This window comes from Acinonyx jubatus, chromosome C2, assembly GCF_027475565.1.
Source record: "Acinonyx jubatus isolate Ajub_Pintada_27869175 chromosome C2, VMU_Ajub_asm_v1.0, whole genome shotgun sequence".
Classification (NCBI taxonomy): domain Eukaryota; kingdom Metazoa; phylum Chordata; class Mammalia; order Carnivora; family Felidae; genus Acinonyx; species Acinonyx jubatus.
Window position 1 is genome coordinate 94,228,381 of NC_069384.1, and position 115,465 is coordinate 94,343,845.

The 115,465-nt window shown below is 38.2% G+C and overlaps 1 protein-coding gene across 2 annotated transcripts; it reads right to left on the reverse strand.

Annotated features, from left to right (window-relative positions):
- Positions 1-24,982: 24,982 nt before the first annotated feature.
- PRKCI (protein kinase C iota) lies at positions 24,983-95,342 on the reverse strand. Of its 2 annotated transcripts, XM_015088551.3 has the most exons (18): positions 95,038-95,342; positions 79,579-79,700; positions 60,310-60,399; positions 58,389-58,439; positions 55,310-55,395; positions 53,599-53,739; positions 50,565-50,619; positions 48,498-48,556; positions 45,430-45,606; positions 44,913-45,010; positions 43,800-43,886; positions 41,385-41,520; positions 37,208-37,295; positions 36,076-36,201; positions 34,642-34,721; positions 32,440-32,529; positions 31,945-32,060; positions 24,983-27,787 (listed from the first exon to the last, which is right to left on the reverse strand). In XM_015088551.3, the coding sequence occupies exons 1-18, from the start codon at positions 95,136-95,138 to the stop codon at positions 27,700-27,702; spliced, it is 1,791 nt and encodes a 596-aa protein (XP_014944037.1). In that variant the 5' UTR covers positions 95,139-95,342; the 3' UTR covers positions 24,983-27,699. The 2 variants fall into 2 exon arrangements, with proteins under 2 accessions (XP_014944037.1, XP_053077190.1); XM_053221215.1 differs by lacking the exons at positions 79,579-79,700; positions 95,038-95,342 and adding an exon at positions 60,815-61,654.
- Positions 95,343-115,465: the final 20,123 nt, after the last annotated feature.

Genomic DNA, 115,465 nt, shown 5'->3' on the forward strand with positions numbered 1-115,465 from the left:
GAATCCCCTTTATTTCACTTGAGCTCATCAGAGTAGATTTCTGTTACTTGCAACCAAAAGAGTCAGAAAAAAAGGGAAGGATGGAGTAGTGGCAGAAAGAGCTACCTACACTTCAATTTTACACTTCACTGGACTTGGTTTTAACTGCCAAATTGTGCTATACTTAGATTCCTCAAGGAAAGAAAAAAAGAAAGGAAAGGAAGAAAGGAAGGAAGAAAGAAAGAAAGAAAGAAAGAAAGAAAGAAAGAAAGAAAGAAAGAAAGAAAGAAAGAAAGAAGGAAAGAGAAAGAAAGAAAGGTTAAAAACACCCCACCTTTTTTTTGCCTTTGGCATATAAAATATTTAAAGAGGGGCACCTGGGTGGCTCAGTCGGTTAAGCGTCCGACTTCGGCTCAGGTCATGATCCTGCAGTTCGTGGGTTCGAGCCCCGCATCGAGCTCTGTGCTGACAGCTCAGAGTCTGGAGCCTGTTTCGGATTCTGTGTCTCCCTCTCTCTCTCTGACCCTCCCCCATTCATGCTCTGTCTCCCTGTGCCTCAAAAAGAAATAAATGTTAAAAAAATTAAAAAATATATATATTTAAAGAACATCTTGCTTCTTTTAAACGCAGGGGTCTCTAGGCCAGTGTTGTCCAATGGAAATGTCTGCAATGATGGATATGTTCTGTATCTACACTGTACCTTACAACAAGAAGCCCATAGCTACATGTGACTGTTGAGCACTTAAAATGTGGCTAATGCAACTAAGAAACAGAAAATTTTCATCTAATTTTAATAAATTTAAGTTTAAATCGCCACCATATGTAGCTAGTGACTATCATAATGGGCCGCATAACTCTCTAGGAGAGACAAGACACAAATAGTGAAGCTGGCTTGCAGTGTCAAGTTGAGAATCAAAAGAAACCTGAGAATGGTGCAGAAACACTAGGGAACAACCGTGAAGCGCCTGACCCAGTCATTGTACACTGTATCCCTACCTCCCAATCAAGATTAAGACAGAAAAAGATAATAAGAATTACTTGTAAAACAAACAAAAAGGAAGAAAGAAACAAAGAAGGGAAGGAAAGAAGAAGAAAAGCAGAGAGGGGCAAAAAACGCTTTGAAGACACGAAGTGGTTCTCTGGTCAGAGCAAAACTGCAGGGGTGCCTGGCTGGCTCAGTTGGTAGAGCGCGTGATTCTTGATCTTGAGGTTGTGAGTTTGAGCCCCACATTGGGTGGAGAGATTACTTAAAAATAAAGTCTTCAAAAAAAAAAAAAGGTTTGCCTGATTGCATTAAGAAACCTGCAAAATAAATGTATCCCTCAGAAGGTATAACTGGTCAGCAAGATTAGCAAGCCTATCTCAATTGTAGAAATGAATGCATCAGCCTCAAGGTATCCAGAAAGCAAATTTTGTATTTAACCTTCCTTATTCTGACTTCTTAGCCATGAAGTGAACTTCTGGGTATAATTGAGTTTCCCAAACCACTGTCCTGTGGCGAGAGGTCCATGTCAATGCAAATGTCCATTTCCTTGCTAACTGTAAACAAGTGCATTCCATGCTGATTTTGTGCACCAGGTGCTGGGAGTTTGGCTAAAGTGAACCTGTTCACAGACCAGATCCAATCTTGTTTGTTGAACAAAATCAAGGCTCTGAAGCTTCTAGGCAAAGAACCAGGTTCTAATTAAGCCAAGTAATGTCAGTTGGGTCTGTCCCTGGCAGACAGCCAAATGGCCTCCCCACACAATACCTGACCTGTCCCAGGAATTTGTCCTCAAAATATTAATTCCTAAAGTAGAGTCAGAAGAAACTCTAGAGTTCCTCAGTGGATTCTGGCATAGGCCAATAAGAACAGGAGAACCATAGGGGTTATGAATGGAAGACTGTGAGACACATAAGTTAATTAAAAAGGGTGGATAGTAAAAGAAAGCAAGGGCCAGCAGTATTCTTGTTCAGGAAGTACTGGGGAAACACATCTTTAAGATGTGTCCAGGGGCGCCTGGGTGGCTCAGTCGGTTAAGCATCTGACTTCAGCTCAGGTCATGATCTCATGGCTTGTGGGTTCAAGCCCCACGCTGGGCTCCGTCCTGACAACTCAGAGCCTGCAGCCTGCCTCAGATTCTGTTTCTCCCTCTCTCTCTTTGCCCCTCCCCTTGCTTGCACTCTCTCTCTCTCTCTCTCTCTCAAAAATGAATAAACATTAAAAAAAAAAACCATGTGTCCAAATCTGGGGTACCTGGCTGGCTCAGTCAGTGGAGCATTCAACTCTTGATCTTGGGGTTGTGGGTTCAAGCCCCACATTGGGTGGAGAGATTACTTAAAAATAAAATCTTCAAAAAAATGCATTGAGATCTGACTTACTGAAACAAAGACAGCATAATCATTTTTTAGAGGAAAATTTTGTTGAGTAGAAGACTTTTTATTTCCTCACACCCAAAAAGTACCCATTAAGTCCCTACAGCAATTTTCCTCAAAGTGGGGTTTACCAAGCACCTGCCCCAGAGTCATCTGGGGAACTTGTTAAAAATCTAGACTCTTGGGCCCCAGAACTGCCAAAATAGATTCTCAGGGGTTAGAGTGCAGGAATCAGCACTTTGAATAAACGTCCAGGCACAGCTCTGCCCTCTCAAGTCTGAGGAGCTGTACCCCAAGGGAAGTACACAGGAAAGGCAGAGGGAAGAATTGTTCTACCTGAAATGTGACCAGGGACAGCTGTGGCAGCAGAAGCACTCAGACCAGCCAGTTGGGCAGACAGGACAAGTACAAGTGCACCCTTTCCAGAAACGACAACCAGACCCACTTTGCAAACTCTGTCAGCTGTCCCACCACACTGAGGGCACTTTGGTTTTTGTTTTTGGTTATTGTCATTGTTTTTTTAATCTTTTACAAAATTTGCAAAATTAAGTAAAAAAAAAAAAAAAAGCACCTGGACTTTTCTCTTTTTCTCTCTCTTGGATTCTAGCCTCCCTAGCACTAGGCAAGTAGCTCTAGCCTTTTCTTGCAGCAAAAAAAAATTCTAGAGATATGAATACCTCCCAAAATATAACACTAAAGTTCTTTCATAACAGATTTGCAGAAAAACAAGAAAAAGAGCAAAGTGGTAAGGCTCAGTCATTTTTGTGAGTTGATTACAGAAGTAAAACTTTTATTTCTTATATGTTTACACACATGGAGAGGAGTATTATATTCTTGGTGTTCAGGAAGTGAAATAGCAAGAGACTAAGGCAGGATAAGTAGCAAAATTAAAAATGTTCATGTGCTGACAGCTCAGAGCCTGGAGCCTGCTTTGGATTCTGTGTCTCTGTCTCTCTGCCCTTCCCCCGCTCGCTCTATCTCTCTCTCAAAAATAAATAAACATTAAAAAAATTAAATAGTTACTCTTCTAGAAACTTCTTCTAACAGTAATGGACAAGCATGAAAAGATATAAAACAAGGATGTACGTCAGTGTTATTTACAATAAAGAAAGATTGGGTGGGCGCCTGGGTAGCTCAGTCGGTTGAGCATCCTACTCTCGATTTCAGTTCAGGTCATGGTCTCGCAGTCATGGGATCGAGCCCCGAGCTGGGCTCCATGCTGAGTGTGGGGTCTGCTTGGGATTCTCTCTCTCCCTTTCCCTCTGCCCCTCCACTACTCGTGCTCATTTGCTCACCCTCCCTCTCAAAAATAAATAAACTTAAAAAAGAAGATTGGAAACTTCTGATATGAGACACATCAATCATGATGCCAGCAACGTCTCCATCCTTTCTAACAGAACCCACCGTGTTCATAGTCTTTTGCTGTGGCCTTAGACTATTCCTTGAGCAAAGGGCAGTCACTGACTGGGTCAGGAATGGGGACCTGAATCATATTGGCTGGCCAATAACTTAGACTTAGCCTGACCCAAAAGGCCTGGCCTGGAAAGGTTGATACTAATTAATTAGGCCAATTACATTTTCTCCTTTTACAATTTAACAGAAAAATACAGAACTAGCAATTAGACTTGACATATACATTTTTCTTTGTATAAATAAATTATAAAGTTATATATTAAAACCTCAAGCAATAAAATGATTATTTGCAAATATGCCTAATGTAAGTATAGAAGTTATTTTCATAAGAAAATATTAACAACACTGTTGTTTTATCCATTAATGTCTCAACCATTTACCAGTTAAATTAGTTACAGTAGGTAGTCAACATATTCTTTCAACTGACAGCATGGGAAATAACCGTTGATAATGAAGTCTTATATTCACAAAGTTAAATATCTTGGATTTTAAAGCTCACTAGAATTGGCCTCTGTGGGATATGAATATTGGCTGTGTTACCAAAATCAGAGACTGGATTTCTAATGAATAGGTTTTCTTTACACAGGTAATATAGATTTTAAAGAAACCACATGGGCTCATTAAAGGTTAATATAAATGTGAAATTACTACCCTGAAGTTCCATTAGCCACCTTGTTGATTTTTAAATAAATCAGCTTGTCAAATAAAGCTCTATGTAATATTTTCCTCATGTGCTTTAGTCACTTTCTCCTGGATGGACAAGTGCCAGGCATTTGGTATGTTTCACACATTTAAAAATAGATAAAATAAATACTACATTACCATAATTTCAGGCTAATGGAGAACAACTTGCCAATAAACATTGCAGAATTATTTAGCTGTAAACAATCATCCATACTGAAGCAGACCTCTAAGGCCCTCCATGAAATACATACTGCTGAGATCGTGGTGGGCCATAATAAATAGGAAATGAGTCCAGTCTCCCACAGGCCTCTATGACTCTACCAACCCCACACCTGCACAGATGTTCTGTTGAGACTTTTACCTAAGCCAGAAGATCATCTGGTGTCACCTCTCCAGGTTTGTCTCTTTGCTTCCAGAAAATGATGCCAGCCATAACACCTGCTCTGTTGATTGTCCACATATCAAAATGTCGGAAATACGCATCTACCGTTAATCAGCTGTATCCAATTTCTGCCCTTCAGGATATAACCTCTCTGCTCTTTAATTCTTATCGAAGCACAGTTGTGGGGAATGCTATTCATCAAACATTTCCTGGAGGACTGGAAGGCCGTCCACTCCTCTAGGCATGTTATATTTCCCCCCCTTTCCTGGGTTCAAATTCATCCATCAATGTTCATACTTAAAATAAGGAGAGTTCCCTTCCTTAGTAGGATTTGGTATTCTGCCCTTTCTGTATAATGGATATTCTAAGAAAGAGTCACCTGCTGTTTATTGGTTGAGGATGATGTGGTGTTTCCTTCATGAGGACCCATAGAGATATTTCTGCTGGGCCCCGACTACTTTACTTCTGTCTTACAAATACTAAAAAGCTTGTCATTAACCAGGTTTTCCCCCGGCTCCTTACGAGCTCAGAATCAGATCTGTAGCAATGTCCAGCTACAGTTGTGTATTGGCTATATATCTGTCTTGATTTTATTTCCCACCTCCAATTTCTCCTTCTTCTCATTTCATCCATGAGACAAGGAAGGAAGGAGGGAGAGAGAAAAGTTCGAAGTAAGAGAAAGAGAAACTGGAAGTTCTGGTTAACTTGCACCATTTATCAGTTCCTGTCACATGCAAATGTAAGGGCAATGTCTACTTTATAAATAGTAAGACGACTTTCAAGGTATTTGTACGAAGAGAGTCTCAAAGCTGAGAGAGAGGGCAAAAAGTTACTATTTCCATTCGTCTTGTCCATATAATTTAATTGGATAATTTGGTTAAACAGATACCCATTCCATTTACTCCTAATCACTTAGAGGTAGAAGATTATAAAGACACCCATAACTGGAACCAGAAAGTCCTCAGGCTCCTAGATAGCCTGGTACCACCTTCATATCATCATAACTTTGACTGACACAATGGCATCCTTTCATTTGCACTCTTTTCATATGTCAACCTTTACATTGTTAAGGAGTCTCATAGGCTCCGAATATCTTTCTTAGCTGGGCTTTGCTGATCAGGCCACACCTGGGAGTGACATTCTGTGGGTCATGTAACCATCTCTTACCTACTTTGCTGGAACAGGGGTCATGGGCATTAAAACTTGACCGCCTAGAAGAACCTTTGAGTAAGACAGCTTCTTTAGAGGGAATGCAAACAAGCAGGCACTAGAAACATCTAGTACATCGTGAAAGATAGGAAGAAGGTATTCTCTCCCCTTAACACCTACTAAAATTTGGGCCACCCTTCAAAGTCAGAGTCAATTCCCAGATCTTTTGTGAAGCTTTGCCTGTCTATCTCAGCCTTTCAGGAAAGGCTGATACTTATATTATGTATTAGAATGTCATTTTATGATCTTAGATCATCATCTGTATTAAAAGATCTGGTAGGACAGGAACTGTGTCTTATTCGTGTCGACATCTCCCATGGGGTTTGGTGTGGTTCCTTTACGTGGTACTCTCAGTAAGTATTTGTTCTTGACAATGCAGAAGTTGATACAGTCAGCCTTCCTACTAACCCACCACAACTGTTAATAATCCTATCAGCAAATCAGCAAGATCCTAAAACATACCCAAATCCTGCTTTTTGTAATAGTTTCTGACCACAGATATTTCTCTAATAATTAGGGAGAATCTCAGAATTATTTTTAAATTGAATAAAAATCAACCAATCACAGGGAGGAAAGAGGTTCCCTGCCTCTTTCCTAGACCCTTAGTTCTCCTCCCACTGCCCTTTACTCCCTTGTAGCGTCCAGGAAAGTCTCTGGTGACTAAAAAGTCTAGACGTGCCCTTTGCCTGTGTGTATAAAGGATGCCCTTTGGAGCCAATCGATGTGGCCACAACCTGTCAGTCCTGACTGGGGCACTTCTGACTCTCCAACAGGATGGATTTCCTGTCTGGCTGACACCCTGGTGTACAGATTCTTATCATTAGGTCAACACAGACAGGCTCCCTATGGGACGGCCTTTTTCCTGGTAGTGCGTTTCCTCCCCATTCCTGCTGTGTCAGTTTGATAAGCAAAATATTTTTTAACCCACTCTGATTAGGCTCTAGCGTTCTCTACTGGCTTCCAAAGGGATGGGTGTACGGCCAAGAAAAGTCTAGATTCAGCTCCAGTATAGGTTAAGGTTCAGGTCTGCTGCGGGGATCCTGAATTTCACTGCAGAATATATATAGCTCAGGCCTAGGGACACCTGGGTAGCTCAGTCAGTTAAGCATCTGACTCAGCTCAGGTCATATCTCATGGTTCGTGAGTTCCAGCCCCACAACAGGCTCTGTGCTGACGGTGCAGAGCTCACTTGGAATTCTGTCTCCCTCTCTCTGTGCCCCTCCCCTATTTGTGTGCTCTCTTGCTCTCTCTCTCAAAAATAAATAAATAAATAAATAAATAAATAAATAAATACTGGGGGGAAAAAAAAGAATATAGCTCAGACCTGTGCCCTTCAGTCTCCAGGGTTCTCTCCCTTTCTATGTGTCATTGAATTTGGATGCTTTCAGATAGAACATGTGCTCCTGAATTCACCATAACCCCAATACTCCCCATCACTGGCCCTGGCCCACATTTTCACACTCAGCAATTATTACCTTTCACAGTGGCCAGCAACAGTAGATCTTCCTCATCTCTGAAGACCCAGACTGACTCCAAGGGCCCACACAGAGTGGGCTCTGTGACAAGCCAGAGGGGGCCTGGGCATCTACACCAGCTTTCTGACTCCGTTGTAAAGAAAGCCAATCCCGTGGGATAATAGTTGGGACAAGGAAGGCAAAAAAATAAACTTCTCTTTACCCTGATATGTACCTGTAAACAACAAATTCTTTTTTAATTTTTTTTAATGTTTATTTTTGAGAGAGAGAAAGAGACAGAGACAGAGCATGAGCGGGGAAGACGTAGAGAGAGAAAGGAAGACACAGAATCCGAAGCAGGTTCCAGGCTTCGAGCTGTCAGCACAGAGTCTGACATGGGGCTTGAACCCACGAACCATGAGATCATGACCTGAGCCGAAGTCAAATGCTTAATCGACTGAGCCACCCAGGCACCCCAAACAACAAATTCTTTTAAAACACAATCACAGCACCAGTGCCATACCTTAAATAATTAACAGCTATTCCTTAATACCATCAAATATCTAGTCACTGTTCATATTTTCCTGGTTGTCTGGTAAAGGCTTGTTTGCTTGTTTTTATAGTTGATATGTTTGAATCAAGATCCACATACTACACTTGGGTGTTTCTTGAGTCTTTTAGTCTATAGGTATGCCTTTTACTTTGCAATCTATTTGTGGAAGAAATTGCCATTTGCCCTGTACAGTTTCCTATATTCTGATTGTTGATGATTTTGTTGACTGCATCCCTATAATGCCCATTTTTCATGTACCTGCTCCCTCTCTTTTCCTTGATAATGGTAGTAAAATCTAGAGACTTTGATCAGATTATGTATGATTTGTTGGCAAGAATATTTTATTGGCAGTGGTATACTTCCTATTTACAGCACATGAGACACATAATGTCTACTTGTCTCTCTTTTCTCTACTATTAAGATCAATCAGTGTTTTCAGCCGATCAAGCGTTGTCAGCCTGATCCATTTATTCTCGAGTTCCTCACCAGTTTTCAACAAATGATTTAACAGGCCATTGATGGACATTGCTTGGATTTGTTATCTCACTAAAAGTTGTAATATCATCTTTTCCTTCCTCATTTATTAGCTAGAATGTGTTTTTAAAAGAACTCTCCCTTATTATCTATTGGTTACCCTCAGGTATGGGTGCTTTGTTTTTGTTTTTGTTTTTTGTTTTTCAGGGAAGGCAGGATGTTTGCCTTTTATTTACCAGTTTTCAGGATGATAAGCATCCTCCACAGATGACCAAGGAATACTTTAAGTTTTAATCTTTGCATCCTTATGAACTCATGGATTTTAGTGCATTTTCCGTACCTCAATCTATTACAGTTTGGTTTTGCCCAAAATGCCCTACTTTTGGCCATGGGAGCTGCTTTGGTTCTTAGAAATGAATGACCCATAGTCACATCAGCATTTACTTCACAATATGTCTAAGAGCCACTTTTTGGAAACTTACAAGATAATTTGTTATGAGTTACTTAAATCTGGTATTTATAGAGCAAACTCTGTGTGCTACTAGAATTTAGGAGGATTCTGCATTCCTCTGTGAAGTCCAGCTGTCATGCAGATGGCTGGAGTCAGCTCCAACTGGGAGAGGGAACTTCTCTTCAATGTGTCATTGGTATTGGATTGCTCCTGATTTTCAAGTGCTGCTATTCCTGTGTGGCTGCTATGACTTTTATTCTACAAGAGTGAGGTTGGGAAATGTCACATTCTTACTACCCAATAAGCAGACATCCTGAAAAAATGATATCTGCATCTTTCTGAACCTTCATTAAAATGGGGGCACCTGGGGCGTTGGGTGGTTCAGTCAGTTAAGCGTCCAATGCTTGATTTCAGCTCAGGGCATGATCTCGCGGTTTTGTGAGTTCAGCCGCTCATCAGGCTCTGCACTGGCAGCACAGAGCCTCCTTGGGATTCTGTCTTTCCCTCTGTCTCAGCCTCTCCCACACCTGTGCTGTCTGTGTCCCTCTCAAAATAAATAAACTTAAAAAAAAGGGAAGTAAATGAGTAAAGTAAGTACAAACAAAAGCAGCAACAAAACGCCAGAGATGAGGACAAAGGACAGAAAGATGAGACTGATGTGGAAGGGAACCCCCAGATGACAAGCATGTTCCAGGCCAGATTAGTGCAGGAGAATGAGAAATGACAGAAAATGACACACTGCCTAATGTTTGAACATATTTAGAGAGCTCTGGTATGTAGTGAGAAAGTTTGAAGATGAATGAGTGACGAATAGGTAAATAGAAAACTAAGCAAAGTTTTGGGGTTTTTTTTAGGTAACCCTAGAAAAAAATCACTCAAGAAAGGAAAATAATTTATTAATTGGCTCTGCTGTAAATAAAACTGGAATAGTCATAATAATGTAAATCCTCTATAAATAACCAAAATTGTGCAGTTGTGATATAACTATATTGAGAGGAAGGAAGGAAGGAAAGGAAAGTGTGTGTGTGTGTGTGTGTGTGTGTGTGTGTGCATAAAGGAGTTGAACTTTCATCTTCCATAGTGAGAAGTCCTTAGGTAATATCTAAAACTCAAGAACTTCAGAAGTAATATGAATACCTTATTTAGAATTATGGAGGTAAATGTGGGAAGAAACAGCTAAAAAAGTTGAAGGTGGTTGTTCCTGGGAAGTAGGAATCTACCTTGTGGAGGTGGGATGAGGGATTTTTATTTTCACTTCTATTTGATGTTTCAAATTATGTAACTGTGTACATTTATAAATTAAGATATTTTTCATTAAAAACTTGCCACATTTCCATTTCAAATCATTCTACTGCCAAGAAATTAATCTCAGTCATGATTTGGAATCCTCGTCTCCCTAAGGTCATTCAAGAGTCCCAGAAGATCTCGTGTATTCTAGAACGCACGGGGCAGGTTCTCCAGTCTCTAGCGCACGTAGGTTCCCATGTCCCGTCAAAGTCCGTGATCTCTTCAGTTCTTGGTCCAAACTTGGAGAGAGGAGTCTTTCTTTCACTGCTGCCTTCAAACCTTAGTATCTCCCTACACTTCTCATCAGAAAGGTCTTGTTGCCCCTGGGGGCCCTATGTGGAGCAGGACTCCATGGCCCCTGCTCATAGAACCTAATAACGTTAAGTACTGGCTCCTTCCTTACTTTCTTCTATCCTTTCTCTTCTGAATGAACGTTTAGAAACTCAGAGCCTGTTCCTCTTCACCGTAAGGGGTGGGGTGCAGAGAAGGGGAGACAAGATACTAAGCAGAACGTAGGGTGTACCTTAGTCCTTCCCCCATAATCTTTGATTCAACCCTTTGACAATTTTGTAATCCCAAGTAAAGTTCTGTTTTTGTCTCTTCGGTTTTAAGTAGGCACCACACACAATTTGGGCTTGAACTCACAACCCTGAGATGAGTCACGTGCTCTGTGTTCTACCAACTGAGCCAGCCAGGGGTCCCTAGGTAAAGTCCTGGGTACAGATAGCTTCGGGGGGCTGGATCTCACTGCCTCTCACTTGGCCCCTCCTCCACTTGCCCCTCTCTGAACAAACTTCTACAGCTGCAACTGAGGGGAGCCTCCTCCTAGCCTTTTTTCTTACTCAAGGTGCAACATTTGTAATATTTGACTTTGGTTGTACTTGCTTAATCTGTGTGTTGCTACAATTTTTATTGTAATGTTGTTTCTCTCTGATTATAAGGACCCGGTTCCCCTACTCAAAGGAGTATGAAGAAATAGGTCCTTTGCCTCATCAAGAGCTAGCCAGTACTAAGGTAACAGTTTCCAAAGGGGCACATATACATCCCCGGGGTACACATGGTAATCACTGAGGTGTGGGAAGAAGATACTATGACTTCCATTCATGTGTTTGCTTTCAATTTTTGTGTTTTCTAATGTATATAAAATAAACTTCTAGCAAAAAAATACACTTTGGGGGCTGCGTTCTCAAACTTTTTTCTCATTGATGAATTATGTGAGCTGAGATATTTCAGAGTTATGTTCTAGGACAAAACTGTCCAATAGAAACACAATGTGAGCCACAAATGTGAGTCCCATATGTAACTTCAGGTATTCCATAACCACAGTTTTAAAAAGTAAAAGGAGGTGAAATTAATTGCAATATATTTTATTTAGCACACTATGTCCGGGGACACCCGGGTGGCTCAGTCAGTTGAGGTCCAACTTCAGCTCAGGTCATGATCTTGCGGTTAGTGAGTTCAAGCCCCACCTCAGGCTTGCTGCTGTCAGTGAGGAGCCTGCTTCGGATCCTCTGTCTCCCTCTCTCTGCCCCTCCCCCACTTGTGCTCTCTCTCAAAAAGAAATAAACATTTAAAAACACACAATATGTCCAAGGTATTCTTATTTCAACATGTAATAAATATACAAATTATTCATAAAAATGTTTACATTTTTTTTCTTACTAAGTCTTCGAAATCTGGCATGTAGTCTACACGGACAGGTCATCTGAATTTGAGCTAGCCTAATGCTCAGCAGTACATGTGGCTCATGGCCAGTGCGTTAGACGGTGCAACTCAGGTCTTCAAGGGCATCTGAGAAGCAACGGGACTCTAGAACTGCTTCTCAGGTGGGGGCCTCCTGGGGTTAAGACAGGGGTGTACCTGCCTCATGCCTGCAGCACACCCAAGGCAGCAAGAAGAGAACTACAGTTCGTGGAATATCTACTCTGCACCAAAGCATGTTTCCCACCCACTTCATTTCATTTTCTAGCATCCTGTTTGTGATAGAGGTTATTAAACCACATGAGATGAAGAAACAGGGCTTGGATCACAGAATCCCAGCCTTCTTCATCCAAAGCCCCGAACTGCAGATTCTTCTGAACGACACTCCATTCCTTCCCCTAAAAGCTACCACTCGCCGTTGTGTAATGCTGTTAGCTGTTGAGAACGCTTTCACAGAGCAAGCGAGCAAAATCTGTAGTAGGACCAGAGCGCGGCCACGATGCCCTCCCCCACCCCTTAACAAAAAATGCAAATTATGCCACAGGCCATTCTCCCGCCCTCTTAGACTCTCCAACTGTGCACTGTCAGATTTCCTAGTGCAGTACTTTCCTGATTGGGGCTCCTTTATGTGAAGTCAATCTGCAGTAGATTAATTAAACACTGTATTGATTTTCTGTTCTCTGGGGTATTTCTAAAAGGGTTGTATTCTTGAAGCCCCTCCTCTGAGTTAGTAGAACATTTCCCTTTTGGAAATGTGATACTTGGAACTCCGTCACAGTCACCCCTACCCAGACATCACCCCCACCCCTATCATTTGGCACAAAATCTAACTTCTTGCCTTCCCCAAAAGATGGTCATGGCAAGAAAAGGGGAGGGAGTCCTGCTGGTTTTCAGGTCTTGTTGATTTAACACTTCATGATTTATGCATCCTGTCTGTCTTGCTTGTAGATTTTCATTTTTGCATCTTGCTAAATACCTTGCAGGGGTGTTGTTCCCCTTAATTAGTTAATGTTTATAAGGCACGTTACAGATGAAAGTGCTGTGTCAGTGCTAGATATGAACACTCGGGTATCCTCAAGCTGTCCTTTGTCTATCTGCACAGGGGTTTTCAGTAGAAGACAAATCGTGAAAGATCTGCATTGGAAAAAGGCTTGGGTAATTCTCCTCTGAACTGCAGATTACTAAAACATACATAAACTTGGGGAGGAAGAGTGGCAATAAACACAGGGCTATCTGCATTCAGACAGTTTTCTGACCCCGATGTAACAGTGCTTTCCTCACTTGGTTAAAGTGCTGCGATGGTGAGGAGTGAATGAAAAAAGAAACTTGTGAACCATGCTGCCTTCGTGGCAGACCCGTCACCTTCCCGGTATGTAGCAAGCAATAAGTCACTTTTTTGGTTCACTGAGTGAGTGTCTGAAACAATCTAGCTGCATTTCCAAGGTGTCTGAGTAGGAAAAAAGATTCATTTAAAATTACAGCATATTACGGTTGAGCATTCAACTTCAGCTCAGGTCATGGCCTCATGGTCCATGAGTTCGAGACCCGCTTCGGGCTCTGTGCTGACAGCTTGGAGCCTGGAGCCTGCTTCGGAGTCTGTGTCTCCCTCTCTCTCTGCCCCTCCCCTGCTAGTGCTCAGTCTCTTTCTCTGTCTCTCAAAAACGAATAAACATTAAAAAATTCTTTTTAATTACAGCATATTAAATTAAGTGTTGAGTAATGTTTCACTAAGCAAAATTTTTAACCACCAGGTGCATTGGCTTTTATGAACACAGTCACTAAACCTGACTTTATCAAATTTTTGAATGTGTAAAGAATCCTGTTTGACATCCTTATTAAGGTATTGATTTCAATGGCCCATCTTTGAACACAAATAAAAAAAATGTTTTCTTTCAGAAGATTGAGTGGTTTTCCGTTCTTCACTGTTTTCTAATCCTAAGCTTTTAAGCTAGATTTATACTTTAGAATAAGAAAACTGCTTGAAATGGAACACAGAAAGTTTCAGGCTTCTATTTTAACAGCAAGAGTTTATGAAAAAAATGTGATTTGGGGAGTACGTATCATTTTTTTTTATAAACAAAAACCAAAATGTAACCTTACAGCCCAAAACAGACTTTAGATTCCCTCTCAAATCCACAGAACGGCTCTTACCTGCAAGTAATTTACAGTAACGTTAATAAATGTTATTTTTGCTGATCCAGATTTCATGCTAAGACTCTAGCAAATTGTCCTTCAGTTCAATTCCTTTGCCATGTAAGAACATTTTGGATTTATTTTTAATGATCAAAATTCCTAATGCTCCAACAGGATCCTCAGTCAATGTAAATTTACATAATTCGTCTTCTTCCACTCAACTTGTTTTTCTATAATTAGTGCAGCTGTCACCAGGGAGCCACATTCTTGTGGGCAGGTAGCTATGGGTACAGCAGGCAGGCTTCAGTCAAACATTTCCTTTTAAGCCATCCATCAGTTTTTTCCTTCATTTCAAATAAAGTGGGTTCTTTAAAAGAGAATTTATTTCCTACCTGGCAGATCCCCCTTTTCAAACTTTGACTATTATTCCATAATTTACAATTCCTTCTCAAGGTTCACTTAGCCAAAAGATATAAACGAGGGTCTGAAGAATTTCTTGATCAGGTCAATTTGTAGCCTGCATAGATGATATTTCTCTTTATAGCTGTCATATTTTTGTGAAGACAGATTCTCATTTCAAAATGTACTTATAATGCTGTTAAAAGCATAGCCACACCACATTATAGGTACAATGACAAAGCACGCTTCAGAATAGTCCATAAATATCTACCTTTACATCTTTCTAGGATATATAGTCTTTAAACAGCCTTTCTCTTTAGTTTTTTTTTTAATTCCTTTAATGTTTATTTATTTTTGAGAAAGAAAGAGAGAGTAAGAGTGGGGGAGGGGCAGAGAGCGAGGGAGACACAGAATCCGAAGCAGGCTCCAGGCTCCAAGCTGTCAGCACAGAGCCTGATGTGGGGCTTGAACTCACAAACTGAAAGATCATGACCTGAGCCGAAGTTGGTAGCTTAACCAACTGAGCCACCGATGCGCCCCTTTAGTCTTTGGGGTTTTTAAAAATTTTTTTAATGTTTATTTATTTTTGAGAGAGAGAGCGAGTGGGGGTGGGCAGCAGAGAGAGGGACACACAAAATCTGAGGCAGGCTCCAGGCTCTGAGCTGTCAGCACAGAGCCCGATGTGGGGCTCGAACTCACAAGCAGTGAGATCATGACCTGAGCCGAAGTCAGACACCCAACTGACTGAGCCATGCAGGAACCCCAACCCCTTTAGTTTTTGATAAAATCTTCCTCAGTAGGGCTATATATTTAGACTTTTCTATTGTCTATTCTGTCATTGCTTGTTTGGTAATACCTAGTTCAAGCGCTGAGTAGCCAATGCTTAAATCATCTAAACCTTCACTTTAAAAAGGATTACCGTTGGGGTACCTGGGTGGCTCAGTAAGCTAAGCATCCGACTCTTGGTTTCGGCTCTGGTCACGATCCCAGGGTTTTGTGAGTTCAAGCCCCGTGCTGGGCTCTGCGCTGACAGCCCGGAGCCTGCTTGTGATTCTCGGTCTCTCTCTCACTCTCTGCCCCTCCCACACTCACACTGTCTCTGTCTCTCTCAAAACAAATAAATACAGTTAAAAAAATAAAAACATAAAAAGGATTTCCCTTAAAATAATAAGTGGATGAGGGAAGGGCTAGTATCGACAGCACTTAGTGAGTGCTTAGTGTGTACTAGGTGCAGTGGAGTAAACAAAGAAGTGTATATGTGCCACAGTACATGGGCTATAATAAGATACTCATTAAGTATAGATCAGCTTAGATAGGGGAGGGGGTGGCAGGTCACCTACATAAAAATAATCCCACCATTACAAGGCTGTTGACATATGTGAAGTGCCTAATGAAGGATTCTTACTGAGTCTGTTTCATGTCTATATGTCTTCCGTACTGCCTGGGCCACAGAAGACTTCTAGCTAGGGAGCTCCTCACAGGAAGGAGAAGCTGGGCCTTGGCCCCTAGGCCCCTAGGCCCCTAACACAGATGCGGTCTGCAGCTTGGGAGAGCAAAGACGCTGAGTGTGCTTGGGTGTGAAATAGACAACTTCGAAAAGGCCACACCAGCAACTAGCCTGGGGGGCGGGGGGGGTGAGGGGAGGTCAGATGGAGGTGAGGAGAACAAAGGAGGAGACCAAAGTGTCAAAGCCAATGAGAGGCCATGAAGGGCAGTGTCCTGGGCATGGGGCATCAGGAAGGGCAGTGTCCTGGGCATGGGGCATCAGAGCCCCGGGGCTGCTGTCCTCATTAGGAGGAACATAATGGGGCTCACAAGACACATGAGCAAAAAGCCATGGGAATCCAGCAGGTATCTGAATAAGAGACTGGGAGACTCAATTGGTAGATACTGAGTAGCAAGGAGAGACTGTGAGCCTGAGACCACACTGACTGGGAGCAGGGCACGGGAGGAGAGCAAAGGAAGGGGCTGGAAGTCCAGCGGAGCCAGGGATTGAAGAAGGAAATCGAAGCGGGACATAGCAGCCAGGTACCAACAGGGGGTTGTGGTGGTGACCCTCTGATCACAATGTAGGACTTCCCACCTGATCTGTCAAAGTCTGAAACATAGGTTGATGGCCCTCCAAGGGTCAGTTCGGGGCCTCTGATCTGATGTGACTCAGTCTGAAAGAAATTCTGCCGCAGGATGGGGGAGGCAGCTGGCAGGCCACCCATGGCTAATCACCTCTTCTTCCTGGACGCACCATGGGCTGACGTTCTTCAACCTCCTTTGCTGTCAGAAAGGCCAAAGGACTGAGTTCTCGAAGAAGTAATGTGAGCCTGAGTGAGGCAAGCTCTGTCGGGGCCTGGGCCATAACGTGTGCCCTGTATATACCTCCCAGCCTTTCCCCTTCTCGTGGTTTGAAGATGGCAGAGCCACCATCAGCCTGGACCCCTGAATGTTAACGGGAAATAGAACCCCGTCCTTCCAGCTACAGACCCAGAGCATCCGTCCTTAAGAGAGGAAGAAATAAATTTCTACCCCCTTACGAGTCTATTTGTTAGAGCAGTCACCTACCTTAAAGTAAGACTCAGTAAGGCCACAGATTTACCAAGGCCCCAAAAGGATTGTCACAGAGAGAATGCCCCAGAGCATTGCCTGTATGTGTGTTATGTGTATGACCACCCGTGCATACACATAGAGACTGTTTCCACGGTAACAGTAGGTCTTCTAGTTTGCTTGTCTGTCCTTATTTGGAACATAGAAGATCTTTCCCCATAGACACGGTGTTAGAGATGGCAGTTAGGTCCTCACACCTACACTTGCTTGACCTACGATACGAAAAGCCCTAATTTGATACAGTCCACCATCATTTATAACATCTCTGTCTGCTGTCGGAGGGTGAAGAAAACAGGAAATTGAGAAGAGGAAATCAGACATGGTTTCTGTTAAGCTCACATTAATAGAAAGGGACTTTGTAATGTTACTCCAGGTTTTAAAAGGAGACAGATGCTCTTTTAATTCCCAAAGGCCCAAGAATCATGCTAGCAGAGAGAGTATGAATCTTAATTGTAGACCTGGAAACGTAGCCACAGGATATTAATCCTCACGGTGCAAGATGTCGACTTTTTAAAAAAAAGGAATTTAGAAGTGACCAAAAGACAAAACAAAATGAAAAAAAAAAACAAAAAACGCAGAAAACAAAAGCAAGGCAATTGCAATTCTTTTCTGCCCTCCGCCAACTCCAGAAATGCCTGTTTCCCTTACCCATCTTATCAGTAGAGATGAGGTATGGGGTAAGAATGGCGGTTACTCATGCGGTAAAGGAGGTGGATTAAGGATGGGGGGTGGGGAGAGAGGAAGGGGGACTCTGGGTGGGACATTCTCTACTATCATAGAGAGCACCCACGAAAGGACACCCACAGGCCTGTGGCTAAAACCCTGCTGTTGGGTGAGCTTCTAGGGACAAGGAGTCTAAACTAGAGGTACAAGGCCTCTCTTTTCATCCGCACACTCCAACCCTATGAAATCCTATTCTGAGTAGCCTGGAGTACAGAACTAATTAAATATTCCTCTGGGTTCTGCAAATAGAGGCTTGGAAGAGCTTTGGAAGCATCCCCTCTCCACCCCCTTGTTCACAGCAAGCAGCTGAGGTACTTTCGAAGCGCTCGATGCAGAGACAATGGGCACAGAGTTAGGGAATCATTGTGCTGGAGACAAAATATGTTCTCTAGGTCATCATTTCTTCTTCCCTGAGAATTTAAGTCTTTCTCTGTGGGCCACAGAGAGGGAGCAAAATGTCCCATTTACCTCAAAGTCATTTCCAGCAGAGGCTCTTCCACCAGCTGGTAGGAAGGAGAGGGAATTAAAGTCCAAATTTCCAGAGCAGTATTTCCCAGGTTTGCTGCCCACATGAGACTTGACTCCAACTAGCTTTTGAGAATTTCTGTGAATCAAATCCACCTTCCAAGTATGAAATGTGCTTCCGTGGAGCACTTTCATTAGGATTCGCTTGGTTAAGGCAATAGAGGCAATCTATATGAAATTCTCCTCTCCTAAATCCTTCCTACGAAACAGAAAACTAACAATCAACTGAAGTAGTCTATGCGTTGCAGTCTCTTCAATATTTTGGGAGGCCTCCCTTTCCCCAGATTTCCATTTGTTACCTGAGAAATTTGGGGCCTTCTCTAAAAGCTTCCGTTTACATCAGTGCTGGGGAATCCCACAAAACCCCACAATGATTCACCTTCCCAACTGTAGCAAAAAGTTTCTTTGGCCTAGGTCAGCATTTAGTGTGTGGGTGAAGGCCTTCTCCTAGCTCAGTTTTCCGGTCTTTATTAAAGCAGAAAAAACATCTGCGTGGTCTGTTAAAAGTCTGGTTCCTTAGCCCCAACGCTGCTGTAGCGCTGAGAGTTTCTCTGCCAATCTCCACTCTTGGGGAAATCAGACGCCCCGGGAGCTTTCTCTTTCCAAAGTAGAGAGCTCATGCTTGTTCATTCGCTCATTTATGCATTCATTTAATAACTATTCCTGGAGGGTCTATGTGCCAAGCATTGCTCCCGGTGCCCAGACTACAGTGGTAAGTGGAAATGACATGGCCCCTGTCCTCATGCAGCTCCCAGAGTAGGGGGAAGTGACAGATGATAATAAAATAAGCCAGCAAAGGCATACTTTGACATTGTGAGAGCAGCTGTGGAGAAAACGTGTGAAGTGCAACAGAGAATACGGGAGGTGCCGCCAGGTGGTGTAGCCTGAGGTTGTCTTCTCTGTACAAGTGACACATGCCTGAAAGATACAAGGTGCCCACTCCCAGGGCATGGGGACAGCACGTGTTAAGGTCTTGAGGTGGCAATAGGTGTGGTGGAAAAAAAACTGATGAAAAGGAAGGGACGGGGGTTGGTGTGTGGTTGGATGTTGGATCCTGAATCTGTGGAGACACTGCTACTTAGATTTAATGCTAAATGGTTAGCATATGCCTGGCTCACGTCAGCTATTAAAACCCATAAATAATATTCCTTTTTGGGTGGACCCGACATTGAGGAGCAACTTTCTTTGGGAAACTGAAATTCCTCTGGCATCACTGAAAATCAAACAGAAGTAAAAAACAAAACGAAACGAAATGAAACACCAGGACTCATTATAACGTACAAGCTTTGCCCTTTATTTTTTTTTCTAAGTGTATTTATTTATTTTGAGAGTGGGGGGGGGGCGGGGAGAGGGCAGAGGGAGTGACAGAGAATCCCAAGCACCACGAAAGGCTTAACTCACAAATCATGAGATCATGAGCTGAGCAGAAATCAAGAGTCAGGCACTTAACCGACTGAGCCACCCAGGTGCCCCTCCCCTCTATTTAAAAAAAATAAAAATAAAAATAAAGGAACTCATCCTTTCAAGAATTTGCAAGTGGACAGCTATCATTCTTCTGAGTTACTCTTACTACCAAGCTACAATGTGCAAATTATAAAGTGGTGTCAACAACAATCTAAAAAAGTTGTTGATGAAAAACCCGCGAAGGAGAAGGTGTGAGGTTGTTGAATGCAACTTACGGCATATTGTACAATTGGTTATTTTGGGCGATGAAGTAAATAACTGCCTGGAATTGAGGCATGGTGGAAATTTTCAGCAGGATTAACAGGAATGTGCCTTTTCTTGGCAAATTGATGCTTTCAGCTGTTTACCTCCAGTACAAAAGTGTTCAGTATTTGTGAAATAGCAACCTAGTCAAAATTCTTCTGAAATCATGTTTTTGATGGACAATCTGAATGTCTACCAACATTCATGGGTTAAATCTGTGATGCCGTGCAATGTTTGATTTAGAATTCCACAAATGAAACAATGTGAACAATTTCTTGCATTTTGTTTTCACTGAATTTCTCAGTATTTAAATGACCAAAAGCAGTCTTGATTTTCTTTTCAGCTGAAGGTATCTTCTATAGATGGAAAAATGCCCAGATAGCAATAAATATATGACAAAATTCTTTCTTGATATATCCCCCAAGTGCCTGGCACATAGTAGGTCCTCATTTGTGTTGAATAAATATAAAAAGTTCTAACACCCACAAGGCAAAGCAGTTCTATGAAAACTTGCCAGACACCCACATATAACACATTCCTGATTTCCTTCAGAAAGGCAATTCAAATGTTGATTTCCAATAGTTCTGTAAAATCAAAATACACATGTTTAACCTGATGAAATCCTGGAATCTGTTGTTAACTGGCCTGTAGTGAATATACTGCCTCTTCCAGAGGGCTAAGGGGCTGGTAACTCTGACCTTCATTACAGCAAGAGACTGGCCCCTGGTGGTGGTAAAGCAGATAGGATCCCCAGTCAGAGAAAGGCTATAGCGCTGTCTCCCATTTCCATGTTTCAGACCTCACTACCTGGGGGAGAATGTTAGTTTTTATTTTAATCATAGGAAATATCCCCTACTTAAAGGGATAACATACGCACAGAATTTTCTTTTGAACTTAAGCCATCTTTTCTGGAATGCATTTATTCTTTATATCACAAATTCCTTACAATAAAACATTTCTAAACTCTGCAGAATCAGTAGAGTGCTAGACACATTGTAGCGCCTCCAATAAATATAATTAAAAATTTAAACATCAAGAAAGTAAGAATAATTTAGCAAAGCATCAAGTCTGCCACAGTGATTTAGATTGCCTCATTAAAACATTGTTTCAAACTGGGCAAACTTTCAAACTGTTCACAAATGCACATCCTTTTATGACCCTTAAATTTTAAAACCTGACTTTTAAATAAAAATCTAGAGTTCCTAGTAAGAAATTTCACTTAGAAAAGAAAATGTTCTGTAAAAGGCCACAAAATGTGAGTTAAAATAGGTTCCTGTACTTAACTACCTTTACCTGATTTTCCCCTATATTATGAATAATGTAAAAAGTCACCAAGTATAACCACCCACATCGCAGATAGTTTATATCATGTAAGCTTTAAATGTCGTTACACGGCACTACCTCTAGAAACCCAGAACTTGCCTTTTATGGGAAAAACAAAGCATCTAATTTTTCAAGGATTTTGCTAGAGCTTTTCAACTGGCTCTTTCTTTTCTCTTTTCTAACAGGTTTTCCTACACAATCAGAATTTGCTTCTGATCAGCTAAACTGTCAATGAAAAGATAAACCTCTCTCAAATTCTCAAATCCATCTGGCATGGGTTTTAAATTTCAGACATCCTATAAAAGATCACACCAAATACTTAACTCTTGGAAAAATTATCATTTCATTTTATTCAATAAATACATCAGGAGTAATAATTACAGTAAAAATAGTGTTAATGCCAGTAAGGCACAAATTGCTACATGAAGGTAAACTGTACTGCCAAAAATCACTCTCAAATTCTGAGCTGGATTCATTTTAACCATAAATTTCAGAGATGAATTGTACAAAACCTAATCTAAGCAGAAGCATCTAACAATTTTCTCTCCCATTCCCATTCATATTTCTGGGCACAAAAGCCAAAAACAATCAAATATAAATATACAAAAGAATATGTGTGTATATATGAATTCTTACTGTGTATATATGAATTCGGAAAGCTTTATCTACCATAAATCTGAAAAATGTCTAGCATAAATTACATATGAATGTCAAAACTCATGCAAGTTTCATTGGTGAGGCTGATAAACTATCATGACCATATAATGTATATTTTACTGCATTTATTTGGCTCCTATAACTGGACTATTTGCTATAAATATGAATATCTTCTCAGTATGTCCATTCCCTGTCTTGAAGGTCAAGGGCAGAGATTGTCTGATTTAGCACCATGCATAACAAATCCAGTATATTCTGGAACGATAAACTATGGATACAAACTACTCAGACTATCTGGGCCTTAACTGGTCCCTTAAGGGCTAAGGCTAATCTGCGAAGGGAGACAGGCCATCAATACACCAAATGACTCGGTATTGGGTGTTGTTCAGAAACCAAGCTGCTGAATTTTAATGGTTGGAGATTGGCTTTAACTTTCAGGACGAAACCGATTGCCCTCGTGACTATCTTAGTGCACCATTTCCCTAAAGCTTCGAACTCCTCTTTGGACTCTGTTTCGGGATTTTACTAACTCAAAGAAAACAACCATATTTGTGATTTGGTATAGAGGTTACCCTGAACAGAGCTTTGTTAATATTGCCTATACTCCATTTGGAGCAAGAATTGAAATTAGGATAAAATAATAAGACACAAGGGAAGCCAGTCTAGCTCAGCTGTTAAAGCACGTGACTCTTTATTTCAGGGTTGTAAATCTGAGCCCTACGTTGGGTGTAGAGATAACTTTAAAGTATTTTTTTTAATTTGGGTTTTATTTTTAAATTAATTAATTTTTTAAAAAATTTACATCCAAGTTAGTCAGCATATAGTGCAACTATGATTTCAGGAGTAGATTCTTTAATGCCCCTTACCCACTTAGCCCACACCCCCTCCCACAAACCCTCCGGCAACCCTCTGTTCTCCATATTTAAGAGTGTCTTATGTTTTGTCCCCCCGTCTTTATATTTTTTTGCTTCCTTTCCCTTATGTTCATCTGTTTTGTATCTTAAAGTCCTCATATGAGTGAAGTCATTTGATATTTGTCTTTGATGAATTTTGCTTAGCATAATGCCCTCTAATTCCATCCACGTAGTTGCAAATGGCAAGATTTCATTCTTTTTGATTGCTGAGTAATACTCCATTGTATATATATACCACATCTTCTTTATCCGTTCATCCACCGATGGACATTTGGCTCTTTCCATACTTTGGCTATTGTTGATGGTGCTGCTATAAACATTGGAATGCACATGTCCCTTTGAAACAGTACACCTGTATCCCTTGGATAAATACCTAGTTGTGCAATTGCTGGGTCGTAGGGTAGTTCTATTTTTAATTTTTTGAGGAACCTCTATACTGTTTTCCAGAGTGGCTGCACCAGTTTGCATTCCCACCAGCAGTGCAAAAAACATCTCTTTTTCCACATCCCCACCAACATCTGTTGTTGCCTGAGTTGTTAATGTTTGCCATTCTGACTGGTGTCAGGTGGTATCTCATTGTGGTTTTGATTTGTATTTCCCTGATGACGAGTGACGTTAAACATTTTTTCGTGTGCCGCTTAGCCATCTGGATGTCTTCTTTGGAAAAGTCTATTCATGTCTTTTGCCCATTTATTCACTGGATTGTTTTTGGGGTGTTGAGTTTGAGAAGTTCTTTATAGATTTTGGATACTAACCATTTAACTGATATGTCATTTGCAAGTATCTCCTCCCATTCCATTGGCTGCCTTTTAGTTTTGATTTGGTTCTTTCGCTGTGCAGAAGTTTTTATTTTGATGAGATCCCAATAGTTCATTTTTGCTTTTGTTTCCCTTGTCTCCAGAGACGTGTTAAGCAAGAAGTTGTTGAGGCTGAAGTCAAAGAGGTTTTTGCCTGCTTTCTCCTCTAGGATTTTGATGGCTTCCTATCTTACATTTAGGTCTTTCATCCATTTTGAGTTAATTTTTGTGCCTGATGTAATCAAGCGGCCCGAGTTCATTTTTCTGCATGTCGCTGTCTGGTTTTCCCAGCACCATTTGCTGAAGAGACTGTCTTTATTCCATTGGATATTCTTTTCTGCTTTGTCAAAGATTAGTTGGCCATACATTTGTGGGTCTATTTCTGGGTTTTCTATTCTGTTCCATTGATCTGAGTGTCTTGTTTTTGTGCCAGTACCATACCGTCTTGATGATTACAGCTTGGTAATACATTTTGAAGTCTGGGATTGTGATGCCTCCAGCTTTGGTTTTCTTTAAAATAAAATCTTTAAGCAGCACCTGGGTGGCTTAGTCTGCTAAGCATCTGACTCTTAATTTCAGCTCAGGTCATGACCTCATGGTTCTTCAGATCAAGCACCACGTGGGGCTCTACACTGACAGCATGGAGCCTATTTGGGATTCTCTCACAAAATCAATAAACATTTTTAAAAAGTCTTTAATAAAATAAGATGGTCAGACAGAGATCAGTCTTTGGTGGTTTTAATATATATACGCCCTAGCTCTCTGACAAGTGCACGGAGGAAAAAAGTAAAGGCACTTAGATTTCATTCTCCTCGTGAAGGTAAGAAGACATTAAGTTATGGTAAAGAGGTTTGTAAGTGTGGAGTGCCAGGCTCACGCTTGTTATATATGGACACCAGCTACAACGGAGAAACAAGAAGGTCTGGAACTTTAGGTCACTGTACAAAATAATTTGGGAGTAATCTGTTCTGAATCTGTTTAAATTTGCTTCACTTTTAAAACTGGTTAAAACTATGTTCGGCTGATTTCTTACTAATTTGTTTTCTAATAGAAGGGATGTGTACAAGGGCAAGTTTGAAAACACACTGAACAATATTTTATGGATGAATGTCTGCAATAGGGCATTAGTACTACCAAAATGCTGCTGTAAGTACAGGAAAATTCCACACTCTAAAATTTTCACTTTTCTTCCTGAACGAATTTTGATACACCCTGTTCTTACACAAATTTGATATGCTACATATTAAACATGTTCCAATCTTGATGAATATTAAACATTTTATTTAAAGATTTTAAAATAAAAAAAAAAAAACAAAACGGTACACAAATACAGATATTATGATGACCAAGGCAGTATTCTGTAGGACATAAATCAAAACAAAACAGAATTTAACAAGTAAATGTACAGGTACTAAACAAGTATAATACCTGGTATCTAATTCAGGCTGCATTCACATAAAATGAGCTGACCACATACATGCTTATGGAATATAAATTTTTTCTTAGTACACCAAAATTCCAACCATTCTGTCAACTGCCTTATTCCCGCTGAGTATTTTGAGAGAACTTCTATATAATATAAAAACAACTGGCATGGCACTTAAAAACTATAAAAAACAGAACACAGTTAAAAACATATTTGTAATGCAATTCTGTATAAAATATACACAGTAAATGTTATTAGTTAAAAAAAATTTTTTTAAACACAAAAGACCACCCTGAATAATGGTTAAAACCTCATCACAGAAAAATGTTCATCATTTGTAACATTATTGATAGAAAATGGATAGGATTTTTTGGGGGAAGAGAGATCTAACTTGAAGAAGTCATTCAAAGTTTATTTAAAATTGTAGATAAGACAGTAATTCATTGCCTACCCCTTTCTCAAAACTTATCATGAATATTCTAATATATAACTACAGCCAAAATAAAAGAATAACTCAAAGAAAGTGTTTCTTAAAATAAGGCCCAAAGACCCAACAGAATTCTAAGGTGGGCCCAGCAATATGCATTTTAAACAAATGTCCCAGGTGATCGTTCCCCATTCTACAATTTGGGAACTAATGCCCTAGGGGAGACAGTACCACTTAAAAGCAAGGTCATAAACATATTTCTGATATGTCAGAATTTTCTATAAGTTTATGATTTGAAGTGAACACTGCTTTTTTAAAACAAGTTTTAGGTATTAAGAAAAACATACATACTTCTTACATAAACATGGGAATGTATATAAACTTTTTCCTTTGAGGTTTTCATTGCTTTCAGATTTGGTCATTTGAAGAAAAATGAGTACATGGTCAGAAACTTCAGAAAAATTACATTTCAAATAAAAGGTAGCATCCCAAAAAACAATTAATTATTAGATGCCTATAAATTTTAAATCATTATAAATTTAAGACTAGATAGCTTCCCCCCAAATTAAATTTTACTAAGATTGGACAATTGTGAGTAATTTAGATGATTATTGTTACTTTTTACATCCCTTTTCATTAAAAAAATATTTAGGGGCATGGCACCTGGGTGGCTCAGTTGATTGAGCATTCATCTTAAGCTCAGGTTGTGATCTCACAGTTGGGTGAGTTCGATCGAGCCCCATAGCAGGCTCGCCTGCTGTCAGCACAGTGCCCATTTCAGATCCTCTGTAACCCCTCTGCCCCTACCCCACTCACAAGCTCGCAAAAATAAACATTAAAAAAATATTCAAAATAAACGGATGCTATCACAGGCATCCCTTTAAATAATAAATTGCTAAACACTAGTATTAATAAAAAATAATCTGAAGAACTCTGCCCCTGAAATGTATTCCACTCTGATTATATGTGTTACCCACTTAACAAAAACTCATTTAAGGAGCTGGAACTTGTGGAATATGTATGTCTGTGTTCTGAATATTTATTCATGTTGACCTTTTTTAATTTCACTGAAGACTCCATACTATAAACAGGGTCCAAAAGTATGGATAATGTGGTTTTGGTGAATAAATGAGTAAGGTTAAGACACTATTTGGAAGATAAAATACTTTTTATGTATATTAAGTTATAAGGAAAAAATTGCATACGTTCTGTCTCTACTGGATAATGGAATGCTTTTACAAGTCTGATAAGGAGTGCTTCCTTGTTATCTAAAACCATAAAAAGTCACTGTGGGATTACCATTGCACTTTTCTAGTGTTTTTTTTTTTTTTTTTAATTTAAAACATTTTTAATTTCTATTTTTCTCCCTTTCTATATACTGAGAAATGCTCCATTCAAATGCATCCTGGTTCTTTGAACGACAGTTACAAACATTCCAGTTAAAGTTCTGGCTAAAGGGATAAGCTCAGAAGCTTACACCCCTATCCTAAGAAATCACTCATCAGTTTTTCAAAAATAGCTAATGATTTAGAATCTAATACTTAATAAAATGTGCCTGGTTTTTTTTTCCTCAAGGAGAACTTGTATTCCCTAATTCTAAGCAAGTGACATCCTTTACTACCAATTTAATAACTGTTGCCTTAAAAATCAATAACTTAATTATCCAAGGCAATAAAACTTACAGCTGAATTTTTAAACACAAAGAACTCAGAAAGTAATAGGTAATATAAGTTGTTGTATTTTGAATTACTCTTCTATTCCAAAATTTAAAACTTTAAGGACTAAATGAAGAATGACAAAAATCACAGTAGGTTTATGACACAATCCCATCATGTGCCTTAAACGCGGTGGTTAAGTATTTCCTTTAAACAAAAAGGACAACTTCATTACTCATCAGTAGGCTGCTGGATTACCAGTATAACTGAATGTTGACACAACCGTCTGGAAACTAGTTTTTCTTTTTCATAGTTAGATGTAATAATTGACTCTTACAGCCAACAATAGAAGATACTGAATGCTTTTTTTGTAGGTAAGAAATATAAAATGGTTCATTGTATCCAGGCTGGTAACGAGTTTATTCATGCATTAAATGGGAACACAAGCAAAATGCACAGTTGGAAAATGAGGATCAGACACATTCTTCTGCAGACATCAAGAGAGGATTGATGTACTCAAAACCTTCAAATTCAGACTGATCAATCTTCCTCACAATGTCACTGTTGAAAGAAAAATAAATTAATTTTCATAATCTAGATTTCTTCAACTTTTTATTTAAATGGTAAACGAAAATTAAAAAACAAAAAATAAGGCTAATTTATATAAATTATGGGGGAAGAAATCTACAAGTATTTAGATTAATCCCAAAACATCTTCTAGAAGAATCAAGAGTACTGAAAATAAAAGACTAACAATCCTGTAAGCAGGTTTAGAACTAAAAGGTGGTCCAAAATTGAAGGCTAGAAATTAAAAGTCACAAATTGTCACAATTCTGGTTAATCTTAACTTTTGACCCGAACAACACTCATACTTAGAGGCGAACATCCAGGTCTGAATTAGCATTCAATTTAGTAGTCACCTCAACAGGAAGATGGTGACAAGAAGGCCCAGAAGAAGTTAGCCAAAAGGAAAAGGCAATAGGGACAAGTACATAGAAAGACCTAGAATAAGAAGAGGACACCACAGGGAGGTCATGGGTCATAGGGTATAGAGATGTTGGCATTCTGTTATACTGGGTTTCTAATTTAATATGCAGTAAGAGTAATACCAATGAATATTTGAATACTTAAATGCACACACCATACTGCAGAGCAAAGTTACACAGGATACAGTCCCTTCCTTCGAGGAGGGAAGGTATCCCATATAAAGAAAAGCTACAAGGGAAAGAAGTACCTGCTAAGTTTCATATGGGACAGCTAAGTCTTGATCTAAGCACAGTTCTAATGAGAAGGGTGACTTCTAGTTGCAGAAATTGAGAAAGCCAGCATTCATTCCACAACCACTTACTGAACAGAATTATGAAAGACTATGTTAGGTCTGGGAAAGCGCCAAGTAATTTACTGGAGTTGAAAGCACAGGAACAGAAGCATGTCAAAGGTAGATGATCTGGGAGGAAGGTAATGGCCAGTTAAAGGAAGCCAGTAATGCTTACTAGAGTAAGGAGTTTCACCTTTATTCATCAAAGACCTGGTTGCATTTGAGGTAGTTCAGCAAGATGGAGAAGATTCCAGTATGTAAAAATAAAGGAGGCATACAGAGGGAACAGCATGAGCAAAGGTAACAGCACACTATCCGGGGATGTGGAGTAATGGAGACTGGTCAGAACACAGCATTTGTATTGGAGCACAGTGAGAGAGGGCTGGAGAGTCGGGTGGGAGGAGAGGGTAGAAGGCCGTGACTGCTGGCTGAGATGACAGGTTTTATCTTCTAGACAAGGAGGAGGTTACTGGAGGCTTCTGACAAAGGGGGTTAAAAAACTGGTAGTGCTACTGCAGGAGATGTACAGGATGGGTTGCAAAGCAAAGGATGAGCCCGATCAGGAGGATGGTGTAATACTCTACGCATGATTTGAAAGAGGTGTGAATGGGGCTGACGACAATGGGAACGAAAACGAAGGATCTGACACAAGTGATGAAGTAAAGAAAGAACAGACAAGGAGTTGGCAGCTGAACACATTATCGTTTGTTAAGGAAAAGGAACCGTCAATAATCATGGACATTTTGGATCTGAATGCAGGAACACATGATGGCATAATGAGCACGAAAAAGTAAATAAAAATAAGGAACTGATTGAGAACAACAGAAAAAGAGACCATAAAGAGTCATTTCTTTTTCTTTTCTTTTCTTTCCTTTTTTAAAAGTAATTTCTACACCCGATGTGGGGCTCGAACTCACGACCCTGAGATCAAGAGTCATGCTCCCCTGAATGAACCAGCCAGGCGCCCCAAGAAGTCATTACCTTTATTTCAGATTTCATATGTCTGAGGTGCTTGTCTGACAAACCAGGGAAGATGTTTAAACAAGCAGATAGAAATGCAGTTCAGGAGAGATAGCAGGTGGGGGGTGCTTTAGGAACTATGGCTCATTTATTCTTCACAGCAGCCTTCTGAGGTAGGCAGTAAGAGAAGAAATAGGCACAGAGAAGTTACGAAATTTGAACCCAGGTTACTCAGTTGGTAAGAGGTGAGGTCAGGATTCAAATTCCTATCTTTTGATTAAATCTAGTGTTCTTTTTAATACATGACACTGTCAGAATAATGACTTTCGTACATTACTCTCTCCTTTGGTAGACAGTAAGCTTTTTTACGAGACTGGCCTACATCTTAATCGTCTTTAATGCCCAGTACTTAGCACAGGGCCCTTTGCTCAAAAACCGTTTGCCAATTTAGCTGGGTGTGATTTAAATAGCTGGTATCAGTGATGTGGGGCTGGCCGAAATCTCCAAGGAACAAAGTGCATATAGCAAAAAGGCGGCTGTTACGAACAGAACTGTGGAACATCTCAGTCTTGAGGGGACAGGGGAAAAAGGATGATAAGTGGTCGCAGAGATGAAGCAGACCAGGATGGGTAGCGCCCAACAAAGCAAGGCCATGAGTGCCAAATGCTTCACAGACATCAGGGGAGATGAGGACTGATCAAAACATGCTTTAAAAATCAGAAATCAACAGGGGCGCCCAGATGGCTCAGTCGGTTAAGTGTCTGACTGCAGCTCAGGTCATGATCTCACAGTCCGTAAATTCAAGCCCTGTATCGGGCGGGCTCTGTGCTGACAGCTCGGAGTCTGGAGCTTGCTTCGGATGTTGTGTCTCCCACTCTCTCTGCCTCTGCCTCTCCCTCTCTCAAAAAATGAATAAACATTAAACAAAAATCAGAAATTGACAAATCAACTCAACCGTCAAAAGCCGAAGAAGCAGGTTAAATTGTAAAGAGTTAAAGTGCAGGTAGTAAGAAAAGTACAAGACAATCAATGTTGACTACTCTGAAGGAGTTTGATGGAGATACTGCTTATTTATTTTTCTTTTACCATGAGCATCGAGTAATTATCTTGAAAAGAAAATGAGGGAAGAAAATATGGTGGTTTAAAGATGTGCTAAGATCCAGGGGGCAAATTAGGATATCTGAGCATAGAAGAAGAGCAGCAGGAAAAGAGAAATTAAAGAAGGTGGAGTAATGGACATAACTGACAAAATGAAATCCTGGCAGAAGCTAAGGAAACAGATCTAGGAAAATGGAGCACCCCTTGCAAAAGAAGGATAGCCTTCCAAGAATAGGGAAGAAGAAAAAGGAGGTGGGAGAGACAGCAATTCTGAGATGCAAGATGGTCTGTGACAGCTGAAAACAGAGCAAGCTCACACCAGGCAGGTCTCAATCCTTGCAGTCAAGCTAAGGCAAGGTTAGTCCGTTAGAAGTGGTGAAGGCAGGGGTAGGACTGAAGGCTTCCAAAATGTAGAGACGGTTTGAACAGCTGCATGAGGAATGTGGTAAGAATTAACAAGACAGAAGTGAAAATATTGACAAGGAGTAAGGGCCTCCTTGAGATGACAGAACGAATCTGTAAAGAGAGGTAAACAATCAAATATGCCCAAATTATTCTAAACCATACTTTTAAAAGATGAACATACACATAAAAAATATGTCAGATCACCGCTGGCTAGACTTGGTAAGTTAATGTCATCTTTTTAATAAGCAATTTGGCAATACTTATCAAGAGCTTTCAAAATTTCATACTCTTTAGGGGCACCTGGGTGGCTCGGTCAGCTGGGTGCCCGACTCTCGATTTCAGCTCAGGTCATGATCTCACAGTTTGTGAGTTTTGAGCCCCACATCAGGCTCTGCACTGACAGTGCGGAGCCTGCTTGGTATATTCATTCTCTCTCTCTCTCTCTCTCTCTCTCCTCCCCCCCCCCCCCATCCCCCTGTTCGTGTTTGTGCACTCTCAAAATAAACTTAAAACAAATTTTCACTCTTTGATCTAATTCCCTCTCTGAGAATCTATCTTAAAGTAATACTCAGGAACTCAAAGACAGTCATCTTCAAAACAGTGCAGTACAGTGGAAAGAGCACGGGTTTCCATCCTGACTCTGCCACCTGACAGCTGTGTGACTCTGCTTGCCCTGTCTGGGTCTCAGTTTCCTCATCTGTAAGAGGAAGATGACAGTAAGTAGATTTATCATGTTGTGGGAATTAGAGAGAAGGCACGTAAGGCAAAGCAGAAAAGGGCAGTCGTTATGACTTATAATAGTGTAATAGATTCAAATATCCCATAACTGAATGGCTAATTCAATTATGTTATAATCTGGTAATGAAGCACTGTGTAGCCACTAAAAAGGAAACTTCCAAATAACTTCAGAAATATTTCAGTCTATAGAGTTACTTACTCGTCATCTGGAGTGAGCTGGACAGGTTCATTAGTAAACTGAGAATCAAAGTTGTCCAAACCGAATTCCCCAGAAATATTTGGTTTGAAGGGAGGTACCACCTGCTTTTGCTCCATCTAGAAAGACATTAGATGACAGCTCAAGCCTACGTTCTTAGAAAAATTCCACCTCTACATTTCTCCTCTTCCCTCAGAGGCTTCCACATCCTATCACAGCGAGTCCTTAGGCGTGGTTCAACGGTATTCACAATGATGGAAATAATGTATAAAACTGAACGCTGATATAGGCCTTACTAATATTACAACCTGCTCCATTAAATTAATATTCTAAGCTTTTATTGTTTTAAAAGCTTTTTAAAAAGCACTTTAGAGAGTGGCTTAAGTTACTTAAGCTATGATATATTTGTTTTGTTTTTTTAACATTCTTTTAAGAGAATAAAATTTGGCCCAAGATAATAAGGATACCTAATATAGAAAACAATGACAATTTACATACCATATCCCAATCAACATTTCGAAAGAATGGGTGTCCCTGAATATCAGCAAATCCTGTTTGAGGATGACAACCCAATCGTTCCTTTGGGTCCTATGATGGAGAGAAATGTTTCAAGAACTGGAGGGATATCATGCTTTAGAATAAATAAATCCTCTTTGTGACCTGGGTTTTGTGTCTATTATATAATACCTGTATCTCTGAAATTACATCATAGTACAACACTAGACTTAAATGAGTATCTGAAGCTTGTGACAAGTACAATTTCCTCACGGCTCTGTCTCTGGCTATCATGTGATTATAGTGGATATAGGTCACTACTCCTTGCTACAGGAAAAGGGGAGGGAAAAGAGAACAGCACAATCATTTCAGCAGCATCCACCTATTTCTTTGGCACAGGTTATTGTGCTGGTCAAAATATACAAACCCCGAAACTCCACAAGTGTGTTCTTAGCTCATTTGTAAAGCTCTATGTCCAATTACAGCAACAAAACAATATAATCTGTGTATAACCGTGATACAACCATTATGTGACCCATTGGACTAAGGGGCTGTACCTTAACAAACAAACAGTCTTGGCTTATTCATTACTGTGAATGAGAACATGCTACCATTTTCCTTTCCAATAAAAGGCATTTTATTTTGAACATTAAAACCTCTCACCTTCATTTTGCAGCGTGCTAATACTTAGATTTCCATTTTAAATCTTTCTCCATCTAAAGTACTCAAAAGCCTCAATTTCTCATTTTGTTAAAATTCATCATTATCTATATTTACCTTAGATGATAAATGCACATCAACCTACTTTTTCTAACCTACAATTTATTTAAGAAAACATTTATGACTGCCAAGATTGCCGTGATACAATAAGCGTATATGGTCTCTGTCCCAGGTCCCTGACACAGCTTCTAAAACCTGAGTGAGTAATTTCCTGAGTGAGCCAATTATCTTTTGTTATTCACAAGTCCCTTTCAATTACACCTGAGTTTATACTAATAATGTGACTCTTGGTGGGCTGGTAGATAGCTCAGGATGGGATCTGGTTGCCGGAGGAACCATCCATGTGATTAGAGAGTTGTAACTTTAAGCCTCATTTTCAGACGGGTGGAGGTCAACTACCAATGGATAATGATTCAATCAATTGTGTCAATGTAATGGAACCTCCATAAAGCCCTCTGAACCACAGGGTTTGGAGAGCTTCTGGGTTGGTGAATATGTCCATATGCTGGGAGACACGGAGGGTGTGTACCCTAACTCCACAGGGACAGAAACTCCTGTGCTCAGGATCCTTTTGGACTGCACCCCGTGTATCTTTTCATCTGGCTGTTCATTTGTATCTTTTTTTATAACCAACCAGTGATAGCAAGTAAACTATTTTCCTGAGTTCTGTGAGCCATTCTAGCGAATTACTGAACCTGAGGTGTGAGAATTATGGGAAGCTCAACTCTGTAGCCAAGTCAGACAGAAATGTGGGTACTCAATACTCATGACTCATGACTGGCACTTGAGGTGAAGATAGTTTTATGGGACTGAGCCCTTAAACCCCTGGAATCTGATGGTAACTCTGGGTAGTTAGTATCAGAAATAAACTGAATTGTAATACACCAAGTTGATGTCTAGAGAGGTGGAGAATTGGTTGTTGGTGTGGAAAAAAACCTACACATTTTGTGTTAGAAGTGTTATGAGTAAAAACCATTCAGAATCATAATCTTAGATCCTAAAACTCTTCTAACCTACTGACCACAATGAAGAATTGAATGGTCTTCAGCATTTCATTTCTTCTAAATTTTATCTGATTACAGGGCTTTTGACATGATAATCTGTACAGAACACTACTGTCCCAAGTGCTCAATAAGGAAAGAGATCTATGAATAATAATCCAAAGAAAACTGAGTAACAAAGCTGTAAGTACGATTGAGGCTATCCACAAAGATGTAATTTTTCCCTAATTGAGTACATGGTATATATATCATCTACATTAAAAACCCCATATGTAATATATAGCTGGCAGTGACTTACACTGTCAAAATGGAAAGGACAATTCATCTCAGGATCTAATACTCTTTGGTAAAGAGATAAGTTCTAGATCTAACTGAAAAAAAATTATTATACGCTAGTGTTTTGGAATATTACACTGCCTGAACCTCTACTTAGTCTCATCTATACAGAGAGAAACCGCTGAAGATTTTTACATTCAATTTATACCTTGTTGAGAAAACTCTTCAGGACACTTGCAGCTTTTACAGACAGAGAGCGTGGTATGCGAATTTGTTTTTCCAAAATAACTAGAAAGATAAAATAGTGGTATTATATTTCACTTTTACATAGCTTCAATTTTACATTTTTATTATGAGCTACTTAAGGGCGTTCTCAAAGAAAAAAATAAGGTATTACATATACTACTTCAGCGTCTCATGTGCTTTCTCAGGCTCGCTCCTCTCCTTCCCTCTCAGAGAGCCTCTTCTCTGAATGCTGTCCTTATCATTTACATGCATATTTTATTCTTTGACTACCTTACTGTGCCTCGGTTTCCTCATCTGTAAAATTAGAATAAAAATAATACCTACTTCATGGGGTTGTTATGAGGTTTAAATGAGTTAATAGCTACAAAATGTGAGGTACATGTTACTATACTCAATTTTATTAGACATTGCCAAGTTGTTCTCCAAAGCTGTTAAATCAATTTTCACTGCTTGCCAGCAGTCTATGAGAGTTCCACTTACTCCATCCACATCCTCACCAGCCCTGGTATTATCGGACTTTAAAATTTCTGGCAAATGCACGGGCAGGAAATAGTAGCTCATTAATGTTTTAATGTGCAAACCTCTAATTACTAGTGAAGCTGAATGCTTTTTCATGTATTCCATGGCCATCTGGATTTTCTGTTACATGAAACAGCTATTCATTTCCTGTGATGGCCTTAATTATTAAATGTAGAATTTCATGGAAATCTTTGGACTGGGTGTTGGGAGCAGGGGGTGATCCCTTGTCTGCTTTTTTTTTTTTCCTGTTTGAGTCTTTGTATTTCCAGTTGTGGGCCTTCTTTTCTTCACCTTTTGATCCTCTTATATTCTTGGTACCCCACTTTTTCCTCCATATTGTTCTTGGACTTATGCACTCAGCCTCGGGGTCCATGTGGAAAGATATTCCTCTCTAGCCACAGGATTCCTTCTTCTAATCTCTGTGATACACAATCTGAAGGAACTTCTTTGTTATATTTCTGAGTATGAGAAAATAGTTGGTAAATGGGACTGAAGGAACAGAAGTAGGAAGATATATTTTTAAAAAAATGAAGGGGTGCCTGGGTGGCTCCGTTGGTTGGGCATCTGACTCCTGATTTCAGCTCAGGTCATGATCTTGCAGTTCGTGAGTGTGAGCCCCACGTTGGGCTCTGTGCTGACAGTGCAGAGCCTGCCTGGGATTCTCTGTCTCCCCCTCTCTCTGCCCTTCCTTCTCTCACTCTCCTTCTCTTTCTCTCTCTCTCTCAAAAATAAATATTAAAAAAAAAATGAAGACTTACATATTAAGAAGTATATTGTCCAATTATTCTCCTCTTACTCAAGGTAAAAATCTGAGCCATCCTCATTCATACTCTAGAATAGGTTATTCACAGAGAATCTGTAAAATACCGCAAATTACCTTGGAAAAGATAATCCTCTGTGTTTTGATCAGGGTTATCCGAGCTTCCAACAATATCAAATGGAGATCTGCCTGCCATCATCTCAAACATTAGTACTCCAAGAGCCCACCAGTCGACACTGAAACCTTCAAAAAAGGAATTTTTTGAAGCAACAAATTATCTATTCTGCATTCTTAAAAGTCAGTAACTTGAGATTCATTTCATTGTATAATTAAAAATTAAACATAATGAAAAATAAACTCTAAATGCATTATAACTATCATGGTTGGCAGTGAAGATTATAGGAATATTTCACTTATCAACAAGGGGAGGTACCTAAAAGATAACTTTAAAAATAAAATATTGGGGAAAAAATATTGGAAATGAAACAATAAGTTCCTTCTCCCAAATATGCCTGTAATTTCAGACTCATAGTCTGTATCTTTTTTTTTTTTTTGAGGATGTAATTAAATTTTGAGAATAACTTTCGTGGGTCTGAAACTTGATCTTCTGCTAGCTGATTAAAGATCCTTGAAGGACCTTGGAATCAGATTCTGAACGGCTGTCAGAAGTACCATCCTCCTTCACATCTGCTGAAATCAGAGGGCCAGAACCCAAGAAGTCCAATGTTTTGAGATAAATATATTCTCTGGTTCCTGACAAGCAGTCAATCTCTCCCTCATTTTTCAGATTCCTGGAGGAAATATCCCAGGAAATGTGAACAATCTTCCAGGGGTTCATGACTTTGTAGTCACATGGCTAAAGTTTAAATCCTTACTCTGCCACTTTCTAGCTGTATGATCTCGGGCAAGTTATCTAAACTTTCTGTAAAATGGGAATTAACAATGCTTACCTCCTAGGATTATTAAGAAGATTAATTTAGTTAATATAATGTAAACTGCTTGGATTAGTGCCTAGAACTTTTAGTGTTGCCATTAATAAAATATTCAAATCTGTACCCCCAAATACTGCTAAGGTCCCACTGTCTCTTATTTCATATTTTAGGGTTTTCATGTAGGTTTTAAAGGGATCAAGGAAGTTTATATTAATAAGATTAGTATTTAAATACTACAGAGTACTATAATGCAGTGGGTACCACATTTAACCACCCATCTAGCACTTAAGCTAAAATAACACCTATTTATTTATTACCATAATCTTCTCCTCTTAAAATTTCAGGAGCAATGTAATTGGGAGTACCGCAAAAAGTGCTGGTTGTATCTCCTGGCCGTAATCCTTCCTTTTAGAAAAAATAAAAAAGAAAGAAAAAACAGAAAAGAAATAATAAGATCAAAAATTATCTTTTAAATTCATCTCTTTTATTTCATTTGTTATATAAGCTCAGCATCTACAGGTAATATATTAAGCTTAAATAAAATATTACTAGTACAGTTGTCTTTATTATTAAAATCATGAGTTGCCCCTAAATAGCTTAAAGAAAGCCTGTCCTCATTAGATGTTGGTGGAGAGTTCAATTAAAATAAAAATTGCACTTGAAATAATTTATATTCAGGTAAAAACGTAATATAAAAATTTTAATTACATGAGTAAAAGGAATCATATTTTATGAAGAAAAGCACTGTAAATCCGACCTGCTAACACAAGCACTGTTGGTTGTTTTTCCTAAGGCACAAATTTTTTGGTTTTGTATTTCAATAGCTACCAGATGGAAAAAATTAAGGCAGAAGACACTAATGTACATAATAGAAAAACTACACACTGAGAAATGGAAAATCACCAAAAATTTATAACAAATTTGTATGCACCTAACAATACAGCCTCAAAACACAAAGAGTAAAAATAGACAAATGAGAAGAATTTCACAATCCCTACTATGGAATGGACATTTGTATGCCCCCCCCCATTCATATGTTGAAGACTTAATGTGATAACACTGGGAGACGGAGACTTTGGGAGGTAATTAGTTATTAGGGATGATGGGATTAGTGTCTTTATAAGAGGAAGAGAACTCCCTCTTTCTCTCCCTGCCATGTAAGAATACAACAAAAAGACACATCTGCAGACCGTGAAGAATGCCTTTACCCATCTGCAAGCCATGAAGAGTGCCTTCATGCATGTGCAAACCATAAAGAGTGCCTTCACAAGACACTGGATCTACTAGCACTTTGATCTTGAACTTCCCAGTCTCCAGAACTATGAGAAGTAAATGTCTGTCTTTTAAGCCACTTAATCTACAGTATATTGATATAGCAGGCTGAACTGATAATACAATCCCAAATCATGACAGGTGATTTCAAAACATCTGTATCAGAAAATGACGTATCATACAGACAAATAAATTAGTAAGCAGAAAAAGATTTGACAAAAGCTAAATATATATATTATATATATAATATACATATACATATATAATGTACATACATATAAAATATGTATAATCTATGTGTACATGAGGAGAAAAGGGGAAAGAAAAGAGAGAGTGTGAAGGACATAGACTCCCTGCATGCAAAAAAGAGATTATATATCCTTTTTAAAGTACATATGGGATACTGACCAAATACTAAGTCACAAAGGAAATCTCAATATATTTTCAAAGAACTAATATCATTTAGACCATGTTCTGGCCACAAGGCAATTAAATAAGATATCAACAATAAAAAGTTTAAAAACAAGCTAACAGTAAATTTACAATTAAGTAAAAGGCAATTCATTTTTGTGAGTTTTATTAAGTAATGCATGCCCATTATAATAACCTCAAAAATATGTAAAAGTAAACAGAATGTATGATGCTACACAATAGAACATACAACACATATAGAAACAGACAATGCCATACTTTAAAACTCTATTTAATGTTATTTATAAACATTTTATATTGTTATGAACTTTTGGCAAACATCTTCTAAATGACTTTATAATGCTATGTTTTGTGGTCAGTCTGTAATTTCCCCTAATTATTCTCCTTACCACCCATTTAGATTATTTAAAATATTTAAAATATTTATCACCAACTACAAGAAAAAAATTTTGGTCATAAACCTTTTCTCATAGGCCAAAAAATCTACTCAGGATACCCCAGAGGCAGAAAAGATATTTGCAAATGACATATCAAAGGGTTAGTATCCAAAATCTATAAAGAATTTATCAAACTCAACACCCAAAAGACAAATAATCCAGTGAAGAAATGGGCAAAAGACATCCAGATGGTTAACAGACACGTGAAAAGATGCTCAACATCACTCATCATCAGGGAAATACAAATCAAAACCATGATGAGATACCACCTCATACTTGTCAGAATGGCTAAAATTAACAACTCAGACAACAACAGATGTTGGCAAGGATGTGGAGAAAGAGGAACCCTTTTGCACTACTAGTGGGAATGGAAACTGGTGCAGCCACTTTGGAAAACAATATGGAGGTTCCTCAAAAAATTAAAACTAGAACTACCCTATGACCCAGCAATTGCACTACTAGGTATTTATCCAAAGGATACAGGTGTGCTGTTTCGAAGGGACACATGCACCCCAATATAGCAGCACTATAGACAATAGTCAAAGTATGGAAAGAGCCCAAATGTCCATTGACGGATGAATGGATAAAGAAGATGTGGTATATATACACAATGGAGTATTACTCGGCAATCAAAAACAGTGAAATCTTGCCATTTGCAACAACATGGATGGAACTTGAGTGTATTGTGCTAAGTGAAATTGGTAAGAGAAAGACAATTATCATATGACTTTATTCATATGTGGAATTTAAGATACAAAACAGATGAACATAAGGGAAGGGAAGCAAAAATAATATAAAAACAGGGAGGGGAACAAAAGATAAGAGACTTTTAAATATAGAGAACAAACTGAGGGTTGCTGGAGGGGGTTCTGGGTCAGGAGTGGGCTGAATGGGCAAGGGGAATTAAGGAAGACACTTGTTGGGATGAGCACTGGACATTATATGTAGGGGATGAATCACTGGATTCTACTGCTGAAATCATTATTGCACTATATGCTAACTAACTTGGATGTAAATGTAAAAAAAGAATATCCCAGAGGCAGAAGTTCTAAATCAAAGAGTGTGCCTGTACATCTTTAAGATTCCTGACACATCCCCACCAAACTGCTTTACAAACAGTTATAACAATGCATACACTCACCAATGACATAGAAGAATGCCATTTCTTCAGACTCTGTAAGCAGACTATTATAATTAAAAAAAAAAAAAAACACAGTATCTGGCATGCAAAAATAAAGACTATTGTTTTAATGTGTACACTTTCTAACAAGGTTAACATTTTTAATGGGTTTTTTGTTGTTGCTGTTCAGCTTTATTTTCCTTTGACAAATTATAGGACATTTTTCTTTTGAAATAAGAAAAAAATCCCCTGGTAAAAAAGTGACAGAGATAAAAAAAAAAAAAAGGTATCACAAATCTCATAAAAAATGGATATATAGGGGTTTGCCTACTAAATGTTTACTTGTTTATAACTAAAGATGTGTATAATAGAAAAATTTAAGGAAATAGAAATTTAATATAAGAAAAGATAAAAATGTCTGAGTTTTGTACCTAAAAGCAAAAATACCTGAGGTAAAGATTTGCTTTTAAGGTCATTATCAAGAGATAATGACATTAAATCTTCAATACTGTTAGAGTGTCTTACTTAATGTTAGCATTTAAATAGTTTAAATAATCTCCAAGCTCTGGAGGCACTTCCTTCAGGTAAATGGGAGAGTGTGATCCATACGTTTACATGCTTGTTGCCATATTACCATGTGCAGATAATTCTGGCCCGGCTACTTCAACAAGGAGAGTAGCACCCTACACATTTTGTGGAAAAACACTGGACTCTTAAATAAAAAACTGTTACAAAAAGAATATAGGTCCGAGAAATAAAGGACATGTCCTGAGAGTAACTGAAATTCTTATTTTGTTCTACTGTACTTTATGTCAGATATTTAAATTTTAAATACAAAAAATGATACATTTCCTGGGAAAATCTTGAATACATTATCACGAGTCACAATTAAATGGTGAAAACTAGAAGGTGACACGCAAGTAGTTACACTAAAGTCATGGGATTGCAGACAATTTTTATTTCCAAATTTTCTCCAGTACTTTCACAACATTCAAAATAAAATGTTACAGACAATAAAAAGAAATTAACTCTTATTATAGCACATATAACAGTCACAGAAAATACGGACTTTTGTAAATGATTAGAAAACATGTATATTTTTCTTTGTGCTAAAATTCCAAAAAGCATCCCAAACAGGGTAGCAATCATTTCTCCATCTTTAAATATTGTTATTTTACCAAAACAATTTTATGAGCTGCTGCGACCTTCTGATTAACTAGAAATGCCTCTCACCTTACACATGCCATAGTCAGTCAGTTTGATATGTCCTTCTGAGTCCAGCAATACATTGTCCAATTTCAAATCTCTATAAATTATCCCTCGTTCATGAAGATAATTTAATGCTAGACTGATTTCTGCAGAGTAAAATCTAAAAAGAAAAATAACTCATTTGATTCAAGTTTCGGAACTGTGGTAAGTTTCTAGAAGAGGTTATTTAAGTCCTATCCCCATCTGCAAATGAAAACACCAAAATCGTGGTCAAAAGATTTTTTCTCCCTATGTTTTTAGAAATGACACCAAAACACAAACTGAAGTACACTTTAAAATATCTTAAGGGTGCCTGGGTGGCTCAGTTCATTGAGTGTCTTACTTCAGCTCAGGTCATGATCTCGTGGTTCGTGGATTCGAGCTCCCTATCAGGCTCTGTGCTGACAGCATAGAGCTTGCTTGGGATTCTCTCCCCTCTCTCTGTGCCCATCCCCTGCTCGAGCATGCGCACATGTGCGTGCACTCTCTCGCACATGCTTGCTCTCTCAAAATGAATAAACTTTAAAAAAATTAAAAAGAAATAAAGAAAAAAATACCTGAGCCCAAAACACTATTACAGAAGTTCCAGTCTACATTGAACTCATACTTTTCAAAAAATTATTAATTTGAAAGTCTCAAACAGAAGTTCTTAATCTGGGTCCTTACATAGACTTCAGACAGTCCACACTGCTACAACTGGAGGCTCAGTTGTGCGTACGTGTGTACATCTACATCTCCTCCCTCTACAGAGTTTCCATAGCTTCTATCACTTCTCTAAGAGACAAATGATCTCTCCAAATGCTAAGAATCATTGATTGGTCTAGAATAAAAAAAAAAAAAAATACTAAAAGTTTAACTCAAACTATAAAATGCATACCAAAATTCTAGAAAATGAATTATCCTACAACCATACCATTTAACATCAAAGAAAGGGTTTTTTAAAAACTGCCACTAACTCATTGGCGATAACCAGAACTTTTGACCTGAACAATGAAAATAAAACACTCAAGTTGGTTTATTGCTACTTTGGGGAATGTTATCATGATCATGTTTGGAGGTATATAACACAAACCTTCTCAGTTACTTAATTCTATGAATAGAGAACCTGAGCCCTTATTTTGTACTTTGGTTCCCAGAAAAGCACAAAACCAGAACTGACACTTTAATACAGTAAAAACTACTTTCCCCATGTCCAACTGAACAAACAAGGAACAAATACAGGCTCTGGTCACATTTAGAAATGTCATTTGTGGCTCTGCTATGAAGGGCAACCATTTAATAAAGCCTAAATAATGAACATACAGGAAATTAAAACAAAACAAAACACAGTTTGGTCTGAGATTAGATTAGTACAATTTCTACCTTTTTATAAAATTGAAGGATAGTATCTCTTTTTGATAAGAAAGAATCAATGTATTAGCAAGATTTCCAATAAATTGGGGCACCTGGGTGGCTCAGTTGGTTAAGCATCCGACTTTGGCTCATGTCATGATCTCACTGTTTGTGAGTTCGAGCCCCGCATCAGGCTTTGTGCTGACAGCTCAGAGGCTGGAGCCTGCTTCAGATTCTGTGTCTCCCTCTCTCTCTCTGACCCTCCCCCACTTGCACGCTGTGTGTCTCTCTCTCTCTCTCTCTCTCAAAAATCAACATTAAAAAATTAAAAAATTAAAAAAAAAAGATTTCCACTAAGTACTTACAAAAATAAAATCTTTAACCTTTGTTACACGCATATACAAACTCATATGCCTCATCTTTTGCGGAGCACAACAGGGTGAGAATTATTGCTAATTATGAGTACAAAACAAAACAAATCATGGCACTGATGAATTAAACTTCTCCAAGGCCATGATCCTTCCCTACCTAATTCCTCCAACATATAAGCAATTTACAATCTTATATAATAATGTCAAATTAAGGATAGAAAATAAACAAATAAATAAATAATGTTTAATGATCTTTTCTTATTCATCAACATGTATGAGATCAGAGAAAAAAAAGCCAAAGGCAGAACAATTCAGAAATTGTAATTACAGGAAGAATAGTCAGAATTACATAAAACCTTAAGAGGAATTGTTTTATTACTCTCAAGTATATACAAATAATAAGTGTAAATCCATCAATTATTTCAATGGTGGACGTTGAATAGATAAAATAATTGGGTTTAGTAAACTGAAGGTTTCCCCTTGAATAGTTTTTATACTTTTCAATTACTTACATTAATATATGTAAATACATAATGTTACACATGTTATAATATAAACTTTTACCTTAGCCTCTATATGACTTCCAAAAAATTAACTAGTATCAAAATAAGTGATTTATCTACCCTTTCAAACACTGGCACATAAAAAGTCCCATAGTATCCCCTAACCACGACCCCAGACAAAAATCCAACGGTACCTGGCATGTTCTTCAGGAAGTTTTCTTTGTCGCTGCATATGAAACATTAGATCTCCTCCATTTACATACTCTATGACAAAGAACAATCTAAAACACAGAAGAGATAAGAAAAAAAAAAAAAACACCCAAATGAACATAGGAAGGAAAAAAGAGAGGCAAACCAAGAAACAGACTTAACTATAGAGAACAAACTGATGGTTACTGGTGGGGAGGTGGATGGGGACGATGCGTTAAATGGGTGATGGGGATTAAGGAGGACACTTGTGATGAGCACTGGGTGTTATAGGTCAGTGATGACTCACTAAATTCTATACCTGAAACTAATATTACACTGTATGTGAATGAACTGGAATTTAAATGAAAACGTGGGAGAAACAAATTAAAAAGAAAGAAAGAAAATTAGCAGGGCTTAACTCTAGGAACTTTACATGTCAGTGGGCTTAAAAAATAAAAATAAAAAAACACAGGAGAGAGCACATGACACCAAAATCCAAAACGAGGCAGTGTAACTTCGCATTTTTAAATACTATAGAGAGCAGTTACAACACAGAGAGCATTCTCCAGATTTATCCTGAACAAACACTCCAGGAATTTGGCGGAAACAAAGGGTAGCTGGAGAAGAAAGCTGTTTAATCACAGAAGATACAAAAAAGTAAACCAGCATAACTGTGAGAACTGCTTCTTCCATTTGAAAGTAGTACCACTAGCAATCCAGAGCCTCTTACTCTCACCTCAACTTTGGCCCTTGCAAAACAAGTCTTATTTAACTGTCACTTAAGGTAAAGAAGTTAGGATTTCTCTCTCTAGTTAAATTCTAGGAAACTTTAAGTCTTAAAACTAGAATCTTGAAGATACTTAAAAAGTTAGATTTTTAGTGCCATAATTATGACCTGGTCTTTTTTTTTTGCCCAAAGCAGGAAATTTCCTACTGCTGATCCACCGTTAGACGGCTATCACTGATTGGAGTATGAGTAGCAGGAAATTTTAAACAGAGTACTCTTGTGTCCATCTCCATGTCTTCCGCTTCCGGCTTATAGTAGAAAGCAGTTTTCATTGTGTAATATACCAAAAGGTGTAGAGCCCAGGAATCATTCCATTATCTTTCAATCTTACCTGCTTTCTGTCTGAAAGCAAGAATGCAGCCCAACAAGAAAAGGATGATTAGATGCCTGCTCAAAAACATGCTTCTCTGTCTGTACCCAATCAATATCCTATTTCAAAATATGAAAGAAATCCATGTCAAACTGAATTATCATCAAAACTATGATAAATTTGTTCTTAGTAATTCAATGATCACAAATACAAGTAAGTAACTACTACTGTTTCATGATAATCATGAAACAACAGCTTTATACAAAAACACCAATAAATCTTTCAGTATTATGAAACAGTCTAGAAAACTTTTACAAAGATCAAGTACTTTTCCTTGATAATAATATGGCTTGATTTTTATTTCTTAAAAATCTAGTAGTCATCAGATTACATTAAATATATCTTATGTAATCTGTTTGAAGCATATATTTAGAAATGTAGACTGAAATGATAAGACAAAACATTGAGGTTTTCTCTGAAATAGTACACTTAAGCCAACTTAACAGTTCAGAAATGATAAAACATTGTGCTTACTTACCTCATCATCATTGACCAATTCTTTTTTCACAACTTTCATTGCATAAATACGATCTGTTTTTTTTAACCTCACCAATAATACTTTGGCATAACTTCCTCTGCCTATTACCCGAAGCAAATCAAAATCTTGAAGACCTAAACTGGATGAAGCTTTGCCACTTTCTCTGGTGTTCATTGCCTGTCGAGAACATTAATATCAAATAGTTATACCTGGAGGAATTTTGCATAATACATTATATTTCCAGTACCTGGTTAAGATGTTTTTTAAGTATTTTCTGATTTAAGTTCTTAATAATTCTTTTCTTATTCATTCCAAACGATATAATCTAACTACTCAAGGAAAGGATGAATTCATGAGCTGAGGTCAGACGGGTACTGATAGGAATGGAGAGGGAGTTGAAATCTGAGAAATGTTAAAGGATGTCTTAAGATGTGATAACTTTGGGTATGAAGGCAACGGAGATACGTGAATTAAAAAAATGACACTAACTTTGATGACTGGGAGACTGGAGGTACTACTGACAGAAAAACAAAGTGTGCACATAGGATAAGATTAACAGAGCTGTTGAGATAATGGGCTTGGTTTTTCATACTGAAGATACAAGATACAATGGGATTACAAGATTAAAGAGTCCACTGGAAGCTTGATATATCAAATCTGGACTAATGAGCGGATATATTCAGAGATATTTTTGGAAGCTATAAACAGAAAATAAGCATGAGGCAGCTTAACTAATGGAAAACATTCTTTTCTACACAATACCAAGCTCTTTTGGAATGACAAAACCAGCCTTATAATCCATTTACAACTAGAAACTTGGGCTTCTGGTAATTTATAGACAAGACCGAAGATAATCTGTTTTAACACATCTGCAAAATCCTCCACATACAATCAACATGTACCCATAAGAATTAAGTATGAATTTTCTCAAGTGAAGAGTATCAAGAAAACAAAGAGCAAATTTTGAGAAAAACTAGTAAGCACAAAAAAGAAAAAAAAAGTATCATGAAAACTGAAGGAGAATGAGGTTTCAAGAGAAGGGTCACACAAAAATCTAGAAATAATAATCTGATGTGATAACAAGAATAAATAAAGACGAGTAAAAGAAACCAGATTAGAGTAGATGAAAAAAGCATAGAATGGTAAGAAGGAAAGGTAATATACAGACTTTAAATGTGGTTAACTGGGGGCGCCTGGGTGGCTCAGCCGGTTGAGCATCCGACTTCGGCTCAGGTCATGATCTCGCCGTTCGTGAGTTCGAGCCCCGCATCGGGCTCTGTGCTGATGGCTCAGAGCCTGGAGCTTGCTTCTGATTCTGTGTCTCCCTCTGCCCCTCCCCCACTCACGCTCTGTCTCTCTCTGTCTTAGAAATAAACATTAAAAAAAAAAAAATTAAATGTGGTTAACTGAAACTACAAAGGAGAATGAAATGGAACAAAAGCACAGTACCTTCACAGAATCACTAACAAGACAGAAACCAGAAACTAGTGGCATGCCACCTTTAAAGGATCTAAATAAAACAAACCCTACTGATCTATAAAAATAGCCTTCAAAACAAAAGTGAAATACAAACATTTTCAGACAAATGCAAACTAAAGAAATTCATCATTAGTACTTTCTCACTAAAGGAAATATTGAGTTTTTCAAGAAGAAAGATAATCTCATACAGATAATATAAAATATAATACAGGAGTATATATAATACAGGAATAAGGGAAATGGATAGCCAAAACAACATTGGCCATATACTGATAACTGTTTTATCTGGGTAATGGATACAGGGGCTTTGTTATACTACTCTGTTTACTTTTAATTGTGTTTGAAATTTTACACAATAAAAAGCTGGGAATTTATTTATTTATTTATTCAATGTTTATTTTTGAGAGAGAGAGAGAAAGCACAAGCAAGGGAGAGGCAGAGAGAGAGGGAGAGACAGAATCCCAGGCAGGCTCCACGTTGTCAGTGCAGACCCAATGCAGGGCTCGATCTCACAAACTGGGAGATCATGACATGAACTGAAATCAAGTCAGGTGCTTAACCAAATGAGCCCCCAGGCGCCCCAAAGTTGGGGTTTTTTAAAGGTAACTAGGAGTAAAACATAATATACCTATCAAATATTGGAAAGAGATGGAAAAAGGGGGAGGAATTGTGAACAAAATCTTTCTGGCCTGCAATATATAAAGTTGGAAAACTGAAGAGTTATAAACATTATAGGCATAACTAGAAATGATTAAAAAGAGCTGCCTCTCAGAAGTCAAAGTGGGAGTGGAAGGTGTGAAACATGATGAATCTTTTCTTTTTTTTTCCCCCTTAAGGTTTATTTATTTATTTTGAGAGAAAGAGAGAGCCCAAGTGGGGAAGGGGCAGAAAGAGTGGGGGGAGGGAGAGAGAGAATCCCAAGCAGGCTCTGTGCTGTCAGTGCAGAGCCCGACATGGGGCCTGAACCCACGAACCATGAGATCACAAACAGCTGAAATCAAGAGTTAGACACTTAACTGAATGAACCATTCAGGTGCCCCTAAGTCTTTTTCACTACAAGATATTTTTTAAAAAATATTATTTTAATTAAATATCTTTAACTAAAAACTTACTGCTTTAAAAGTTGATAAAACATTTAATAGAAAAAATAATAGTATTTAAGATGCTTAATCATTTATACTTGAAATAAACAACTAGCCCACAATATGGAAGGATCTACAATATATCTTAATAATACTACCAAGTATTCTAAACCTCACTCTTAAATTATATTCAATTAAAGTTTTAATAATTTTTTAGATTATGCTGTCTTAAATAAAAATAAGTTATCCCTGTATGGTTATTAAATTTGATTTTCTCCTGTTAAAAAAAATAAAGGATAAAGAAAGAAGTTATCCCACCAGATTTAATTTAAATGAAATTAGCAATTATTAGATTAAATCAGAATAAAACTCAAACATCATTAAAAATCATTCCTGCATTTTACCATTATGATTTAAAATCTAAGCAAGTTAATTTTCATATTTTTTAACTGTCAAGTCTTATTAAAAAGCTAATGATGTAATATACAATAAAACTAATTATCTTACCTCCTTTTCTTCACCAACTTGGTCCAAACTCTCATGACTTGAAGGATTATATGGAATTACTGAAAATCCAATCCCCCGCCACAAAAGAAAAAAAGGAGAAAAACAATAGTACCCGTTAACAGCTTGACTTAAAATGTTCTCGTGATTTAAGTTTCTATTTCAGAATAAGTTTTCATTATTTAATTTTATTTTTATAAGTAGGCTTTACCCCCAGAGCAGAGCCCAACATGGGGTTTGAACTCACAACCCTGAGATCAAGACCTGAGCTGAGATCAAGAGTCAGATACTTGGGGCGCCTGGGTGGCTCAGTGGGTTAAGCATCTGACTTTGGTTCAGGTCATGATCTCACGGTCTGTGAGTCCAAGCCCCCATCAGGCTCTGTGCTTACAGCTCAGAGCCTGGAGCCTGCTTTGGATTCTATGTCTCCCTCTCCCTTTACCCCTTCCCCCCCCCCAAAATAAATAAAACATAAAAAATTAAGAAAAAAAAAAAAGAGTCAGATGCTTGACCAACTGAGCCATCCAGGCACCCTCAAGTTTTCACTATTTAAAATGGAATATTTGTCCTACTAGTAATAAATTGTATGTATTTATGAGTCAACTCCTAATCTTTAATGAGAGTAGAGAACAAGAACCAATTAACAGCCAAGTATTGATTTAACAAATATTTTTGTTTTTTTAAAAATATTTCTCCTCTTCACAAATTAATCAATTCCTTCTACAAGGGTGACTCCATAAACCTTAATTATTTTAGTATGACTAAGGCATAGAGAGAGGGGGCCTTTGGTTTTTACTCCTCACTTTCTTCATACTCAAAAACTGGACTATAGGTTTCTATTCCTTGGAACTACTTGGGGCAAAAAAAAAAAAAAAAAAAAAAAAAACCACCCACATTTCACAGATTGCATGAACAAGAGACTGTATTCTGTCCTTCCAGAAAAACTCCCTCATCTTCCTTTTCTTGACTCTTCTGAGATCAGTATGCTCTGTCCTGGTTAACAGCTCTCCAAATTTCCCAGATACATACATACGTATATATATATATATATATATATATATATATATATATATATATATATATATATATTTATATTTATATTTATATTTATATTTATATTTATATTTATATTTATATTTATTTATAAAGGTTTATTTTTTTTTAATTTATTTTTTTTTAAACGTTTATTTATTTTTGAGACAGAGAGAGACAGAGCATGAACGGGGGAGGATCAGAGAGAGAGGGAGACACAGAATCTGAAACAGGCTCCAGGCTCTGAGCCATCAGCACAGAGCCCAACGCGGGGCTGGAACTCACAGACCATGAGATCATGACCTGAGCCGAAGTCGGACGCTCAACCGACTGAGCCACCCAGGCGCCCCACCCAGATACATATTTAAGGTTCTGTATCTATTTGACATTGGAACTCACATGATCTTTTTTGAATTTTCTATACTACATCTCTATATCTTTTACATAATTTCTACATCTTAAATTTTTTTTTAATGTTTACTTATTTATTTTTCAGAGAGGCAGGCAGAATGCGAGTGGGTTAGAGGCAGAGAGAGAAGGGGACACAGAATCTGAAGCAGGCTCCAGGCTCCGAGCTGTCAGCACAGAGCCCGACACGGGGCTCGAACTCATGAGCTGTGATATCATGACCTGAGCCGAAGTCAGATGCTCAACCAACTGAGCCACCCAGGTGCCCCCATAATTTCTACTTCTAATAAAGCTTTTAATAAAAACAGATCACCTGAACATAGTCAACGTGGCCCACAATATCAGTATGTTTTCATTACTGAAAAAACTAGGTTTGCTGAATTTTAAAAAGGTCTCAGAAGAAATTCACCTGAATTAGAGTCATTTGTTGTACTTTACATAGTTGTCTTCTTAAAATGCCACAGGTATATGTTAAATATTGTGACTGATAACACCACCGCAAAATATGGTAACCTAACTTCTTTTGGCAACAACATAAATGTTTTTAAACTTAAGTTAAAGAGTTACCTAAAGAAGTCTTTAAATGATACTTTGCTGATGAACAATGGTTAGTATCAGTGGGATTCTTACCTGTCTGTGCATGGTCTGAATGCATGGATGACTGATCCATGGGCATCATTGGTTCCTACAAACATTTCCAAAGATATAGTAATTTGGTGGATTCTTTTTAAATCCCAATACCTCTAATTAATTCAGAAACAACATTATTTTGATGAGACACAGCATATTAAAATTTAAGCTTGAAAGAATATAACTTAATAAGTGAGAATTGTTTTTACTATATTTAATTTACTTTAACTTTATTATATGAAACCATGCAATATTCTTGTGAATGAGGTAACATTAGTCACATTTTACAGATAACAGAAGAAAGAGAATACTAACTTCAGACCATCAATTAGCAATCAAATTAAACTTCTATATACTCTCATCTGTTTCTCTTCTACACTATTCTTCCTTTGAGCTCCATACATTCACTTTACATCTCTAACAAAAGAAGTCATTAGTACATACGTTCCTTAGCTGAGTCCAGAGATGGACTTCAAAATGGTCTATAAACCTAAAATTTCATGGGTTTCCCATTTTTCTGAAGATTCTCAAAAGTGCCAATGATCCAAATAAGGAAAAGACATATCTTCTAGAAACTGACTTAACCCACTAACTGCCAATAACCTCAGGAAAAATGTTAACTCAAACTAAAGTGCTACTAATTCATTAATCTTGGATCCAGGTTTAAGGATTACCAGCAAGAAAGGGTAAACTTGAGAAAGAACATTAAGTTGTACAGTTATAGTTTCTTTTTTTAGATTTTTTTTTTTTAAAGTAATCTCTACACCCAACATGGGACTCATTTCAATCAAGAGTCACTTGCTCTACTCACTGAGCCTGCCAGGCTCCCCTACACCATTGTAATTTTAAGGTTGTCTTAAAGACAGGCCTTTGGATTTTTCATTGTGTTTAGCATCCATCCTAAAATATCAATATAATCACTAATCCTGCCCCTTTCTTCCTACATTTATAAATGTACACAAGTCATCCCATCACCTAAGAATACTCAAGAATATCAACAGTACCCTAAATAAATTATGTTCACAAATTTTGGCCTTTGTTTTTTTTTTTCTTAAGATGGGATTTTCACCTCCCTAACTACAAACCCATTCCTGAGCTTATACGAACAAGCTAAATAATTCTGATAGCCAAGAGTCACTAATAATAACCTATTTTCACAATGTCCAAAGAAGGTACTATGAATAAACATGGTACACTCATTCTAGAAGGCAATTTAGAAAGATGTCTCCAGATCTCTTTAAAAATGCATATCCTTTAGGCCAGTAATTCTACTTCTGGATCCTTAAGGAAATAATAAGATTTATTTATCAGAAAGTTCATGATGATTTTCTTTACAGGGAAATTCAGAAAACAAGTCAAATGTTCAACCATAGAGAACACATGAAGTAAATCATGATACAGACATATAACAAAATATGCTAAAATTGATGGGGATATAGAGAGACAGATATAGAAAGATGACCAAAATACATAGTTGAGTGAGAAAAATGGGTTGAAAACAGTATATATATGATCTCACTTTTGCTAAAATGTAAAAGAATGAGACCAAATCAATTATGCACATTCTGATGGATAAACACCCCACCTTCTATGAAGCAGTCTCAAAAACAACCCACAGAAACCAAAACCTGGAATCTAATTATAGGTTCAACTATAACATACAGAAAATAAAGAAGATGGGGAAACATTTTAAACATAACCATGGAGAAGCAAAGAGAGAAATTCTGCAACACTTTAAATGACAACATAATTTCTTTTACATTTAAATTTTAAGGGAGACAAAAGCAAGAGAGAGAAAGAGATGGAAGCATCAGTAAGTTAGAAAATATCTAGGACACATATCAATCAACTGCAAATATGGACTTCAGTTGGATCCTAATTCAGAATGAAAACTGTAAAAACAAAATTTTCACATTTATGAGGCAACTGAAATTTTGAACACTGCCTGGATGAGTATTTGATATAAGGAATTTTTCAGTTAGTTTTTAAAAGAGTTCTTATCTTTTAGATTTGTTTCAAAATTATATAGGATGACAGCAGGTCATTTATGGGGGGTATATAGCTGAAATAATATCACTCATGGGTTGATACCCGTGGGAGCCGGATGATTGATATATGGAAGTTCATTACACTGTTATATCTACTCTTAAAATGTATTTAAAAGTTTTCCATTATTCTATATGAATACAATTATTAGATTATAGATTATTCTATATAGATTATTCTATAATCTATTCTAATAGATTATTCTACATCCATATAGGATGGAAAAATTTTAAATGTTTATGCATATAAATCTGCAAAGAAAAAGGTCTAGAAGAATATACACCAAGACAATTACCTTTAGATAAGACATTTCATGGGGCATTTTTATTTTTATATTTTTAATTTAACTTTTAATTTGTCAGTAGGCTTCATGCCCCATGCAGAGCCCAATGCAGGGCTTGAACTCACAATCCTGAGATCAAAACCTGAATGAGATCATGAGTCAGATGCTTAACCAACTGAGCCACCCAGGTGCCCCTCATGAGGGATTTGTATTTAACTTCTGTTTATACATTTGTATTCTCTATTTATTCTATAACCAACATGTTTTAATTGTATATTTAAAGAAAAAGTAAAAATAAAATTTTTTAATTCAAAAACTCTCTACCTAGTAATCTCATACTTTAAATAGCAAACATGAAGCCTCTGATTCTTCTTACCTGATCTCTGTTTGGTGTGGATGCTCCAGAACAACGGGAGCTACAAACTAATGAGTTTGGCTTAAAGAAAAGAGTCTCTTAAATGGTTTTCCCTACCTCTTCCTAATTTAGACCAGATGATTTTGTAGCAAATTAAATAAAGGAGTTACCTATATACTACAAATTTGTAGTAACAATTCCAAAACTCACCATAGGTCAACTGGACTGTAAAGTTACATTCTGTAACAACACTGTTAAAACTGTGATTCCTTAGCACCTCCGTATTTTAGCCCTCTGCTCTAGTAGTGTTACTGAGAATGCTCTATTAAAAAGAGACAACTGTGTCTTACCGGTGGCATAGAATGCCGCCCACATTCAATTGTGACAAGTTTGTGGCACTTCTTATGAACCAGGAGTTTGCAGTTGATGCACTTATATCCCTGGCGTCCAAGTCCCCATATTCGGTCAGTGCAGATAGCACAGTGGGCACGCTGGAAAGAATAATTCAGCAATATTTTATTAACCAAAAGACAGTCGTAATTATTTGCCAACATTCTGCTCATAAAATAGTGAAAATAAGTGGCTTTCTTCTCTAACTCAGTTCCCTTCATCATACATAAGTTTTCCAAAGCTAGAATAGGAAAATTAAACAGAAAAGAGCTTTGTTTGCAAGAGTGAAATTTGCAAGCATGTTGTTTTCTAACTTCAAGAATTTTTAGTCTTCACATAAATTCAGAGTATTGAAAATAGTAAAAGTGAATTAAACTTGAAAACCATATGACAGAAAAAGCTATGCAAGGACTCCCAAGCAAACATAAACCTTCCAGAATGTTCAGAAGTCAAAGCAAAGCCCTGCTCTCTTAAAGATTAATACCTAAAGTAATTATTTCAAAGGTTTTCAAATATTAGTGCTACTGAGAAAAGGACTTTTGTAAACCTCAGGTGGTAGCTTTTATTTACATTAATGAATCCAGAACATGGCACTAGTTTTACAAGGGAAATGGGATCCATATATTTGTAGTTATCAAGTGGAGTGAAAACATGGACTACTGGAAATTTCTTTCAAACCTTGGCTCTGCCACTTACTAGCTGTGTCATCTTGGGCAAGTTTCTTAATTGCCCCATACCTCAGTTTTTTCACCTATAAAATAGAAATATATAGTACCTATCTCAAGTTGCTGTAAAGATTAAATGAGTTAATATATGTCAAGCATTTGGAAAACCACCTGGTACATAGTTAAAGCTAGGTCAGTGTTTTGCAATTATTATATTCAAAACTGAAAGTTAAAATTACAACATTAACTGGTTTGCAAAATAAACTTTGCTTATTTTCTGGATGTTTGGAATTATACTTAAAAAGTCAACTTTCGGGGTACCTGGGTGGCTCAGTTGGTTAAGAATCTGACTCTTGATTTTGACTCAGGTCATGATCTCATGGTTCATAGGATCAAGCCCCACATCAGGCTCTGTGCTGACAGCATGGAGCCTGCTTGGAATAATCTGTCTCCCTCTCTCTCAGCCCCTCCTCCACAAACACATGCACACATGCTCTCTCTCTGTCTCTAAATAAATCTTAAAAATAAATAAATAAAATAAAAAGCCAACTTTATTTTAGCTAGGATAACCACGTAATTAATCATCCACTCTGGAGCAGTTTTAAGAAGGGAGAGGCTATTAAAAATTATCTCAAGGGGCGCCTGAGCGGCTCAGTCGGTTAAGCGCCGACTTCGGCTCAGGTCATGATCTCGCAGTTCATGGGTTCAAGCTCCGCATCGGGCTCTGTGCTGACAGCTCAGAGCCTGGAGCCTGCTTTAGATTCTGTGTCTCCCTCTCTCTCTGCCCCTCCCCTGCTCACACTGTCTCTGTCTCTCTCTCAAAAATAAATAAACATTTAAAAAAAATTTTTTTTAATTACCTGGAGATAACAGGGATACTGCCCTCGGGCAAACTGGGAATGTTGTCACCCTATTTACTCCTTTAAAAGGGAAAACGAGACTTTACAGTAGTGAGGGAAAAAATAGATATCTCAAATTATCAAACATTTAAAAAACTATGGTTTACCCGGTTAAAACGCTTGGCTTGAAAAGTGTGGCCATTTGCACAATAAAGCTTTCTCCAGCGGCGTGCACCTCTGCGGTAGATGGATTCTGAAGAGAGATAAAAAGTTAAAAAAAGAAAAAAGAAGAGCAAGTGTGAGTAAAGTCTTTTTATAATTAAGTCTGTGATTTTTTTCATGATATTCACTGCAAGAAAAAAATATTTGGATAAAAACAAAGTGAAAAACTAAAATAGATGCATCAAGGAACTAAATGAAAACAAAGCCCATGGAGTAAAAGTGTTCAAATAACCATTCGGGCTTTTGTGTTTTTTAACACAACTTTTCCCACAACTTTTATTTTGAAAAATTTTAAGCCCACAGAGAATCGATAGAACAGAACAAGAAACACCTGCATCCTTCACACAGCTTTACCAATGACTAACATTATGCCACCTTTGCTTTCTGTCCTCTACACCTGCTTTTTTTCTTGGAATCATTTAAAAGTAAGTTGCAGACATACCACTTCACCCTTAAACACCTAAATATCCACTGCCTTAGATTAAGGACGTTCCCCCTAATTCTGCTTAGGCACAATACCGTTACCATGATTGAGAAAATCAACATTAATTCAATCGTCACCTAACATACAGCTCATAGGCAAATTCCCCTATTTGTCCTCGGAGTGTATTTCATAGCTTTCTTTTTCTCTTCAGGATCCAATCAAGATTTAAGCATTGCATTTGGTTGCTATACCTTTTTTGTCTCTTTAATGGATGCTGAAATATTCACAGTGCCATATTTGTTGTTGAGTCTTCGTGATGTTGACTTTTTTTTTTTTTAACAGGGTCCAGTTGTCTTACGTTATGTCCCACATTCTGGATTTGTCTGTTTCCTCATTAGAATCAGTATTAAATACTCTTGGCAAAAATAATACATAGGCGATATGTGTTGCTTATTGTATCACATTACGGGATAGACAAATGTCAGATTGCTGACTCCCACTTACTAGTGTTTCAGTCACTCCGTTAAAGGCAGTGATTCCTAGTTTTCTTCATTGTAAACGTACATTTTACTTTTCGTAGGTGTTCTATAAGGGACATTTTGCAATTTCAGGAATATTATATTCTCCAATAATCTTTTTTTTTTTCACTTTTTTAATGTTTATTTTTTGAGAGAGAGACAGAGTGTGAGTGGGGGAGGGGCAGAGAAAGAGGGAGACAATCTGAAGCAGGCTCCAAGCTCTGAGCTGTCAGCATAGAGCCCGATGCAGGGCTCGTACTCAGACTGTGAGATCATGACCTGAGCCCAAGTCGAATGCTTTACTGACTCAGCCACCCAGGTGCTCCTCCAATAATCTTTAACCCAATAGTTTTTACAGTAATACTTTTTCTAAACAAATTAAGAGGTTCCAAAAGATCAAATCTAATCTACCTGTGTAATTTTGGTTAAATTGATCACTACTATATACATTGTCTATTAGTCATTAATAGTAATATTCCATAGTGATAGTTAATACTGTGGAAAGATTCCATTAGGTTTTTAAACTCATATTTTAAAGCAAATGTAGCACTGAATTTAAAATTAAGATAAAACAGACCAGTTGAAATGCTCTAAATTAGAAATCTAAAGATGGCATAATACAGAACCCTAAATATAAATGCTTTAATTTTTATTTATCTATTCTGTTAGGAGTAACCAAAGCAGAAAGTTTCTGTTAACAATATCTTAACCTGAAATATCTTCAGAAGCTTTCATGAAACTACAACTCGATATACCTTAAATTTAAGCATATTAATGTTGCCGAGGAATTAAAAGAACCAAGAGACCATATTAATAGTGATTAATCTTCCTCCATGCTCTAGTTTAGTAACATTTATTATACTGGGGGAGAAGTGGTATCAAACCCCCACCAGCAAATTTTAAAGAGTGAATATGAGCATGAAATATAGTGAAAAGTTAGGAAATTATTACTTTATCTGGAAAGTGTGCTATAGACCCATGATCGATTTGGAGATGGGACTCTGGAACCAAGACCTGCTACAATGGCAAGTCTTCCAAAAATGCAGACCGGACAAAGAACATAGCTGCCTCTCCAACAGCTGTGTAAAGGCAGCCTACCCTGGCTTTGGTCCATCCACCACTGGAACTCCAGCAAAATATTCTCAGCTGAACCCAAACCTAAATTTTTCACTAGAGTTTCAAGGCTCTACCTACTTCCTTATATTTGTCCATCTTCCTATATATATTACACGGCCCCCAATCAACTCTGTATACAAACACTCACACACTGTTTAATTTTTCCTTCTCACCAGGTTGCATGAAGAGTCACAGAGCTGAAAGTTTAGAACTCTTTCATTTAATTCAAAGGAAAACATTTACTACTTTTCTCTCTAAAGTCATGGATATGGGCAGAAACCACAAATGAAAATGAGTAGTATCCACAAGCAATAATACATTACACTGGATATCAAAGGCAATAACTACTGACTGTTTATAAGTGTGTATATATACAAACTTTCAATTCCTCTCACTAATGGGAACCATCAGCTTGGACATTCAAAAGAAAATCCCTAACAATTTCTAACTACACAAGCTCAAGTATTCAGAGATGAAGCATCTTGTTACTTTCAAATGGTACACCAAAAAAATAAAAATAAAACAAGCATGTTTCTTATGTATATACACCTCTGCCTATGTGTGAACACATACAGATGCAGACATATAGGAAACATAGAAAATGTTAATAATTAGTGAATGGAGGCAAAAGATATCTTTGTATCTTTGTTTTCAATGTTTCAACTTCTCCACAAGCTTGAAAATTTCAAAAATTAAAAACCAGGATGAAACATGACTTAAAATTAACTTAATTTTCTCTTCAAACATGCAACAGGCACTTATGTCAGTAACTTGTAACTAAGAACTGCCTGATTGTGATCTGGCAAAAGTAGAGTTTAGGCAGTTGCTAAGATATACTAAATTAGACTGAAGAATGGAAAGGAAATCAAACGGACTAAAAGTTCTATTTCTGATTTCTTTTCACTTGTGCCACTGTACCATAAATAACTCTATTCTCAAAAATATGAAGTATATATACACACTCACTATCTTCTCCTGGACAGGGCATTCCAGGACGTTCTGGTACACAAGGGAAGACTGAAAGAAAATAAACTAAAATTAATACAGCATATTTAAAACACACAAATTACATAGAATGCCAAATTCTAATATCAAAAACGACCCAAATTTCAACCTTACCCTCTCTTGACATAAGATACGTAGCATATGGTCAATATTTTTTCAAGGGATCCATTTTACCAAGGCTAAATGAAGAAGTTTTTATGAAAGTGAACATCCAAAAACAAATGCATTAGAAGCTCAAATTATTCATTCTACTCCCTGTTAACATTACTAATTGATTCCTTTGTCCTTAGAGAAATTAACTATTTCCTTAAATCTCTGTTGTAAAGGTTGCTACAATGAAGAATTAAAATTAAATTACAAAAATGTATACAAATATGAACATAAACCATTACAGTTTTTAAAAGATGTATACTAAATTTAAGAATAAGTTCACAAGATTAACATGTACCCAAATCCAACAAAATATAAGTTTTATCTTATAAACTGTAAATTTATAAACATGATAATTCAGGCCATTTTTATAAAGAGACAGAATATAAAGACATAGTATATTTATGAACTAGACAACCAGCTGTAGTCTGTGATGTACAGAAGGACATGGCTTAATAAAGAATATAGAGTATGGGAAGCACAGTTGCTAACATATTCTTAAAAGTTGAAATATAAGCCAACTTCTAAAAACAGATATGTGATATAGGGTAAAAATAACAAAAGTGGGGTGCCTGGGTGGCTCAGTTGGCTAAGCGTCTGACTCTTGATTTCGGCTCAGGTCATGATCTCACGGTCATGAGATCGAACCCTGTGTCGGACTCTGTGCTGCATGTGGAGCCTGCTTAAGATTCTCTCTCCCCCTCTCTCACTGCCCCTCCCCTGCTTGTGCGTGCTCTCTCTTTCAGAAAACAAAACAAAACTTAAACTATTTAATACTATTGATCAGTCACTTTTTTAAACACTCACTGCAGTTTTATTCTAAAAAGAGATGACCCCCAAAATGGATGACTTACTAAAATTCTGCTAGGATCTCAACAAATTAGACTATGGATCCCTTTGGAAGTCACTATGTCAAATTCTGAAGACAGAAGAATATCAAACTACTCACTTTTGAAAAACACACTGTAAAGAAAAGTATATGGGAATAATAACAAGGTGTTGACTCATTATACTTATGGGAGATTCATGTTTGTTTTGAGTTCTAAAGAGTTCCCTAGGTCTGGTCTCCAAAAGCTCCTAAAAATGTTTCATGAAATATTGCCAACGAATTGCAATTAAATGTGCCATATTAAGTGGGTTCTACAGTACATAAAAAATTTGAGGGGTAGCACAGAAGAATGAAAAGAACATAGATTTGGAACCAGAAGACCTAGATTCTATAACCCGGTCTACAGTGCACCAGTTACATGATGGCTGAGTTTCGTCTCTTCTTCTGTACCGCAATCCGACTTTCAGGCTTGCAGAAAACTACGTAATCTCTATAACTATGTAAATAGTTTCACTGTTAACCTTCAAATAAAAGAAAGGACATTTAAGATACCTTCTCTTTGGAGATCATTATTGGCACACGTTACAAAACTGCAAGGGAATGACTTAGGAGAATTCCAGTGGGCACTCAATTTTAAATTGTATCCTACACTTTGCTGCGAAAACCTGAGAGATATTCAGTGTAATATCCAAGAAGGCAAACCCAAATAACAAATTTCCCAAGATTATAAGGTGATTTTATTTTCTCTAGCATTTGAGAGACTAAATCTGAACAATTACATAGCAATGAGGGATAGAGATTAAGCAAATGACATCATGATGATGTTTTAAAATGGACAAGAATACAGGGTTATTTAAAAAAAAAGTACAGCTCTAGAAGAGTAAGAAATGACTACTCCTTTACCATGAATCAGGAGTTCAGAATCCTTGTTTAGCTCATAAAGCCTAAAGGCTTCTTCTAACTCCAACTGAGATGATACTGTACACGGGTCTCCTAAAAAATATAAAAAGTAAAGTAAAGCAAAGCTCACTTTTTAAATCCTCTAAAATGTGATGTTTAGTAAACAATTTCCATTACATAAAATCTTGAGCAAAAACATAATTTCCATTACATAAAATCTTGAGGAAAAACAATTACATATATACATAAAGTAATATTTGACAAGGACAAGTCTTTAGATACTTAAAATTTTAGCCAATTCTATTCTCTAAAGTAGCTACATAACTTCCATTTCTATTTCCCAAAAATATTACATGAAATTCATAGACACCAAATTTGATACATATAAGCCATTTAATTCTCCATAACATATAAAGTATATGCAAAATATAGCAAACACAATCTACCCCGACCACATTTGGATTGTCACTACAGTATGACTAACTGCCAGGGACAAGTTTTCTGTTACCCATCTCTCTAGAGGAGGAAGTGAAAGTGGGTTCACTGCCACAATATGGTCGGTTAGAGGTCGCCATATAATCATTCTGCCAAATTTTTCCTTCACCTGAGAGCCTGCTCAAGAGGCTCACAGAAAGGAAGCACAGCTACTAAGAAGTACTCTGGACTGAACAGCAGTCCAATCTGAGTTGCTTTTAAATGTAAACGCATCATTTTAGTAAATGGACACACAGAAAGACTAAGGAAGAAACACCTTCCTAGTCAACCAGCCAAAGAACTGAGTCACCCTGGCAAAGACTGAGATGGCACATCTCCCTGAATGATGGCATTCCTCAATGAAAAAGTAATTAGATCCCAGTTGGGGCCCGAGCTGGGTCCTCCACACTGCAATGCTTCTGCTCATTCCTGTGGTCACACCAAATGTTACCACACACAAGATGCCACCGGCCCTATCCAAACCTCAGTCACTCTCAGTAGAGAACTATGTCTATTACTCACGAGAGAAAAATGAAGCCATCTCCTTTCCTCCAGTCTCAAAGAAATGAATGCCTCTGTACCTTTCTCCAACTTGGCGATTCCCTTACTGAATCTCTTCCTTTTACCTTCCTCTGGGCCTTATCCCATTAGCCCTTTCAGTTCCATTTGCATTTTTTCTTTCCTTCCACTAGCTCTTCTCAGGCACAGGCATGTTTGAGTCTCTCAACAATCTCCCTCACACTCGGGTTGCCATTCCATTGTAGCCACACCCTCAAGAGCAAACCCTAGAGTGAAACTGGAGGGGGTGGGTGAGAAGAAGGGGAAAAATATAGAGTAGGGCTTTTGATCTTTGACTTCTTACTTTTCTTTTGTACTTTTTAAATCACAGGTTTACAATATTTTAGATTTATTAGAAACAACTTTTTAAAATTTATTTATTTTGAGAGAGGGAGAGAGCGAAAGCCAGAGAGCGAGAGAGCGAGCACATGCGCACGCAAGCAGGAGAGGGACAGAGAGAGGGGGAGAATCCCAAGCAGGCTCTGCATTGTCAGCACAGAGTCTGACGCAGGACTCCACCTCACAGGCTGTGAGATCATGACTGCGCCGAAATCAAGACTCAGATGCTTAACCGACTGAGCCACCCAGGCACCTCTGTAAGTAACTTTTCTTGAGGTGCCTGCTGACTCAGTCAGTTAAGCGTCCGACTTCAGCTCAGGTCATGATCTTGTGGTTCAGGAATTCGAGCCCCGGGTCAGGCTCTGTGCTGACAGCTGAGAGCCTGGAACCTGCTTCAGATTCTGTGTCTCCCTCTCTCTGCCCCTCCCACCGCTTGTGCTCGCTCTCTCTCTCTCAAAAATAAACATTAAAAAAATTTTTAGAAATAACTTCTCTTAATATTCAGAGTGACCCCACCCTGCTTTCTCCATGTTCCTGTCCTCCATGAATTTCTCAAAATTCTGCTATCAGGTTTTAGTCCAAACACTCTACTAAAACTGCTATATCCAAGGTCATGAAAAGAGCTGCTAAAACCAATAGCATCTTTTCTGTCTTTATTCTAATTGATCTCTCTATAGCATCTAACAAAGTTCCCTACTAACCATCTATAGGATAGAACTGCATCTAGGTTTCTAAAAACACCACTCCCCTGGTTTACCAACTCTATTTTAACTTTTCATTTTGGAAATCTTCAAACATGTTACCAAATTTTGCTTCCCCCTACATACCCACTCACTTATTCCCTTCCACCATGGCATTGTGAACAAATCCTTATAAGTCTAGATTAAAATTCCTTAATATGATCACAATATCTATAAAAACTAACAAAAATTCACAATAAAATATCCAAACATGACCGTATGCAAAAGAATAAAGTTGAGCTTCTATCTTACACCATTAACAAAAATTGACTCAAACCTGATCAAAGACTGAAATGCAAGAGTGAAAAGTACAAAACTCATGGAAGAAAACATAGGGAGAAAGCTTTATGACACTGGATTTGGCAATGATTTCTTGGCTATGACACCAAAAGCAAGGCAAGGAAAAAACAAATGACCATTTCTCCAAAGAAGATACAGAAATGGTCAATGAGCACATGAAAAGATGTTCAGTATCACTCATCATTAAGAAAATCAACAAGACACCACCTCATTGTGATGAGGTTACACAGAGAGGGAGAACCAACTAGGCCAGTATCCCAGATGAGCCTCTATGTCACTCCAGACCCAGCTGCCATATGACTGCCACTGCATGAGAGACCTCATGTGAGACTAGCACAGCCAGTCAACTGAGACCAGTGTGAGAGATTACAAAATAAAGTGGTGGGACTGGGGCGCCTGGTGGCTCAGTCAGTTAAGCATGTGACTCCTGATTTCTGCTTAGGTAACAATGTCACAGTTCCTGGGTTCGAGCCCTGTGTCGGGCTCCGTGCTGGGCATGTAGCCTGCTTAAGATTCTTTCTCTTTCTTTCTCTCTCTCTCTCACAAAAAAAAAAAAAAAAAAAAAAAAAAAAAAAAAAATCACTAAAAAAAAAATAAAGTGGTGGGTTTTTTAAAGCTACTAGGCTTTGAAGTGATTTGTTATGTAACAAACACCTTACTACCATCTTTCAATTTGAATCCTGAAATCCTGTGAATCTTACAAGACCCAGGACAAATAAATGCCACCTCTTCTGAACAGCCTTACCTAAAGGGGATAATATTTCACATTTTATGAAAAGCCTAAAGATAACCTAATTTTTAATAATTATCTTATTGAGATACAATTCACATAGCATTCAATTTACCTATTTGAAGTGTATAATGGTCGTCTGTTCACAGAGCTGTCAACTCTTGATACAATCAATTTTAGAACATTTTCATTGTCTCCTCAAAAAAGCTCCTTTCCCATTAGCAGTCAGTCCCCATTCCCCCCCCCGCCCCCAACCCTCTCCTCCTACTGCCAGACCTAGGCAACCACTAATCTATTTTCAGTATCTAAGATTTGCCTTTTCAGGACATTTCATAAATGGAATCACATAATACGTGGTCTTTTATGTCTGTCTTTGTTCACTTGGAATGTTTTCAAGGTTCATCCATGTTGTAACATGTATCAGTACTTCAGTCCTTTTTTATTAGTGAATAGTAAATATTCTTGAAATGAATTTTTTCCTATGTTTGAATAACTTCTCATGATACTTCTCATGATAATTGATTGGTTTAAAGTGTGCCCATTTAAAATTTTGACAATTATTCCAAAATTTGGGATGACAGTAACTCCAAAAAGGTTATCATAAATGCAGTCAACTAAGTGTATCTATCCTAAGATCCTACAAGTAATCATTAAATTTTAAGTATCTTCTAATCTGACAGGTGAAAATGTCTTCTTTTAAAATCTTTGTTTCGTTAATTGTTAGTAATTTCTGAGTTTTGTCATTTATAAATTTTTTTAATGTTTATTTAATTTTGAGAGAGAGAGAGAGACAGAGTGTGAGTGTGGGGGGGAGGGGGGAAGGGGGCAGAAAAAGATGGAGACACAGAATCCAAAGCAGGCTCCAGGCTCTGAGCTTTTAGCACAGAGCCCAACATGGGCCCGAACTAAAGAGCCAGTGAGATCATGACCTGAGGCAAAGTCGGACACTTAAAAGACTGAGCCACCCAGGCACCCCCTGTTTTTTTTGTCATTCATGAATTAGCTATCTAGACCCCCTTAAGTAGATTTTTCATCTATTTCTTTTTGACCTAATTATTTATATTAGAGATAACAATCCTCTGTAAATGTTACAAACATTTTCTGTCAGTTGTTACTACTCTTATATATGTGATTATGGTATTTTTTGACATACAAAATTAGGAAAAATCTTCCCTCTTTACATTTCCTTTGCCAGAATTTTCCTGTTTATTTTCCCAGATAAAATTGTCAGTTTTAAAAACATCCTATTAGAAATTTTTTTGGGGGTGGGGCGCCTGGGTGGCTCAGTCGGTTGGGCGGCCGACTTTGGCTCAGGTCATGATCTCGTGGTCCGTGAGTTCGAGCCCCACATCGGGCTCTGTGCTGACAGCTCAGAGCCTGGAGCCTGTTTCGGATTCTGTGTCTCCCTCTCTCTGACCCTCCCCCGTTCATGCTGTCTCTCTCTGTCTCAAAAAGAAATAAACGTTAAAAAAAAAAAAGGAAATGAAAAAAAAAGAATAGAAATTTCTGGGGGGGTCATGCTCTTTACAGATTCATCTGTAGGGAGCTCTCGTTTTACATGACGCTTCTTCCTCACCCCATTCATCCACAGTTTTGCTTATGGCATCCAGTTGTTTCTGTTTCAGTTTTCTTTATATGGTTTCTACACATTTCTTTAAAGTTTATTCCTAGACTGAACCTTCAGTCGGTTAAGCGTCCCACTGTGGCTTAGGTCATGATCTCACAGTTCATGGGTTTGACACCCACGTCCGTGCTGGCAGCTCAGAGCCTAGAGGCTTCTTCAGGTTCAAATAAATACACATTTAAAAAAAAAAAAATGAAAGTTTATTCCTAGATTTAAAAACAAAATTTACGTTGTGACTACGGATGAAATCTTTTCTTCCAATACCCTTTCTGGTTTGAGTATTATCTACATAAAAGAAAGATCGGTGCTCTCATTTGCTCACTTTATAACTCGGTGTTATAGGTGTCTTCAAGTGGCTAGATGAAAAACAGCGAGGTCAAAATGACCCAACCATGTTACACAGATAAACCATTTTTGGATCAGCGCTCAATATACTGACAATAACAAGTACTGGTGAGGATGCAGAGAAACTGGGATCAATCCTCATATGCTACTGGTGGGAATGTAAAATGGTGCTGCCACTTCAGCCAACACAATGGGGGCTCCTTAAAAGATGGAACACAGTTATCAGATGACTTAGCAGTTCCAGTCTTGGTAGGTATCAAAGAGAAATGAAAACCTATGTCCACACAAGAAGTTGAAACCAAATGTTCACTCCAGTTATAACAGCCAAAAAGTGAAAAAAAACCCCAAATGTCCATCAAAATTGAGTAAGTATGGCTATGACATGTCTAAATTAGGCAAGTGTATAGAAACACGAAGCGGATCAGTAGTTACCTTGATCTAAGGGCTGTGGAGGGTAAAGAACCTAGAGGGAAATAGGTAGTGAATGTTAATGACCACGGGGTTTATGTTTTGGGTGACAAAATGTTTTGAAATTGATCACAGTGATGGTTGCACAACGCTGTGAATATACTAAAAACCACTGAATTATACACTTTAAGTAATAAATTATATCTCAGTGCGACTGTTTTAGAAAAAAATGTTTACTGCAGCATTTTTATAAAAGTGAGTCTGATAACAAAGTAACAGTCTAGTCCAAAAACAAAATCTGTCTTTGCTTGCCTCAAAGAAATAAACACACAGACTCACTTTTTTAGTACGCAAATTTCTCCCATTTTGCCACATTTATGAAAGTGAAAGGCAATATAATTACATTTCATTTTTGACATTGCTTTAAAAAAACTTTTGTTTCTACAGAAGTAGATTTAAGTGTAAGCCAAAAATAAAAAAGCAGTATAAAAATAATGAGAATTTCACACATCAATAAGTGTGTAAATTATTCTTTCAGTTAGACAAAGTTGTAATTTAATTACAACTCCCCAGGTGAGGAAACTAAATACATTTTAAATACATTTAAGCTCACCTCAGATTGTGTTTAAACAATAAGAAATATATGTATGTCATTCGTATGTATATAGATGTGTGTATATATATTTATCTCTCTCTACAGAGGGCCATTACCTATATTGTGAGGATGATGGGAAAACTAAAGATCATATTTTTAAAGTTAACTCATAGTACGCTTGGTCCATTATACATGTGACTTTTATTATTGCACTTTGATTAAATGCCATGAATGGAATTAACTATTGTTAAAAGTATCATTATAACCAGGGGTGCCTGGGCATCTCGGTCAGTTGGGCGTCTAACTCTTGATTTTGGCTTAGGTCACGATCTCAGGGTTGTGCGACTGAGCCCCGTCATTGGGCTCTGCGCTGGCCATGGAGCCTGCCTGAGATTCTCTCTCCCTCTCCCTTTGTCCCTTCTACTCTTGTACATGCTCTCTCTAAAAAACAAAAAATTAAAAATTAAAATAAAGAATCATTAGAACCATATTTTAAAAAATCAATCTTTTCCTTCTGCTAGACATTGTCTTTTTGCCAGACGGATACCTGCCTGCTGTTTGTTGAAACCTAGACCATGTAAAGTACCTGTATGCAGTATTTACCTAGAGATCGACACTTTTGAATAATCACAAGGAAGTGTGAAAATAGGAGTTAATTACTGATATTATGTATATCCAAATCTATTTTATTTTTATTGGACTGCATGTCTGTGGTTCAAGTATTACCTTTTTGGGCCAACTGTTTAATGCCTGATAAAGCAGGGCACATAACTCAGAAGCAAAACATTCCGTGAAGAATCATCATGAAAGAAAAGACGGGAGGAAAAGCTATTTCTGCAAGCCTACTCTATTACTAAAGTACATATTCATATCCTAAAACAGGCATACAGCCAGAATGAGATCTGCTCAGATCAATGAATTTCAAGGTAATAAAATCTGTATATTATAACCAGCAGATCAAGTCTTTTTTTCAATGCATCTACATGTTCTTTTCACCTAGAGAAAGAACCAAAGTAGGGCACTGGACCTCAAGTATTTAATAAATATGCAAGGTTCAATTATTTACAAAATAACCTGACAAGACGCAGAACTTAAAACATAGTTATGTTAGGTATCTCAGCATATGACTCAGTTCAGTGCCCCACACTTGAAAGAATCTACACAGCATAAAACCAAGGTTGGCCACCCTTAACATTTGCCTGAGATAGCATCACAACACTCCTCTCCCTGATGTTTGAGTCTGCCATAGATTTAGACTCATTTTGTTCCCACCGGACCTTCTTTCTGCTGCCATTCCACCTCTGGATACTGGGTTCAGAATACTACATACCACTTGTGAAAGTCCATGTATTCCCTGCTTTGAAGGGTTGCGTTGCTTAAAATATAGATTTGCAAAAATTTTTCAAGAATGCTACAGTGTTTAGGTGGTCATCCTTTCAATATTAGGCCCAATCACAACAGTAATGGATTTCTGGTTTCTTCCTTTTTTCTAGGAGGCAGAAATCAGTGGTTACAGAAGCATATGCCATCCCATCAAGCTGCCCATCTTCAACTTCCACTTCTGGAGACGATGAAGTAACAAGAACTGATTTAACCCTCTACCTAAAACACAAAAAAACTATACAAAACAAGTGAAAAAAAATGGTTCAAGATACTGGAAATAAGCAACAAAGGATCGGCTGTCACTTAAATGTATACCTGAACAAAACTCAAAAATATTTATAAAACTACAAATATATCCAATACCCAATAATGCAAAAGTCACATTGTCTAGGATCCAATAAAATATACCCAGGCATGTGAAGAAGCAGGAAAATATGACCTACAACAGGAGAAACATCCATCAACCGAAATTAACCCTGAATTGACAGATGAAAGAAATTTATAGAAATGGTTACTGAAAGTTAGTATAATTATATCCAATATATGCTCAAGAAGCTGGAGGTATTGGGCATGTTAAGTAAAGATGGAAGATATTTTAAAAGGCCCAAGCTGAACATTTAGAAATAAAAGCTACAACGTCTGAAATGAAAACTATACTAGATGGGATTAATGGCAGATTACACATTGCAGAAGAAAAAACTGGTGAACTTAAATACAAGCAATAAAACTACCCAAAATGAAATGCAGAGAAAAAGACTGGGAAAAAAAAAGAACAGAACATTAGTGAGCTTTATGACACCTTAAGAGGCCTAATATTCATGTTAACCACAGTCCCCTAAAGGGATGTGGTGACAGAAAAAAAATTTGAAAAGCTAATGGCCAAAATGTTTCCAAATTTGATGAAAACCATAAAAACCCACGGATCCAAGAAGCTCAATAAATCTTAAGACACAAAACATGAATAAAAGTGAACTAAGGCCCGTCGTTATCAAACTGCTTAAAACCAACAATAAAGAGAAAAATCTTAAAGGCAGCCCAAGAGACACATTACATAGAAAACAAAGGCCACTGACCACAGATTTGCATCAGAGACAATACAAGCTAGAAGACGGTGCACAAAATGCAAAAACAAATTTGCTAACCTGGAATTATTTGCTCAGCAAAACTATCTTTCAAAAACGAAGGTGACCCAAAGACAAATTCATAGTAGAAATTCGTAGGAACAGAAAGGCAAATTTATAGAGACAGAAAGTATAAGAAAGGCATGTGAGGAGGGGGAAAGTGGGGGGAGTTAATAGGTATAGAGTTTGTTTGGGATGATAAAAAAAAAATTCTGGAAGAGGGTGGTGGGGATGTTTACATAAAATTATGAATATGCTTAAGATCACTGAGTTGTACACTTAAAAAAAGGTTAAAATTTTATGTTAGGTATATTTTACCACAATAAAAAAAGAATTAAAAAAAAGAAGTACACTAGTTCTCTATGCGCATGAATAATGTGCATAGAGACAAGACAATGCCCAGTGAAAAAAGGCAGTTTCAGAACATGTGCTTCAGAATAATGCCATTTATATTAATTGAATAGCACATAAAAGCACTACTTTGTTATTTATATATATAGAATAGTGACAGAAGGCATATTAGTGGTTCCCTGGGGATGAAGGGATATGGGTGAGAAAAGTTTCATTATAAACTTAACCTATGGTAGTAGTTGTCCCTTAGAAAGGGAAGGAAGACAATGTAATCAGAGATGGACATGCCAACAAGAAGGCCAGACCTCACCATAGAACAAAGCACAAGTTTGGGAGTCCTGGTGCCTTATCAGGCTCATACGGCCACTCTTGCTTGCCTCACCTTTTAACTCATCTCCATCCTACCACTGCAAGGGATTTCTCCTATGTGGGCCCCCATTTGATCCCTCTGCCTGTCAGGCATCCATACAGCCTGCTATATAAGTGGCAGCAGCCAGAATTTACCAGGCAGAAGACCTAAAGCACAGAGCTGGGGCAGAGGCCAGAACTAAAAGAAATACTTGAGTACTTCTCTAAGTCATCTAGCTGTCTTCTGTGTGGAGTACTCTACCCCTGGGAGTGTAGGAAGACTTTCCAATGATGACCAGGCAGAGACAGTTTTTAAAAGGTATCAATTCACAGGGACACCTGGGTGGTTCAGCCGGTTAAGGGTCCGACTCTTGATTTCAGCCCAGGTCATGATCTCGTGGTTTGTGGGATCAAGCCCTGCATCGGGCTCTGGGCAGAAGCCCAGAGCGTGCTTGGAATTCTCTCTCTCTGCCTCTCCCCTGCATGTGCACATGCTCTCGAAAGAAAGAGAAAGAAAGAAAGAAAAGAAAGAAAAGAAAGAAAAGAAAGAAAAGAAAGAAAGAAAGAAAGAAAGAAAACAGTATCAATTTCCAGACCCTCAACTGCCATGTAAACTCGTCTCTAAAAATCATCAGCCCGAGAATCTGCCTGAGGTACAATACCTCACTTCATCTCTTTTTCAAATATTTCTTTTCCTACTTTATTTTAAAAAAATGGTATTTATAGACCATATAATCCAGCCATTCATTCCAGTTCTAGACATATGCCCATGAGAAAAGAAAATATATCTATACAAAGACTTATACATGATTGCCAAGAAGTTTTATTCGTAATAGCCCCAGACTGGAAACAACCTCAATGTCCATCAACAGAGGAACACATAAATAAACTGTGGTAGATCCACATAATGGAATACCACTCAGCAATAAAAAGAAATGAACTACTGATACACACAATACACATTATCAATAATTTTGCCAAATGAAAGAAGCCAGACCAGTCCCCGCCCCCACAAAAAAAGAGTACATACTGTATGATTCCATTCCTATAAAGCTCTAGAAAACGCAAACTAATCAACAGTGACAGCCAACAAATCAGTAGTTGCTTGGGATGGATGGGTAGGGGTGAGGAACTGCGAAGCATACAGAAACACTTGGGGGTAACGGATACGGTCTCCATCTCACTTGTGGTGATGGTTTCCTGAGTGTCAAAACTCATCAAATTGCACACTTTTAATATTAACGTGTACAATGTATTGTGTGTCAGGTATGCCTCAATAAAACCATTTTTTAAAGGTGAAAATAAAGACATGAAAAAGAGGAGAGAATAAATCAAAAGCAAACCTCTACTATAGGAAATGTTAAAAGAAGTTCTCTAAGCGAAAGGAAAATACCAATGACAAGGCAAGATCTGCTCAAGGAGTACGTAGATTTTTTTCTTATTGATGTCAATTTTCATTTTTTAATTTTCAGGTTTGGATCCATAATACTGCTACCTAGGTACCTGACATCACACTGAACATACATTCAGTCAGAAAGTTTTCTCCTCACTGTTCCTTCTGACATGTTTGCCACTTAATATACAGTGTCAATATACAATGTGGGGTGGTAGAGAAAAAGTATGAAGCTCCTAACACACCAGCTAAAAGAAAATCAGATGAAGGATGTTTGGAAAATACCAGGGCGCGTGGGTGGCTCAGTCAGTTGAGCATCCAACTTCAGCTCAGGTCATGATCTCGTGGTTTGCGGGTTCGAGCCCCTCACTGGGCTCTGTGCTAAAGGCTCAAAGCTTGGAGCCTATTTCAGATTCTGTTTCCCTCTCTCTCTGCCCCTTCCCTAATTGCACTCTCTCTCTCTCTCTCTCTCTCTCTCTCTCAAGAAATAAACACTAAATATTTTTTAAAAGATGTTTGTAAAATATCATATGAAATGTTTCCTTCCATCCTGAGTATGGTTTTGTTACATCTTGACATTCAATTGTCCACTCTATGAACACATCAGATTTAATCGTTTAACCTCGCAGATTCAGAAACACTCCACGTATACTCTTTATGTCAAAGAATGCTTACCTGCATTTCAAATTTCCATGAATCTCACCTACTGAACCCAACAGTAACATGAATTAAAGAACTACATCCAGGGGTGCCTGGGTGGCTCAGTAGGCAAGCGTCTGACTTCAGCTCAGGTCATGATCTCATGGTTCTTGAGTACAGGCCTTGCATCAGGCTCTGTGCTGACAGTTCAGAGCCTAGAGCCTGCTTCGGATTCTGGGTCTCCCTCTCTCTCTCTGCTCCTACCCCACACATACTCTGTCTCTCTCTCAAAAATAAACAAACATTAAAAAAATTTTTAATAAAAAAAAACAAAGAACTACATCCAAATTATATCCTCTCCCACTCTCTGCAAATCATCTATTTTTTCCCTCACATAGTCTTTTACAGGCTGTAAATAACTTACATATGCTATTGCTGAAAAATATAACAAAAGGTACAATATTTTTGGACATCAGTTCTAGGCAATTCACCCTATAAATAATACAGTGCAGGTGCCCAAAAAACATATGCACAAAGATATTTTCTGCACTAATATTTTTTATACACTACAAATAATTCAAATATCCATCAAAGGAGGATTAAATAAATTATGCCCCACCACACTGGGAATGCAAACTGGTGCGGCCACTCTGGAAAACACTATTGAGGTTCCTCAAAAAATTAAAAATAGAACTACCTTACGCCCCAGCAATTGCACTACTGGTGTTTATCCAAGGGATACAGGTAAGCTGTTTCAAAGGGGCACATGCACTCCAATATTTATAGCAGCACGATCAACAATAGCCTAAGTATGGAAAGAGCCCAAATGTCTATCAATGGATGAATGGATAAAGAAGATGGATGAATGGATAAAGAAGATGTAATACAATGGAGTATTATTTGGCAATCAAAAAGAATGAAATCTTGCCATTAGCAACTATGTGGATGGAACTTGAGGGTATATGTTAAGCAAAATTAGTCCATCAGAGAAAGACAAATATCATATGAAATATCATATGACTTCACTCATATGAGGACTTTAAGACACAAAACAGATGAACATAAGGGAAGGGAAGCAAAAATAATATAAAGACAGGGAGAGGGACAAAAACATAAGAGTATCTTAAATATGAAGAACAAACAGAGGGTTACTGGAGGGGTTGTGGGAGCGGGGATGGGCTAAATGGGTAAGGGGCATTAAGGAATCCATTATTGAAATCATTGTTGCACTATATGCTAACTAACGTGGATGTAAAGTAAAAAAATAAACTAAATAAAAATTTAAAAAAGAAAGAACGAACGAACGAACGAAAGAAAGAAAGAAAGAAAGAAACCAAAGAAACATGAGAGCCAAAAACACCACATAAATATTGATTATATCCAGGGGGAAAAAGTTCTAGAAAAATGAAAAAGAAACTGAAAAAGGATATTTAAAAAATTAAATATGGACCATATGTTAAATAATATGTATCAAATTTCTTGAATGATGATAAAAAAAGTTACGGACAGTCACATTATATAAACGTTATATAAATCTACATACACTGATACAGAAAGATATCCACAAGATGTTAAAGGAAAAAGTGGGTTAAATAGCAGCTTGTACAGTATTTGGCTACTTGTAAGAAAGAAAAAACGTGTTACCCTATACCTTCTAGTTGTACATTCACATGAAAAGATCATCAATTTGTTTAGAGCGGCTATTAGGGGGATCTGAGGATCCACAGAGACATTTTTTTCCTTCAAACAAATCAATATTTTTGTTAACATGCACTATTTTTTATTTATTTATTTATTTATTTATTTATTTACTTACTTACTTACTTATTTACTTACTTACTTACTTATTTTGAGAAAGAGAAAGCACAAGTCGGGGAGAGGGACAGAGGTCACGATCTCATGGTTTGTGAGTTCAAGCCCTCATCAGGCTCTGCAGTTGCAAGGCCTGTTTGGGATTCTCTCTCCCTCTCTGCCCCTCCACCCACCTTGCCTCACACAAGTGCACAAGCACGTTCTGTCTCTCAAAACAAATAAATAAACTTAAGAAAAAAAAGAAATGTAGAAAATACTTAATATTTGGGGTGCCTGGGTGGCTCAGTCGGTTAAGCGTTCGACTTCGACTCAGGTTATGATCTCCTGTTTCGTGAGTTCGAGCCCCGCATCAGGCTCTGTGCTGACAGCTGAGGGCCTGGAGCCTGCTTCGGATTCTGTGTCTCCCTCTCTCCCCCTCTCTCTCTGCCCCTCCCCTAGTTGCTCTCTCTTTCTCAAAAATAAATAACCAATAAAAAAAATTTTTTTTAAAGCACATCCTTATGGAAAAACAGTCTCAATTAAAATATGATGAACTATAAAGTCATTTATCATTCTCTGCCCCATATTCTTTCCCCACATGAGAAGGGAGGTACAATTGTTACAAAATTACTATTCATTCTAAAATGTTTAGTTAGATTAAGCAAACCAGTTTTCCCACAGGCACATCAAAACAAATCATTAAAACTGGTTTTAAACACAAGGAAAAAGAACAGTTGTCATAAATCTACTTAAAGAAATGAAGCAAGCTTATGATCATTACTCGCCCTAATATAAAATCCCACAATTAAAAGATTAGCTTCTAGAAAGTGTTTCTCATAAACCAGAGAAATTATAGTCCTGTCTTCCAGTGATTCTAGAGAGAATTTTTTCTCCACATAAGCAAACCCCCATGCTTATATGGCTAAAAATAAAGGCAACACAATTACAACTGAAAAATAATTGCAAGGAGCTTAAAAATAATTACTACTGGTTCTATATACCTAAAATTAAGAAAAGACTGGTATCACAATTAACCAGGGTAAGAAGGATCACATGGGACTCAACACACCTTGGATGGGGCTATAGTTTTGTAGTTTTCCCCAGAAAATTAGGACACTTAACAGCTATTTAGAGAGAAAGAACTTTGAATTGCATTATAATAGGATAAGACTGTTTCATCAGATAATTAATTTAATTTACTATGTGCACCTGTTAATTAAAAGATGCTTTTATGTTAGGAAAAATAGAATAAACCACAACCCCCCATGCTTAAATCTCTAATAACAAACATAAAACTACACTGTGGGAAGGCTTGCTATTAGCCTTCTGTACAATTCGCAAATGTTTTTTGAGTGTACCATACTGCTCTAGGCTTTGGAGCTCCATGGCAAAGACAAGAACTCTGTTCTCATGGAGCTTACATTCTACCATATAAATAAGATACAAAGTGAATAGAAGTGAAAGGCTTCTTGGAGACAGGACATTTGAGTAACCTGAATGACAGGAAAGAGCAGTGTAACAATCTGGGAACAGAGCTGCCCAGGTAAAGACATTACAAAGTATAAGAGTACAATAAAAAAAATTTTAATGGATTATTTCTATATCAATTTCTTTTAATAAAATGCATTATCTGTGATTCCTATGTGCATGAATTTGAAAACCACCAACTGAAAAAACCCTAAGTGGCAAGTAAATGGCATGAAGTGATCAGCACAGAATTAAAATTGAGAATAACACTGGGGCTGTTCAGTTGGTGGAGCATGAGGCTCTTGATCTCGGGGTTGTGAGTTCAAACCCCACACTGAGTATAGAGCTTACTTTAAAAAAACGAGAATAACATTAGCTCATGATAATGATCAAACTATTGATGCTAACTATATTGTATGTACTATGCTAAATTCTAAATTATATAGTCTCATTTTCAGCCTGAAGATACACTGTGAGATATCCACACCATTTAGAATCAACAAGATTTAAAGATTAAATTTAATATTTAATTAATATATAATATATGGCTATTAATATAGAATTATTAATAAATATTTATTTAAAGATTAAAGTGGTTGAATAAAGATATTCAGTCTTACCCTTGAATAATACAGAATTTAAAAGACCAAGCTAGTATTTCACTGATCAGATCCCAAGAAAAAAAGTTAAACTCATAATATCTGAGGTGGCAAGGGCATGAGTGAAGAGATGCTCTCATTCAATGTAGCTGTGCCATATACTGGTTCAAACCTTTTTTGATAGCAAATTGTCACTAGCTACCAAGATTTATGAAGGGCATATTCTATGAATTGGCTACAGAGAGACTCCCATATAATAGCACAAAATTACATATAAAGATGTGCATTATGTATTGTCTTATGGTAGCAAAAACATTGGAAATAGTCCAAATATCCATCAATAAAGGGTTAAATAAATCATGAAATATCTACAATATGGAATATTATACAGTGCTTAAAAAGGTAAGGGTGGTGGGCACCTGAGTGTCTCAGTCGGTTAAGTATCCGATTCTTGGTTGATTTCCACTCAGGTCATGATCTCATGGTCATAGAGCTCCACATCAGGCTCCTTCCTGGGCATGGAACCTGCTAAAGATTCTCTCTTTCTCTTCCTCTGCCCTTCCCCCTCTCACACACTCTCTATCTCTCTCTCTCTCTCAAAAAAAAAAAAAAAAAAAAAAAAAGGTAATGATGTAATTTCATGCACGTTGAAATGAAACCTTGTCCAACATAAGTACATGAATTACTTTAGAAAAACTTTTAAAAATGTCTTTAAAGGGGTGCCTACCTGGCTCAGTCTGAGGAATGTGTGACTCTTCATCTCGGGGTCATGAGTTCGAGCCCCACACTGAGTACAGCAATTAAATAAATAAAACTGTTTTAGGGGCACCAGTGGTTTAAGCATTAAACTTCAGCTCAGGTCATGATCTCACCACGAGTTCGAGCCCTGCGTTGGGCTCATGCTGACAGATCAGAGCCTGGAGGCTGCTTTGGGTTCCGTGTCTCCCTCTCTCTCTGCCCCTCTCCTGTTCACAGTCTCTCTCTCTCTCTCTCTCTCTCTCTCTCTCAAAAATAAAATAAACACTGGGAATGTAAGCTGGTGCAGCCACTCTGGAAAACAGTATGGAGGTTCCTCAAAAAACTAAAAATAGAACTACCCTACGACCCAGCAATTGCACTACCAGGCATTTATCCAAGGGATACAGGTGTGCTATTTAGAAAGGACACATGTACCCCAATGTTTACAGCAGCACTATCAACAATAGCCAAAGTATAGAAAGAGCCCAAATGTCCATCGATGGATGAATGGATAAAGAAGATGTGGTGTATATATACAATGGAATATGAGTCGGCAATCAAAAAGAATGAAATCTTGCCATTTGCAGCTACGTGGATGGAACTGGAGGGTGTTATACTAAGTGAGATTAGTCAGAGAAAGACAAAAATCATATGACGTCACTCATATGAGGACTTTAAGAGACAAAACAGATGAACATAAGGGAAGGGAAACAAAAATAATATAAAAACAGGGAGGGGGACAAAACAGAAGAGACTCATAAATACGGAGAACAAACTGAGGGTTACTGGAGGGGTTGTGGGAGGGGGGATGGGCTAAATGGGTAAGGGGCACTAAGGAATCTACTCCTGAAATCATTGTTGCACTATATGCTAACTAATTTGGATGTAAATTTTAAAAAATAAATAAAGAAAAAAATAAAATAAAAAATAAATAAACATTAAAAAAATTTTTTTAAAAACCTTTTTTAAAAAAATGTCTTGGGGCACCTGGGTGACTCAGTCGGTTAAGCAGTCTGACTTCAGCTCAGGTCATGATCTCTCAGTTCATGAGTTCAAGCCCCACATCAGGCTTTCTGCTGTCAGCACAGAGCCTGCTTCTGATCCTCTGTCTCCCTCTCTCTTCCCCTCTTTTTCTCACGCTCTCTCTCAAAAATAAATAAGCATTTAAAAATAAATAAATAAAATCAAATAAAAAATGTCTTTAGAAAATGACAATGCGTTTGAGTTTATCTATAGCTTGGAGTTGGGATATCTTTCCAGTGCTTTTCACATCAGAAAACACAGAAATGTCCCAAATATTGAGCTAAATATTATGACATTCCTTAAAATGAAATTCCATTCACATTACAATTAAGAGAAAGTCATAATACAAAACTAGTATATATAAGGTGTCTTCGTTTTTTTTAATGTTTATTTTGAGAGAGAGAGAGTGAGTAGGCGTGCACAGGGAAGGGGCAGAGAGAGAATCCCAAGCAGGCTCCACACTGTCAGCGGAAAAATCAGATGCAGGTGATCCCACAAATAATGAGATCATGCATGACCTGAGCCAAAATCAAGAGTTGGAAGACCGATCAACTGAGCCACCCAAGCGCCCCTAATTAGGGTATCTTTAAACTATACTTCAATGACGTTCCATCATGTAAGATAAAATCTTATGTGGTTTGCAAAGGCTTCCAGGATTGAATCCTAAGCTTCTCAAAGTTTAATATTCATGCAACTTGGGGCACCTGGGTGGCTCAGTCAGTTAAGCATCTGACTCTTGATTTCTGCTCAAGTCATGATCTCCCGGTTCAAGAGACTGAGCCCTGCTATCAGGCTCTGTGCTGAGAGGTTGGAGCCTGCATGGGAATCTCTCTCCCTCTCCGTCCCTCCCCAACTCATGCTTGCACATGCGTGCATGTGTGTGATCTCTCTCAAATAAATAAACTTTATTTTTAATAAATAAACTTAAAAAAATATGTATGCCACTCACCTGGAGTTCCTATTAAAGTGTAGGTTCAGATCCAGGGATCTGTGATGGGGCCTGAGAGTCCCATTTTCCAAAAATTTGCAGACTGCACCAAGGAGCAAGGATCTAGCCCTCATCCACACCTCTCTACACCTTGCACTTTAATTTAGTGAATTACTGCTCTTCCACAAATACCATGTTCTTCACACCTCCGTCTCTTTTTTAATTCTTCATCAAAAGTGGTTTTCCCCTCACCTCCTCCACTTCAAAAACTTCTACTCTTTATTTTTAGTCCAAATGTCACAAATATTTCAAGGACATGGAGATGTTGGTTCTTTTGGATTCCAAGATGCCTATGCACTTATGTTCAACTTATCACATTTGTTATTTACATGTCCATCTCCCTATGAGACTATGAGTGTGAATATAGAAAATTTCTATCTTAGAGGCGCCAGGGTGGCTCAGTCAGTTGAGCGTCTGACTTTGGCTCAGGTCATGATCTCATGGTTTGGGAGTTCGAGCACTGTGTCCGGCTCTATGCTGACAGCTCAGAGCCTGGAGCTTGCTCCTGATTCTGTGTCTCCCTCTCTCTCTCTGTCCCTCCCCCACTCATGCTTTGTCTTTCTCTGTCTCAGAAATAAACATTAAAAAAATTAAAAAAAAAAAAAGAAAGAAAATTTCTATCTTCAGCACACAGATGTTCAATAGATGTTTTCTGAGTCCAAGTCATTAAGGTATCAAGTCTCTGCCACCACCTCTGAAATCATGCCTATCACAATCACTTTTATTCTGCAGCACTTTCTTTGAAGTATTTACAGTACTCAGCAAAAAAACACTGCCAGATTATTGAAGGTAATCTCTAAAATATAAGACAATACTCATCTTCAAAATTAAAGCAAAATGTAACACTATTTGATGAGATGTTTACATTAATGGTGGAAAACAAGTCACATTAATTTCACTCTATTTTGGAGTAAAAAGGACAAAACAAAGATTGTACCCTTTGGTATTCTTTTTATTTAAGTGCTTGAAGCAAAATAAGAATAACATAGAATTTCTAATATACCTAATAGTCCTAATTAATTTGAACTTTTACTACATTTTAAAAACAAATGACAGGGGTGCCTGGGTGGCTTAGTTGATTAAGCATCCGACTCTTGATTTCAGCTCAGGTCATGATCTCACAGTTTGTGGGATGGAACTCTGAGTCGTCAGTGCAGAACTTGCTTGGGATTCTCTCTCTGCCCCTTCCCAACTCATGCGTGTGTGCACATACTCTCTTTCTCTCTCTCAAAATAAATAAACTTTAAAAAAGAAAACAAATGACAAAATAGTATCTTAAATCAATGCTTACACAGGCAGCCCTCTCTTTACCACTCACCTTCCTCATCGATCCATTTCATGGTGAAAAGCTGTTCGTTGTCAAAAGAACACATGTCTCGAACCTCACTGCAAAGGCCCTCAAAGGAGATTGAAGGTTCAAAATGTGTTATCATGATATCCCTGAAAAAAAAAAAAAAAAGGAGTTTTAAGTCTGACAATGACCAAAACTAATGAAACTCTACATAACACTAAGTGCCTGAAAATCAGATGAACATCAGTTATTTTGTGAGTGCCTCAACATGCATTGCTTCCGGTAAACTATCTCCATAAAGTAAAAACAAAAAATCCATATTAAATAATGCTTAAAAGTAAAAATAGTGGGGGCGCCTTGGTGGCTCAGTTGGTTGGGCGTCTGACTCTTGGTGTCAGCTCAGGTCATGATCTCACGGTTTGTGAGTTCAAGCCCCACATCGGGCTCTGTGCTGACAGCATGGAGCCTGCTTGGGATTTCTCTCTTTGGGATTTTCCTTCTCTCTCTGCCCCTCTCATGCTTTTTCTCTCTCAAAATAAATAACTTAGTAGAAAAAAAAGTAAAAATAGTGGATTTGTGAGAAACTTTCATTCAATCTCCCTTCTCATTCAGGTAGGCCACCCTAACTGCTCTGATGGTTGTCCCACTTTGGCTTTAATTTTGTTATCAAAAGCTCACTCTTTTGTGAGGCACTGCACTCCGCAGATGAACAGCTCTATTATTGATGAACTTCTGCCTTATATTTAACTGAAATCTGTTCCAATCACAGGTTGCAGATCTCCCCTCCCCCAAAAGTCCACCCTTCATCTAAGAAACAGCTCTTCAATAATTTGACCAAGATCTGTCAAGTCCTCTTCCCCAGCCCTCACTTCCACAAATTAACCACCCATGAGGCCATCACCCATTCTTCGTGTGGCATGATTTTTAGACCTCACACCTTCATTTTCACCATTTCCCAAAGAATTCCCATTTGCCAAAATTGGGTTTAAAATAAGACTAATATTTTAGGTAGATACCCAAAGAACATAGGAACAGACATAAATGTGTATTTGTTTGTATTAGTGTTAGATAAGCAACAGTATTCAAATAAATCTACGTAGTGGCTATTTAGTATAAAATTTAAACCGCAACAAACTGTTTTAGAGCAGAGGCCTGGGACTTCCTCCAAGGAGTGAGGAGAAGGCTCCCTATGATCACATCTCCACTCAGTAGCCAGACACAATCACCTTTCAAATGTAAGTCAAACAGACTGAAGGACTCTAATAAAAATTTATAGAGTGATGCCTATGTGTCAAATTCTGTCCTAACGGTTTTACAAAATTAATGTAGTTCATGTCCTTTCTGTTTTAAACTCTTCAAATGCCTTTCTGTCTCATGAAGAGTAAAATCCAAAGTCCCTAGTGGAGTCTACAAGACCCTAGCTACCTCTCTGACCAACCTCTTCTACTACTTGAGCAGGTAAACCAATGTTTATAGTCTACCATCTACCCCAGCTAGAATGTAAGTTTGGTGAAAGCAGGGGTTTTATTTTGTTCATTATATTCCTAGCAACCAACACAGTGCCTGGCACAGAATGGATGCTTAAGAAATACCTGTTCAAGAAAGGAAGGAACTGTGAACAGAAATGGGTAGCTGCAACACAGAACACAGAGTAGGAAATAAGGAATTTCAAATTTTAGTCATCTGCGCAAAAAAAAAAAAAAAGTTTAAAACTGGTCTTTATGGGCTATTAAAGGTAAGCAAAGAGCAGAGCCTCAAAATGGATTGCCCTTTTCTTGATAATCTTTCTAAGCATCTCACAGCTTTGTATCCCTGCCTCTGAGAACTTCTTGCCTTGGCTTTCATAACAGTAAGCTTCCCTGGCTCTCCGTCTGCTATACTGAATGAACGCTTAAGTTTCCTTTGGTCTTCAATCACAAGGTACTCTTTACATTCTCTCTCACATTCATCTTCTGTCATTCTTTCTTTCTCTCTGAAACTTAATTCATATTCAATGTTTTAACTACTATCTCTATGTAGAGGTCTCCTAAACCTGTAATTCTACCTTTTGATGATCTGGTTCTAATTCCCATTCTCAACTTGAACCCACCATTCCCAATACAAATACTCTACTGCACTCATCTGGTTTACTCGTAACTCCCACACATAAGACCTTGATGATCCAAGTTTTAATACTTGGCCCAGTATTTAGAGGGAGGTTCAAGGCCCTCCCAGTTTATAGAGGGAGGTGAGGATCAATTCTCTAATAGGCACTTCAACATCAACTTCCATTAAACAGTTTTTAACCACATAAGCCCAATGGTCCATACTTTTAAACCTGTCCAACATGTATCTTATGTTTCATCTTTTGTTATTTAACTCATACACTGATAACACATCCTCAACTAAATTGTATACAACCGGGAGACAAAAATCCTCAGACTGTTTCATAGAGTCACAGTACTATTAACATAATAAGGGCTTGAGACTACACTGCATATTAACTAACTCGAGAGTAAATAAACAAGTATTAATAAAAAATAATTTAATACCTAAAAATTAGAAATCCAATTGTCATGGTAGTAGACAGCTACAATTTGGAAGAACCTTAAAGCATTTTTTTGAAAGTAATAAAAAAATTCTCTTATTACGACCTACACTTTCCTATAACAGTTCTTTAAATTTGTGTGTATATATGTATGCATATTATATGTGTGTATACAACATATATACAGTTTACAAAATACTTTTTAAAAAATATAAGAAGGATTCAAACATTTCTTAATTGGATGTAGAAGAAATACTAAGAGAAATCCATCTTCCAGAAAATGTACTTTTGACAAGGAAATATCACTGTTTATTTCCTTTGCCTATAAACATTTATAGAAAACTGAGTGTGCTCTGGGTTTTTAAACAAACTTTATCAGGGGCGCCTGGGTGGCTCAGACGGTTAAGCGTCCAACTTCGGCTCAGGTCATGATCTCACAGTCTGTGAGTTCAAGCCCCGCGTCGGGCTCTGTGCTGACAGCTCAGAGCCTGGAGCCCATTTCAGATTCTGTGTCTCCCTCTCTCTCTGCCGCTTCCCTGTTCATGTTCTGTCTCTCTCTGTCTCAAAAATAAATAAATGTTAAAAAAAATTAAAAAAATAAACTTTATCTATATAATCTTCACAAGAACTGTCAAACTGGACATACTAACCTATTTTACAGATTTAAAAATCAAAACACAAAGGAATATTTGCCAGTCTCTCACAGTTAAAAAATAGAAGAATTCAAACCAAATCCTAATGACACCTGTGGTGGATGCTATGATCTGACTTTCCCCCTCCCCATCCCACCCTAAAATCCCCCATTAGCAATGGAGCATTTATTATACCAGCTGCTGGACATGTTACCAGTAGATAATCCCCAGCTGACAGTCAGTCTCCTTCAGAGATCTGAATCTCACCTATGGTCACACCCACCTCCTGGAGCAGCCCACAGTGAATGACTGATTCCATGTGGGGGTATAAAGGTCGTAGACAACTCAGGAAAGCTCTGAAGTATCAACTCATCTTCAGAACTCCTGGGAGGGTCAACTGAGGGTTCTGCTGAGACTTTAGGGCATCCTGATTTCCTCCTATCTAAGCCTACTTCCTTCCCTTGTCTTCCCTTCAGTAGCCATCGACCTGAGTAAATCTCCTGCACACGAGACACCACTTTCCACAGTAGCATCTACCCAATGCACAGCTATTCCTAGATGGTTTTTTGACAAGAACATAATGGTTACATAATCTCACTTTTAAAAGACTGGCTGATGAAAAATGAAATCCCTGATGAGGATATTAAATTAGTATACTCTGGGGTGCCTGGGTGACTCAGTCACTTAAGCATCTGACTCTTGATTTCAGCTTGGGTCATGAGCTCCCCGTTCATGAGTTCGAGCCCCACATCAGGCTCTGCACTGATAGGGCGGAGCCTGCTTGGGATTCTCTGTGTCCTCTTTCCCTGCCCCCCTCCACTCTCATGCTCACCAAATAAATAAACCCTTTTTAAATAAAATAAATTACTCTACTTTAGTACATGAAGCTGGTTAAATTTTGTTTTTAATGTTTATTTATTTTTGAGAGAAGAGCACAAGTGGGTAACAGGCAGAGAGAGAGAGGGAGACACAGAATCAGAAGCAGGCTCCAGGCTCTGAGCTGTCAGCACAGAGCCTGATGCGGGGCTCAAACTCACGAACCCTGAGATCATGACCTGAGCCAAAGTTGGAGGCTTAACTGACTGAGCCACCCAGGAGCCCACTAGTTAAATTTTTTATTCTTCAGAGAAAATACTTTGCCAGCATATGTAAATTATACATATTTTAGTCTATCTCCCTTGACTAAATGTAAAATCCATGAAAGCAGGCACTTAGTTTTGCTCACTGCTATATCACCAACAACTGAAGCCGTGTCTGGCTCAGAGTGGACATTCAATTAATCTAGGCTGAGTGAATGGAGTTGTCACATGTTGGATCCTTTGTGTTCAGTAAATGTAAAAAACGCTATATATTCACATAATACTTTAAATAGAAGCGAAGCCTGATTAGAGAGATAAAAAGTCATCTAACTTTCTAAAAGCAACACTCAGAGGCTTCTGGTGCATTATGGCAGAGGGAACACATATCTATATCCTTTCATGTGAAGGGCCCGTTGAAACAATAGATAAGTGAAATGACAAATTATCAAAGTCTTAGAAAACAAAAAAGTCACCAGCAGCAGACCAGAAAGCATAAGAAAAATCGCAGATGACTGAGAACAGATGGGTGAAAGTGACTGAGAAAACATACTAGCCCCAAACAACACAGTTATGAGGAACCTTTAAAAGAGAAAAGTTTTATTGACACAAGATTACTTTTCCTTGTCTAAGCATCTAATCATACTACTTAGCTCTTCAAGTGCTTAACACTTACATAAGCATTCATTTCTTTAAAGAAAAATTTGTAAGTTAAAGAATAGAATAATGTTATAAACCTTTATAATATAAAAATTACTAAGAAAAATCAAGATGTAGAGAAAGTAAAAGTGTAAATTCAAAATGTTTCTTTCCTAGTGGAGAATCAATACTCTATCTAAAACCAATAATTTAAAAATAATAGCAGGGAACAAGAAACAAAACAAAACAAATATTCCAAATAAAAGATGGGCAAAGGACTTGAACCGACATTTCTCCAAAAAGGATATACAAATGGCTAACAAGCCTATGAAAAGATGTTCAGGGTGCCTGGGTGGCTCAGTTGATTAAGCATTCAACTTTGGCTCAGGTCATGATCTCATAGTTTGTGGGCTCAAGCCCCGTGTCGGGCTCTGTGCTGACAGCTCAGGGCCTGGAGCTGGCTTTGGGTCCTGTGTCTCCCCCTCTCTCTGCCCCTCCCTGGCTTGCGCTCTGTCCCTGTCTCTCAAAAGTGAATAAACGTTAAAAAATTAAAAAAAAATAAAAATAAAAAAAGATGTTCAACATCACTGATCATCAGGGAGATGCAAATCAAAACCATAATGAAATATCACCTCACACCCATTAGTATAACTACTATCAAAAAAACAAAAACAAAACCAGGGGCGCCAGGGTGGCTCAGCTGGTGGAGCATCTGACTGGATCTCAGGTTGTGAATTCGAGCCTCACGTTGGTCATGGAGCCTACTTTAAAAAAAAATACAAAAACAAAAAAACAGAGAATATCAAGTGTTGACAAGGATGTGGAGAAATAAGCCTTGTGCACTGTTGGTGGGAATGTAAAATAGTTCAGCAGCTATAGAAAACAGTATGGAGGTTCCTCAAAAACTTCAAAATAGAATTTCCATATGGTCCAGTAATTTCACTTCCAGGTATATATCCAAGAGAACTGAAAGTAGGGACTCCAACGGATATTTGTACACCCATGTTCGGACTAGCATTACTCACAATAGCCAAATGATGGAAGCAACCCAAGGGTCTACTGACAGAGGAACAAATGAATAAAATGTGATATATAAACACGAAGGAATATTATTCAGCCTTTAAAAGTAAGAAAATTCTGACACACGGATGAACCTTTGAAGACATTATGCTAAGTGAAATGGGCCAGTCACAAAAAGACAAATACTGTATGACTCCACTTAATTGGAGCAGTGGTTGCCAGAGGTTGGAGGGAGGAGGAAATGGGGAATCGTTCAAAAGGTACAGTTTCAATTTTGCAAAATGAAAAAGTTCTGGAGATTGGTTGCATGGCAATGTGAACATAGTTAACACTACTGAACTGTATAAGATGATAAATTTAATTCTTTTTAGCCACAATTAAAAACAAAAGCAGAAGAAGGCACATTACTTAACTTACAAACATAACTATTAGAAGAACTAAAAATAGGCACGAGACATGGCAAGTAGTACTAAATTCCTCTTATTTCATATCTATCAACAGATATAATAAAACAAAACAAAATTTTTAAAGTAGTTAACTCTAGGTGGTAGAACTGGGAATTGAGGAGAGACTACAGATGGAAAGATGTACTCTGACTTAGACCTTTCTGAATGGTATAGATTATTGTTAATTTCTCTACCATATAAAGGTATGATTTTATTATAAAATTTGCTTTCTAATAAAAAAATAAAATATGAAACAATTTTTTGAAGTTTATTTATTTTAAGAGAGAGAGAGAGAGAGAGAGAACACCTGTAAGCAAGCAGGGGAGGGGAGGGGCAGAAAGAGAAAGAGAATCCCAAGGAGGTTCCACGCCGTCAGCCCAGAACCTGACATGGAGCTCGAGCTCACAAACCATGAGATCATGATCTGAGTCAAGACCAAAAGTCAGATGCTTAACTGACTGAGCCATCAACACACCCCTAAAATGTAAAACAATTTAAAATGACTTTTTATAAATAAAATTGTTTCAAATATTTTAAAATTTTATTTTAAAAATATAAAATAGTTCCTTCTTCTAACATCCTTACCTTACAACAATTTTTCTCTCAAAATACCTTCAAGTTTACTAGTATAAGGGATATAAGGATTGGGAGATTATATTTTAGAATTAAGTCAGAAGAGAAGGAAAGGTTTCCATAGAAGTTCTCTGGCAAAGTACAAGGATGACATCTTTTTTGAATGCAAGGGAAAAAAAATTAATATCTGGCATCATCAAAATATGACTTTCTTATTAAGGTCCACATGGAGTTACAACTAACACATACATAAGCATGTCTGTATACAATACGGATTTTTAAGAAATCTTATTTTTCAAGAACTAAAAAACATTTATCAGAACATACAAATATTTTTTAAAACATCTGTATAATCATTAAAAAAACATAAGTACAAACATCCTAAGGAGACCCGGGGAAGGAGTTATGCTTTATCAATGACCACTCCTTAAGTTCCAGGAACTAAAACATTTAAGGGAGTTTTATGTAAACACTTCTCTAAGTAATTGAGAAAGCACCATGTTCATACCCTCCACAAACACCAGATTCTTATTATAGCACTAAAGCTAAAAATGAGCTGCAAAATAAAGATATTACATTCTAAAGGTATAAAACAAATTATGCATGAAAGATTTTTTTTTTCTCTGGTTTTAACTTCAGTGGTAGCATACATTATCTTACCACTGGTCTTTGACAGAATATATTCTGCTTCACCACAAAGATTCCCAAAATGGAAAATTTAGATATAGTTTTAGCTGAATTTTTTAAAAAGAAAAAAAAAAGGCAGTTTTAATTTTGCTACTGGACCTCAGGAGACAAACTGCTTTAAGCATTCATCATGTTCCTATGTTCTAAAATATAGAATCTAAAGTTTTTCCTTAGGACTAATTGCTCTTAAAAATAAACCTGAAAAAAGAACCACCAGTTCAATCCTTCTGCTATCTCAAAATAAGCTTTTCTCCAAAATTAAATGTAGTATAAACAGAAAAAAGTTTTATTTGTAATCACTGATATAAGAAATTTAGGCAGAATTATCCATGGATGGTAAAATCACTAGGCTGAAGGTTCTGGGGAAAGAGACTTCATATAAATCACAGTATCATTCCTCAAAGTAATTGTTATTCATTGACAGGCATAAAGCAAGTTCTATTTTTTAATGATCAAGAAGACAGAAAATTGGCTCAAAAAGAACTGTGAGATATGAATTTGACAATAAAGCAAAAAAGTGATTTTTAAAAGCCCCATCAATATAGTAAAAGGAGAAAGAGAAATTTTTCTGAAGGGTAAGACTCAGCTTTGTATGGTGGCTTACTAAGCCTCAGCGTTACCATCGATATGATGCAGATAATGATACCCGCCTCTGAATATTGTTATGAATACAAATAAGGGCAAAACACTTATCACAGTTCTTGGCACAACTGGGTACATTCTCAGAGTTACTTTCTATGCTCTTTAGCATACAGCAAAGAGATGAAAGGAGACTGGGTATCTTTGAAGATAATCTGTGAAATTTTTCTAATTATTGATAATATTTTAAGATAAAAGTTCACTGTTAAAATTCAACACTGGAAAACCCAGGCAATGGTTAAGATAAGAAAAGGGGGTGCCTGGGTGGCTGAGTCGATTAAGCGTCTGACTCTTGATCTCAGCTCAGGTCATGATCTCTCAGTCGGTTGTGAGATCGGGCCCCACATTGGGGCTCTGCACTGATCATGGAGCCTGCCTAGGATTCTCTCTCTACCCCCTTCTTGCTCGTGCGCATGCTCGCTCTCTTCCAAGAATAAACTTAAAAAAAAAAAAACGAGAAAAAGAAGTGAGATATATAGTAAACAAGAGGCACAACTGTTATTTGCAGATGATATTATCTAGCTAGAAATTCTAAGATAGTTAACTAAGACACTATTAGAATAAGGTGACCAGTTCCACTTAAATATTCAAAAATAGATGGTATAAAATAAGGCTATGAGAATAAAAGTCCCATTCACAAAAGCAACAAAATTATAAAGCATTTAAGAATAAATTTAATGGGAAATGTGCAAGATCTAAGGGACAGGCACCTTACTGAAAAATACGAAAAAAAAATCAATAAATAGGTATTATGCCACATACTTACAAGGCCAAGCTCAGTATTATAAAACTATCAGTTCTCACATTAACTTGTAAATTCAATGCAATTCCAAATCAAAATAATAAGATTTTTTTTTTGAAACCTACAAAAACCTTCAAAAACTGATCTGGAAGACAAAATAAATGTATAAGAATAGCCAAGAAAATCTGGAAATAGAAAATTAATGAAATGACCTTTCCATAACATATATCAAAATTAACCACAATAATTAAACCAATGCAAAAACACATTCCTCCTCAAAAATCAATGAAACAGAATAGAAAGTACTTATGTTCATCTGAGAAATTTAGTATAGAAAAAAGTTGTCCTTCAAATCAGTGGCAAAAGAACGTATTCAATAGCAGTATTAGAATACATTTTTTAAGAAATTAAGTTCTATCAATACACCACAAATAAGTAAAACCCCCAAATATCAGATTTATTGATAACCACTTGAAAAGCTGCATAACAGACATAAAAATAGAGTATTTTTAAATGAGAAGTACATTTACCTAAGAGAACCCAGAAGCCATAAAGAAATTTTTAAAAAGACAGATTTGATTAAATAAAAATGAAAAACTCCAGACAAGCAACAGGTTAGAGAAATGCTGGCACCTTTTGTAACAGACAACATGCCAATGTCCCTTCAAATAAATGTATGAAAAAAAGAGAAAGAATCCAGGAGGACAACTGGGCAAAAGATATGAATAAACAACCCACAGAGGAAATAAAAATGATCAGTAATGTATAAAAAGATAGTCGTAAAAAAAAGTTAACATTTGTTGCCTATCCTATTGGGAAAATTTTTAAAGACCAGTAATGCGCAATGGGAACAAAAGGAAAACACTTCATTGTAAACTGTTGTTGGGAATGTAAATTGATAAGTGTTTGGAGGACAGGGTCAAGTTTTAAAACAGGCAAATTTTGGACCATGTTTGCAAAAATATATATTAAATATGAGGATGTCACCTTAGCATAATTTGAAATAGTGATTTAATGAAAGCAACTTTTTGTGCTTATCAATCAGGAAAAAAGATTAAATTATGGGGGCACCTGGGTGGCTCAGTTGGCTGAGCGTCCGACTTCAGCTTGGGTCATGTTCTTGCAATTCGTGAGTTCCCCCGCACTGGGCTCTGTGTTGACAGCTCACAGCCTGGAGCCTGCTTCGGATTCTGTGTCTCCCTCTCTCTGCCCCTTCCCCACTCATGCTCTCTCTCTGTCTCTCAAAAATGAATAAACGTTAAACAAACAAAAAAAAAGATTAAATTATGGTGTACCAATACTATAAAACACTATACATCAATTATAAAAAGTAAGCGGATCACTCTCTACATATGTATTTATCCCTGTCTATCCTAACATGGAAAGATGATCATGAATGAAAAAAATCAAGTTGCAGAAATGTGTGTAGAAATATGAACCTGTTTACTTGAAAAATAAAAGGGTATGTGTGTATCCATATCTATACCTATAGATATATTAATATAACGTAGAATATCCCAAACTGTTAACAATGGCTACCATTAGGAAGTGGGGGTGAGAAGCTACAAGGGAAACTTTCCATTTTAGGTACGTCTGTATCTTTAAAATTTAGTTTTAGTGCCTTGTCTTTGTCATCTGCATTTGGTAACTGGTGGCATTTTTGTTTCAATCATCATTCTCAGCTACATTCCTATGTAGGTTAGCTGTCACGTACAGGGCTTAGGACACACAGCAGGCACACAATAAATGACTGTTCAGTTAATGCTGGCCATTTCCACCTGGATGTCCCCAAAGCATGATGAACCAAAAATTCAGTTACTTGTTCCAGGAAATGAGTTACCTCCTCTCACTAATCTCTTCCTTCTATATTCCCTAGTCTCTCTCAAATAAGAAACCTAAGAGTTGTCAGATTCCCTCTCTCTTCCCCACAGGCAATTGATCTGTAATTCATATGGATTCTACCCCCTAAAATTGCCATTCAATCCAGATCCTCTTCTCCTCCTCTGAATCTCTCACCAGGACTACTTCCAAAGCCTCCAAATCAGTCTTCATCCATTGCTAATTCATAGTCCATACTGGTTCTAAATCTGACTTTTCTAAAATGAGAATCTCAGTATGTATATCTCTCTGACTTAAAACCCTCGCCAATGAGAAAAAGTCCAAAGCCCAAAGTATGATATTCAAGAATTTCATGAGTAGCGCCTGTGAGTCTTCTTCTTAGCCTCACTTCTTATCAGTGCCAGCTTCACACTTCATGTCCTAATAAGGAAGGACTATGGCACTAACAACTAAACTGATCTGAATTCCCCAAATATATCACACAGTGGTGCAATGCCTGGAATGCCCCCTTCCCCAACATCTTCATCCACTAGACAAACCTATTTATCCTTTAAAAGCCTCAAACAGTTCATCCTCTAGGAAGGTTTACCTTTCTTACCCCAAACACCTCCCCAATAGCCAACCCTGCAAATACCTTACACATAAACACATACACACTCCTTTATTAGCTCTTCTAGATCTTTCCTCCTATAAGTCTCACGGTCCTTCAAGGGCAGAGCCGTGTAGTATCCACCTTTACATCCTCTGTGCCCACCCTAGTACCACGTGCCTGCCTTATAGTAGGCAGTAGGTGTCCAACAATATTTATTAAAGTGACTTTAAATACACTTTAGGTAATACGTGAAATCCTAAGCAAGAATGGAATTTTAAAAATTCAGATTTTAATGATGCTCATTGCAACCATAAAACAACAAACACTCAAGTTACCTTAACAAGAGGGTTGGGAGTTGTATTAGAAAGCTTTCATGGACCTCCAGGAAGAATTTTTCTACGGGGAACTGCTTCCTTCTCCTCTGCTTTCTCAGACCTGCCATTTGTACATGGTCAGTCTTGGCCTCCCGAACCTCTCCCTTCACTCTTCAGTTCCAGTGTTCACTGCTAACAAGCAATTTATCTCTTTGTTACCTGATTCAAATTTCTGAGAGGGCTGTTTTGGTTTCTGGCACCAGGCCACCAAGTCCTTTCTCTTTCTCTGATAAAACTATGGATCAGTTGTCCTGTGGTTCAGTGCCAGGCCAGAAGCTCCAGGACCCGTAACTAACATTCCCCCAACTTCCAACTCAAGAGACTATTTGTATTTCCTTAGAACATTATAGTGATATACTTTATATTGCTAAAATTATTTTGCAATACTTTTAAAAACAAGTCTTGCCAAGACTTGTTCACAGAAAAATCCTGCATACTTCTTCACTGAACCAGCTATACATTCCAAATATACAAGTAGTTAATCTCTTTCTATTTGCAGATGTTCACAGAAAGAATCCTCTAGATTATTGTAACTGTACAATGGCAGTGGTTTAAAAAGCATTTTCACAACCTTTTTGCAAAATTTCCCACACATTTGTGATGTAAAGAAATGAGGAGTCCAGACATTTCCTTGTTAAACTCTATCCCATAATATCAAGTAACTTTAATATAAGGATAAGCCCATAAAATAGCAATCTATCACTAACCAACAAAACCTGTTTCTCTTCCTCCTAACACTACTAGCTAATGATTGAAGGAAAGCTACTCACTGACAAGCTCCCGTGTCAAGGAAAAAAGGGTGTACGGGCCGTCACAGAGCCACTCTTAGGTGGTCTCCAATACAATCAGTGTCTTAATGCTATTAATCTCCTGCTTAAAAACTAGAAAAAATCCAATTAAATGTCTGTTATATCTAGGGAGACATCACATTTGCACTAAGAACAAATTTAACTGAATGACAACACCACACACATCTCTGAAAGAAGGCAATATATTCACTAAAAAATTCTGGCTATTCCAAAATTCAACGTTCACTGGAAAGAAATACTGTTAGAAGGGGATAAGGAGAAAGCTTTCTGATAATGGCCTTTCACAAGATCTGAAGGAAAAGAAACGTTTTCAAATGCAGATTGTCCTTACATTTCTTGATATAAAGGAAGGGTTTTCTACTTAAAAAGCAGGTAGGTGTTCTAGTTAGCCAACTTGTTTATTAGCTATCCTCACTGGTGACTCATTTTAGTTTCATCTGTAGTAATGAGCAGCTGACTATGTAATATCATAACCACCAGTTTAGACTATTGTTAATAAACATATAATCTTAACAGATTTAATTTCAGGGGACAGAAATTGGTACAATTTAGAGAATGCCGATGTTGTCTTTAAATAAGGCTTGAAATGAAGGCACTATTAGAAAGCGTTCAGTGAATAAGAAGCACTAATGGGCAAGGGCTTTTCTTTCATTCCTTAGCAAAAATTCATAGGTTAAAAAAAAAAAAAAACGAAACGTTAACTTGAATGTCTTGGGAAATTTTTAGGCACTAAAAGGGTTATATGTCCTTACTCTCTTTTATAAAAACAGTTGTAGCAATAAGCCAAGAAAAAATGACACTTAGATTCCTAAAATACAGCAGACTTTGATTTCTTTCCAAAGGAGTTTACAATGATTTTAATTTACTAACTAGGCCTATTTAGATTTGTCAAACCAATAAAAAAGGAAGAAGCACTAATTTCTTCTTCTGCATAGTTGGAATCATTGGGAACTATCTAAATTTAATAAGACAAGAAGTTTGTATTGTCAGAGTCATAAAGGTAAACCAGAAAACTAAAAATAATAGTTTAACAATTAAAAATTGAGAAGTACCAATCAGGAGAAGGGCAAGCAAAAGGTAGTATTCACCCAATGTCTTATCCTTCAGAGAAAGGAATCAATAGGTCTATCTAAAGTTGAATCACGAAATAGAAGTATAACTTTTAAAGTAATAAAGACAACCTCCAGTAGAACAGAAATAAACTGTCAACAGTATACCTCTGAAAGTTGGAAGGATGGGATGGAACTTAATTTATACATCTACAAAGTGTGCACATTCCCACCATGTGAGTATGCTGATTTTTAACTTTTTTAACTGTCAATAATCAGACACCTTTAAAAAAAAGAAACACATACCACGTATTTTATTCTCTGTACCTAACAACTCATGGGCTGTCCGTCGACATTATAACATGGAAAGTGAACTATCTCATCTATCAAATTAAAGGTAAGGTAAAGGAAGCAAAGCTTTTCTCCCCTACAGTGCAAAGTTCATAGCTGACCATACTCAAGTCAAAACAGCTCTCATGACCACTACAAACTTTTTAAAAAAACATACACACACTTACACACACTTCTTGGTATTGTTTTAAAATGAAGACCTCTGTGATCAATTTAAAAGCAAAAACACTGATACTTTCCTAAATAATTCTTGTAAACTACCAGTGAAGACAGTCAAGCTAACAAGAGGTCAGAGGCTGCATGGCAGCAGGCAAACCAGTAAGTTGTTATATCGAATCAATAAGACGTTTTAGGGCTTCTATTTCCTTTGAAATCAAAACAAGAGAGGCATTTTGAAAGTTTGCTATCTTCACTGATCCTCTCTGGAATGTAAAAGTATGCATTGCAGTTTTAACCTCCTAGTGCTTGAGGTTTTTTTAAAGCAATTTACTTCTACTTGAACAAGCAGTAAGACAGGCCCAAGCCATCAGGTTTTGTTAACCCTTAGTTTCAAATCTTCATGCCCACACTAACATTTCACCTTTCCAATGCTCCTAAATAGAATTCTCTCAAATTCCAAACCACGACTTAATTCAAGGGAAGGGGAATACTTCAGGGCACTGATTATAGAATATGATTTAATACAACGATATTAGGACTGGATTATTTCTGGTAAGCACCGGAGTTAGAACTTACGTAAAAATACGATTAAAAACCATAGACTTTAAAATTCGGTTCCTCCTCTTCTCTCTTTGCAGTATCTCACCCTATCAAATGGTCCTTGAAGAAACACTGACAAAGAAGCGTTCACAAATTTTTAATTTACACATACATAACCTAATCTCAAAGGATATACGTACCTAATGCACATCCCTGAAAAGCCATCACCTTTACTCTTCAGTAATAATTCCTATGTCTAATACACAGGCATCCAGATACACTTCTTGAACTTAAGACGATGAAGGTAAACCTGACTTTGAGAACCAGAGCCTTTAGGCCTTCTGACAACCAAAAGGGCCAGCAAACTAAAGTAGTCCTGTCTTTTAAACCTATAGCAAACTCAGTTAACTGAGGCATCACTCGGAATCAACTCTCAGCCCCGAACACATTCAGACTTAATGACGTAAAGTCCTTGTAAATCTCTTAGCAGGCGAGTCTCTCTCGAACCCACCAGGTGGACCTACTCTATTCCAAGGCTCCTCCCTGGGACCCTAATCTGGACCAACAGCAGCGCGACTCCCGGGCGCCCTGCAACACACCGTGGGGTGCCCCAACCTAGCGCCCCTTGCTCCTCTCCGGATCACTTGGTCACCCACCCCGAGTCCCCAGAGTCGCCCGCCCAGACCAATCCGCCCACAATATCTCCAGCCCCTCACCCTCCCCTCCTCCAGTCCAAGTCGAGCGGGCCTTTCCTCTCCCCTCCCACTCCCACGCCTACTCTGGGAGACTCACCCGCGATAGTAGGCTTTAACCCGGACCTGGTGAGAATGATCTCCGCTGCCGCCGCCTGCGATCGGGTGAGCCATGGTACTGCTGTCCCTCTGGGTCGGCATCTCCTTACTCCCCCGCCTGAACGCCGGAGGCCAAGGGTGCGGGGTGCGCGCCGGGTGCCGTGGGGCACTCTGCTACCCGAGCTTCACCCAGAGCTGCGGCTGCCGCTTGCCTACCTGTCCACTCCGCCCGCGGCGCGGACCCAAGGGTCGCCGTGCCGGGGCAGCCGGAACCGCGCGGCTCCTCCCGCCGCTCGGGCCCAGCACGCCTCCCCGCTTGGGTCCCTCCCACCTCGCTTGCTCCAAAGGCCCACATTCCGGGGGAGGGCGGGCGCAACCATCGATCCAACTCAAGGAGCCTCAACGCCCGGCTGAACCATTCTTACAGGGGCTAGGAAAAGGGAGAGAGAGGATGGGAGACGCTGCCTATCACATCAGATAGGCCGGGAGGGGGACTTTTGTGGAAGCTGTGACTGAGGAAATGCCAAAGTTCTCCGTAAAAAAGCCCTATTCCTACAGGAAAAAGAGTAGGTGACAAAGACTACGGCATCTCACCCCGGTTTCCTAACTTGGTCGCGTCCGCGGTCAGCCGACTAGGGACTGGGGTAGATTTGCCCTGCGGGTTTCTGGGACTTGGAGTCCCGGTGGGATTCTGGGACTGGGGGATCTCTGTGTAGGAAACCATCCTCCCCTTTTAGCCGACTGTGTCACCAGCTTGTACGCCATCGGGAGTATTCGGCTTGGAAACCCTGAATCGAGCTTGGTTATCTGAGGTCACTGGAAATGATTGGGCATCGTCACGATCTACACTTCGTTCTCTGATGAATTTTCCCTTCCAATTACATATATCATCTCAATCATACAGTGCCTTTTTGGGGAACATTGGTTACAGGCTCAGCACAGGCTCTTTTAGGGAAAGAATTTAATAACATATGTAACAAATGTAATAATGAAAGTAATAAAGGAGGCAACTCATCTAGAAGGTATGATGGAAGACCGACGTTTCTTCCTTTGCAGCCCCCAATATCCCTTGTATATTGCCATTGCATGGAACAGGTTCACAATAATTATCCAATCCATCCACCGGCATTTATTTTCTATAAACACTGGCTCACCGAAGTTTACAATATAAAGAACCCGTCCTTGGCTCTGTCACATATTGCAATTACAGGTAGCATGAATCCAGCTCCTGAATAAGTCCCAGTACCAATACATGCTGAAAAGGTTGGAATAATCAAAGTAATACCTTTCTTTACTATGATAAAATAGGGTTGGAGGATTAACTCATCAGAGTTGGTGTGACACTTAGTCTGGCATGATGTCCTTCAACTGCTACAAACTTGGATTATAAACTCTTAATAAAAATTCCTATCGGGGGGTGCCTGGACAGCTCAGTCCTGGAGCATTCGGCTCTGGATCTCATGGTTGTAATTTCAATCCCCAAGTTGGGTGTAGACATTGCTTAAAAATAAAATCTTAAAAAAAAAAAAAGAGTGTTGGGGTTTGTTTATGCCTTTTTTCTATCAAGATAATATAATCATGTTTTTTATCCTTTATTCTACTGATATCATATGTTACATTATCTGATTTTTGGACATAGGCCAATTTTGCATTCCTAGGACAAATCTCAACTGGTTATGGCATATAATTCTTTTTATAGTTTGCTCCATTCAGTTTGCTAGTATTTTGTTGAGGAATTTTGAATTTGTACTCATAAGAACTGTTTCCTTTAGCTCTTTGAACATAATTATAATAGCTGTTTTGAAGTCTTTGTCTGCTAAGTCCAATATCTTTGTCCTCTCAATGGCACTTTCTATGTGCCTGGGTCCCAATCGCCTGTCTGTATGTCTCACTATTTTATTTACATTCCCATTTTAGCAACTCTGGAGACTGATCTGTACTGGCTCCAGGGCTTGTTGTCATTGTTGTTGTTGGCTTGTTCGTTTGTTTAGTGACTTGGCCAGACTAGTTCTGTATAGTCTATGTCCCCCACAGTGTGCAGGAGGCTCTGATGTCTCTTCAGGGCTTCCATGTGCACACTGTTACCCTGAATCCTCCTCCCTCCACTGGGGATGACAGTGGTTTTAGTCAGGTTCTCTTTGACTTTCCCTCATCTTCCTATCACAGCTTTTGGCTGGTTTGCCTTTATCGATATTACTCCCAACTGTGAGCCTCCACTAATTGGTAAATGATTGCCCCACTACTTCTGACAATGCCCTAGGGCATAAATTGCTCCATTGTCTGAGCCAATGGTCATTTTTTATTTATAATTTTCTTCAGTTATGGTTGTTTCACTGGGGAGAATATATAGGAAGTTCCTCATGTTTCCATTCTGGAAGTGCTCTGACATTGATCTTTAAAGTCAATGTGATGCAATTAAAACAGAAGGCACAAAGAGTTATGCATATAGGATGATCAGGTCACAGAAATTATGTTATTTTTAGGAACAACAACAACAACAAAAATCCCTGGCAACTATTGAGCCATCTCTTTAGCTTAGAGAACACAGAACTCTGTAAAAAGGTTGAAAAGGAACATGGCATCGCATTGATCATATCTTTAGGAAAATTTGACTTCCTTGCTGCAGATTAAGCTGCTCTAACAAGAATAATCAGAAGAGCTTGACCTTTATGTTCAGTCTCAATTAGCCTCACCAGTGTGCCCTGCAGTCAGGATCAAATAGGAAAATTTGTTTGCCATGTTCTTTATGTCAACTAACAAATCCTGCTACTGGATTTCTGTGGTCTCTTCCTCAATTGAGAATCAAATGATATAAAATGTGAAGTCAATGGTAGACCCTGTGAACAAGTCTCCCACAGCCCATTTTCTTTCTGTTGTACTTGAAACAGTGTTTACTAATACCCTCAGCTTTGATTAAGCCTGCTGCCCTTAACCTAGCATTCTTCAGTGGTTACATTGAGCAGGGGATAATGTCATTAAAAGGAGAAAAAAAGTGTTTAAATTGCAATTCCCCATCATTTGAGGCCGGGGGGGGGGGGGGGGGCACTTTGTGACCTGCAGAGATAAACATTGAGTGCTAGGCTGAATTAACCTGCCTTTGGCTCACTGCAATAACTTTAATCGTAAAAATTAGTTAATCCTCAAATCCACAGGCTTAAGAGATTTTAAAGATGTTGGCCAACATTTTCTCATTTTGTGATCACAAGAGTACTTGTCCCAATGTAAGGCAAAAATAACCTGCTTGGAAAATGGTGAATGAGATAATAAATAGTAGACACAGGTCCCCTGTGATAGTGTCTTAATATTACATTGTTTCATTTAACCTTCAAGAGCAGTGGCAAAACTCCTGAGTGGAGTTCTGACAGCTGAGGTTAGTGAGAGAGTTTAGTTTTTATTGTGTTAATTCACCTTGCCTCTTCAGAATGGAGAGCTGACAATACCCCTATGACTTTTCTCTTTCGCCTTCTTGTGTCCTCTCACTGCCCTATTGACATTGCCTACTTTATCTTCAAGTTATCTGAGTATTCCCTTCACTCCAGCCTTGCAAACTTATTTCCATTATGGGTCCCCAAATTAACTCCCACACCATAGAGAATGACATATAGCAGTTTTAGCCTTAACTTGTTTTGCTTTTGGAATAACTTTGAAGCACCTTGGCTGGCTCAGTTGGTACAGCATGCAACACTTAATGCTGGGGTCTTGAGTTCAAGCCCCATGTAGGCTGTAGAGATTACTTTAAAAATACAATCTTGGGGTGCTTGGGTGGCTCAGTCGGGTAAGCACTGGACTTCGGCACAAGTCAAATTTCACGGTTCGTGAGTTCAAGCCCCAGGTTGGGCTCTGCTCTGACAGTGCAGAACCTACTTCTGATCCTGTCTCTCTCTCTCTCTCTCTCTCTCTCTCTCTCTCCCTTCCCTTTCTCTCTCTTTCTCAAAAATAAATAAACATTAAAAAATAATAATAAATAAAATAAAATCTTTAAGGGGCACCTGGGTGGCTCAGTTGGTTAAGCGGCTGGCTCTTGATTTAGGCTCAGGTCATCATCTCCCGGTTTGTGAGTTCAAGCCCTACATCAGGCTCCATACTGACAGTGCAGAGCCTGCTTGGGATTCTCCTTCTCTCCCTCATCTCTGCCCTTCCCCCACTCATTCTCTCTCTCTCTCTCAAAATAAGTAAGTAAACTTGAAAAAATAAAATAAAATCTTGGGGCACCTCGGTGGCTCAGTTAGTTGAGCGTTCTACTTTGGCTCAGGTCATGATCTCACGGTCAAGGAGTCAAGCCCCGTGTCGGGCTCTGTGCTGACATCTCAGAGCCTGGAGCCTACTTCAGTTCTGTGTCTCCCTCTCTCTCTGCCCCTCCCAAGCTTGCACTCTGTCTCCTCTCTCTCTCTCTCTCTATCTCTCTCTCTGTGTCTCTCTCTCAAAAATAAGTAAACATTAAATAAAATTAAAAAATAATAATAAAATAAAATCTTAAAAAATAAAATGTCTTCCCTTTGAACTTAAAGAATTTTAATATTCATGTCTATATTCCCTGATAATCACAGAAAATGAAGCTCATTTACACCAATGACAACATAGTCCTGTCTTTGTATATATAGTACCATATATAGTATCCTCTGCTTAGTCTGAAATGCCCTCCCATGCTCAGTCCCCACCAGTCCTGGCCAAATGCCACTCTTTCTCTAGGAACCATTTACAAACTCACCTCTGCTCCCTAGGCCATTACATACCCATTCTCTTCATTTTTTCTCTTTGTACTCCTGCTCTACATTCTGCTTATATATCATATATAGCACACACATTGCACAGTATCATAGTTTATTTTCTTGCTGGCATGTTCATAATGCTGGAACTGTAATTGGTTCATCACTGTGTCCCCTGTACCTAGCCCATATTGAGTTCTCAGTAATGTCTATCGACACTGAACAATACCACTTTGCTTCATTTTTCTTATCTGTAAGAAAAGGATAAGCTTTTGACTTATTTGATAAGGATGTCCTGAGGCTGGGCTACTTAACTAATTTTTTTTTTTTAAGTTTATTTATTATGAGAGAGAGCGAGTGCACCAGGGGAGAGATGGAGAGGGGGGAGAGAGAAAGTCTCAAGCAGACTCTGTGCTGTCAGTACAGAGCTGGATGCAGGGCTCAGTCTCACTAACCAGAAGATCACGACCTGAGCCGAAATCAAGAGTTGGATGCTTAACCAACTGAGCCATTCAGGCTCCCCTAATTACTTAATTCCTAAAATATAAAGCCACGCTATGTTAATACAAAAAACTCCTGAAAGAAGATGTTTGTTTTAATGAGCCATCAGTGGAGAGTTCCATTAAGTGATAGAGTCAGTAATGCAAAAAATTATAAAACATTTACTTAAAAAAAAATTTTTTTTAATGTTTACTAATTTTTGAGAAAGAAACAGAGTGCAAGTCAGGGAGAGGCAGAAAGAGAGGGAGACACAGAATCCGAAGCAGGCTCCAGGCTCCAAGCTGTCAGCACAGAACCTGACATGGGGCTCAAACTCACAAACCACGAGATCGTGACCTGAGCCGAAGTCAGATGCTTAACCGACTGAGCCACCCAGGCACCCCTATAAAACATTTACTTGATGAAAGTTGCTGAATATTCAAAGAGGTCAAAGAAATCTCAACATAATTAACTCCTATTGGGTTAATTGGTGCCAGGCACTATTGTCTCCTTTTCAAGAAAGGTCCAATCCAGATAGAATGTCAGGACGTATACCAATAAAGAGGGGAAAAATGCAAAATAGCAAGCTGTGTGCCCCAAGCGATAAAGAAAAATTGCAACAGCTCATGAATACCACCTTGTCTTCTCTGGGATCCAGAAGAACCCACTTGTGTCTGGCTAGATTGAAAGGCACAAAGTTGACTGGTAAAATGACATTGTTGAAAGAGCCTCCATTAACCCATAAAAACTTGAATTTGAAGTATCACTGTCTACTGATGTTTGCATACCAAGTATGCTGTCACCAGCAGCAAAAAACCGTTAAATGTAAGCTACCCTCCACATTTGAAAAAGCACACCTGTTCTTGAGGCTGGCACATTCAACTGAAAATGTAAACCTTGTCCAATAAATTCTCTGTGCTCCAGCCACCCAGCCACCCCATCACAGGCCTTTTTCAGTAATCTAGTTCTCTCTTACAGCCTCTGGAGTAACTCCTCTCCCCAACAAGGTTGCTAACCCCTCTCTCCTCCTGTAGAGGACTTGCTTATTTTCTCCACAGCCTCCACCTACTTCCTATTGGATTCAAATGCTTTCGTATTGAATTTCTGTTGACCTTGAATTACACCATATTCTATTTTGGGCCACAGAGAAATCAGAGGAAAAAACAGAGCTCATAGTCTATAATGATTTCTGGCTGCTTAATCACACACACGGTGTCATTGGGAACAGCACTCCAGAGATAAAGCTGCCTGTTAGTTCACTTGCACACGGAGCTTATCATCCTGCAACTTGAGCATGAGATATTTTACTGGATTCGTATGGCTTCTTATTCCAGATAGTAACAAACTACGAATCATTCTATGATTAAATCAGCAAAGGGCTCCAGACACAGAGACTTTCAAAGCAGGGCCACTGTCTTCATTAGGTACCTCAAGAGCAGGAATCTTACCTTTTAATGTCTTTTGACATTTAGAAGATTCTAGGTATTCAACATGTATTACATTGTTTAACTTGACATTTGAATAATTTTACGTCGGTTCATGTCCACTTAAATACTAAAATTCATCTTCGTGAAAGAGGAAGGAAGCTGGCAACACCAAACCAGCAGAGCAAGTCTTTATTTTCTGTTTGCCTTTAAGCTGTTAAAGCTGTGACCTGAAAAGTTAGTTCAACTTGCTGAGCAATCTATTTACTCAAGTCAAACACAACTTGTAAGGAAGTGACTCTCATTTTACCCAACTTGGAATCTTTCAGCTAGAATCATGGGTGGGTAGAATTTACTAACTAAGAAGTTACTTTGTATCATCTAAATCAGGCTTCTCAGACTTTCACATGCATACAAATTAGGTGGGGATTTTATCAAAGTGTAGATTCTGATTGAAAAGGTGTAGAATGGGACCCAGATTCTGCATTTCAAACCATTGTTGGTGGGTTGCTTATGCTGCTGGTTCACTGATGAGTTTGAGGAGCAAAAAGTCTAGGCCTCATTTTGTCCAGAGAAGTGAAATGACAATGATTTTATCATTGCTCCAAAGTGTTTCATTGATTAGCATAATTTTAAAATGTCATGAATTTGAAATAGGGAATGAGCGGTTTCTGAAAGATGAAGAAAAAAGTTAACTTCACAAAATTCTTAGTTTTATTTTTTTTTTTTTTTTGTTTCTTATTTGTTCTCCATGATCTAACCATGTGGGAACATGCTGTCTGGATGTGTTGTAATTAGAGAATCACTTTAACCCACACATAATTTGTTCTCATCACAATCAATTAATAGGCTCACTGTATTCCCATAGATGCATGACTGTATACTGAGTATCAGGTCATGACATACTCATTCTGTCTCATTCAGCAACCTTTTATTTCATCTCAATTTAAAATTTTAACTCTGGGTGGCTGGCTGGCTCAGTCAGTAGAAAATGTGACTCTTGGCCTCCGGGTTGTGAGTTTGAGCCCCATGTTGGATGTAGAGTTTATTTAAAAAATAAAATCTTTAAAAATAAAAAGAATAAGTAACGTTTTAACTCAAACACTTTCAAAGATTTTGGTTATGTCCTGCAAAGCACTATTCAGTATGAGGCTAGATTATTCTGTCTTCTTTTTCCACCTCATAACTAGAAAGCAAGCTTGATTTAAGGAGAGAAACAGGATGTCTTTTTCTACTTTCTGACTCAGTAATTTAAAACTATAACGCAGAGTTCCCTTGAGAGTTAGTTTAATTTACTCAATTCCTAGAGGAATGCTGCCAATCTTTTTTATCCTTTTAATAGAATTTAAAAGCTTTAATAGTAATATTAAGAAATATTTAAGTATACATCTGTACTAAATTATTGGGTCTCTAGTCTCTCCATTCCTCTAGGAAGGCAAGTAAAGAGGCACTAGAAAATTTCCAAAAGACAGAAGATTCTTTTCCCTTAGAGCCTCTCACCCTGAGCATCTGAGTAAGCTGCCTTATTATCTGTGGAACGGGGAAAACAGAATGACACTTAGGCCGACTAGCTTCTGATTTTAAACATGAATTATTTAAATATGCAAATAATATCAAGAAACATGTACTGCAGGTCTCCTAGGCACAAGGCTCTATGTTTCATACAATAAAATGTAAAATCCAAATTTTGCCACTAAGTCTAGGAGAGATAGTATACTTAGGAAGGTCACACATAAACCTGTGATAAATAATAATTCAAGATTATATAACAATTCAAAGCAACAGGGCAATACAGAAGACATTGCCAATTTGTGCAAAAGCAAGTATGATCTATAGAAATTCAGAGAGAGGAGTAATTATGTACAGCTAGGTTGGAGGAATTTTGTTTTCAATCTCTGATAGCAGTTATCTCTGAAGATAAGTGTGATATAAAACAGAAGCAATTGTCTCATCTGGAAGGGACTTATCAAGGACTAACTGAAAAAATGCTTTATCAAGGACTCACTGAAAAGTCCTTTGTTAACTTGTAATAGAATGTAATTTCAAAGAGATCCGGGTCCCTCTGGCAAATTTACATGAGATAGGCCACAGGCTGCTACTTAGCCCTTTCAAGGTCTGCTTTTGTCTTACTGAAAAAACGAGGGGGCCCACGATCTCCAAAATCCATTCCAGTCTAGAATTATAAGATTCTGGGGCCTCTTAGGAACTTCTGGTTTGAAAAATTCACTAAACTGTGAGCTTTCTTTCTGTATAAAACTTCCCCAGGACCCAGCAAAGCCTATGGCAGTTAGTATTTGTTGGTCGACACTAGGAATTTCCAATCAGATTTTCATTCATTGAACATGTTAGTTGAGAGTTTACTATGTCATACTCCCATGCTGGACATAGAGATAGGAATACAAGAAACTCAACCCTAGGAAGTTCACAGTAGTAGATGTACGTCAACATTTACTGAAACACATGTGGTAAGTGGTGCCTGGGTGCCTCAGTCGGTTAAGCATCCAACTTTTGATTTCAGCTCAGGTCACGATGTCACAGTGCTTGGGATCAAGCCCCGTGTTGGGCTCTGCACTGACAGCACAGAGCCTGCTTGGGATTCTCTCTCTCCCTGTCCCACTGACCCTCTCCCGCTTGTGTATGCTCTTGTTCTCTCTCTCTCTATCAAAATAAATAAATAAACATTAAAAATAAAATCAAATCATGTGGCAAGGGCCAACCCAATTAAATTGGGGGAAATAATTGTTGTTGTTGTTGTTGTTGTTGTTGTTGTTGTTTAACAAATGATGCCAGGACAATTGGATATCCATGTACAAAAAAATTAAGTTGGACCCCTTACTCAAACCATTACAAAAATTAACTCAAAATGGATTAAAAATCTAAATGTAAGAGCTAAAATTATAAAACTCTTGGAAGAAAACGTAGTAAATCTTTGTGACCTAAGATTAGGCAATGGTTTCTTAGACTGACACCAGAAACACAAATAACAAAAGAAAAAGATAAGTAGAACTTCATCAAAATTAAAAACGCTGGTATTTCAAAGGACACCATCAAGAAAGTGAAAAACCATCCCACAGAATGTGAGAATATATTTGCAAATCACATATCTGATATGGTACTAGTATTCAGATATTTAAGTAACTCTTAACAACTAAACCGTAAAAAGACACATAACTCAATTTCTCTTTGTGGGCAAAGGATTTGAATAAATATTTCCCTAAAGAAGACATACAAATGGCCAATGAAAACATGCAAAAGTATTCATCATTAGTCATTTGAGAAATGCAGCTCAAAATCACAATGAGATGCTACTTCATACCCACTAGTTTGACTATAATCAGAAGGTGGATAATAACAAATGTTGGCAAAGATGAGCAAAAGTTGGAACCCTCATGCATTGCTGGTGGGAATCTAAACTGGTGAAGCTGCTTTAGAAACAGCTGGACTATTCCTTAAGATATAAAACACCGAGTATGACCCAGACATTCCACTCTTAGTTATATAACCAAGAAAATTAAAAACATATGTCTGCACAAAAACTAAATCATAGAGGTGCTATTTGTAATAGCTAAAAAGTAAAATCAAACCAAATATCTATTAATTAAAGAGTGGATAACAAAATGTGGTATATCCATAAAATGGAATCATATTTATCTGTAAAAAGGAATTAAGTCCTGAAAGATATGACGATGTTGAATATTTTATGCTAAGAAGCCACATCCTGTGTAATTCCATTTATATTAAATGTCCAGAATAAGGAAATCCAAAGGAACAAAAAGCAGATTAGTGGTTGCCAGGGATTGCAGAGAAGGTGAATGAAGAATGATTGCTGGGGGGGCCTCAGTAGCTCCATTGGTTGATCTTTGGACTCTTGATTTTGGTTCTTAGTTCATGATCTCACAGTTCGTGGGTTTGAGCCCCACATCAGGCTTTGCACTGACAGTGTGGCATCTGCTTGGGATTCTCTCTCTCCCTCTCTCTCTCTCTGCCTCTCCCCCACTCACACACGCTCGCTCCCAAAATAAATAAATAAACTTAAAAAAAAAAAAAGAAATGATTGCCTTATGATCATGAAGTTTCTTTTGGAGTGATGAAAATGTTCTGAAATTAGATAGTGGTGGTCATTACACAACATTTTTAATATACACTGAGTTATATGCTTTATTATTATTTTTTTATGTAAACTCTACCCCCAGGGTGGGGCTCAAGCTCATGACCCTGAGATCAAGAGTCACACGCTCTACCAACTGAGCCTGCCAGGGGTCCCATGAGTTGTATATTTTAAACAGATGGATTTTATATTGTGTAAATTATACCTCAATTAAAAATATATGTACTCATAGAGGAGTATAAACAGAGTACTATGAGAGCAGCTAACTCCATCTGGGAGAGGCTGTGAAGGTCAAGGGGGGATAATATTGAGTGGAATTTGAAGGATAATGCTGGCTGACAATGGATGGAGAGAGACAGCCATACTGAAAAGGGCAGAACATGTATCTTGGAGTTGGACTTTGGTTCCAAAGCTAGTCCTGCCATACTAGCTGTGTGACTTTGAACAGTTTACTTAAACTCACTAAAATGAATATCCTCATCAGTGAAATAGAGGATACCTACTTCATGGGTGCAAATTAGATAGGATACTGTATGTAGAGCACTGAGTAAGTATTCAACAAGCATAGCCCTCTCTTTCTCCCCTCAACCTCATATTGCTGTTTTAGGTGGAATTAATGTTGAGTGTAAAGGCAGAGCAGGGAAAGGCCTAGCTTGGGTCTGAATGGCAAGAAGTTCAATAAGGCTTAAGAATAAAGGCAGCTGGGAGCAGAAGAAGGTGTTTTAGAGTCAGAAAATAGAGGCTCTGGGTGGCTCAGTCGGTTGAGTGTTCAATGTCGGCTCAGGTCATGATCTCAGGGTTTGTAAGCTTGATCCCCACATCGGGCTCTGTGCTGATGGCTCAAAGCCTGGAGGCTGCTTCAGATTCTGTGTCTCCTTTGCTCTCTGCTCCTCCCCCACTTGTGCTCTGTCTCTCTCTCTCTCTCAAAAATAAAAGTAAACATAAAAAAAATTTTTTTAAGTGATAAAAAAAAAAGAAAATAGAGAGTCTGTACGCGAAAGAAGGAACTTTGAATTTGGTCCTATGATTTAGTCCTAAATCCACTGAAGTTTTAAAGAGAAGAGGAATGTGAAGATACGGGGTCTTTAGATGACAGCAGAGGGAAGGGTAGCCCGAAGTAGATAAGAATGGTGTTTCTGGGACTTCAGGAGATAATACAGAATTTTGACTTTATTAAATGTAAACCAAATCTGGGCATATTAGAGGCACTTGATGTGGCCTATTTTCTAATGAATTGTTAATAATTATTTGGTGACAGGGCACCTGAGTGGCTCAGTCAGTTAAACATCTGACTCTTGGTTTTGGCTCAGGTCATGAGCTCACGGTTTCATGGGTTCAAGCCCTGAATTGGGCTCTGTGCTGACAGTGAGGAGCCCACTTGGGATTCTCTGTCTCCCACCCTCTCTCTCCCCCCTCCACTTGCTCTGTCTCTCTCAAAATAAATAAATAAACTTCAAAAGACAATTTTTTTAAAACTTCAAACATTTTTAAAAATAATTATTTGGTGACATTTTCTATATTTTAATCGCTTACTTCAGTTAGTATTTTGGTAAAACTAAATCTTAGATAATACCAGTAAAAAAAAAGTACTTATTGTTGAGAACAATACAATCTCCAGCCTGAGCACTACATGGCAAAATTGAAAGACTTGGCTCTATTTTTGACTGAAGCAGGTTATGTAACTTGCTGTGAATTTATTTCCCTTTCAGAGAATAAATGATGACAACGTTAACCTGGCTGACTTCAAAATATTGTGAAAATAAACAAACATCTCAAAGCTCTTTGAAGTTCATTGATGGAAAGTACCCTTCAAATCCAAAATTTCATTATGTAAATAGACAGTGAATTATTATTCTTTTCCTGAATCAATTTTTAGTGTTCCTTCCTCTAATCTTGCCCTTGAACATTTCTACAATTACAACAATGAAAAACCTTCTGAATTCTTACTCTGAAAAAGTCCCTGCAGTATATTATAAATTCTAGACACATGTGCATAGTACATTGCGGTCACAAAACACTTTTACAAATACAATCACATTCAGATTAATTGATTTTTCCCAATAAGCTCAACTGGTAATGTTGGTGAACTTGGTATGCAAAGAGGTGAAATGAATTGCCTAATAACAACCAGCTAGACATGAGCAGGACCAGTGCTTAAACTCAGGTTAACTCTAGATTCCAGGCTTTGCCTATCTTCCTGCACTAAACTAGACAAAGACACACACACACACACACACACACACACACACACACACACATTTAATTCCCTGCAAAATATTCCATACCTCTCACAAAGAATAGGCTACTTCTTGGGGTGCTTGGGTGGCTCAGTTTGTTAAGCATCCAACTTTTGGTTTTGACTGAAGTCGTGATCTCATGGTTCCTGAGTTCAAGTCCTGCATTGTGCTCCACTCTGACAGTGCAGAGCCTGCTTGGGATTCTCTCTCTCCCTCTCTCTGTCCCTCATTTGCTTCAGGACCCAAGTGGTCTCTGTGCTGACAGCAGACAGCCTGATGCGGAGCTGGAACTCAGAAACCTGGAGATCATGACCTGAGCCTAAGTCAGACACTTAACCAACTGAGCCACCCAGGTGCCTGAGACAGAGGTAATTTATTTGTAGATTAAATAGTATAGTATTGGCTAAGAGAAATTTATCAGCTTTTAAATGTTTTAATTTATTTCTATAAAACTACTTCAAATGAATAACCGAAGCATTTCTCAAAATAATACATCAATATTACACAAATTATTTGAATAAACTATATATATTAAATCATTACAGCAGAAATTATTCTGACATGAATGTATATCATACTATACTCTGCATAAATATATAGCGTATTTAAAATACCACATAGTAATAATGGTTTATAGTCAATCTGAAGAATTTGATCAGGGAATAAACTTTCATAATACCTAAATTGGACATGTTTTAATCTTGTTTTTTACTCTGTATATTTTGTGAGGCTTTGACATGTGGGTGGCCTTACTGACAGAGGGACCTTCCCAGGGCTAGCTAATTCCTAGAGATAGCAAATGACTCCCCTGTGACCATACGTTTCATATGCAAACCAACCCACCCAGACTTTATATCCCTAATCACCCCCTTTATCTAACTCATATACAAGCCACTATTCCCCCTGCTCTAAATTACTCTAGGGCCAGGCATTGGTCAACTAGAGACCACCCCTATAGACAAGAGCCTGCTAAAATTATTCAAATTATCCAATCCCAAATTGGCTCAAACTTTCTTACACTGCCTTGTCCATTCCTTCCTGCAGAAACCACAATGAATGCTCTGGCCCTGCTTTCTCTTTCACTCTTTCTGCCTCCTAATGGACACTGGTACTTCCCCAGTGGCCCCCATAGTGTGGCATGCCCCCCCACCCCACCCCCCAACCCCCCGCCTGGAAGCTGTAAATAATAAACTCTTCTTTCAAAGGAAGGTGTCCCTGTGTCTGTCACCTTACCATACCTAACTAAAGCAAATCTCAGGTACAAATCAAGACAACTGTGGCATGGTTCCTTAACTAAGAGTAAATAAAGAACTGGGGGTGGGGGGGGGGGGAGAAGGCAATGGTCCATTCATCATGTACAGGAGATGAAAGATCAAACATGAAATACACTTTTTTGGGTGAGTGACTTATGTATTTATTTATTCTTCCAACATTTATTTATTGAGAGTTTACTAAGTGCCTGGCACTGTGTTAGGCACTGAATATACAGTAAGGGACTAAACAGGTTTAGTCCCTGTCCTTGTGAGATTCACAGTTTAGAGAGAAAAGATAGGCAAGAAAACAAGTGAACAAACACATAATTACAAAGTGTGCTATGCTTACAAAGCCACCCGGGTGCCCCTGATTTACAGTTTTAAAAGCTTACTTACCATGTAGAGAATAGACTGTAGAGGAATAAGGCTAGAAGTTGGGTGGCCTGTCAGGAGCCTATTGCAGTGGTCCAGGAGAAAGGTGATGGTGGCCTGGCCTAGGTGGATAATAGTGGAAGTGGTCAGATTTGGGGGTGCCTGGGTCGTTCAGTCAATTGAACGTTCGACTCCTGATTGTGGCTCATGTCATGATCCCAGGGTTGTAGGATTCAGCCCCATGTCGGGCTCTGTGCTGAGTGTGGAGACTGCTTAAGAATCTCTCTCTCACCCTCTGCCCCTCTCCCCTGCTCACACACTCTCTCTCTAAAAAATAAAAATAAATAAATAAAAATAAAATTAAAGATTATTAAAAAAAAGAAGAAGAAGATGAAGACGAAGAAGAAAGAGAAGAAAAAGTAGCAGATTTGGTTAATTTCTTGATGATTTCATGCATGGTGTGGCCAGAGATAAGGTTATGTTTTGAAGGTGGAGCTGGCAGGATTGCCACAGGTCACAGTTAAGGAGTGGTGGAGCCATTATTCAAATCTAAGTATGTCTGATTCTACAGCCATGCTTCTAACAATTGTAGGCTGTCACAATGCTAAACAACAAAAGCATAAAGGCAGAATGGAAAGTACATAGTATCTTCCAGTGTTTATTGAGCCACCTATATGTTTGAGGTAAGGCTTTGTGGAACAAGACAAAAACAAAACAAAACAAAAAACCTCTCGACTGGGTGCATAGGAGATCAGGGTTCAAACTCTGCTTTTGCCTGGGATTCTTCATCAGCATGGATCACATGACATCTAATGTCCCTTCTAGCTTTCGTGCTCTGTGTTTCTACTATGCGGCCCCTGGGGAGATAGAGCTATGTATGGTGCCACCCACAGGTGTACAAGGGAAGATAAAATGGCTTAGCATATGATTAGCATACTAATTACGGCAAGAGCAGATAAGAAGAGCAGGACTAGAGACTGTCTTCAGTTTCAACACTATTTGGTTTCGTAAAAGTACTTGGTTTTAGTAGATTGCTTTCAAGGAAAACAGAAAGCAGGTCTATACATTGTTGTCATTCCAATTTTCAAGATATGCTAGAATTTTACGCCTCATTCATCCAAATATTCAAGTATTTATTCCCTCACCAAGCATTTAAAACCTATTGAGTATTAGGTGTACTCAATAACATTTATTGAGCAAATCTGAGTTAAGTTAAAAAACAAACGAGGACTTTTTTAGACTTTACATCTGGCCTTTTAAGACTTTACAACAATCTTATAAGGTGTCGTTGTTCCTTTCTTTTTCACATAATAAAACTAAAACCTGAAGCAGTCTAATCACTTGTTCAAGCATAAGGTAGTGAGCCCAGTATTCATATCTGGGTCTGCTGGATTTTTCACCTCACCACATAGGATCTTACGAAAGTGATCGCAGTCTAGTTGGGGTATGGGATGGTGTGTGTGCTGTATTAACTACTCTGAAAAGGTGCAGCATGGGGTGATCCATGATCTAGAATAGAGGTCAGCAGACTCTCTCTGTAGAGGGCCACCTAGTGAGTGGGGGTCATGATAGGGTCTGTTGCAGCTCCTCAGTCCTGCCCTTGTGGCACAAAAGCAGCCATAGACAACAAAACATAAATGAGTGGGCATGGCTGTGTTCCAATAAGACTCTGCTTCATGGATAATGAAATTTAAATTTCACATAATTTTCACTTGTCACCAAATATCATTCTTCTTTTGATCTCCCCCACCCCAATCATTAGAAACCTAAAAACAAATTCTTATCTTGAGAGCTGTAGGAAAAATAAGTGGCAGGCCGGATTTGGCCCATGGGCTGGCGTTGGCCAGTTTGGGGTGCTATAACAAATACCACAGACTGGGTGGCTCAAACAGTGAACAATTATTTCTCACAGTTCCAGAGGCTGTGAAGTGCTGGCAGTTGTGGTGTCTGGTGAGAGGCTTATTCCTGGTTTGCAGACAGCCATCTTATTGCTGTATCCTCACAGGGCAATGAGAGAGATCATCTCTCTCTCCTGTCTCTTCTTATAAGGGCATTAATTCCATTTATGAAGGCTCCACCCTGATGCTCTATTTACCTCCCAAAGGCTCTTAAATACCATTATGGTGGGAATTCAGGCTTCAATATACGGAGTCTGGGGGGACACACTCACCCTGCAGCAGTTTATGAGAGGCGCCCTGGCACACAGAAGAGTTCTGCGATCACTCTTCTCTGCAGGCCGGACTTACAGTGGGAACTGCTTCAACCGATTGGGAAACTAAATGCAATAGGAGTAATCAGATCCTAGGGTGGCAGGGGCCAAGTGGCAGTGCTTAAGTACTAAAGGCTAAGTGGGCATGGTTACCATGATGGACAGCAGAGTCAAAGCAGTAATTAGTCTGGCTTGTGCAGACCTATGTCATTGGCTCATCATGGTGTTCCTAGAAATGAAATAGATAGGGAGCTTACTAAATTCTTACTTGAACTGGATCAGTAGAGAAGTCTTTGGTTAAGTAAACAAAAGTCTAACCTGTATCATAAAAAGAGAGTCACAGCCCCTCAATCAAATTCTCAGACTCCAGCCAGTTTACAGAACCCAGAAACCCTTAAATGAAAGGGAGGCCACTGGGACACTACCAAAAATTTATAGTTAATCTTTCTCTAGCCTCTACCAAAGAGACCTACAACCTTTACTAGGGTAACTGTGCATTGGGGAAAAGGAAACAATCAGACCCTTTGGGGTCTACTGGACAATGGCTATGAAGTGACATTGATTCCAGGAGACCCAAATGTCACTGTGGCCCATTAGTCAGAAGAGGGACTTATAGAGGTTAGGTGATTGGTGGAGTTGGATCTCAGGTCTATCTCACAGTGGGCCCAGTTGGTCCCCAACTCCATCCTGTGGTTATTTCTTCAGTTCTGGAATGCATACTTGGAATAGATATACTTAGCAGATAGCAGAATCCTTGCATTGTTTCCCTGACCTATGAAATGAGGGCTAATATGGTGGAAAAGGCCAAGTGGGAGCCCCTGGAACCACTTCTGCCCCGAAAAATCGTAAGCCCATTCCTGGAGGGACCGCAGAGATTACTGCTACCCCACACCTATTCAACTCCCCTATTTGGCCTGTGCAGAAGACAGATGGATCCTGGGAAATGACAGTGGACAATCATGAGCTTCAACCAGGTGATGACTTCAGTTGCAGCTGTTGTACCAGATGTGGTTTCCTTGCTTGAACGAATTAACACATCCCCTGGTACCTAGCGTACAGCTGCTGATCTGGCAAATGCTTTTTTTCTTGATACCTGTTAGTAAAAACCACCAGAAGCAGCTCACTGTCAGATGGCAAGGCCACCAATATACCTTCACTGTCCTACCTTGGGGTATATCAGCTCTTCAGCCCTATGTCATAACGTGGCTCACAAAGATCTTAATCATTTTTCCCTCCCACAAGGTATCACACTGGTCCCTTATACTGATGACATATGTTGATTGGACCTAGTAAGCAAGCAGTAGCAACTACTCTAGACTTACTAGTAAGGCATTTGCATGTCACAAGGTGGGAAATAAAATCCAAAAAGACCTTAGGGGCTTCCACCTCAGTGAAATTTCTAGGGGTCCAGGAATATGGATTCAACATATATTCTCATTTGGGTGTTTTATTCCATGCTATTTACTGAGTGACCTAAAAAGCTGCTAATTTTGAATGAGGCTCCGGACGAGAGAAGGCTCTGTGACAGGCCCAGGCTTATGTGCAAGCTGCATTGCCACTTGGCCAGATGATCCAACAGATCCAATGGGGCTTGGAGTGTATGTTGCAGATGGGGATGCTGTTTGGAGCCTTCGATAGGCCCTTACAGGTGCATCATAGTGCATGCAAGCTCTTAGAATTTTGGAAAAAAGTCCCACCGTCCTCTGCAGATAATTTGTTTTGAGAACCAGATCTTGGATTGCTACTGGGCCTGAATAGAGACTAAATGGGTCACCCAGTTACCATGAGACCTGAGCTATCCATCATAAACTGAGTGTCATCTGACTTACCAAACCAAGTTGGTTGTGCATAGCAGCATTGCACCATCAAATGGAAAGGGCCCAGCAGACCCTGAAGGCACAAGTGGTTTACATGAAGAAGCGGCCCATATGCTTGTGGTTCCCACTCCTGCTACAATGGAAGGATACAGCAAGGAGGCAGCTGTCTGCAAACTAGGAAGAGGGCTCTCACTAGACACTGAATCTACTTGCACCTTGATCTTGGACTTCCCAGCCAGCTTCCAGAACTGTGTGAAAGAAATGTTTGTTGTTCATGCTACCCAGTCAACGGTATTTGTTATAGTGGCCCAAACTGATTAAGGCAGAAATAGTAGTTTGCCAATCCCTGACCTAGAGTCCAGACTGGCACTGTCCAATAGAACTTTCTGTAATGATGGAAATGTTCTATATCTGCACTGCACAATGTAGTTGCCACTAGCTACATGTGGCTATTGAGCACTTGAAGTGCAACTAATGCAACTAAGGAACTGAAATTTTCATCTCGCCTTCTTTTCCATTCCTGTAGCCCTTATCATTTATTTCTCTTAGGATTCATATAGTTTCTAAATTAGTTGCCCTGTCTCCATTTTCATTCTCCTCCAATCTATCCTTCACAAAGCTAGAGGGGTTTTTCTAAAACCAAATAGGATCCTAACACTTCTCCAAGGTTATGGTTCCTGGAAACTTTAGAAAGAAGTTCAACTCGCTAGCATGCCATATACATCCTTTCCTTAGGAAATCACACCCCAAAAACCAAGAGCACACTTCACACACTGTCCGTTAGCCAATTTGACAATAAATTATATTTAAACAATAATAAAATAAAAAGTAAATTTAAAAAAAGGAAATCACAAAGAAGGAAAATACCTTCCTCTGATCAGGTAAGTGATGATAAATTTCTTTCTTTTTTAATTCTTTTTAATGTTTATTTATTATTGACAGAGGGAGACAGAGCATGAGCATGGGAAGGGTGGAGAGACGGGGAGACACAGAATCCGAAGCAGGCTCCAGGCTCCGAGCTGTCAGCACAGAGCCTGATGCGGGGCTCGAACCCATGAACCGAGAGATCATGACCTGAGTCGAAGTCGGATGCTTAACCGACTGAGCCACCCAGGCACCGCTATGATGATAAATGTCTTAAGAGTAGTCCCTCATCATGCTTTGTTTCTTCTAACATTTCACACAGTGGCTTTCTGAATGCTGCCATGAAAAAAAAACCTTGGCTTTGGAGATGGAAATTAGAATCCTGATTCTGGTACATTCAAGCAGAGATACTATGGATTCTTAATCACCTTGAGCCTTACTCTACCTCTGTGCTAAATGGGAATGATGTTAATTATATCCAGGGTTTTGGTGAAGATTAAATGAGTCTGCACTTAGTAAAAAGGCTGTATACATGGTTGCTGTTGTTCTAATAACTATCAACTTTAGAAATGTTTCTCAATGGGGTGCCTAGGTGGCTCAGTCGGTTGAGCATCCGACTTCAGCTCAGGTCATGATCTCTCGGTTCATGGGTTCGAGCCCCGCATCAGGCTCTGTGCTGACAGCTCGGAGCCTGGAGCCTGCTTCAGATTCTCTGGCTGTCTCTGTCTCTACCCCGCTCATACTCTGCACATCTCTCTCTCTCTCTCTCTCTCTCTCTCAAAATCTCAAAAATAAATAAATATTAAAAAATTAAAAAAAAAAAAGAAATGTTTCTCAAAAAGCAATACTGGTCTGACTTTACCTAAAATACTTTACCTAACATGTTTATCCCAAACACTCCTTTGACATTTTCTATCTTTAGGTTTAAGACTGTAATTTCTTCACTTTTGTTTCTCTAA

Excerpts from the sequence above, each read along its gene's own strand:
- PRKCI (XM_015088551.3), bottom strand. The coding sequence starts at position 95,138 with ATGCCGACCCAGAGGGACAGCAGTACCATGGCTCACCCGATCGCAGGC. Across the intron at positions 41,521-43,799 it reads CTTCCTGAAGAACATGCCAG|ATTTTACTCTGCAGAAATCA; the intron begins GTACCGTTGGAT and ends TTTTCTTTTTAG. Across the intron at positions 36,202-37,207 it reads TTTAAGAGGAGAAGATTATG|GTTTCAGTGTCGACTGGTGG; the intron begins GTAATAAATAAA and ends CCTTTTTTGAAG.